The 112,500-nt window shown below is 40.9% G+C and overlaps 2 protein-coding genes across 2 annotated transcripts; both read right to left on the reverse strand.

The window, feature by feature from the left end:
* Nucleotides 1-2,799: 2,799 nt before the first annotated feature.
* On the reverse strand, nt 2,800-12,204 carry LOC145402683 (glutamate receptor 3-like). Its single transcript, XM_080274657.1, has 8 exons — nt 12,097-12,204; nt 11,041-11,205; nt 10,141-10,273; nt 9,123-9,340; nt 7,850-8,027; nt 6,795-6,894; nt 4,926-5,055; nt 2,800-3,052 (listed from the first exon to the last, which is right to left on the reverse strand). The coding sequence occupies exons 1-8, from the start codon at nt 12,202-12,204 to the stop codon at nt 2,933-2,935; spliced, it is 1,152 nt and encodes a 383-aa protein (XP_080130783.1). The 3' UTR covers nt 2,800-2,932.
* A 489-nt stretch (nt 12,205-12,693) lies between these two features.
* Nucleotides 12,694-77,380, reverse strand: LOC145402684 (uncharacterized). The gene is made up of 6 exons (XM_080274658.1): nt 77,333-77,380; nt 75,840-75,962; nt 75,303-75,523; nt 32,677-32,805; nt 13,549-13,707; nt 12,694-12,808 (listed from the first exon to the last, which is right to left on the reverse strand). Exons 1-6 carry the CDS (start codon nt 77,378-77,380, stop codon nt 12,694-12,696), a joined length of 795 nt encoding a protein of 264 aa, XP_080130784.1.
* Nucleotides 77,381-112,500: the final 35,120 nt, after the last annotated feature.

The raw sequence follows: 112,500 nt of genomic DNA on the forward strand, positions 1-112,500 counted from the left end.
CACACACACACACACACACACACACAAACTGCTCAAAGCATTACACTGTTTTTGCGCCACAAACGTAGGTTTAAAAATAAAAACTAGCTAGAAAACGCTCAGAGACAGCATACCTCCTTCAATGCCATTGCCTCCGGATCCGTGGATATAGTCTCCGAATCTGGATCTGTTCCAAAATTTAATCAATTCTTTCTTGGTCCATGGCTCACCTTCCATAAAATTTCATACAAATTCACGGATAATTTTTGGAGATATTGTGCGGGATATTACGGGTCCGGATCTGGATCCGTCCCAAAATATAAGTATTTTATTCCTTGGCCCATGGCCCACTCTTCCACAAAATTTCATCAAAAATAGTTCGTTAAGTTTTTGGTAAAGTTGCTAACAGACAAACAAACAAACAAACAAACGCCGGCAAAACCATAACCTCCTTGTCGGAGGTGATAAAGCTCAACAATGGGAAGCGTACTTTCAGTCAGTATAATTTTCATACTGTTTGTAAACATCTTCAAACGAGGCCATGTTTCTTTAGAATATACGTACAGTATTAGCATCATCTCAGAAAATCAGACACACATGCTAACACTTATCTGTTCAGTACTCCCATCTGGCTTTGAAATGTCTCTACAATATTGTTAGTTATTATCATATTGTACTGCGGAACACATTTATTCCTCAAGACCCAAACCTAAAAGCTTCTCAGCAGAAACAACCTTATCACGTTCAGCCATGTCTGTACACTTATCATAATCGATATCTAAATGACACAATACTAACACCGTCAGCCACACCAGCACCACACTAACGCCTTCAACAACACCAACACCACACTAACACCGTCAGCCACACCAGCACCACACTAACGCCTTCAACAACACCAACACCACACTAACACTGTCAGCCACACCAGCACCACACTAACGCCTTCAACAACACCAACACCACACTAACACCGTCAGCCACACCAACACCACACTAACGCCTTCAACAATACCATCACGCTAATACCGTCAACCACACCAGCACCACACTAACACCTTCAGCCACACCAGTACCACACTAACATCGTCGCCAAACCAGCACCACACTACTAACACCGTCAACCACACCAGCACGTCGCCACAATGTCAAAACTTAAGTAGCAGAGAAAGGATGACCAGGCAGTGGAGACTGAGGTAGTCAGCTGCGCAAGGTCAGGCGGCAAGTGAGTCATTCAGCACAGGGACTCAGTATTTATTGTATACCAACATATCCACACTCCCATACAGGGTTCCTTTCATTCTACGATCAATTATCTATGACCTACCTTAATGTTCTGCTTGTAACTTTATCTAGCTTAATCCATGCCAAGAAACTGAATACTTTGTAGTATGGAAGCTGTTAGTGTGTGAAGGAAACTTTCGAGATTGTGTTGAATCTACTGATACACTGTGGAAATAATGACGCAAAGAAAATATTCGAGGGTATTTTTAGTATTAGTTTTGCTAAGGCCAACTGGCATTGTCAGACTGAGGCGGTGGCTGAATTGGTAGAGAGGTGGCCTGCAGTCCTAACTGACTCAGGTTCGTATCCCTGCTGGGGCAGGGAGAAGGATTTAAATTTCATTAAAGCAGACTCTACTGATCTGCGAGAAGGCCCACCAACATGTCATAAATATACCCCTGCTAATACCTGTATTATATGAGACAGCCCTAGCATGTATTCAATATAAACGGTGGGTGTTAGCGCCGAAGTGGTAACATGTGGAGGTTTATGGAATATAGGAGGACTACTGGGTCTTGAGAACGGGCTGTGGAGCCTATGCCCAGAGCCGGACACATTAAAAAAAAAAAAAAAACATTAACTCAGTATGCTTCTTAATGGATAGTTAAGTAATGTAAATAATTGGTAACCTTTCGTCCAAAAAAAAAAAAATGTTAATTCAAGCCCTAAACACTACCTTCACACACACACACACACACACACACACACACACACAGAATGTGATTGTGAATGTATGAGTAATTCTGCACCACATATGTTTAAGCACTTTTATGATGTACATATCTCTGTCTAGGGATAATAATAGCCACTTGTTATTAATAATATACATTGTCTTAGTCGCACAGACAGTATGGAATATAATAACAGATAAGTATACTGAGTCATCAAAATGAAATTGCTTGGACACTTTTCTTTTTACATAATAGCGCCACATGATCTACATGTTTTCATCACAAATAGTGTGAGTCTGCCCTTTGGTTTTGTAAAACCATTCCTAATTATCATTTACTTTTTGATTTGGTAGAGTTACTTTTGATTGTCTTGTTTTGTATTAATTAAATTTTTTATCTGATTGTAAAAGTACTCACTGTTTCTTTTGTATTAGTCATGATATGATGTTTGGATTATTAAAGCTGTCATTGCAGGACACCTATGGCCGCTTTCCATTGTAAACAGCATACATTATAAATCTCATTCCATTACAGTCAAACATACCGTTATAATTCCATTCCCAGATGCCAAATTCTGCAGTTCATCTAAACTGACACTGTGTGCTTATTACAGGTTTTGGTAACGTCAGCCTATTGATTTCAATATCCTCAGTTCATATATGTATTTCAAGTATTTAAAGTACAGTTTATCAGTTTGTTTCAGTGTGCGGTGTTGGCTTCCTTGAAACACCTTGGATCAATGTCACATTCTCTCATCAGTGGCATAAGGACATTTGCGTAACGATCAGGTGCAGTTGACTAAATTCACGATTAATGCGGGTACAGGGTTATACCTTTGTAAACAAAAATCTTTGTTCCAAACACATAGCCTGGCTGCATTTGCCAACAGATACCAAAATGTGTTGCCGGATTCATTGTCCTGACCAATTTATGCCATTAACTGAGGCAGCTGCATAGGTATGTGTTGTTCGTTCATTAATGGATTGAGTAGCATTAAATTAGAATGAGATACGGTCTTGGTTTAGACTACAGCCTTGGAGAGGTATTAGATAGCATATCTCGACGAAAAGCACGAGAAAGCTGGCAATCCATCCTCCCGCCAGCAACAAAAACATTCCCTGCAAGAATAACATTAAGAAAGAATTAGTGATTTATTGACTATACATATATTCTAACTCTCTCAGTACGATAATTTGTGTTTAAGCTGCTTTTTTCAACATCTTGAAGACTGTAATCAGCTTTCAGTAGATTCGTCAGTCTAGAAAAGATATGTTTTTCAGCTAATTACGATCTGGTGGTAGCAAGACGTTCTCGTACTGAGAAGGCTAAATACCGTAAATGCTAGATCATAAGAATTATCGATACTAGATAGTCACCTGCCCTGAAGGTCGGAATGATGGATTCGGCGATGCTCACAAAGTACAGTCAAAGAAACAAATATATTCCCAGGTCCGTCTGAAGAAAATTGACAACTGGCGAAATACAATAAACACCCAGTCTCTACCAGTGCGTTTTTCAGATGGTTCGACTTTTCCGCTATGTATTCGTCAAACTTTGGGAAGATTCTTGTCTCGGACTGTACAACACTTGAAGAAAATGATGGAATTGGGTGTTGTAGACTTACACCGGCTAGACCGGAGTCATCTCCAGTATTTATCATTAGGTTCCATTAACCTTGCACGAATTCACTCAACTGCCTAAATCCGAATCGTCTTGGTATTTAACATTATTTTTAAGTCAATATGAATTTTTTTTTACGTGTTTAATATGGCCCGAGCCTCTCCGACCTGCATGCAGTGTTACAGAATGAGAGGTCATCTCCAATTCTGTGCTTTATAAAGTGCTAAAATATTTAGCTTACCCCCTATTTAACTGACACTGAAACTTGGATATGTTATGGTGGGGTGCGAGGCGCCGAGTCCCAGTAAAATGTAAGGCATACAGTAACATCTATTGTCTGATTAAAATCTTGCTTAATATATGGTCATGCATTACAAGTGATTTTTCCCTGCACCAATATACTACATACCTCAGATTTTTGTTAGCTGTACAAACATTATTTGAATTTATAATCGAAAGACTGATAATTCCTAAATACACACACACACACACACACACACACACACACACACACACACACACACACACACACACACACACATCACTATTACAAATATTTGGTCGAAATTCATTATTTGCTGATTCTTTTGCACAGTATGTTTAACATTGTCCTAGAAACTGAGGATCTCTCTCTCTCTCTCTCTCTCTCTCTCTCTCTCTCTCTCTCTCTCATACACACACACACACACACACACACATCCATCATTCAATCCTACGTTGCTCCATGTGGAGCGTAGGAGCACACACACACACACACACACACACACACACACATCCGCCAATCCATCTATCATGCAATCATACGTTGATCCATGAAGTGCGTAGGAGCCCGAGGCTAGGCAAGTTGGTCCTGACATTTAAGATGAGAGTGACCAGCCTCACTCATCCCTGACTGGCATTATGTGAGCAACAGACCCCAACCATCCCTTGGATATAAACCTTCACAGGCTCAATCCGATTGGAGCTCCGCAAGTACCCACTAAACCACCAGACGCCGTAATTTGGTTATATCGTTACCACCCATCGTAATAAATGTTTTTCAGGTGTACAGGAAACCATTTGGTTTATCACTCAGCGTAGAGTCATCCATAGGCAGCAGGAACAGGAAAGAATGTGGGAAAGTAAGACGGAAGAGGGAGTGCAAAGTCAACCGTAGACAGAAGGACGAAGAAAGAATGAAATAAAGAAAGACAGAAGAGGAAGAAAGGAAAGGAGGGAGGAGAGGAAAGGGCAGACACCCGAGAGCAGCACTACATTGAGTGGGCGGACGGTGAGTGCCCGACCACACACACACACACACACACACACACACACACACACACACACACACACACACACTAATTTCATGTTCGATGTCACACTGTAACTCACCCAGATGTTCCTAATGGCCAGAGGAGTGGTAATGGCTAACTTGGTGGGTGAGTTGAGACAGCTGGTTAGATTAGGGAAGAATTTTTTCTGCCAGTAGTCGTACAAACCGGATTGTGTCATCTGTACGATCCTGAGACAAAAACAGGTAAGAACGTGTGTACAGCCGGAGTTCAAGTACTGTAGTCTAATAATAATAATAATAATAATAATAATAATATAGTAGTAGTAGTAGTAGTAGTAGTAGTAGCAGCAGCAGCAGCAGCAGCAGCAGCAGCAGCAGCAGCAGTAGTAGTAGTAGTAGTTGTTCTTGTTGTTGTTGTTGTTGTAGTACTATTACTAGAAGCAGTAGCTGTCCTATTATTAATTACAGTAGTAGTAGTAGTAGTAGAAGTAGTAGTATTAATAGTTATTTGTCAACAAATATTAAAGTGACGTGGGAAGCCTGTCACACACCTCTTGCACACTCCATTATCCTTGGGGCACTAACTTCATTTCCCTAACACATCAGCGGTTACTACATACCGTATATCACTGACATAATACACCCATTGATCATTAGCATACACACCACCCAACCATACGGTTTGCAGTCGCCATATCAGGCACTAAATATGACAACCACTGCCACTAATTGTACAACTATCATTTACATACGCGTACAAACCAATAGCAAGGCCAGGTGGTATAAAACTGTGGCATACAAAAACATTTAGGTAGAGAATTTTACACACACTCTAGGTGACACTGTAATGTAAACACACACACACACACACACACACACACACACACACACACACACACACACACACACACACACACACACACACACACACCACTCTCACCCCTACACCGTAATCCTGAAGACCAAGTATCTTTAAACAAGGCTCTACAGTATTGCACCACACCCGTTGGCCACCTACATATCTTTTAAATAAAGAAGCATTGTTTTACTTCAATTCGGACTTTAAATAAGTAGCAGCATCAGTTCAATTCATTATAGTAAATGACAGACTAATTATATATTAAATAATATGCAAAAATATAAAAAAATACTAGTAGCAGTAGTAGTAGTAGTGGTAGTAGCAATAGCAGTAGTTGCAGAAGTAGTAGTAGTAGTAGCAGTAGCAATAATAATAATAATAATAAGAAGAAGAAGAAGAAGAAGAAGAAGAAATGATCAAGCTGAATCTGTACAATTTTAGATCAACAGCTAAAGAGTAGGTTGTAATGAAGTTAAGTGTTACAGAGCATAAGACTACACGGTGAAGAAGTATTTAAAGATGGTAGTAAATGACTTGTATAATCTAATTCATATACTATCGACGAGTAGCCTAACATGAAATCTATCACTCCTTACGCTCTAATGATCCAATGTTTCGATTTTTGTTTTAAACTGTACACCAGTTTATCATTATCCCATCCCTGTAAATAAGTAAGAAACACGATCATCATCTTCACATCATCATAAGCATTATCATGATGAACGACATTTCCATCTAACAATAAGGTAAGGCAGGGTATTTTAGAATGGCTATATGGGAGAACTATCAGCAGCATATCCACTTAGTTAACACACTCATCCACCTCTACGAAAATTTATCATCGTATTCCGACTGGCTTTGGAGGTTTCGTATCACTCATAGCGATTTTTATTCTGCATATGCTATCCCTTGTACGTTGATGATGCAAATGGTGTAGGTATTACAACGAAATGACATGACTAAGAGAGATGACATATGCAAAATAAATCGCTAAGGAGGAGGTGTTATGAGGCCTCATATAACACCTAGAATTCGGCCCTCAGTGCAATGAGTCATACGTCCGTTCGCTCGGCCTTTAAGCATTATGGTAAAAATATAAGGTGCGTACTTGCGTCCGAGGGCAGGAACGAGGGGACTGTCCTTACGACCCGCCATGGCCTCCACGGCGGGTATGTACCGCATATTGCCCAGGCTATACACACACTTGCCTGTGAGATGCCAGAGGTAATAAATATTATTGGATTGTAAATATTATACACCAATCTCACACACACAACACGCTATCGTTGTAGGTTAGAATCTTAATCCTTCATGAAACGAACAAACCAAGGTTTTAACAAGAAGCGATGCCATAGCACAAAATACCCATCCCCAGCTGACGTGTAAACACAATAAGATATCTAGTCAAAGATATCACATATCATATTTGGAGTTATCAGGTGAAAATTGACGATTTTATGCCCGACCCACCAAACACTGACCCCCTTACCACCAACTAGGGGTGATCCCCCTGATGTAATGGGGCATGTTATAGGATGCAGATTTGAAAGATGCATCTTTAGGTTTTGGTTTCATGCCGATTTGACGAATTTGAAAGGAGTTATGACGAAAGAAAAAAAAGATTTTTACCTGTCCCCCATCCCCATATTGATTACATTCTTGGAGTCTACAGCCTGGGCCTTGGCCCTCTTTGGCCCAAAATATAAGTGGGTGATCAGAACGTCATTGACCATCATCCCTCTAATTTTAGTCAAAATCGCATCCGTAGTTTTCGTGCAACGTTAACAGACAGACAGCTAGACAGAGAAAAACAAACAAACAAACCGAGTGAAAACAATACCCGTCCTCGAGCCTTTCCTGGGCGGGGACAGGTAAAACGTTTTCGTCGAAGGACCTAAGGAAACCTTTAAAGTGCAGCAGTTTTCACTGATCTCAAAAAAAAAAAAAAAAAAAAAAAACGAAACCATATAGTATCCTTAACTTAGGTAACTAAGTGAGAACCTGCCAATTTAAGTGGGTTAAAAGTGGAGGAGGCGAGTTTTTACTTTCGTGATTTATACTATCAGTTTTCCGTAATGAAGTTACTAAGATTCATATTCCAAGAGATTTAGAGGCACTGATCAGAGAGAGAGAGAGAGAGAGAGAGAGAGAGATCCACAATACCTGTCTTACTATACTGCGATGCCATTCTCTTCTTATGGTAGACATCCAGAGAGATCATGGCAGACTTCCCCTCCAAAAGAATGGCCTGCACACCGCCCAGCTGAGCGGCACCAAAACTCATGATACGATTCTCCTTCCTCAGATTCCAGATCTTTTGTTTGATGCCACTTGTAGCTATCTGGGGAGTATTACCGATATGCCCTTTGTAAATACGTGGTACCATACAGTATGTCATTTACTTTAACCTGAAGGAAATATTGGTCTTTTTCCTGCATATGACGCGTATCTCGGTGGCAGCGAAGATAACACTACGGCCTTGCATCGTTTCCACAGCACTTTCGTGAGCAGCACCTTACTTTACTATTACTCTTTATAGCTCAGCGGTCAAGATGGGGAGATGCCAATACGCCTAGTTAAGGCGAAGAAAGTATAGTAAATGAACAGATAATTATCACTATATTCTTCACTTTAAACAATGATTAAAATTCCCATTCTTCCATCTTCAACGCAGAACTATAATAAGGGAGAAACACTAGACCACGTTGCAAGTCTCGAAGAATCGTATTAGGCTTCCTTCAGTGTGTCTTATATTTGCAAACTCTCCGTCATTAATGCAGACTTGTAATAAAAGATATACATTAATGTATTATGCACCCGATATTTAATGCTATGGATTGGAGGCAGAATCTTAATATTGTCTTTTTCTGCCACTGAACTGAGATAAATAAGCTACAAAATGACTAAAATTTCCATTTAGTTAATTCTGACGAACTAAAGAATGTTTGTATTCCTAAGATTATTGCTTTATATGCAGCTCGCTAAAATTTCCATCCATCTTCTTCACATTACCTTCCCCAAACATCATGTTTAAATAATTCGATTTCTTCTCAAAATTAAAACGGAAAGCCTTTTGAAAATTTAACTCGACTTATCTGAATATGTTAAATTTAATACGTTATCTTGTCTTCTACATACACACACACAAAAAAAAACGATAATAACAATACAAACAGAGAGAGAGAGAGAGAGAGAGAGAGAGAGAGACAGACAGACAGAGACAGAGAGACGGAGGGAGAGAGAGAGAGAGAGAGAGAGAGAGAGAGAGAGAGAGAGAGAGAGAGAGAGAGAGAGAGAGAGAGAGACAGACAGACAGACAGACAGAGACAGAGACAGAGAGAGAAAGAGAGAGAGAGAGAGAGAGAGAGAGAGAGAGAGAGAGAGAGAGAGAGAGTGTGTGTGTGTGTGTCATGAACACAAAACACCAGAAAGTCACTTTAAAAGCATGTTCTTCGGCGGTTCCCTTGACCATAATGATCTGAACCGGGTGTTCGAGCAGGTCTTCAAGCGCCTGGAAGGGTTCAGGAATCAACCTGACCGAAAGTAGAGCCATGAGGTTGCCGGAGTAGCTCCGCGTCAGCACCAGCGTCATCAGCATCCACACCCCCAGCACCACACGCTCCCACCACCACCAGCTCGAACCTTCATCCACATCTAAAGCAGAGAGATGATGCAAAATTGATCCAAGGCTGGGGCAGGAAATAATTATAGTGCATAGTTTCAAAGATATATCTCTATGGTACACTGAATGAGTAACCCACAGTTACCTCTAGTTGTTAAATTTTTTGGCACACAGAAGGGCTGTTCCCCTGATTATCGTCCTGTAAGCACTTGACTACCAAAAATTAAGAATAGCTTATTCTGCTTACTTATAAATAGTGGTAGGTTGTGGAGACCATCATAGTCTCACTTGATGTAGTGCTACCTAGTTCTTTCTTCACTGTTATTCTTTCTCTGTGTCTACCCTCCTCTCTTCCTACTTCTTCCATCCTTCCTGTCTTTTTTCATTAGTATTCTTTCTACTTCAGGTGGCTCTACACTGACTAAAAAGCCTAGTAATTTCCTGTAAGTCAGGAAGACATTTTCGACAGTGGGTGGTAGCCATACAGCCCAACAATAGGGTGATGTGGAAGCTTTAATTATGTCATTGTTAACTGGGTAGAGATAAGCAAATGTGTCACCCATCCGGGAATCAAACCTTTACATTCTTCCCCATGACTTGCTGTGGCAAGGCGTTGCCTACCACTTGGAAACATCGGTTTACCGCACAGGGTGGGCCTGAAAGGGCAGTTGCTTGCCTGCTGTCAATGGGTCTGCTTGACCATCAGACCTGGATTGTACTCGAAAACAAGAGCAACTTACTCACGATTGATAAGAATTCGTTAGAGTGTGTTGAAAGACTGTGCCTTATGAATCAGTCATATCTGAGGTATGCTGAGTGTGTTTTACTCTACCTTGCTGCAGCAATACACGAACACAGTGGAAAGAGCTCCTCATCAACCTGGAGCGAGTAAGAGTCTTATCGGGGATACAAAAGGGCATCACCATCACCAACATGTATACAACCAGCGCAGCCAGGATGCCAATCTGTATTGAATTTATGATATAATTTGTTTTTTGAATTTGTATTTGTTCAGGTATTCTCAACAACAAAAGTTCGGTCGCCTCTCAAGCTTTTCTCTCCACGGTCTTTCAAAATTTACCCAGTAAATACAACGCAAAGGAAACTGATGACATTTATCTTTCTCCAGGTGAAATCAGGTGTTGCTTGCAGCTGATTTGTCAAACGAATTGGGAGAGGCAGCAGGAGTTTTGTTGTTGACTACTTAGATTAGGTTGTTTAACTAAGTAACAAGTTTTAAAAGCAAAAACATTAGGTAGTGCAAACCAAGAACATGTTATTTTGTGTTGGCTTTCATATATCCATTGTTTCAATTTTTGTTTCAGAAATCAATTACATTTTATCCCAGAGATAACTCAATTTTTTAACAAACTCTTGGTAAAGCAGAACATTCATATTTTTTGTCGTAATGGTCTTCACTCCTATGCCACCGGTCTACAGCTAAATGTATATTCTCCAGCTGATCCCAGGAATGTCTCTTTTATCTTATTCTTGTCAAACTCTTGAATATATGAATCAGCTTAAAGTATACGAATTTGTACTGGAAAGGACAGGTAAAACGTTAATCAAGTGCTTCAGTATACAACAGACCTTTCCTAAGTTGAATAAAATCGTCTGTTAGCAGTAAAAATACAGTGAAAAGAACGTCACCGGATTCAATGAAATGAGAGAGAGAGAGAGAGAGAGAGAGAGAGAGAGAGAGAGAGAGAAAGAGAGAGAGAGAAATCCTTACCCACACATTCGTCGTCAGGGGCTGCAGGAACCCCCACAGTGTGACCTCGGGACTTCCTCGGGCTGCTAAGATTCTGGCGTAGTTGATGGACACGTGGTCTGTGAAGTCGACTGCTGTTGCTCGCTCGGGTGTCATTGTAAACAGTCCTAGGGCAATGTCTGCTTCCTATTGAGGTGGGCAATATACTAAAAGTTATGATCCTTGAACTGTGTGGAGCCTCCTATTTATTTTAGTCAGTATTTACCATATCTACATGGTTGTATTCAACTTAGGGTAGACCTAACAGTTCAATTGTAATTTTTGTCTCCTCTTGGGGTGGGGAATATGGTGGCTTGAAGCATTCTATAAAATTTTCACTAACGTATTTACTAGAATACACTTCGAGGTGATGTTAAAGATTGATTTACAAAATGGAGAGGAAACTTTCACAGGTACAAATAATTCCATTGAATGAAATGTAAACTACAATAGCCCTTAAACCCCTGTCACACACAAACGACTCAATGGTCGACCGCGGCATGACTCAAGATCGTAACGCATTTTTTCATCAATTGTCTCTTGATTCGCCGACAAAGCCTCGACTCTTTAGGGTGCTCATGAGCCACTGGGATGACTCGTCGGGCCTCACGATTTTTTAAAGCACACATTAAAACATCGTGGCTGCCTCACGACTTGCCAAAAGTCGTGTCACAGTTGCATTGCAGTCGGGAGTGTTGAACGTCGGTCGTGAAGCAGTCTTAACTCAATTGGATGCGTTGTGATGTGGTCGTTGCTTGTCGTGATGCTGTCGCCGACAAAAAAAAAAACGTTATGATTGTGTGTCCCTCATCAACTGACTAAACACAGGAGAGGTCCATGTCATTGGTGGTCTAGGTGTGATGCCCCGCCCCACACCAGTTGTCATTGGTGGTCTAGGTGTGATGCCCTGCCCCACACTGGGTGTCATTGGTGGTTCAGGTGTGATGCCCCGCCCCATGGGTCGGTCGTGGGGGGGTCGTGAGGGTATCCTGGGGGGGTTGGGGTGCATTCCCCAAACGCATCATGAAGTTGTCTTGCAATCATAGGCGGTCGTGTCACAGTTGTGGCTGAGAAAAATTTGTTAAATGTCAAATCTGAAGACTTGTAGCTCTGTTGCCTCGTAGTCGCCTCATGATCTTGTTGCATTCTTGAGGATGTCACGACCGGTCGTGAGGCAGTCCTGACGCAGTCGTTAGGCAGTCACGAGCAAAGCAGATTTGGGGCCAGTCAGGAGGCGTGGAAGCCAACTAGGACATGACCTTGCGTCGTGCCGCACTCGACCCTTGAGTCGCGCATGTGTGATAGGGGTTTTAGAAGTGCCTAATATACTGCTTGGAGAAATGGTCCATCTTTCTGCCCATGAAGTTCGTGGAGGGATGTGAATGACTACAGAATTAGAGAGTAAGCAAGCCAGTACTTCCTGAATTATCAGTTTCTATTTAAAAATCACTCAGGCTAAGCAGGCAAGTAATTTCCTAAATTTTAAATTTCTATTTTGTAAAATTCATTTTTCCTCACAGATCTGTTTATACATATAGAAATTAATCAGTGCCCTCATATCAAAGTTAATCTAATTTCGAAGTACTACTTACTGTGTGAAATCTCCTTGAATACTCAGTATTGTAAGAGTCAATATTAAACGAGGGAAACCTTGCCCACCTCTCTATACACCATGCCAATCATGCCTGTCCACAGCCCGTCACTGGTTAGGTACCCCCATTCCCCATCTTCTGGCCGGATAAATTTGATCCTGGAGAGAGAGACAGAGAGAGAGAGTAAACTAGGTACTCTACAATACTTCTTATCTTTCCCACAAATCATTGCCTTGTGAAGAGCAATGACACCTACAAGCGATTGTAGTCACCACTGGGAAGCATCTCGTCCTTTTAAAGCTGGTACAACGAGAATGAATAAAACACCTGGCAGTTCAGTGGTGGTGAATGTGGAGAAAACTAGTTAAAATTATAGAGTTAAAAAATCCTATAAATCAATTTATATATTGAGACTTTACATCCACTGATTTGATTATATCGAGATACCACGTCCTTGACTGTGAGCTACACACATGCTGCTGCTGTTGCTGCTGCTGCTTATGATGATGATGACGGCGATGATGATGATGATGATGATGATGATAATGATGATGATTTCAACTGTTTATGATAAAAGTCTGCCACAGATATTAATGAAGCAACATTATGTGGATAGTTTAAGATGTAGGTTTGAAACAAAGTAAATAATAATTGACACTATCCCCCATTTCACTGGACAGTTAGTGGAAAGAAACCGTTCTTTTCTTTCCTGTTTTTATTTCCATCTTTTATTAAATGTATCTAACTCAGTCTACTCTGGAAGGTGAAATATAATGATAACAAAGATTTATAATATTTCCAATTCTTTTGCAACTGTTGTAAACACACACACACACACACACACACACACACACACACACACTACCTCCATCAAAGTAACAAGGCTTACATATCTTACGTGAAGTTCATAGATTTGGCGATGGCCTCGATAAGAGCGTTTTCGGCGTTGTAGGCGATGGTTTTCTTCTCTCCAGGGTGGTCTGGGTCGTCCACGGTCTCAGTTTTCTCAGTGGCAATCACGAGTCTGGACACTATTAGCCTCGGTCGATGGACAAACCTAAGCAAGGGATTAGTTACATATAACTTTGTCAGCATATTCGGCCTTTCACCTGACACTTAACTGCAACCCCTTTCACATTAGTTGATGGTCAAGTGTAGTCAGACTGGAGGATAACTTTGACTATGAACCAAGATGATTCATCCCTTCCACAAAACAAAGTTCGTTGACTTTCTTGCAAACATGTCATAAACAGATTGTGAGAGGCCCATTTCCCTCTGATGAAAACAAACTAGCTAAAGTCTAATACACACCCTGCTGTTTTTACTTTAATATGAACTAATATGCTCTACAAGCATCTTGATTGCTAAGGTGTAACAATTACGCAATATACTAGTCATGAAGAGTTGTGTAATGGATGTATAACCATATCATTGTCTTATTTTTGCTTGACCTATGTGAAATAATCTACATAAGGACTATAATCGAGCTAGGTTGACCAAAAAGATCTACAAAAGCACCAGATGCAGGTACAAATACAAAACACTCAGAGAGCGCACACCTTCACCAATGCCATTGTAACCAAAAACTTTAAAAATCAGACTGCAGTTTTCAGGTTATGCCATGACAAAAAGCATGACAGTATCAGTTTTTCATCAGACAAACATCATCAGTGGTGGTTTTAGAAATACCTACAGTATATTCCAGGAAACAGGAAACCATTTATTTACGTAATGTTAACAGTATTATTGTCCGACACAAAAATAAATGAAGTCCTATGGATTAGTTTTATAGACATTTAATAATATCCGTATAATTGCCCTATCTCGCAATGTTAACCCCTTAACCGTGGGGCATCACTCTTGTGATGCTCGGGCGCAAGGGATCATACCGCGGGGCGTCACTTTTGTGATTCTGTGTTATTTTGAATTCGCCCGGACTTTCAAGTGGTGGCTTGTATCATCTGTCAGTACTGCCAGTGTCCACCTATAGTCAGCGATGCTAATGTCATCTGTACTCCCATCCATTGTTAACAACTTAGCCATTTTTCCCCTGTCCTTGACTGCCGTCCTTATCTCCCCTCCATTACCCTCTCCTCCCACCTGCCAAGCCATGCCGTGCTACTCAAATCCTGCCCGGATTTTTCCAATCATTTCATTCATTGAAAAGTGCCCTATGCCCTATTCTTATACAAAATAATATATAAAAAAAAGAGAAAAGGTAATTGATACTGCCATACACCTGGAATGGGCTAATTATCACCTGGCAACACCCCACATGCACTCGTCCGCTAATTTTCCGTGTTTATTTCCTCTTGAAATATGCCGTATGACTTATTCTCGTAATAAAAATATATATAAGAAAGGAAGCGAGAAGCGTAAGTGATATTTACATTCAATTTATTTTTTTTTTTAATAACAGAATGGAGGAAGGAAAAACAAATGAATAAAAAAAATAATAATCCATATATCAGATTACTGGTGTCCTCTGTTCATAAAATATCTGTAACAGTTAGACTTGAACAGCTGTGGGTTGAAATTTGGAGGGAAACAACTCTGGGGAAGTGGGTTCCAGAGAGATGCAGTTCGGAGAATGAAAGAATGGAGAGGTGGCACCATGGATGCAACTTCATCTGAGCATTTGCCAAAAAAATATCTGTAAAATAATGCAAGGGAGGCAACATTCCTTCTTACTTGCAGGGGAGGTAGTTTATTTGTAATGGCAGGGTTGTTAATAATTCTAACAGCTTTGTTTTGACTTTTCTCTAGTTTTTAACCCTCTCAGGGTCACGCATATGATTTACGTTTCATGTGGATTGTTCTAAAGATGTTCAGTCACTCAAATCGCGTTCCTAAGCACCAAAAAATTTGCCAAAAATTAAGTTTCTGGCAGATTCGCGTCAAATTTTGATGCGTCATAGCGAGTGCAACGCTTTCCAATGATAAGGCATTGGCAACACTGAGCTGCCTCACGGGGCCCAGCACGTAGCGATAAGCCTCAGTCTCTTCCAAGCAGCCAGGCGATGAGATTGCGTCGCGTGTACTGTCCCTTTAAACTCCTACTAATTCTCCCCCTCCTACCCGAGCCAAAGCCCCTATGGACTCAGTGTGATAATCCAGTATTTGTGAGCATATCTGTATGTGATACTATCGTTGGAACATAAATATATGTCACAAAAAGGAATTGTGTCTGTTAGCAATCGTTAGGCTTAGAGACGATATGCATGTTCACTGTTGCAGGGTTTCGCCTCTCGCCCTCCTCAAGGCCCTATGGCATGATTACCAATACGTATATAATGAAGCCAATGCCTAATCTGTTTTTTGTGTGAAACATATTGTGGTTGGCTTGGTGAAATTATGGAACTAGTTAGCATTATGGATGCCATGAACCATAGTGTGGAATGGGGCAGGCATCACTTACAGTTTTTATAGTCAGGAAGGGAGAATTAGAGGTGTTTAGGGATGGAATTATTGTGATTCTGATAGTGAAAATGCGTATGGAATTGTGTGAAATATACGTCAAACATGCTGCGGGTGTTCGTGAAGGAGTGTGGTGTGTGCCAATAAAAAACAGTTGCATCGTACTCTCCTGGTGAAGGATGCTGCATCACAGTCACGTTGAACCATAGTAAGAAAGGGAATAATTGTGGAGGTTAGGGTGGAATCATTGTGGTAGTCATGTATTTGTGTATGATATTGTCAAGTGTAAGTGAAATGTGCCACGTATCCTCATGATGGCATAAATTATGGTGCGTGGCGTAGGTGAGTGATACTTTAGCGGCAGGTGTGCTTTGAAAGGTAATGATGGCAAGGAACGAGGGACGTCATTGAACAGGTACTATACCCTGGTCTGACAGTGATAAATTATACTTTATGTAAAATATATGTGAACAGAGCCGCGAGTCTTAGTTTAGGTGCATGGCGGCAGGTGTGCTATGAAAGGTAACGATGGCAAGGAACAAGGGACGTCATTGAACAGGTACTGTACCTTGGTCTGACATTTAGTGATAAATCATACTTTATGTAATATATACGTGAACTGTGCCACGAGTGTTCGTTTACGTGCGTGGCGTAGGTGAGCGATACTTTAGTTGCAGGTGTGCTGTGAAAGATAACGATGGCAAGGAACGAGGGACGTCATTGAACAGGTACTGTACCTTGGTCTGACAGTGATAAATCATACTTTATGTAATATATACGTGAACTGTGCCACGAGTGTTCGTTTAGGTGCATGGCGTAGGTGAGCAATACTTTAGTTGCAGGTGTGCTTTGAAAGGTAATGATGGCAAGGAACGAGGGACGTCATTGAACAGGTACTGTACCTTGGTCTGACATTTAGTGATAAATTATACTTTATGTAAAATATACATGAACTGTGCCACGAGTGTTACTTTAGGTGCGTGGCGTAGGTGAGCGATACCTTAGTGGCAGGTGTGCTGTGAAAGGTAACGATGGCAAGGAACGAGGAATGTCATTGAACAGGTACTGTACCTTGGTCTGACATTTAGTGATAAATTATATTTTATGTAAAATATACGTGAACTGTGCCACGAGTGTTCGCTTAGATGCGTGGTGTACGTGAGTGATACTTTAGTGGCAGGTGTGCTGTGAAAGGTAACAATGGCAAGGAACGTCGGATGTCACTGAACAGGTCCTGGACCTTATAACGCCGGGCAACCATGGACGTCAGTGGACAGGTAGTGTACCTTTCAAAAACAATTGTTGAAATTTATTATTTTTATATAAAATATTTGTGATATGTGCCACGAGTGTTTGTGGAAAATATTGTACCATGTGTTGGGGGAACGTTTGTGGAAGGAGGGGAAAATATGTCTGTACATATATATATATATATATATATATATATATATATATATATATATATATATATATATATATATATATGTGGCACACACCCACGGACGCCAGTGACCAGTTATGAGACCGTGAAAAGACACTGAAAAGTTATCCTTTATGTGAACTGTTCGTAAAAGGTTCAGCGATTAGCTGTACAGAAAGATATAACATGACGTGTGTAGTGCTACTTTAAATGGAAGGTGTTGTGTGACAGTGAATAATATCTCTTCTTTTTCAGCAGAGAACCTAAAAAGCTCATACTTGACTTTCTGTGTCAGTACTTGCCGAGATGGAGAAAAAAGGTCTGTCTTCTGACCAGTGGCAAAAGGTTCTTTTTGAGGAGGACACCAAAAGCGAAGTAGAGGACGAGCTGAGCGATGTTCTAAGTGAGGAGGAATGGGACGAGGTCCCGGAGGATTCCCCTTGGGCGGCATTGCCCACATATGAAGAACAACGGGAGCAGACACCAGCACCACCAGTGTCAGGACTTTCGGCTCAATCATCGTCTTCACTTGGACAACAGACATCACCTTGGCTTGGACCTCTCGCTCCTACAGCCATCGTAGTCTCTCCATCTCAAGCCTCTAGTTCCCCCTTGGCCAAGCCTATGTCACCGGAAGCAGGGCCTAGTTACACGACACTGGCACCTGCACGGCTCATTGTCTGTGGCGCAAGTGGTGCAGGAGGCAACTGTGTTGTCGTCCCCTGCCCGGTAAACAAGGACTCTGTCTCCAACAGCGATCATCCCCCCTGACGTTTTCCAGCAGCAGGAGACAGTCTCGTCCTCCTCATCATCGGAACCCTCACCACCTCAATGAGGCCGGTCTGGTCCATGGCCCAGGTATGGGGGTGGCCAAGGGGTGTCCGAAGAGGAACAAGGGTGTCGGTTCGCCGACCCACTGCAACCACTGCATGAGGTGTTGCTGCAACAGATCCAGGATGGAGCAGTGGCCCTTTGACACCAGCTAATGGGCCCTTCACAGGATCCCCAGGAATGAAGATGGATCTGCCAAGAACTCCTCTCCAGTTCTTCCAGCTGTTCTTCTCGGGGGAGTTGTTGACGTATTTCACCCACAAGACCAACAGCTACGCGTCATTCCTGGGGACTGCGTTGGATGCATGGTTCATCTGCAATGAAGAGGAGATGGCCAAGTTCCTGAGGCTTTACTTTTTCATGGGGGTGTTTAATCTCCTGAGCATCCGGCACTACTGGATGAGATCCCACCTCCACAACTTCCCCCTCTTTACACAAGTGATGAGTGGAAGGCATTTCAGGGCGATCCTGAAACACTTCCATGCATTTAATTTACTTGCGATACCCCAGGATAATGAAGGCCTGCTCATCAGGGTTTGCATGGTGATGGAGTACCTCCTTCAGCGGTTCCAGAACACCTACTTACCCGAGGAGCATCTCAGCCTGGACGAAGACTCACTGCCATGGAAGGGGCGCCTAAGCTTCCACGTCTACAACCCAATGAAGCCATCAAAGCATTCCATCAAGCTGTATATCCTGGCTAAGGCTTCCTCGGGTTACATCTGGAATTTCGAGGTGTATACAGGGCAGAAGAGGGCACTGGAGACCACCGTGTGGAGCCTCGTAGAACCGCTGAAGGATCAGGGATACAGGGTTTACATGGACAACTATTATAACTCTGTCTCCCTGTGCAAAAGCCTCTTCAGTGCAGGAACCTACGTGTGTGGGACCCTACGCCTGGCAAGAGGAGCACCAAAGCAGCTGCAGGACATCGCCAGGACCACGAACCTGCCAGTGGGGGGCATGACAGCGATGCACAAGGACAACTTGATGGTGTTGCTGTGGAGGGACAAGTGCATTGTCAACATGGACTCCACCTCCCACAGCACAAGCACCATCCAGAAGCAGGTTTGAAGGAAGACCAGGGCTCCTGACGGAAGGACAACCTATGTCCAGAAGACTGTGGACAGGACCGTCGTGATGGATGACTATAATCGACACATGGGTGGGGTGGACCACTTCGACCAGATGGTCCAATACTGCCCCATCCAGCGGTGGACCGTGAAATGGACCAAGAAGATTACCTTCTACTTCATTCCCATGGCCATTTTCAATGCGTTCACCCTGTACAAGAAGTGCTCACGTGGGTCAGTCAGTCTGCTTGAATTCGTGGAGGAGATAGTGGACAAGCTCCTCTACTTTGATGAAGCAGAGTGGCCTGCATCAGGGCACGTCATCCACCATGCCCCTGACCTTCCAACCCGATGGCCAGCAGGACATCTAGTACCTGTGTCACCTGCTGCATTGCCAGCACAGGTGCCATCACCACCAGCTCCTGCACCAACACCACCATCTCCAGAAGGAGGGCCAGGACAGGAGTCAGCACCACCAACACCATTGCCTGCAGGACCAGCACAGGTGCTGAGAGAACCTTCACCGGTTCCTGGTCCATCGGGAGAACCTGCTGCCGCTGCCATGCCAGGGCCTGCAGCTGCACCTCCAGGACGACAGGACCAGGGAATGCCAGGAGGACATCCAGCCAAGCGTCATCGTTTCTTCGATGACAGAATGTGGCTGGATAAGACACCGGGCCACCGACTGGAGAGGATCCCCAACCGGAGGAGGCTGCGATGCACCCAGCGTTCCCTGGCGAAGATGAGGAGGGACACAGATCACATGTATCCTGTTTGTGATGTGGCACTGTGCGTGGGTGATTGCTTCGAACGGTTCCATGCCGAGCGAAATATTCCCTAGTGCAGTGTACACACACGCACACACACACACACACACACACACACACACACACACACACACACACACACATGAGTCAAGCTCAGTACCAGGTTATAATAAATAATTGTTCATTATTAAAAGGAAAAAAAAAAAAGTTTAAACAAGACTTGTTCAAACAGGAAATAGAACCAAGATGAAAGAATACGCTGAGTCATCTCCGAGGTTTGTTTAGACTACAACAACACGGAGATTGTAAGTACATGCTTTGCACTTTAAGTATTGCAAAATGGATACATACTTCAGTAAAACAAATTTGGATAAGAAAAGGGATAAAGGTAAAAAGCAAAATGATGATTTCTACCAAGAACTGGTTGAAGTAGAGACTCACAATAGACTGGTTGAACGTGTAAACAAACTAGAAATGGCTTTCAAAAATGAAATTGATGAAATAAAGAAGCAGATGCACTTGCAAAAGGAAGAAATAGAAAAACTAGGAAGGGAGGCCAATAAGAAAGACACAACCATCAGTGAACTAACAGTGGAATTGAGTACACTTAGGAAGAAAATAAGTGAAATGGCAAGTACAGTAGTCAATCACGAGAGTGTTATGGAAGAGTTCAAAAATGACACAGAGACAATTAGGGAAGTTAGCAGTCTTATTGACCAGAGCAGTGATTTTGAGGAGAAGATAACACAAGTGAATGAAGCTGTGCAAAGCTACAAAAATGATGTAGAAACCACGTATGCTGAAATGGTGAAAGTAAAGAAAGACTTAGAAACAAGGGTGGAGGAAAAAAGCATTAAAAAGGAGGTGAAAAGAATAATCCAAAAAATCCAAAGTTAGTCAGAGATTCAGTAGAGATAAACAAATCAATAGTAATCACTGGTATAGAAGAGGAAGAAGTTAAAAACAAGATCACAAGAGACAAAAAGGAGATGGCAAATGTAATGAGCTTACTGAAAGAAGTATCAGAGGAAATCTGTAGTAAAGACATAGAGGAACACAAAAAGTTAGGGAAATACGAGAAAAGCAAGACAAGACCTCTAAAGGTGACTTTCCAGAGTGTAAACACTGTGGAAGAGATACCAAAAAATGCAAAGAATCTTAAGGAAAAAGAGGAATTCAAAAATGTATGGATAAAACGATGCCTAACACAAGAGGAACTGGAATTACTGAAAGAGAAAAGGGAGGAAGCAAAAACAAAAAATGATGGAAGATCAGAAGAGGAGAAGAAGAAATTTTTTTACAAAGTAATAGGATTGCAGGTACGAAAGTGGTACACAAACAGGATGGAAGAAAAAGGAGGAAGGTAGTAGAAACATGTCATGACAAGTATATAAACAAGATGATAAAGTTGATGTACTCAAATGTGGATGGAATGGTATCTAAATTACTAGAGATGAATGATTATGTCAGAGAAAATAAACCACAAATATTATGCCTAACTGAAACAAAATTAATACCAAGGATATCAAATGACATCCTAAACTTAGAGGAATACAATATATGGAGAAGAGACAGATATTTAAAAAAAAAGGAGGAGGAATTATAATATTAACTAAGAAAAATCTAAAAGTCAAGGAAATAAATCTAGATATACCATCACAAGTTGAACTGATTGCAGTAGAGATCGACACATCTGAAGGTAAAGTAATTGTAGCCAATTTGTACATGCCACCCAGATCAAACACATGGGAAAGAGACGAATATGAGGACCTGGCAGAGAGTACAATTCAGAGTGTAAGATCATTGCTACATAAAATGGAAGAGAAATCGGAAAGAATTATACTAACTGGGGACTTCAATACAAATATAAATTGGAATACTCTAGATATAAATAGCCAAGAAAGCTGTTGGGACCAAAAGCTCCTGGATCTCGTACAAGAGTTTTTCTTAATGCAACATGTGAGGGAAACCACCAGAAAAAGAGGACTTGATGTACCTTCAGTGCTAGATCTAATATTTACAAGGCAAGAAAATGATATTGACAGTTTAATATATCACCCTCCACTCGGCAAAAGCGATCATGCAGTACTAAATTATAACTTCAGGATAGCATATGACATAGTAAACAGCAATGATAGTTACAAAAAGAGCCTAAACTATAAAAAAGGGAAATTATCAAGACCTAAAGAAGTATTTCTTAGAAGTTGATTGGGAAAATGAACTTAGAGGACAAGATTTAAATGCTGTATATAAAAAATTTTGTGAATTTTATGAAATAGGAGTCCAGAAGTACATCCCACAGCACAAAGAAGCAGATAAGAAAATACAGAAATGGTTCCATACAGAATATAGAAAATCAAAAGAAAGAAGAGATTTGTTGTGGAATAGATACAGAAGACACAATAGTGAAAGGGCGTATAATAATTACAAACAGGCAAGAAACGACTATACAAGAATAAACAGGGAAGCCCAGAAACAGTTTGAGGAGGATATAATAAATAAAAGTAGTGATCAACCAAAGCTGTTTTACAGCTATATCAGAAGCAAAACTAAAGTAAAAGATATAATACAATCCATTACGGACGAGGGAATCACTTATACACAAGAGAAAGATATTTGTGAAGCACTAAATAAGAAATTCCAATTAGTTTTTACAGAAGAAAAAAATTTTGAGAGGGACTATGTGGAACACGCATGTCCACACATACTACCAGATATACAAATAGCAGAAAAAGTAATACAGGAAGAGTTAAGTAGATTAGACAGAGGAAAAGCAAGTGGTCCTGATGAAATTTCATGGTGGGTATTACGAGAATGTGCAAAGGAGTTAAGTAAACCATTATTTTTAATTTTCAAGAAATCCTTGAGTCAAGGTAAACTACCTGATATTTGGAAAAAAGCAAATATTGTCCCCTTATTCAAGAAAGGAAATAGACAAAATCCACTCAACTACCGACCAGTATCACTGACCAGTGTTGTAAGCAAGGTATTAGAAAAACTTATAAGAAAAGCTTGGGTAAATCATCTAGAAGAACACAGTATGGTAACAGAAAGACAGTTTGGTTTCAGAAAAGGAAAATCATGTGTTACTAATCTGTTGAGCTACTATGACAGAGTAACAAACACAATACAGGAAAGGGAAGGATGGGTGGACAGTATCTATTTAGATTTCAAAAAAGCTTTTGACACAGTACCACACCAAAGACTTTTATGGAAACTGTACCATCAAGGAGGAATTCGAGGCAAACTGTTTTGTTGGATGGAAGACTTTCTCATAAAAAGAGAAATGAGGACAGTACTAAGAGGAAACTACTCATCATGGAAAGAAGTGACTAGTGGAGTACCACAGGGTTCAGTGCTGGCACCAATCATGTTTTTAGTGTATATAAATGATATAAACAGTAACACTGGAAATGAGAGCTATCTGAATATGTTTGCAGATGATGCAAAAATTCAAAGGAGAATTACTAACACAGACTCTTGTAAAGAGCTACAAGAAGAATTAAATAAACTTCATGAATGGAGTAGTACATGGCAAATGGAATTCAATGTGGACAAGTGTCATGTAATCAAGTTTGGTAAAAGTGGAAAAAGACCTGATTGGGATTATAAGTTAGGAAATAAAACCCTATACACATCAGAAAGAGAGAAAGACCTAGGTGTGATTATCAATAACAGACTATCTCCGGCTGACCACATCAGCAAGAAGGTACGGAACATGTATACACTGCTTGCAAAAATGAGAATAACATTCACATACATAAATGAAGACATGCTAAGAAGGATAATAACATCATTCATTAGACCAACCCTGGAATATGCATCAGTAGTCTGGAGTCCTCATCTCAAAAAGCATATAGACAAGATTGAAAAAGTTCAAAGGGCTGCTACAAGATGGATACCAAGCTTAAGGGACCTAAGCTACGAAGACAGACTAAATAAACTGAATCTACCAACACTACAGGAGAGAAGGAAAAGAGGTGACATGATAATGCTACATAAATGCATATCAGGAAAGGAAAAAATAGACATAAATGATTACTTAACATATGGAGAAGCATCAGCAAGAGGACACTGCAAAAAACTGCATAAGAAGAGAGTTGATAAAGACGTAAGGAAATTCAGTTTCCCAAACAGAGCAATTGATCAATGGAATGCACTACCAAATGAAATAGTGTGTGCCAAAACAATTCACAAATTTAAGGATATGTACGATAAATATGGTTTAAGACACGGGACAGTACGAGCTTGACTCATTCCTGTAAAGATACAATTAGGTAAGAACAATAGGTAAGAACACACACACACACACACACACACACACACACACACACACACACACACACACACACACACACACACACACACACACACACACACACACACACACACACACACACACACACACACACACACACACACACACACACACACACTAACACACTTACACATACACTAACACAGACACTCACACACACACTCACACACACTTCCACACACACTAACACAGACACAGACACACTCTCACACACACACTAACACACTTACACACACACTAACACAGACACTCACACACACACACACACACACACACACACACACACACACACACACACACACACACACACACACACACACACTATCACACACACACACTCACACTCACACACACTACATACCTCCTCATTTTCCAATCCCACAAGGTCCTACAACTCAAGCAACACCCCTGGAGGAAGTGAGTTCTCCAAATTTTGTTGATATGTATAATGACCTATTATCATTACCCCTATAATTTTCAGGCAAATAACTGTCTTCTCCATATTACACATATGACAGAAAGTAAAGCTTCATTAGCAGTAACTTGGAAAAAGTAGTGTTCATGTGTAGTAGGTTACAACCATAAAAAAACAACCTTGGAAGATTTTATAGTCTGTACATAAAAAAAAAAAAAAAAAAAAAAAAAAAAAAACTTTGGGAGCATAGTCTTTAGGCAAAGGGGGAGAAAACTTTTTTTTTTTCGCTTGCGGTAAAAGCAGCTACCGACCGGAAGAGTAATCTACCTTTGTCGTCCTATTACTCGAAAACTATTGGGCGTATTGACTTCCTGTAAGAACCATGATAAAGAACAGTAAATTCTAGATATGTTCATTTGCAGAATATAAGTCTTTGGGAGCATTTTCTGTTGGAAAAGTTGGGAGCACAGACTTGGTTTTTTTCCTCGCTAGCGGTAAACTCGGAAGCACTCGGAGGAGTAATCTCACTTTGTCAGCCAATTACTCGAAAACTATTGGACGTAGCGATCCTGTATGAACCATGATAAAGAGCAGTAAATTGTACGTATGTTCATTTACAGAATATAAGCCTTTGGGAGCATTTTCTGTTGGAAAAGTTGGGGGAACAGACTTGTTTTTTTCCCCGCTAGTGGTACACTCAGAAGCGCTAGGAGGAGTAATCTCACTTTGTCGGCCAATTACTCGAAAACTATTGGACGTATCGATTTCCTGTACAAACCACGATAAAGAGCAGTAAGTTCTACGTACGTACAAGAAATAACAATGTAATATCCATGATAAGAATTCGTTATTACGTAGGCGGGAATATTGCGTATGCAATGCGTACATCACGAAAGTGACGTACGGACGTGAGTTCCTCGTCGTTTTTGGCGATTTACTCGAAAACTATGAGGCTTATCGAAATAATTTTTAGGTCATTAGAAAGCTGATGAAATTCTGCATAATATTATGCAATAAAAACATAACATGTACGAGAAAGTTTCAGTTTGAGGTCCTTGATTTTTTTTCAAAAATGGCTTTCAATTTTTGGCTGTTTTCTCGAAAACTACAAATCGTATCACAACCGGATTTGTCTCTTTAGAAAGCTGATGAAATTCTCTATAAAAACTTCTATAACATTTTCCTGTATGATGGATAACATTCGAATGGTGATGCTGGGAAGTGAACGTGATGTAGGGAAATGGTTATTCACGGCCGCCTAATGTTGTTTTATTCAGGTTTTCCTCTTTTTTTGTGGTGCTTATCATGTAGAACAAACATCGACGAATAAGATGACATAGGTTTCATGGCAGTATATTGATGTTTGGGTGGCGAAAATAAGGAGAGAATACGTGTTATTTGCCACGCCAGGCAGCCGGGCCGGGCGGCTTCGCAGATAAAGTCGTGCGCCGGAAAACTTACTGAAACATACTGTGTGCGAGAGGGTTAATGCAACCTCTCTACATCCATTGCACAAGGGTGAGCAATATTCAAGCTGAGAGTGCACCTGAGTCTTATAAATTATAGCCAACTGTTCATCAGCGAAGAAGTTAAGGACTCTGTGCAATAATCCAAGTTTCTTAGAGGCGGTTTTACCAAGTGATCTAACATGAGAGGTCCAGCTGAGGGCATTGTTAAGTGAAACACCAAGAATTTCAATACTTTTGGAGATGGGAATATTAGTGGCACTGAAGGTAATGTACGAATCTGGCAATATCTGTCTATTAGTAAATTGTATATATTTAGTTTTACTAGCATTAAAAGAGACAAGGTTGTTTTGTCCCTATTCACTGATCGTAGATAGGTCTTGATTTATGGAGATAGCAGTACTGAGTTGAGAGGTAGAGATATTAGACTTTGTAAATGGGTGTCTGAGTGTGAATGAACTATGTAGTGTTGAATCATCTGAGTATGAATGGATGGGATTGTGGGTGACAGATAAGAATATGACCCAGGAATAGGGTTGGCCAGAACTGACCCCTGCGGCATGCCGGTGTTAATTGAGTGGAAATTGAAATATACATCATCTACTTTTACTCTTACTTTCCTCTCACTAAGATATGAAAAAATCAAAGGAACAAAAGACGTTAGTCCACAGCAAGGGAGTTTGGACAGCAGGGAACGGTGCCATTCTCTGTCGCAAGCTTTAGAAATATCAAGAGTTACTGCATGAGTTTCTCCATGTAGATCAATTGATTGATGGATGGTATGAGTTAGGAGATTGCGTATGTCAATGTTGGATCTTTTGTGGCGAAAACAATATTGTCTATCACTAATTAATTTGTAGGATTCAAGATGTTTAACAATGTGCTTATTAATTAAAGTTTCAAATACCTTACCAAGAGAAGATGTGACAAATATTGGTCTGTAATCAGAGGAGTCAGAAGAACTTCCTTTCTTCGGAATTGGGTGGATATTGGTTTCTTTCCAAGAATTTGGGAATAAAGAAGTACGTATGCATAGTCTGAATAATATAGCTAGAACAGAGGCAAGTTCAGGGGAACACTTTTTCAAAACAATTGGCTGGATTCCATCTGGGCCTGGAGCTCTGTTGGTAGGTAAATTGTCTAGGATGGATTTTATGTATACATGGCGAGTGACAAGGCGACGTGGAGGCGATTAGTTTGTGGCCACCCCGAACGGGATTGAGGCGTCTGGCAATAGATAGATAGATAGATAGATGGCGAGTGATGAGAAGGGTGGGTGGTGAAGTGAATGAAAGGAAGGCAATGATTGATTATGTGTGTGTGGATGAAAGGATGCGAAGATGTGTAATGGATGCCAGAGCTTATACAGGTTGGGAGAGTAGACTTTCTGACTACTACTTGGTGGTGGCCAGAATCAAGGCCTAAATAAGATGGAGTAATAGAATAAGGGAAGGACGGGAAGAAGTAGTAGTTGCAAGGAGAGTGGAAAGGTTACAAGAGGATGAGAAAAAGGCAGAATATAAGAGAGAAGTGGAGGAACGATTGGGCAAATATGAATTGGAGCAGATGGGGGACGTGGAAGGTGTGTGCAGGATATTCACAGAAGAAATATGTGCAGCATGTGATGTGGTGCGTGGGATGAAGAGAAGACGGAGGGGGGTGCAAGGAACAGCGTGGTGGAATGAAGAGGTGAGACAGGCTGTGGCACAAAAGAAAGCATACAATGAATGGATCAGAAATAGGGGCATGGAAGAAGTTGAGAGGCGGAAGAGAGACTTATATGTAGAAAGAAAGAGAGAGGTGAAAAGATTAGTAAGAGAGACTAAGACGAGAGTGGATGAGGAATTTGGGAGGAATTTGAGTGTAAAGTGGAGGGACTGCAAGAAAATGTTCTGGAAAGAGGTGAAGAGAGTAAGGCAGGGTGGAAGTGAAGTTAGCAGGGGAGTGAACGATAAAAATGGTAGATTACTAGTGGAAAAGGGAGAAAAAGGGAGCAGATGGAGAGAACACTTTAAGGAATTGTTGAACATAGAGGATGGAAGTGATGCGAGTATAAGTGGCTGAAGAATGGCTGGGAGAAGGAGGGAGGTGAGAAGACAGGAAAAAAATCAGTAGGATAGAAGTTGTGGAAGCAATGAAGAAAGTTAAATTGGGGAAAGCCCCAGGAATTGATGGAGTGTGTGGTGAAATGTTGAAGCATGGGGGAGAGATAGTTGTAGAATGGATGTGGAAAATGTGCAGATTGGTCTGGGAGGAAGGTAGAGTTCCGGAGGATTGGAAGTCAGGTGTAATTATTCCCTTGTACAAAGGAAAAGGGGAAAAAGAAGTGTATGATAATCATAGGGGCATTTGTCTCCTTAATATAATAGGAAAAGTGTATGATAGGATACTTATTGACAGAGTTAGGGAAATAACAGAGGAATTAGTTGGAGAAGAACAGGGAGGCTTTAGGAAGGGAAGAGGTTGTATAGATCAGATATTCATTCTTAGATCTTTAGTGGAAAAGTTTCTATTGAAGGGAAAGAAGTTGTATGTGCCTTTCTTGGATTTAGAGAAAGCATATGACAGGGTGGATAGACAAGGATTGTGGAAAGTATTAAGAATATATGGAGTAGATGGGAAGTTGTTGAATGCTGTGAAGAGTATGTATGATGGTGCTAAGGCTGCAGTGCATGTGGACTGTGAACTGAGTGAATTTTTCTCTTTGAAGGTTGGGTTCAACCAGGGATGTGTCATGTCTCCATGGTTGTTCAATCTGTACATGGATGGGGTAATAAAAGAGGTACAAGGTAGGGTAGTCGATGTTGCAGTGGCCCTGATGAGAGGGGGTAGTGTTTGGAAACTCCATGTACTGTTGTTTGCAGATGATACTGTGTTGTTGAATGAAGACGAAGGGGAGCTGCAAGGCTTGGTGGATGAGTTTGGGAGAGTGTGTAAGAAACGCAATCTAAAGGTGAATGTTGGGAAGAGTAAAGTGATGGTCTTTGAGAGAGGAGAAGTCAGTGAATGTACAGCGAGGTTGGATGGTGAAGAATTGGAAAATGTGAGTAAGTTTAAGTACTTGGGTAGTGTGATGAGTAAGGGTGGAGGTTTGGAGGGTGAAGTGCTTGAAAGGGTACAGCAGGGAAGAAAGGTTGCTGGTTCCTTGAAAGCAGTGAGAGTAAAGTGATGGTCTTTGAGAGAGGTGAAGTCAGTGAATGTACAGCGAGGTTGTATGGTGAAGAATTGGAAAATGTGAGTACGTTTAAGTACTTGGGTAGTGTGATGAGTAAGGGTGGAGGTTTGGAGGGTGAAGTGCTTGAAAGGGTACAGCAGGGAAGAAAGGTTGCTGGTTTCTTGAAAGCAGTGATAAGAAACAGGGAAGTGAGCATGGAAGTGAAAAAGTTACTACATGATACCAACTCTAACGTATGGAAGTGAAGCTAGGACGTTGTTGGAAGGGCATAAGTCAAGAATGAGAGCAGTGGAAATGAGTTATTTAAGAGGAGCTTGTGGAGTCACATGGAGAGATAGGCTGACAAATGAGGATATAAAGGAGCATTGTGGTGTGGATGTGGATGTGATAGGAAGCATTAGGAGGAATACACTGAGGTTGTTTGGCCATGTGGAGAGGATGGAGGGTGAAAGACTGACGAAGACAGTGTATGTGAGTGAGGTGGAGGGGGGAAGAGGGAGGGGAAGGCCGAGGATGAGATGGAGGGATGGGGTGGAGAGGTATATGAGAGAGGGGTGTGTGATTTGGGAGCAGGGAAGTGAAATAGCGGGGGACAGGGCGACGTGAAGGCGATTTGTTTGTGGTCACCCCGAACGGGATTGAGGCGTCTGGCAATAGATAGATAGATAGATAGTCTGTATTTTAAGTTGGGCAATTTCGGGAGAGTCAAGTTCCAGTACCGGGACTTTCTGGTTGGTATCCTCTATGGTAGAGTTATTGGCAAATGTACTGGCAAAAATATCTGCTTTCCCACGCGGGTCATTTGTAATGTTGCCATCTGAAGATTTTAATGGGGGAATGGAAGATGACTTGTTACAGTTATTATTGAAAGAATTAAGTGTTGACCAGAATACTCTATTGTCATTAGGGTTGTTAAGTAGTTTTGATGATTGCTTTTGAAGAAAGTTTGATTTAGCTAGATGTAATACAGCTGTTGCATGATTTCTAGCAATATTAAATTGACAGAGTGATTCAGATGTTTTTTATTTTAAGTAAGAGTTATATGCTAATGAGTTTTGGGCTGTTGCTCTGGCGCAGTTGCCATCAAACCATTTTGGAGAGTTCGATCTTTTAGTGAACTGTTGACCTGGAACTACCTAATTTATTATGTATTGTCTAGATATCCTGACAATTATTTCACAGCATATAAATTAGCAGCTGTCACCACGCTGACATTGTCAACCCTTCCCTGTCCATAATATGCCACATCATTTAGTTTACTGTCGTCTTTCGAGGTGAAACCATGTCGGATTCGCGCCCCTCCATTTACACCGCATCTGAGCCCATTGCAAAGGGCCCTGTGACCTCTACCCCTACTAAACCTCGTGTGGGAAGGGGTAAAGGACTAAGTGACTCTGCTGTGGAATATGAACTGGCTAATATATCCATGATGATGAACAGTGACTACGATCTTTCTGGTGGATCATGTGATGAGCCAGTGGAGGAAATGGTGACAGATACTCCCAGTACGAGTGCTTCAGTGTTCCAAGTTCGTCCTGGTTCCAAGGGAAAGGAGCCCTTAGTTACTGCAAGTGACAGTGCATAACATAGTGTGAATAAACTGAAATGCAAATAATGTAAATAAAATAGAAAATGTAAACAGAAGTGTAAATAATTACTAATATAAGAATTTGAGTATAAATACTTGGAGTAATGACAGTGAAAGTAAAAGCTTTGCTCTCTACGCTAGTTTACTGAACGAGAAAGTGAATGCCTGGATTGAAAATAAGCTACTAGTACTGCATGAAACTTATGGATAAATAATGTGTATATATATATATATATATATATATATATATATATATATATATATATATATATATATATATGAAGTATAATAAAGTACTAGGAGTATAAAATGTGAGTGTGTTTATTATAAATGACAGCTCCGCCTCAGAATACCAGCGGGGAATGAGCGCAGGTGGAAAGCTCGTATGCGCTCGTAATTTACATTGCTTTCACAATTTTTTTTTTTTTTGGAATATGGATTCCAAACTACTTTAAATTAATAGAATAGTGCTTGTAGTGATAATATCAGGCAGTGGTAACCATATTACGGGGTATCGGGAAGTGTAAAGTGGAGACTTTGTTACCCAACTTCAGAAGTATCCACAAGTCCTACAGTAGTCGACGAAGGTTCAACAAACATCACACGAGAAAGTTGAAGGTATGTGCAATAAGCATAATTAATTATAATATTCTAGACCTAATAACTGATTTTTGGCAAATATTTTTAAAAAGTCAGTTGGAGCGTGATTATCCCCGAGTGACAGGCACGGCGCGCTTCCGACATCCCTGTGGTTAAGGGGTTAATAAAAAAATTAAAAAAATCCTGGACCCTCATCTGGATCCGGATCTGCTTCAGAATCTAATAAACTCTCTTTTGCCCAAATGGCTACCCCTCTGGAGAATTTCATCTAAAATTGGTTCTAACTTTTTGAGATATTTTGTCGAAAGACAAACAGACAGACACAAGTGATCACATAAAATGCGGAAAACCTCCTTGGCGGAAATAACAGCACAATTCAGAGTAAACCCCAAACACCTCATTCACAATAGCAAATACACAAAATAAGTATGAGTAGCCTACACAAAACTCTACTACATAGTAGCATACGGACTAAAATTCGTAGTCACCTAAACACAATCTCTCTCTCTCTCTCTCTCTCTCTCTCTACAGTATATATATATATATATATATATATATATATATATGATCATTTGCTTTAGCTTTCATCTTACGTAACAGAAAAACTTCTTGTAGATTTGATAGTATAATTTACTTTAATCTTCATCTTCTGTAACAGGAAATTGCTTGTAGATGCGATCACTGGTACATTTAATTTTCCACGGCTAATAATACTTATCACTTTATTACATGAAAAATTACTAACTCTCCACTTTGATTTCCATGCTATAGCAACAATTAACGCTTGAATTTAATGCTAATCACAAAGAGCCGTCGTTCTTGCCTGATTCTGCCACAGAGTTATGAAAAATAAGATGCCATAGGTCGAAAACCGCCACCCTGTTAAAGTGAACACACTGTACAATAACTTAGAATAACTACGACTTATTAGAAACTACTATTTTACGTGAACCTACTTGTAAAATTTATCTGGATAATATGGAATGCATGTTTTCTTAGATAATCCTTTATTAGACGACCAACTCGCCATAGTCACTGGTGGGGTTCCCGGAGGGAAGTAAGGATGGTCCAGAAAGACATTCATTCTGAAATACATAAAATAATCATAATATCTTTAGACATCTGCATTGGTATGTTGTTTTTCTCTGGCCTAAAACTGCCATCTCTCCAGCTTAAATGCTGAGGCGTAACAGAAGAAAAACACTAGAATACAATACTGATGGCGAAAAAAGTGCTACGGAAATGATCCAGAACCGTAATTATATCTATTTCTACCACAGGGATAGTGAAGTAAGTAGAATGACGACGTAAATCTGGACCAAGTCATGGTAAATCATTTAACCCCTTAACCGCGGGGCGTCACTTTCGTGACGCTTGGGAGCAAGGGATCATACTGCGGGGCGTCGCTTTTGTGATTCTGTGTTATTTTGAATTCACCCGGGCTTCCAAGTGGGGGCTTGTATCATCTATCAGTACTGCCGATGTCCAACACTAGTCAGCACTCCTAATCTCATCTGTACTCCCATCCATTGTTGACAATTTAGCCATTTCTCCCCGTTCTTGACTCCCCTCCCTACCCCCCCTCCATTACCCTATGCTCTCGCCTGCCCGGCCATGCTACGCTAAGTAAATCTTCCCTGGAATTTTTCACTGATTTCATCCATTGAAATAAGCCCTATGTGGTATTCTTATACCAAATAATATATACAAGAAAGAAATCAGGTAAGTGAGAGTGCCATACACCTGGAATTGGCTAATTATCACCTGACAACACCTCACGTGCACTCGTTCGCTAATTTTCGCTGTTTTTTTCCCCTTGAAATATGCCGTATAATCTATTTTCGTAATAAATATACATGTAAGGAGAGAAGGGAGAAGCCTAAGTGATATTTACATTCACCTGGAACTACCTAATTTATAATGTATTGTCTAGATTTCCTGCCAATCATATCAGTGCTACACAAAGCTGTTTCAAGATTTAACATTGGTAGCTCTGATTATATATCTCCTAAGTAGGCCTCTAATCTATTTTCGTAATAAATATACACGTAAGGAGGGAAGGGAGAATATTTACATTCACCTGGAACTACCAAATTTATAATGTATTGTCTAGATTTCCTGCCAATCATATCAGTGCTAGACTTAGCTGTTTCAAGAAGTAATATTGGTAACTCTGAATAACCCCTAAAGCAGGCCTCTAGGCTGCCCCTGCGTTATCAGTGTACTCTCATCTTCCGAAGTGAGAGGACGTATGTTTCAACTTGCTGACTTCAAGGCCTTTTTTCACCCCCATGCAAATGGCTCTGTGACCTTTACCCCCTACTAAACCTCGTGTGGAAAGAGGTAAAGGGCTGACAATTGATAAAAGAGTGACTACGATCTTTCTATTGAGTAAAACAGTGCAAGTGGAATTGTAAATAATGTGTAAATAATGTGTAAACAGCAAGTGAAAGTAATGAATGTAAATATACGTGAACAATGGAAAATAGTTTTATATAATTATTTCAAGTGACAGTGCACAACACAGTGTAAATAAAATAGAAATGTAAATAACGTAAATAAAATAGAGAACGTAAATAGAAATGTAAATGAGTAGTATTATAAGAATACGAGTATATACCCTAGGAGTAATGAAAGTGAAAGTTTCACTCTAGCATGTCTGAATACTATGAGTTATGAGAGTGAAGATGAAAGTGACATTCACTCTCAATGCCAGTATACAGGACGAGAAAGTGAATGCTACATATTTTACTGAAAGAAATTGAATCCCTACAGTGACAATAAACTAATACTACTGAAGGAAACTTATGGATAAAGACTGTAGATATATATAAGTGTTATATAGTAATAGAAATATAAAGTGTGAGGGGTTTTATGAATAATAAATGACAGACTACCATGAGCGAACTAGTGCCAGTGCGACGATCAGACGTGCTCGTAATTTCCATTGCTTTCACAGGGGTTTTTTTTTGAGTATGGATCCCAAACTACTTGAAAATTGTAGAATAGTGTTTATAGTGTTTGTATCTGGCTGTGGTAATCATATTACGGGTTGTCGGGAAGTGTAAAGTGGAGACTTCGTTACCCAACTTCAGAGGTCTCCACAAGTCCTACGGTAACTGACGAAGGCTCAACAATCATTCCAGGAGAAAGCTGAAGGTATGTGCCATAAGCATATTTAATTTTATTATTCTAGGACTAATAACTGATTTTTGGCAAATATTTTTTGAGAGTCTGTCGGAGCCCAAATAACCCCGCGGCACACGCAAGTCATTGGTAAACAAGCCCGCGGTGTAGGGGTTAAATAAATAAAGGGTAACACACAAACCTTATAACCAGCCAACACGTGTTCCCTACGTGACAATAAGTGGGTTGGCAGAGGGTTAGTGCCCCTCCCGAGAAAACAACTAACTAAAAATACGAACAGGAGACCTCGGACCAGGACTGACCAAAAGGTGGCGACTAAGGACCGAACAAAGGACTTGGTACGGATAGCTACATCGAATGTATGGGGTTCAAATGATCAGGGGAAAGAAAGATAGATTGTCCAGGTGCTTGATGGTGGGAAACTGGATGTATGTGGATTAATTGAAACAAAATGGTGGGGTGAGAATGTGAGAGAATGGGAGTATGGACGTGGTCTATGCTCGTGAGTATGAGAATGAGAGGGCAAAAAAAGGAGTGTGCACTGTTGTAACAGATGGAGGAAGAATATAAGAGTATGGATCAGTTGGCTCAAGGATTCTGTGGGTAAGATTGAATGTTGGACTACAAATGTGGGCGATTGTGTGCGTGTATGCACCAACACAAGATTGTGCAAGCAGAATTAGATAAGAGTTGTGGACAAATGTGGAACCTTGCAGGGAAAAGTTTGAAAGGAATGAGAGAGTGTTTTTGATTGGAAATAGAAATGGAAAAGTAGGCAATGTGAAGGTGGATGGAATAGTTGGAGATTGGGGTGTGCCTGCAGAGGTGGATGATAATGACAGTGCTTTATTGGACATTTGTGCCGGAAGGGGCTTGGTGATACCTAATACCCTCTTCAGGCACAAAATGATCATAGGTATACGAGGCGAGTGATGAGAAGGGTGGGTGGTGAACTGAATGAACGGAAGGCAATGCTTGATTATGTGTGTGTGGATGAAATGACGATAATGTGTGTAATGGATGCAAGAGTAAATAGAGGCTTGGAGAGTGAACTTTCGGACCACCACTTGGTGGTGGTCAGGATCAAAGACCAAACGAAATGGAGAAATATAAGGGAAGGACAGGTGGAAGTACTTCTTACAAGGAGGGTGGAAAAGTTACAAGAGGATAGAACAAAGGCAGAATATAAGAGGGAAGTGGAGGAGCGATTGCATAAATATAGATTGGAGCAGATGGGGGACGTGGAAGGTCTATCTATCTATTGCCAGTCTTCTTAATCCCATACAGGGTGGCCACAAATAAATCGCCTCAACGTCGCCCTGTCAACTGCCATTTCACTGCCCTGCTCCCAACTCATCTCATATACCTCCGCACTCCATCTCTCCAGCTCATCCTTAGCCTCTCCCCTCCCTCTTTCCCCCTCCACCTCACTCATGTACACTCTCCTCGTCAGTCTCTCTCTCTCTCCATCCTCTCCACATGGCCAAACCACCTCAGTGTGTTTCTCCTAACGCTTCCTATCACATCCACATCCACACCAAAATATTCCTTTACATCCTCATTTGCCAGTCTGTTTCTCCGTGTGACTCCACATGCTTCTCTCAAATAACTCATTTCCACAGCTCTCACTCTTGACATGTGTCCCTCCAGCAATGTCCAAGCTTCACTTCCAAACGTTAGAGTTGGTATCACAATACTGTTATGTAATAACTTTTTCACTTCCATGCTCTCTTCCATGTTTCTTATCACTGCTTTCAAGGAACCAACAACTTTTCATCATTGGTGTACCCTTTCAAACACTTCACCCTATAAACTTCCATCCTTACTCAGCACACTACCCAAGTACTTAAACGTACTCACATTTTCCATTTCCTATCATACATCCTTACTGTACATTCACTGGCTTCACTTCTTTCGAAGACCATAACTTTACTGTTCCCCACATTCACCTTTAGATTCCGTTACTTACACACTATCCCAAACTCATCCACCAAGCCTTGCAGCTCCCCTTTGTCTTCACTTAGCAAAACACAGTATCATCCGCAAACAACAGTACTGGGAGTTTCCAAACACTGCCCTCTCTCACTAGGGCCACTCCGACATCCACTGCCCTACCTTGTATCTCTTTTATAACCGCATCCATGTAATTCCTGAACAACCATGGAGACATACCACATCCCTGTTTCAACCCAACCTTCAAATAGAAGAACTTACTCAGTTCACTATCCACACACACTGCAGCCTTAGCACCCTCATACATACTTTTCACAGCATTCAACAACTTCCCATCTACTCCATATATTCTTAATACTTTCCACAATCCTTGTCTATCCACCCTGTCATATGCTTTCTCCAAATCCATGAAGGCCGCATGCAACTTCTTTCCCTTATCTAGAAACTTTTCCACTAAAGATCTAAGAATGAATATCTGATCTACACAACCTCTTTCCTTCCAAAAGCCTCCCTGTTGTTCCCCAACTAATTCATCTGTTATTTTTCTTTGTCAATACGTATCCTACCACATACTTTTCCTATTACACTAAGAAGACAAATGGCCCTATGATTACCACACACTTCTTTCTCCCCTTTCCCTTTGAACAAGGGAATAATAATACCTGACTTCCAATCCTCCAGGACTTTACCTTCCTCCCAGGCCAATCTGCACATATTCCACATCCATTCTACTACTATCTCCCATGCTTCAGCATTTCACCTTACACTCCATCATTTCCTGGAGCTTTCCCATTTTGACTTTCTTCATTGCTTCCACAACTTAAATCCTACTGATTTCTTCCTGTCTTCTCATTTCTTTCCTTCTCCCAGCCATTCCCCAGCCACTTATATTCGCATTACTTTCATTCTCTATGTTCAGCAATTCCTCCATCTGCTCACTATTTCTCCCTTCTCCACTAGTAATCTACCATTTTTATCTTTCACTCTCCTACTAACTTCACTGCCACCCTGTCCAGCTCTCTTTACCTCTTTCCAGAACATTTTCTTACACTCAAATTCCTTGCAAATTCCTTGCCCACTCTCTTCTTACTCTCTCTTACTAATCTTTTCACCTCTCTCTTCCTTTCTACATATAACTCTCTATTCCATCTCTCAACTTCTTCCATGTCCCTTTTTCTCATCCATTCATTATATGCTTTCTTCTTTTGTTTCTCAATCTGTCTCACCTCTTCATTCCACCATGCTGTTCCTTGCATCCCTTTTTGTCTTCTCTTCACCCCACACACTACCTCACATGCTGCACATATTTCTCCTGTGAATATCTTGCACACACCTTCAACATCCCCCATCTGCCCCAGTTCATATTTATCAAATCGTTCCTCCAGTTCACTCTTATATTCTGCATTTTTTACATTCTCTTCTAACCTTTCCACTCTCCTTGCATCTACTCCTTCCTCCCGTCCGTCCCTTCTATTTCTCCATTTTACTTGGACCTTGAGTCTGACCACCACCAAGTGGTTGTAAGAAAGTCCATTCCCTCAACCCCTATATGCTCTTGCATCCATTACACATCTTCATATTCTTTCTTCCACACACACATAAGCAATCATTGCCTTCCGTTCATTCAGTTCACCACCCACCCTTCTCATCATTCGCCATGTATACCGATGATCATTTTGTGCTTGAAGAGGGTATTGGCTATCACCAACCCCCTCCCAGCACAAATGTCCACTAAAGCACTGCCATTCTCATCCAGTTCTGCAGGCACACCCCACTCACCAACTTCTCCATCCACCTTCACATTCCCCACTTTACCATTCATATCACCAGTCAAAAACACACTCTCATTTCTTTCAAACTTTTCCATACACAATTCCACATTCGTCCAGATCTCTGCTCTCTCTCTCCTTGCACGATCATGTATTGGTGCATACAAGCACACAATCGCCCACATTTGTAATCCAACTTTCAATCTAACCCACACAATCGTTAAGCCAAGTGATCCATACTTTCTTATATTCTTCTTCCATCTGTTACTCATAACAATACACACTCCTTCTCTTGCCCTCTCATTCTCACTTACTCCTGCACATATACCCATCCATAGTCCCATTCCTTCACACTCTCACCTCTCCAATTAGTTTCAGTTAATCTACATACATCCACTTTTGCACCCTCAAGCACCTGGAGAATCTCTCTCTCTTTCATCTCATTATTTGCACCCCTTACATTCCACGTCGCCATCCGTATCATGTCCTTTGTTCGGTCCTTAGTCGTTATCTTTTGGTCAGTCCTGGTCCGAGGCTTCTTGTTTGTATTATTAGTTAGCTGTTTTCCGGGGAGGGGCACTAACCCTATGCCAACCCACTTGCTGTCACGTAGGGAACACATGTCGGTTGGTTATAAGGTTACCACCCAGCGTGTAAATGCTTTCCTGGTTTACATGAAATCATTTGGCTTGCCACTCAATGTAGAGCTACCTTAAAAACATAGTACCACTACATTAAGTAGATGGATGATGGACACCCCCACCTACCACGTGGAAGGTGTGTGCAGATATTCACAGAAGAAATCTGTGCAGCATGTGAGGTGGTGTGTGGGGTGAAGAGAAGACGAAAGGGGATGCAATGAACAGCATGGTGGACTGAAGAAGTGAGAGAGGCTGTGGCATAAAAGAAGAAAGCATATAGAGAGTGGATGAGAAACAGGGGCGTGGAAGAAGTAGAGAGATGGAAAAATGAGTTATATATAGAGAGGAAGAGAGAGATGAAAAGATTAGTAAGAGAGTAAGAAGAGAGTGCATGAGGAATTTTGAAGGAATTTGAGTATATAGTAGAGGGAGTGTAAGAAAATGTTCTGGAAAGAGGTAAAGAGAGTTAGACAGGGTGCCAAAGAAGTTAGTTGGGGGAGTGAAAGATAAAAATGGTAGATCACAAGTGGAGAAAGGAGAAAAAGTGAGCAGATGGAGGGAACACTTTATGGAATTGATGAACATAGAGAATGAAAGTAATGCAGGTATAAGTGGCTGGGGAATAACTGGGAGAAGGAGGGATGTGAGAAGAGAGGAAGAAATCAATAGGATGGAAATTGTGTAAGCAATGAAGAAAGTCAAAATGGGGAAAGCCCCAGGAATTGATGGAGTGTATGGTGAAATGCTGAAGCATGGATGAGAGATGGTGCTTGAGTGGTTGTGGAAGATGTGCAAATTGGCCTGGGAGGAAGGTAGAGTCCCGGAGGATTGGAAGTCAGGTATAATTATCCCCTTGTACAAAGGAATAGGGGGGAAAAAAAAGTGTGCGGTAATTATATGGGCATTCGCCTTCTTAGTGTAATAGGAAAAATGTATGGTAGGATACTTATTGACAGAGTTAGGGAAATAACAGAGGAATTAGTTGGAGAAGAACAGGAAGGTTTTATGAAGAGAAGAGGTTGTGTAGATCAGATATTCAATCTTAGATCTTTAGTGGAAAAATTTCTAGAGAAAGGAAAGAAGTTGTATGCAGCCTTCATGGATTTGGGGAAAGCATATGACAGGGTGGATAGACAAGGATTGTGGAAAGTATTAAGAATATATGGAGCAGATGGGAAATTACTGAAGGACGTGAAGAGTATGTATGAGGGTGCTAAGGCTGCAGTGCATGTGGATGGTGAAATGAGTGAATTTTACTGTTTGAAGGTTGGATTGAGACAAGGATGTATCATGTCTCCATGGTTGTTCAGTCTGTACTGTATATGGATGGATGTGTCATGTGCCCATGGTTGTTCAATCTGTACATGGATGGGGAAATACAAGAGATACGTGGTAGGGCAGTGGATATTGGAGTGGTCCTAGTGAGAGAGGGCAGTGTTTGGAAACTACTAGTGCTGTTATTTGCAGATGATACTGTGTTGTTAAGTGAAGACGTCAGGGAGCTTCAAGGTTTGGTGGATGAGTTTGGTGTAAGAAACGGAATCTAAAGGTGAATGTAGAGATGTGGAAAGTGATAGTCTTCGAGAGAAGTGAAGTCAGTGAATGTACAGTGAGGTTGGATGAGAATGAAATGGAAAATGTGAGTGCATTTAAGTACTTGGGTAGTGTGATGAGTAAGGATGAATGTTTTGAGGGTGAAGTGCTTGAACGGGTACAGCAGGGAACAAAGGTTCCTGGTCCCCTGAAAGCAGTGATAAGAAACAGGGAAGTGAGCATGGAAGTGAAAACTCTTTTACATGACAGTACTGTGATACAAAGTCTAATGTATGGAAGTGAAGCTTGAACCTTGTTGGAGGGACACAAGTCAGGAGTGAGAGCAGTGGAAATGAGTTATTTGAGAGGAGCATGTGGAGTCACATGGAGAGACAGACTGACAAATGAGGAAGTGAAGGAGCATTGTGGTGTGGATGTGGATGTGATAGGAAGCCTTTTGAGAAACACACTGAGGTGGTTTGGCCATGTGGAGTGAATGGAGAGTGAGAGACTAACGAAGAGAGTGTATATGAGTGATGAGGAGGGGAGGAGAGGGAGGAGGAGGCCAAGGACGAGATGGAGGGATGGAGTGGAGCGGTATATGAGAAAGGGTGGGTGGGTGAGATGAGAGTAGGGCAATAAAATAGCGGGGGAAAGGGTTTCATGGAGGCGATTTGTTTGTGGTCACCCCTTGCGGGATTAAGGCGTCTGGCAATAGACAGAGAGACACGAAAGACTGAGCATTTCAATTTAAGAATTCTTTTAAGCTCTCTTGGAGACATTATACCGAATGGTTGCAAACCTTACATCTCACAGACTCCAAACAAGTACCGAAAGAGAGTGACATAATTGAACAAATTTATTGTTTGTATAATGATAAAACAATAAAGCCAGATGCAGATGCATTATGATGTTAAACAAAAAATTTATATCTATCTCTGCCTATTAAACCGAAGCGTCCCAACGACTTTTGGATATGTTGCCACGTTTTGTCACAGTGGCACCCGACAACGTATCCATGTTTTGCAATTGAAGGTCTGTCATTTGCATATTTTTCAAGTTTCACAGGTGATTTTTGGTAGACACATGTGGGAGACCTTCCTCTACCCACCGTCAGGCAGGGATACTGTATGACCCCACCTGACGCCCCGTCCTCCCCTGCACGCCATTTTCTCGGCAACTCACCTGTTAGCGATGACCTGGCCAGTAAAGACATGTCACACAACAGTCTCTCCAATGACGAAATTCAAGGCGAAAGTGATTCCCGAGGTGGAAGACAAAGTAAGAAACAAGCCAGAGAAAGAAACAAGCAGAAGTGATGAGGGGGTAATGTCATAAAGGAAAGTGCCATGTGTTGATGTGTTCGGTGAGTGAACAAGGCTTATATCGCCTGTATTATTGTGTGAGAAGCAATATACTCTTGTACTACATATAAAATCGTATCAAATAAATAAATATTTACATATAATGAATGGTTTGGAATAGTTATCCCTCCAAAGAAAACGTCTTCTCTGAAGCCTGGCCTGAGAGAACACGGTACCAAGGTGGGGGTACTGTTTCCTGTATTAGTAGTTCTAAATTCAAATGAGCACTTTCTCTCAGAATTTTCGATGTTTCTGATAAAAAGCGGAAGTTTTAGCCCAATTTTTTTTTTTCGAAAATCTGCCGGGATTGGGCGGCCGGGATCAGGCGGGTTAAAAAGACAGAGTATTTGTTTTTAGGTTATCACGGGCTTTGACTACTCACGGAATATTCATTCTATAATGTATGCTTTTGTTGTATTAAAATCATGCTGTAATTAGTCATACTTTCTTCTTCAGCAGTTCTTCTATTTTCAAAAAGGATGAGTAAGGATGGAGGTTTGGAGGGTGAAGTGCTTGAAAGGGTACAGCAGGGAAGAAAGGTTGCTGGTTCTTTGAAAGCAGTGATAAGAAACAGGGAAGTGAGCATGGAAGTGAAAAAGTTACTACATGACAGTATTATGATACCAACTCTAACGTACGGAGGTGAAGCTTGGACATTGCTGGAAGGACACAAGTCAAGAGTGAGAGCAGTGGAAATGAGTTATTTAAGAGGAGCCTGTGGAGTCACACGGAGAGACAGGCTGACGAATGAGGATATAAAGGAGCGTTGTGGTGTGGATGTGGATGTGATAGGAAGCGTTATGAGGAACACACTGAGGTGGTTTGGCCATGTGGAGAGGATGGAGGGTGAAACACTGACGAAGAGAGTGTATGTGAGCGAGGTGGAGGGGGGAAGAGGGAGGGGGAGGCCGAGGATGCGATGGAGGGATGGGGTGGAGAGGTATATGAGAGAGGGGGGTGTGAGTTGGGAGCAGGGCAGTGAAATGGCGGGGGACAGGGCAACTTGGAGGCGATTTGTTTGTGGCCACCCCAAACGGGATTGAGGCGTCTGGCAATAGATAGATAGATAGATAGAAAATTACTGATTCTGTTGTTGTTCAAGAAATTATAAGTAATGAAGGTGGTCACTCATCATGGGGCAAAGAATGTACTTGATCATCTCCTTATGCCATCTAGTACTCACAGACAATAGCTCGTAAGAGTAAATAAAGGTGAATGTAGATGGGAGTCTTGTATTTCTAAATTCAAAAGAAGCTAATGAAGAGGAACCTGTATAAGACGATACTTTAGTAGCTATGGAACCAGTAAGCTAATAACACATGATACAGTAATGCTAATGAAAGGTATTCATTAAGAGAATACAGACAGAGTACTCTTGTGTTTGTGGATAGGATTTGAATAAAATTTGCAATCAATTTGCATTTTGTGCTTCTGAGCTTACTCAAGTTTCATCCTGCTCCACCAGAAACTATCTGTTTTACCTAATTTAACAGTGGTAATAATCTGTATAAATCTTTTTTAGTTGCTATGATTCTGAAATCAGTCATACTGATTTCATTCCCAGCTGTTACACATATTTTTTATTTATCTTGCATAAGGCACCATCTTATGGGTATCGGAGTAGTTAAGGAGAAGGTTGTCAAAAATGTATTCTCTTTCTTTCTCTCTCTCTCTCTCTCTCTCTCTCTCTCTCTCTCTCTCTCTCTCCACACACCCACCCACCCACCCACACCCACCCACACCCACACATACACACACACCGCTCGCTGGTGCAGTGGTAACGTTCCCGCTTGCCAACTGGTGGACAGGAGTTCGCGCCTCGCTCAGGTTGCGAAAAGTTTCACTGACGAAGTGGGCGGTTACTGTCCCCCTTGAGCAAGGGGACGGGTGTGTGCGTGTGTGAAGGTCACAGCCTTGCCCTTAGATCAGACTATATGAGCTCTCAGCTCCCTTCCGGGAGGGTAAAAGCTGACCATCACGACCATCAAGTGATCCTGACCGACCCGGTGAAATATATATATATATATATATATATATATATATATATATATATATATATATATGCTCCCTTCCGGGAGGGTAAAAGCTGACCATCACGACCATCAAGTGATCCTGACCGACCCGGTGAAATACATATATATATATATATATATATATATATATATATATATATATATATATATATGTGTGTGTGTGTGTGTGTGTGTGTACATGAGGTGCTACCCAAAAGTTTCAGTAATTTGAACACAGAGAGCCAACCGTTTGCAGTCTTGCCTTTCACCACTAGGAAAAGTCAGCAATATCCCTTGTGCATCAGTGTGGCCCCAGCCATGTCTGTGAGTGAACGCGTTGTTGAGATTCGCCTACTCTTGTAAGGTCGTGTGTAGGTGGTTTGGTGGTTTTTCAATGGTGGACCTTACAGAACAAAGAACCTGCATCAAATTCTGCTTCAGTATCAACAAGACGGCTGCAGAAACTCACCGGTTGCTTCATCACGCTTTTGGTGACAATGCCATGTCCAGAAGAAGAAAATTTTTCTGGTACAAGCAGCTCAAGGAAGGAGGAAAAAATGCAGCAAGTTCACAGCAATGTCAAGTTGATGTTGACTGTTTAATTCGATATCCAAGGAATTGTTCACAAAGAATTCATCCCACCAGGTCAATGTGTCAGCAGAAAGATATACTGTGAAATTTTGCAGTGTTTGTGGGAGAACATCCGCCACAAACGTTCAGAACAGTGGAAGAACAAGGCTTGGGCTCCAGCTCTAGAAGGTCTATGAGAGGTGAGGGGTGCGGTGGCTTTACCATTCTTCTTTGCGCCCTTTCCGTCCCTCACTCCCGAAGGGGGAATGAGGGGGCAGGGGGAGTGTGTTTAGTCTGACTGCTGCTAGATCTGGCTGCTAGTAGTCTGACCGCTACTAGGTCGAAGGCTCGATGCAGCAGTTAAGCCTGCTCACCGCAGCAGGTTATCATTCAACAAGCTTGGTAGTTGGATAGTAGGGTGGGTCAAAAATTTTAAATTCGACAAAACATGGCTATTTTGATGCCCTATAGTATGTTTTTACATGAACTAACTGTATTTTTAAAATGAGTCAGTGGTACTCCTGCAACTTTTAATTTAATTTTTAGGGCACTGACGCTCCAAGCATTCAGTGATTACCGGTGATTGGCAACTTTATAAATGATAACCCATTGTTTTGCATTTCTGTTACCAACTACACGAACTGGTACTGGCTTACAGTTTTGGATTTTGTATGAGTTTGCGTATTTTACTGGAATCATGGCCAGTTGCAGCACACGAGAAAGCACGAAAGACTCTGTTTTCAGCTCATCACACAGTCTTTTGTTAAATCAGTTGCCTACTAGCTGTGATGTCATAAGGGCATATTTCGAACATAAATCCACAAATCCATCATTGAGCACCCAAGCCTATGTGGAAACTGTTGCCCTTGAAGTAGCAAGAATTTACAAGAAAGCTTCCATCTCAACTTTTGAATACACCAGTGTCATTATCCATGTGAGACTCCTGAAAGCAAAGGCACAGGAGCTTAGGAAATAACCAGCAAGCAAAAGGACTTCCAACACCTACATAGAGAAACTCACCAGCTTTGACACCTTGTGTGACATTAGTCGTTGCAAATGTTTCAAAAACTTCAATGCACGTAAGGGGTCTGAGTGTCAATGCCCTAGAGTAGACAAAATATCGCCTGAGGAGTGGCCTTTCTGGGTTGACCAAAAAACTTGCAGAAAAATGCATATTGGTGGAATAGACCAGAAGAAGACAGCACAAAATAAGTGTGCAGCAAACAGAGTGATGAGAAGGAAGCTCTGTGAAGAGTCCACAAGAGATACAAAGCAAAATAATGAAGATATAATGACATCATGTACTGACGAAAGTGATGCCTGTGATGAACAATATGATCAATATGATGATGATGATACTGCAGAAGTAGATGGAAGCAAACAGTCAGAACAGTGTCAGAACAGAGTAGTCTATCCTGAGCTGAGTCGTGTAGCTGATCGATGTCAAGTAAGCAATAGAGACATCTGCTCCATTGTGAATGATGCACTGAAAGATATGAACACTCTTTGTGAAGAAAGTAAAGTAGATCCCAGTAAACTTAGACGTCAGTGAAAATATTGGAAAGATGTTACATTGCAACAGCATAAAAATGACTTGAAGGAGATCATTTGCATTGATTTCGGTGGAAAAATCGATCAGACGCTCAAGAAAACCCCAGATGGTCAGAGAATCGTGAAGACAGATCACTACTCAGTAACTGCTTTTCCTGACGCCGTTTATATCGACCACGTTTTTCCCGAAAGTGGAAGAGCAGCAGATATTGCCATGGAAGTCATGTCTGTCATTCGAGAAACGGATTTCACAGATTCGTTGGAAGCTATCGTCTGTGATGGGACAAATGTCAATACTGAAAAGAGAAACGGAACGATCCGTGAGCTCGAAACACAGCTTGGCAGACCACTACAGTGGCTTGTTTGTTTGTTGCAGCTTGTTGAAATTATTTTCTGAAAGTATTTCGAGGCAGTTGATGGTTCGACGACAGGTCCATGAGGCTGCAGAAGAGTAGGTCAGTCGCTTGAATTTGACCCAAAAGATCTTCCAGTTGTTGGTTATGAAGTGTCACTGGAAAAACTTGCATTTTACCAGGAGTTGTAAGTGATCTCGGCAAAGATCAGGGCTACCTGTACCGTGGATGTTTAGCAGTGCAATTGCCAAGTGGAGATACTAATGAAGGTGTGGGACCATCTGCACAACCAGGACCGCTAAATCATGTCAGGTGGCTTATGAAAGCTAATTGCGTACTGCAACTTTACATGTCAAAGGAGCAACCATCACCAAGCCTAAAACGTCTCGTTTCATTCATTGTGAGCTACTATGCTCCTGTGTGGTTCAGGGTGACAGCCAACAGCTCGTGTCAGGATGGAGTAAAAAATTTCTCCTTCATGGTGGAGCTCCTTCAAAAGCTGCCGTTGGAGGATCAGATGATCATGCTCCCTGTGCTTGCCATTACAGCTACTTCTGTCACCCAGAGAACATCCAGTTGTCAGCTGTTGCTGATGAAGATATTTGCGTATACTCGATGTCAATCAAGTTGATGAAACAAGCACAGATGAATGAGAATGATGACCAAGCCTCAGTTAAAATATTTGCAAAGTCGGCACTGAAGATAAACTTCATTGCCAAGAAGTACACTGAGCTGGTAAAGCTTTCTTCTGCCACAGTTCCTCCATTGCTGAAGAACAGACTGGACCAAATGGACGAAAGACAACCCATCGTACTGGACGTGTACCGTTGCCATTCCCAAGGAGTGGAAAGCTGCATCAAGGACATCGGTAGAGAGGTGGCCTGCCGTTCTAACGGACCCAGGTTCAAATCCCAGCTGGGGCAGGGAACAGTTAAGGATTTGAATTTCATTAAATCAAGCTTTACTGATCTACCAGAAGACCCGCCGGCATGTCGTAAAATTACTCCCGCTAATACCAGTACACCAGTCCTGTATGAGACAGCCCTAGCATGTATTCAATATGGACGGTGGGTGTTAGCGCCGAAGTGGTGACATGAAGAGGTGTATGGTATGTAGGAGGACTGTTGGACCTTGATAGCAGGCTGTGAAGCCTATGCCCAGAGTCGAAAAAAAAAAGAAAAAAAGTAAAGTATTTGGGCATGAATCACGTCATGGTATGCTGGGCCAATGTAAGCGATCTCACAGCTTGTTCCCGAAGCATGAAGATAAACAAGAATTTTGTTGTGTTCAATTGTTCATGCCATTTATTTTTCATAAATTAATGCCTTTCATATGATCTGAATACTTTTATTTCAACTGTTACTTTTATTTTTAAAATTGAAATTTAACACAAAATGCATTTCAGTTCATCCGAAAAAATTACATTTTTCCAATTTTTTTGAGAAATAACTCTACTTTTAAATCCAAGGTTCTGGAATGGGCACGTGTATATCGAAAAAAAAAATAAATAAATAAATCGTAGTGTTATTCTTACTGGAAAGGAGCACCATTCTGACCATGTTTCAACTTGGCAATCCTAAGTTGGTTCCTTTTCGACCCACCCTATTGGATAGTCTATCTATTGCCAGATGCCTCAATGGACTGGTTGACGGTCGATTTTTTTTTTTTTTTAAGAAAACAATTAATTTGGGTGATAAATGTGCTGAATTATCCTATGATATAGTTAATTTGGCAAACTAAAGTAAACATTTGGAAATACAAGCCTTCAAAGTTGTGCAGAAAGAGGTTGATGGCAGTACCAGCCTCAAATGGCCATGACGTTATATATAGCCAAGCATGGGGACAAAACAAGACTGTAAAATGTGATCCCCAGCTAAGTTGAGTGATTGTGGTTCTGTTGATTAACCAGGCTTTGCTTTGGCGTGTCCAAGTCAGCAAAGAACCAACATTGGTGCTTTATTCCACTGTGCAAGAGCCAAGAACACTGGTAGAGTCACAGCAGAAAAAAGATTCATCACTGTTTCAAGAGACGTGAAAACCAGGAAGACGTGGTGGTGAGCAACAGGTCAGGAGTACCCTATCACATCGGGCAGTTCCTTCTGCTGCAAAACGTGCTAGGAAATACCGAATCGGCGGTCACGTACTGAATCGACATTATATATATATATGGGAATTATTATAATTTTTATCACCATATAGATTCATGTACTGTACACTTAATTATATGAATCTAGTACAAAATTTGTGCTTAACCCTTAGCTGGTGGAGGGAAAATCTACTGTGCAAAATCTACTGAAAAATTGTGGGGAGCCTATATATAGGCACTTCCACCAAAATTATCCCATGTAAATCATAGCAGAGATTATAATTATATAGTCAGCAATGTGTAAGTGCCCTAAAACTTCAAATACCTCTAACTGGCAACATACTTTTTTTTTGGCTTCTTTTTTCTGGCCTATTAACCATTGGGGCCGAAGCCCCTGGTCATTAAGGCCGTATATATATATATATATATATATATATATATATATATATATATATATATATATATATATATATAATAATTTTTATTTTATTTATTTTTTGGAATTTTATTTTTTATATTTTTTTTCTTGGTTTTATATTTTTTATACCTTATATTATAAAGAAAAACTAATCTAAAGACCCTAAAACTAATTACCTAGCAGACAAATCGCTAACCTATACTAAATCCTACAGAGACAAATAGCTAGACCTTGTTACATAGCCTATGATTTCATCATCCTTTGTGTAATTTTAACGCACAGTTGCTGCATGTTTGATCACGAGCGTGTTCTGCCTCAGTCCCCCCCTTCTACCATTATAGTAGAGTAAGTCGTTCTCTCTGTTATACTTTGCGGGATTTTCAGCTCTCTGTCCCCATGGCTTCATTTGCGCGTCCCTCTTACAAGTTGTATCAAGCTCTGCCAGCCCCTATATAATGAGCTCAGTCTCTGCATCATTGCCACTTAGATCTGCTCCTCATTTTGTTCACATCTCTGTCCTCCCCTGTACAGATATTATTATTGTGAGTGCTCAAGAAATCTCCAACCATCTAGCAGCTGTGTGTAATTTGAGTATAACTGTTGTTGCATTTTTTCTTGTACTGTATAGCATAAGTTTAATTTGTAGGCCTAGTGAAGTTTTTGTAACTCGTGTGGGGTTCTTTATGTCAGTCATTTTTGATAATAGTTTGTATCTGTAATTATTTATCAGGCATTCACTGAGTATTATCTGGTATCTCATTTTATCAGGGCTGACTTAGATAAATTTATTCTTGTTAATTTCGTGTTAATAGAGGCTATTGCAGTTAACCATATATTTAACCTGTTTTTGCCATTACATTATCCTTATGAGTCCTGAATGTTTTGTTGTTAGTTTAAGCATTAAACTTTAACTTGTAATTTTACCTAACTCTTTTGTTTTGAACCTGGAACTTTATGGGACAGTAGTGATTTTTAGTATTCTCACTTAAAGTGTACATTATCTTTCTCTGTTCCGTAACATAAATTTGGCGACCTCGCCAGGATATTCAGGATATTATCATAAGGATATTGCTTGATATTTTGTGACTGTTTCTTATTAATTATGTCTACTATTACTACACTTGATGAAGCCAAGGACTTTTTGTCAAATGTGCAAACAGTGTGTGATATAGAAAACAGAACAAAGAATGAACTTAAGCTTGTTGCTCAACAATTGGGAATTGTTGTTCGCTCTCATCATTCTAAAGATCAGATTGTTGACATGATTAATGAAAGCTTGTTTAATGTAACTCCTCCAAATGAGCAAACGCAGATTAAATTAGCTAAGTTACAGCTAGCCCTGCAGGAGGCTCGTGTTAATGAGGCAAATGCTCGTATTCAAGAGGCAGAGGTACGGGCTCAGGCACAAATTGAGCTTGCCAGGATTCAGGCAGACCATGAGTATCGCATGAAACAAGGTGGAACTGGATCATCTTGCTCTGATGATTTTGATGTGGCTAAAAATGTTAAACTTGTCCCTCCTTTTAATGAATCTGATTTAACAAAGTATTTTCAGTTGTTTGAGAGGGTAGCTTCAGGTTTTAATTGGCCTAAGGAGTATTGGCCAGTACTCCTTCAAACTGTTCTCACCGGTAAAGCTCAAGTAACTTATGCATCTTTGCCTCAGGATCAGTCTGATAATTATGATGTAGTTAAGAGCTTGATTCTTAAGGCCTATGAGCTTGTTCCTGAAGCCTATAGAGTAAAATTTAGGATAACTTACAAGCAAGATAAGCAATCCCATGTTGAGTATGCAAAAATCAAAGAAGATCTGTTAGAGCAGTGGTTAAATTCTAAGAATGTGGATTCTGATTTTGGTAAATTTAAGCAGATGATTTTACTGGAGGATTTCAAAAGGTGTATTAGTAAAGATGTAAGCCTATATCTTGATGAGAAAAGAATAGATAATTTGTCTGATGCTGCAGTTTTAGCTGATGAGTATGTTCTCACTCACAAGAGATATTCTAGAGAAAAAGGGAAAGCTGAGAGTAAGTACGTTGCCTCTACTCAGAGTACAGGTAACAGGAAAGAGAATAAAGGAGATGTTTCTCAGGAAGTAAATACCAGCTTCACCTCTAGATTTCAGAAAAGTAAATGTACTTATTGTAGTAAGCTTGGTCATACTACGGAGAGATGTTTCAGGAGACAGCGTGATGTGAACAAAAAGGAGTCTTTAAATATTCAGTCAATTGGTCTAGTGTCCACTCTTGAGAGTTCCCAGAATTCTTTAACTGAGTTAACTGAACCTGCTTTGAGGGGTAACTTAAATTCTCATGATGGAGCTCCTCTTTTGAGCAGTAACGTGGGTGACACTCAAGAGTTCATGTGCTAATTTCCTGTCTCATGGTTTTGTCAGTCCTCTGGACAGTAATGACAGGAAATCAGTTAAAATATATCGTGATACAGGTGCTTGCCAATCCCTTATGCTGACCAGTGTTCTAGGCTCTAATGTTAATTCCTCTGATGAAACTGTAATCTTACAAGGTGTAGGGAATAATTACTTCTCTGTCCCTCTGTGCAGAGTGAATTTAGAGTCTGGTTTTGTTAATGGTTCTGTTATGGTTGGGTTGGTTGAGACACTCCCAATGTCAGGTGTAACTTTCTTACTTGGAAATGATATTGGTGGAAGTCAAGTGTGTCCAGCTCCTCAGTTGTCTGGTGAGCCAGTGGCTGCGTCCCAGGATTGTGATGTCCCTGATGTGTTCCCTGCATGTGCTGTCACTAGGGCTAAGTCTAAAGTTGCTGGTGATTTAGAGGATAATGATGATGATGATGTTATCCTAGCTGACACTTTTCTTGCTAATTTGGACCACTCACCAGATGAGGCAGTACCCCGTAGTGTTGATAATTTGTCTCGTCAAGAGTTGGTTGAGTTGCAGGTTCCTGACCCTGAGTTGAAAGGTCTAGCTATATCTGCTTGCAGTGAGGAAGAGTCAGATGGTGCTTCTACTTGTTATTATGTAAAGTCAGGAGTACTTATGAGGAAGTGGAGACCCCCAACAGCATCAGCCGACTGTGAATGGGAGGTTGTACATCAAGTTGTCATCCCTCGTGTTTGTAGGCAGGATATCATTAGAGTGGCTCATGATTCCAATTTGGCAGGACACCTTGGAGTGAGGAAGACTGTGGCACGCATTTTGAAACACTTCTACTGGCCAGGTATCTTCAGGGATGTTTCCTGGTATTGTAAGTCTTGTCACACCTGTCAAGTTGTGGGGAAGTGTAATCAGACCGAAAAGGTTGCACCTCTAGTTCCCATTCCTCCTTTTGAGGCGCCTTTCACCCGTGTGTTGGTGGATATTGTGGGCCCTCTTCCTAAGACTTCTTCAGGATTTTCTTATGTGTTGACCATGATTGATATGGCTACTCGTTATCCTGAAGCCATTCCACTTAGAAACATCTCAGCAAAGAACGTGGTTAAGGAAATGCTAGGGTTCTTCACAAAGTTTGGTCTGCCCAAGGAGGTACAGTCAGACCGGGGAAGTAATTTCATGTCAAATGTTTTCAAGCAGTCTCTGAAAGAGCTGGGCATCACCCAGATCACGTCTTCAGCTTACCATCCCCAGACCTAAGGAGCGTTGGAGAGATATCATCAAACACTCAAATCGATGCTCAAGAAATACTGTTTGGAACATCAGAAAGACTGGGATAAAGGTCTTCCATTCGTTGTGTTTGCTGCAAGAGAATCTCCAAATGAATCACTGGGCTTCTCACCTTTTGAACTACTGTTTGGCCATGAAGTAAGAGGACCCCTTAAGTTACTCAAGGAATGCTGGCTGTCGGAGGAAGATGACGTCAACCTGCTGGAGTATGTGATGAAGTTCAAAGAACGGCTGTCCACTGCTTTACAGTTGGCGAGAGAGAATTTAGGAGCTGCTCAGGAGAAGATGAAGACTTGGTATGATAAGAAGTCCAGGTTACGCCACTTTCAGCCAGGAAATCAGGTTTTGATTCTGCTACCAGTTCATGGGCAACCTCTTCAAGCCAAGTTTAGTGGTCCTTATTTCGTGGAGAAGAAACTCAGTGATGTCAACTATGTCATCGCCACATCAGATCGTAGAAAGAACAAGCAAATTTGTCACATCAACATGCTAAAGTTATATCACAGGCGGGACGAAAATAATCCAGTCTGCACTGTAGCTGTTCCACCCGAGTCTGCAAGTAAAGCTCTCCCATGCAGTATGAGCCTGAGTGATAGTTTGGGGAAGAATCCTGATATCATGAATGATCTCCAGACTAAGCTTTCTCATCTACCTCCCAAGAAAAGGCAGGAGTTTTCGGCATTACTGCAGGAGTACCCGCAAGTGTTCCGTGCTACTCCAGGAAGAACCACTGTGTTGATGCATGATGTCGATGTTGGAGACGCAAAGCCAATTAAACTGCCTTCTTACCGTGTGAACCCAGTGAAAGTTCCTCTCATCCAGAAGGAGGTTGGCTACCTGTTGGACCACAAGATGATTGAGCCCTGTCAGAGCGAGTGGAGTTCTCCTGTCACTCTAGTCCCTAAGCCAGGTGGGTCACAGCGGCTTTGCATCGACTACAGACGTGTTAATCAGATAACCAAAACAGACACTTACCCTCTCCCTCGTGTGGAAGATTGCATAGACAAGATCGGAAAGGCTAGGTACATAAGTAAGTTTGATTTGTTAAAGGGATACTGGCAAGTACCTATGACTGAACGTGCTAGGGAGATCTCATGTTTTGTAACATTAGGAAAGACCTTTGCATGGTCTGTAATGCCATATACAGATTGTTTTAGAGTAATAAGAAATTTCCTTTGTAAATTTCTTTTTTCTTTGTGGGGAGGTGTTACATAGCCTATGATTTCATCATCCTTTGTGTAATTTTAACGCACAGTTGCTGCATGTTTGATCACGAGCGTGTTCTGCCTCAGTCCCCCCCTTCTACCGTTATAGTAGAGTAAGTCGTTCTCTCTGTTATACTTTGCGGGATTTTCAGCTCTCTGTCCCCATGGTTTCATTTGTGCGTCCCTCTTACAAGTTGTATCAAGCTCTGCCAGCCCCTATATAATGAGCTCAGTCTCTGCATCATTGCCACTTAGATCTGCTCCTCATTTTGTTCACATCTCTGTCCTCCCCTGTACAGATATTATTATTGTGAGTGCTCAAGAAATCTCCAACCATCTAGCAGCTGTGTGTAATTTGAGTATAACTGTTGTTGCATTTTTTCTTGTACTGTATAGCATAAGTTTAATTTGTAGGCCTAGTGAAGTTTTTGTAATTCGTGTGGGGTTCTTTATGTTAGTCATTTTTTATAATAGTTTGTATCTGTAATTATTTATCTGGCATTCACTGGGTATTATCTGGTATCTCATTTTATCAGGGCTGACTTAGATAAATTTATTCTTGCTAATTTCGTGTTAATAGAGGCTATTGCAGTTAACCATATATTTAACCTGTTTTTGCCATTACATTATCCTTATGAGTCCTGAATGTTTTGTTGTTAGTTTAAGCATTAAACTTTAACTTGTAATTTTACCTAACTCTTTTGTTTTGAAACTGGAACTTTACGGGACAGTAGTGATTTTTAGTATTCTCACTTAAAGTGTACATTATCTTTCTCTGTTCCGTAACAACCTACACTAATGGTAAAAATACCTCGACTAACAGAACACTATCGACTGCAGATATGTAATGCCTTTCTACATGACATACCTGAACTCATCGCCTGGTGACTGCCAGTCAAAGCACAACCTAATATAGGGGACATCAATATATGAAAGGGAACCAGACGAGTCAGGAACATTTCCATATATGTCATCTGTCGGCCCTAATTAGAACAGCTTAAACGAGGTGGTATAAGGTATTTACATAACATGTACAAAAAGTGAAGGACCTCGTCCAACAGACCACCATCGACCGCAACTGCCCAATACCTTTCTATACTGCACACTTACACTCATCAGCTGGTGACTGTCAGTCGAGGCAACATACGTTGTTTGTTTGTTTGTTTAAAGATTTCCTGCACATATATGCAGGCCAGGCTATACATTAGCCCGGTCAGTGGGGTATGAGCTGGTTTAGAAATAGTAAGGGGGGAGGACAGGACCTGGGGATTGCCCAGCACACACGTCCTGTCTCCTGGCTGGTTTTGTGGTGTGTGTGCAACATACGGGTGGCAGGTGCCTTGTATACAGTATGGTTACTCACTCAGTGACTCAAACAGTCTGTTCCCAGCTCTTTGAGGGGGGGAAGAACAATCATTTGCTTCTCCAGTAGACCTTAATTTCTACTTTTCTTTTGACATTTGGATAATGAAGACATAATCATGTCCCACACAAGGAGGAACATTAGTGATGACGAGATAAAACTTATTCTAGATCAGGATTTGGATGATGATTACATTGATGATATTACTAATGATTCAACATCGGATAGTGACTGTGATGACACTGATAGTGTCTCAGTGAGATTGCAGAGGAGCCATATGATAATTTGTCAAGTGTAGAAGTTGATGGCAATGATGACAGTGCTCCAGCTGGGTGGTTAAGTCATTCTTCAGTTAGCAGAGAACGTTTGCCATTTACTGGAGACACAGAGGTCAAAGTAGTTTCCCAAAATCCTCAAAACCCACTGGAGATTTTTATGTCTTGTGTAGACAGGGATATAATTGGACATAGAGTGAGAGAAACATAAAAATAAGCTGCCAAAGTCTGTGAAGAAAAGAGGAGGAAAGGGAAAATATAAGAAAGAATAGAGATCTGATGTGAAAGAAAACTAATGTTGGGGAGATGTATACCTATTTAGTTTTGGTAATTTTACAAAGCATAGCAAAGAAGCCTACAGTTTACTCATACCACTCCACCAACCAGATGCTTGCAACACCCTTTTTGATATGTTAATGAAATATAGCAACTGTTCCACATTGTGGTAGGGTCTATATATAGAGTATATTAAAACCTAACATGTGGTAGAGTCTATATATGGATTATGTTGAAACCTTGCATAATGCGCTGTAATTATATATGTGTTTTTCTATCCTGTGGTCGAGGGCGTCTAAACAAAGACTTTTTTTTTTTTTTAGACGCTTCACAGCAACTGCTGCCACTAGCTAAGGGTTAACTGGACTGTTAATAAAAGAATAAGGTTTCAGAACTAAAACTTGGCAAAGTTAGGGGATATTTACCTTTCATATTATCAACACACATTGACAGACTTCCATTTTGCATCAATATTGATTTAAAACACAAATAAATGTTTCTGCATTGTAAATCATTATTTACACAAAACAGAATTCTGTCAAGGGGAGATATCAAACTAGAGGTGAAACACTTTTTTTTTTTTTTTTTAATGTGTCTGACTCTGGGCAAAGGCTTCAGGGCCTATATCTCGGGGACAGTACCCTACCCCAAGGCCCAATAGTCCTCCTACACCTCCACATGTCACCACTTCGGCGCTAACACCCACCGTCCATATTGAATACATGCTAGGGCTGTCTCATACAGGACTGGTGTATTAGTATTAGCGGGGGTACTTTTATGACATGTCTGCGGGTCATCTGGTAGATCAGGAAACTCTGCTTTTATGAAATTTAAATCTTTAAACTGTTCCCTGCCCCAGCTGGGATTCGAACCTGGGTCCATCAGAACAGCAGGCCGCCTCTCTCCCAATTCAGCCATCGCCTTCCCCAACTTTAGCAAAATTTTGCACTGATTCCTTGAATTTTTATTAAGCCAAATTAAACAAAAATTTTTGACCAGATTTCTGTTAATTAGGTATGTATGACCATTAATGGTGATAATAATTTTAACCCCAGCCATGCTCATCGCCTCATGCAAGGCGATATGCAGACCACCCTCGGCTGTGCTGATTGCCTCATATGAGGCGATGGGTCTCCGCACCATAATTTCAAGCACAGGGAACGTCAATGGTTTCCATGGGAATGATGAGTCTCCTTCTACACCATCAGAGCTGTTACCAATCCCTGCCACACCGCAGTTTCCAAATACCGAATACTTAGTAATTCAGATATGCAGGTCACCCCTTGCTACACTGATCTTCCCATAGGAGGGGATTGGTCTCCTCGCCATAATTTCAAGCACAAGTAAGCGTCAGTGGTTTCCATGGGATCTTTGAGTCTCCCTTTTGCACCATCAGAGCTGCTGATAATCCCTGCAACATTGCAGTTGCCAGATACAGCATATTTAGTAATTTAATACTCGTCTGTAGCCCAGGAATGGTGGATTCATGCCTGTTTACCTCCCACGGTGCTGGTGACTCATCGCCACCCTCACACCCACCCAAATGGGATAAATTACAAAAAGACAAGAGTGATGAAGAGTTCGAGCTCAGAAAGACTTGACCTGATGACAAAAATTTAACTTAATATTAAAATGAAAAGTAATAAAAACAATGAATCAAGGAAGATAATCAGGTTGATAAGAATTAGTGCAGCGGGAGTTAATAGCCTAAAATATATAGCTTAACCTAACCTGTCACCTGTTAAGTAAAATTAGCCCTAACTTAGGCTTTAAGTCATTGGTAGGGATGTGAAAATCTTACTCTCCAGATCAGACTGGCTGTTACCACAAAGATGTTCAAACATTACCAGTACATAAAACAAAGAAATCAGATAACCAAATACTCCACAGAGGTCCAGGTGTACACGGGCAGGCCTAAGGAGGAAAAAATGAAATATATTGGTCTTTGGGACATCTTCCATATGTATGACCGCCCAATTTCAGGGTTATACGCCCCTGGAGTCAGAACATAGTAATACTTATACTGATTCAGTTCATAAATCACATCATTACAACTTTATCAACTCCAATCAATGTGCTACCGAGTTGGGCTACATGTACAGACGTCGGAATTAGTTCGTTTCCTTTTCCGTGTTTGTAACGCTGCTCAATGGAGAGCTATCCTCTCCTCCTTCCTTCCTCATAGTCCCACACTCCCGCCCAACCCCCCACTTTTCTCTCCGACCCCATAACCCCACACGGTACCCTCCACACTCTCGCTCACAGCCAGCTTGGGGTTTCTGTACTTCAAGCACCTCTCTAAGTACGTGTAGTCCGAACAACTAATAAAGGAATATTACAGTGTATATCATAAACCAAGTTAGGAGAAGGTTTACTACACTGTATGTGTGTGTGTGTGTGTGTGTGTGTGTGTGTGTGTGTGTGTGTGTGTGTGAGAGAGAGAGAGAGAGAATAAATCAGCTGTGATTAAATGTTGCTGCAGTAGACACCTCTTTTACACACACACACACACACACACACACACACATACAGAGAGAGAGAGAGAGAGAGAGAGAGAGAGAGAGAGAGGAGTTACAAGGAACAGTTAGGATTTTAACGACTATGCAGCCCATACCGTGGAGATACTTCTTGTTTGCCTGGGAATGCATATCCAATTCACATTTATTCTAGTGTAAGATCCTGCCGATGAATCCTTTAAACTTCTCTACTGTAGTGTTAACAACGTCCATGTTGAGTCAGGTCCATGTGGAGCAGATCTTGCACGTGAAAAAGTTTTCACGTAATTCTGCTGGAAAATTTTTTCATATACAGCTTTCAACCATGGTTGTGTGCCGAGTCCGTGTTACGAGTAAGCAACTTTCAGTGTAAAGATTGTGAAACCCATTCAGATTTTAAACACTTTAATGAGTTGATCTCGTAGTCTGCGAGTTTCTACTTAAAAAGTCCCACAGCCCTCAGGCGAACCTGATACCTTGGTCTCCTGAACTTTTTTAAGTCGACGTCTGTCTTTTTCAAGTGACCAAAATTCTACAGCAACTCAGGAAGAGGCCGTATTAAGGAGATATAGACTGTGAGAACAATCTCTTTCTTCCTAGTGAAAGAGAGAGAGAGAGAGAGAGAGAGAGAGAGAGAGAGGGAGAAAGTAAAATGACGCAAGATGGGGAAGAGAAAGAGAGGTGGAAAGATGAGAGAGAAGGAAAGAAGGGGAAGAAGAGAATACTGCGAGAGAGAGAGAGAGAGAGAGAGAGAGAGAGAGAGAGAGAGAGAGAGAGAGAGAGAGAGAGAGAGAGAGAGAGAGAAACTTGGAATGGTAAAAACAATCAGGAGAAATACTGATAAAAAAAAGTGAGTGAGAGAAAAAACTGAAGGAGAGAGGATGAAAACACGCAGGTGAAAAAATGGAAGTGTTATAGGAGTGACGTATGGACGGAAGCACACACACACACACACACACACACACACACACACACACACACACACACACACACGCACACACACACACACACACACACTCACAAATGCACACTTTCTGAATATTTGTCGACCTATCTGTCTGTGCCTGTCTGCGTACTCCCCCCCCCCTCTCTCTCTGGATCCTTTGTCTCATCCCCAGTTTCCTTTCCCCTCCTTCCCCTTTCATTATAGCTATCTGCTCAGTTCCTACCTTCCTCCCTCTCTCTTTCCTTTCCTTCGTCTCTCTCCCCCTCTGTAACTCCCTCCTTACCTCACGCATCTTTTCTTTCTCCCTCCCTGTGTCACAACTTTGTCATACTTTATTCATCTGTCACATGTCTTACCTTTTTTACTCCATTATTCTTTCCCTATTTCTTTACTTGTATTAAATCCATTTCCTTTACTGCTTTCTTCCCCCAGTAATAACTGCATGCTCTTTTTCTCTCCTCTCTCTCCATCTTTCCCTGTCACCAGAAATCTCTCCTTTGATTCCGCTCTTCCCACTGTCTTTCTCTCCCTCCCTCTCTCTTCCTCCCCGTGTCTTCCGTTCTTATCATCCCCCTTCTCTTTCTTGCCCCCCAAATTAACCTGTTTTTTCTTCTCACCCTTAATCTCTACTTTCTCTCCGCAAATTTCTGTTTCTCTCCCTCCCTTTTTACTTGAATGCCTTTCGTTCTACTCAGCCTGAATGCTTTCGTCTTATCTGGCATAGTTCTTTCCCTGCGTCCTTGCCAGAATAACACACTTTCTTCCTCCTCCCTGTTACCTTGCCTCCTTTTCTAATTTCTCTCATAATCCTTTTCAGTATTCCGTTCCGTAGCTCTCTTTCCCACTTTCTCCTTTTGATATCCCTATTTCTATGTTTGCTCCATTCCCATTTTCTCTCGGCTGTCTCCCCTTTTCTCTCTACTTCCCTGACTCCTGGTCTTTCTATTCACATCGCCCTTTTCTCTTTCCCTTTCACACTGCTTGTATCTCATTTTACCTCTCACTGTCTCTTCTCCTTACTCTCTGTCTCTTTTCTTAGCTCCCGTTGTTCTCTCCTGGCCTCTCCCCCCTTTTTTTTTCTCCCTAACTGTCCTCTCATTTCTCATTTTTCCACTTGCTCTCCCTCTCCACAAGTCACTCCCAGTCTTTTAACTCTCTCTCTCTCTCTCCCACACACAGTGTAGTAAACCTTTTCCTAACTTGGTTTATGATATATACTGTACTATTCCTTTATTACTTGTTCGGACTACACGTACTTAGAGAGGTGCTTGAAGTACAGAAACCCCAAGCTGGCTGTGAGCGAGAGTATGGAGGGTATCAGGTGGGGTTATGGGGTTGGAAAGAAAAGTTGGGGGGTTGGGCGGGAGTGTGGGACTATGAGGAAGGAAGGAGGAGGGGATAGCTCTCCATCGAGCAATGTTACAAACACCTTAGTCCACGGAAAAGGAAACGAACTTATTCCGCCGTCTGTACCTGGTTGTTACGAGGTTCGTTGTCATTACTAGTCTCTCTAAAAACAACAAAACTCTTCTCTTAAGCACAAACATAGCATACTTCATCTTTAAGAGAGCGATCGCACTAAGTCTTACAAAGCTGGCATGCTAATAACAGCTGAAAATCACACAAAACTTACTTGTACTGAAATATGATTCCCAAGCATTGTTGTGAGTGGCGGTCAGCTGTGGCCTTGGTATGGTTCGTGGCGTCACACCGAGGGTGAATGTTTCTCATGAAGAACGAATATCTTCAACTTTGACTATTATTATTGCATACATCGGAGAGAAAAAAATTATGATATTCCGATGATTATGAGTGACCAATTCATTACTTTATAGACCTTGTACACGACCGTCAACCAGTCCATCCCGTAAGGGTTAGCCACATACAGATAGCCTCCACGTCATTGTGTTCGCTGCCAAATAATTGCCCACGTCCTAGCTCATATCCTCCTCTCTCATATACCTCTCTACTCCATCCCGCCATCTCATCCTTGGCCTCCCCCTCCCTCTCTCCCGTCCACCTCATTCACATACACTCTCCTCGTTAGTCTCTCACTTTCCATCCTCTCCACATGGCCAAACCACATCAATGTATTTCTCATAACCCTTTCTATCACATCCACATCCACACCGCAAAGCTCATTCACTTTCATTTGTCATTCTCTCTCTCCATGTAACTCCACATGCGTCTCAAATAACTCATATCCGTTCCTCTCACTCTTGACCTGTCCCATTCCAACGAGGTCCAAGCTTCACTTCCATAAATTAGAGATGGTATCACAATATTGTCATGCAGTAACATTTTTACTTCCATGTTCACTTCCCTATTTCTTATCACTCCTTTCAAAGAGCGAGCAACCTTTATTTCCTGTTGTGCCCTTTCAAGCACTTCATCCTTCAAACGTCCATCCTTACTCATCACACTACCAAAGTACTTAAATGCACTCACATTTTCCATTTCCTCATCATTCAGTCTCACTGGACATTCACTGACTTCACTTCTCTCGAAGACTATGTCTTTACTCTTCCCTACATTCACCTTTAGATTCCGTTTCTTACTCACTCTCCCAAACTTATTCACTAAGCCTTGCATTCCCCTTCGTCTTCACTTAATAGTATAATATCATCTGTAAACAACAGTACAGGAAGTTTCCAAACGCTGCACTCTCTCATTTGGGCTGCTCCAACATCCAGTGCGTTACTTTGTACCTGTTTCATAACCCCATCCACATACAGAATAAACAACAGTGGAGACATTGCATCCCTATTTCAATCCAACATTCATATAAAAAAATTCACTCACTTCACTATCCACACGCACTGCAGCCTTAGCATCCTCACACATACTTTTCACGGCAATCAACAACTTCTCATTCATTCCATATATTCTGAAAATTTTCCACATTCCTTGTCTATGAACTCTGTCATGTGCTTTCTCCAAATCCATGAAGCCCTCATACTACTTCTTTCCCCTCTCTAGAAACTTTTCCACTAAGGACCTTAGGATGAAAATCCGATCTACACAACCCCTTCCTTTCGTAAAACTCCTCTTCTTCTTCAAGTAATTCCTCTAGTATTTACCTAACTCTGTCAATAACTATCTTACCATATACTCTTCCTATTACACTACGAACACAAAAGCCCCAGTGATTACCACACACTTCTTTTTCCCCTTTTCCCATGTACAGAGGAGTAATTATACCTGACATCGAATCTTCCGGACTCCATCTTCCTCCAAGGCCAATCCGCACGTCTTCCATATCCATTCTACTACTATCTCTCCCTCAGGTTCAGCGTTTCACTGCACACTCCATCACATCCTGGGGCTTTCCCCATTTTGACTTTCTTCATTGCTTCCACTACATCCATCCTACTGATTACTTCCACTCTTCTCACCTCCCTCCATCTCCTAGCCATTCCCCAGTCACTTGCTTTCATTCATTATGTTTACAATGCCTTAAAATGTTCTCTTCATCTCCTCGCCTTTTATCCCTTCTCCAATGTCAATCTACCACTTCTATCTTTCAATCCCCTAGTAACTTGTTTATCATCCTAACTCTCTTCACCTCCTTCCTGGACGTTTTCATACATTCCTTCCAATTTACAGTCAAGTTCCTTCCACATTCCTTATCCACTCTCTTCTTACCCTCTCTTACTAGTCTTTTCACCTCTTTCTTCCTCTTTACATATAACACTCTCTTCCGTCTCTCAACTCCATCCATGCCTCTGCTTCCCATCCAGGCACAATATGCTTTCCTATTTTGTACCACACCTTGTCTCATCTCCTCATTCAGCCATGCTGTTCATTGCACCCCCTTTCGTCATCTCTTGACCTCATATACCACCTCACATCTTGCACAGATTTCTTCTGTGAATATCTTTCACACATCTTCCACCTCCCCTATCTGGTCAGAATCATATTTACCCAATCGCTCCTCCACTTCTGTAATATACTCTGCCTTTTTTTTTTTTTTTTTTCGTCCTCTTGCAACTTTTTACCCTCCATGTTTGGACTACTTCCTTCTGTCCTTCTCTCCTATTCATCCAATGCACTTGAACCTTGGCTTTCACCACTATAATGGAGTGGTCAGGATGTCCACTCCCCCAACCTCTGTATGCTCTTGCATTCATTACATACCTTCTCATTCTGTCATCCACAAACTTATAATCAATCAATGCCTTCCATTCATTGAGCTCACCACCCACCATTCTCATCACTCGCCATGTACACCTGTGGATCATTTTGTGTCTAAAGAGGGTATTGGCTATCACTGATCCCCTTCCTGAACAAATGTCCCTTAGGACACTGCCATTCTCATCCACTTCTGCAGGTACACCCCACACACCAACTATCGGTATTCCATTCACCCTCACATTCCCTTCTTTTCCATTCATGTCTCCACTCAAAAACACTCTCTCATTTCGCTGGAACTTTTCCTTGCATGCTTCCACATTTGCCCAGAACTCTTCTTTCACTCTGCTTGACCGAGCTTGCGTTGGCGGATGCACACACATAATCACCCACTTTTGTAATCCTACTTTCAATCTTACCCACACAATCCTTGAACCAGATGATCCATACTCTTTTATATTTTCCTTCCATCTCTTGCACACAACATTACATACATCCTCTTTTGCCCCCTCATTCCCAACTACTTACTCGCATATACCCTATACATACTCCCACTCTCTCTCACCTTAGCTGGATAGACAGACAATTGTAAGATGGACATAGATTGGCAAAAGATACATTCAGCAAAAGGCACTGCTTAATTTAGGCCTAATTATTCTCATAGAGGTGATCACAATGAACAATGTCTTCAAAAGAATCGCTTGTTAAATAATAAAAGTTAATGCAAAAAAAAAAAATAAAGGAATCAGCACTGCTTAGTGTAGAAAATAGCACACGACAGAAACGAAGCTTGCCTAAAGGATGACAGTTGACATTTGTTTGTTTGTTTTTTTTGACATGAAGGAAACCTATCGTCGCAAATACTGGAAATGCGTCGTCTAGCCTTAGGCCTCTGTGCTCATGACTGAACAAAAAAGGACTGGAAGATTGCTATGAAATTGTACCCCGCCTTAATCATTTCACTGGTATAAGTGCAATGTTTTTCTATAGGTGATGTTGGCTAACTCTGTTCAGTTGATAAAAATCATAGGAACTAGCGAATTAAAAAACCTAGATTAACCGGTTTGTATGTTTTACTCAGAGTAAGCGCAGGCAGCTTTATCTACTTGATGAAAGTTCCTACCTTAAATCCAATAACAGATTTTTTACTTCATTCTTGTCTCTGAGGGACGTTTTCATCCAGCTTAGGAGACTTTTCAAACAAGAGGATCTTCCTTGTAAGTTTCATAAAATCGTGTAAAACTTGGTATCTTAAATACGAAATTTCTGTTATCGGACTGAAGAAAAAAAATAAATACAGCACCTTTTTTCGCTCATCAGTGACTGAGATCTCGTGTCAGTGAGTGTGAAGTGAGTGAATGGGAAAGGATGTCAGTGTGTGCTTCCCGCCAGAGTTGCAAAAACTTTGGGAAGAGTTCACCAAACCACTGACTGCTTTGGTGGACATAAAGGGTGCTGTGGTTGAACCAGTGTTGCATACTAATATGCTTGCACCCAGTTGGCTTAAGGCGGGCCAATTACACTTGGTTCACACACTACACACACTCATCAAAAGCCACTACAGTAACATTCACAAGCACTTCTCACCCTACATACAGTCTCTACCAAACAGCCTAAGCCACTGGGTAGAGATACATTGGCAGTATCATCCCCGCTTCGGTAGGATAGGCTGGTCCTGCAGTGGACCTCGACGGCTGATTATATATATATATATACAGTATATATAATGGAAATTGAAACGTTCTATAGAACATCCAAAAACATGCACACATAAAAAGGAGTCCTGTACTAAATTTGTGTATAGTATTTAAAAACCATTTGTCGAATAAAGGTCATCGTTAAAAATAGTCATTAATCATTAAAAAAGTCATTAAAATAGTTATTATGAAAGTTGCTAAAAATGTCGCTAAAACAACTGTTGAAAATAGTCACTAAAATAGTCAATAAAATTTTCATTAAAATAGCCAGAAAAAAATAGCCAGTTAAAACTGTCTACAAAAATAACGACTAAAAGAACCATTAAAATCAGCCATGAAAGTCTGTTACTAAAAATAGTTATTAAAAAGTATGTTAATGTATAAATTTCGATTTTATTGATATATTTGCACTTTATTAACTATTTTTAGTAGCTTCTTTAGTGGGTATTTTTATGGCTATTTTAACGGACTATTTTTAATGGCTATTAGTGCATGTGTGAATATATATATATATATATATATATATATATATATATATATATATATATATATATTTTATATATATATATATATATATATATATATATATATATATATATATATATATATATGTATATACTGGGTGTTTCAAAAGCCCCTCACTAATTTGATTTTCAATTTTCTTTGCAGGTAATATACCAATGACGTTCATCTTGCAATGAACTCTTACTCTGTAGCTGAGAAATTTTGTGTACATTTGAAGTTTTGCACCGTTTTCTTCTTCTACCATGCTGACTCTAGAGCAAATGCGTAAAATCACTGCATGGCGGGAGGTTTTTCAGTCTGTGGTTGAAGTGTAGCGACAATTCCGGGCAGTCTACAGACAGTATTATGCACTGGAAAGGAACATCATCATCGCCACCCACCAGAAGTTTATGGAGACCCGATCCGTTAAGGACAAACCTTGATGAGGAAGGCCTGAAAGTAGGCGGAGTGAGGAGAATGTCAAAACTGTCCGTGAGGCTTTTGCTAAAAGTCAAGGAAAGTCCATTCAGTGAGCAACTGTGGAACTGAACATCGGCGTGACATCTATCCGACAGATTTTGCGGCGTGCTTTCAATCTGTATCCTTTCAAGATCCAGGTAGTTCAGAAGCTGGAACCTCAAGAGTACGATTGCCAGATGGAGATGTGTGAGACACTGCTGCATCACTACAAAAGAGACCCATCGATCCTGGAGCACATGTGGTTCAGTGTCGAAGCTCTCTTCCACCTTTCCGGTTGCATCAATCGGCACAACACCCTCATCTGGGGAACTCACTACCCTGTGGAAATCCGTGAACATGAAAGGGACACGCCAAAATTGGTCATCTGGTGTTCCATCTCATCTGATTGGCTGATTGGTCTGTTCTTCTCTGGGGATGAAGATGGATATTCCGTGAACATCAGTGGAGACAATTACCTCCCTATGCTACAAGTGTTCTGCATCCCCCAACCGTCAGTTGTAGCTGACATGCAAGAAGTCATTTTCCAGAAAGATGGTGTCCCTGCTCATTACTTGCATGAGGTTCACTCATTTCTAAATGAGCAGTACACAGATCGGTGGATTGGTCTCCATGGTCTCATCAAATGGGCTGCTCACTTACCGGATCTTACACCATGCAACTTCATTTTGTGGGGCTACATTAAAAGCAAAAGTGTACGCCACCAAGCCGTGAGAACGCTCCATAGTAGAAGAACGAATCAGGAGTGCATGTGCTTCTGTTTCTCCTGAAATGTTGTCCAATTCGGCTAAGAATGCGTAAAATGGTGGCTCGCTTGTTTTGAAAAAGGAGGCGCCCATGTTGAGGTATACCAGTGACTTTCCAGTAGACTTATGAAGCCAAGTTTGATGTCACAAAAATTCTCACGGATCCAAGACTCAGCAACCAAACTGTCATTTGGTTCCTCATGTAATTGCAATTTGAATAAATTTTAAAAAATAATGAGCAACTTTTGAAAAACCCTGTATATATATATATATATATATATATATATATATATATATATATATATATATATGTATATATATATATATATATATATATATATATATATATATATATATATCCCATTGGCTTCCAGAGTCCCTGGGCGAGGGATTGTACTGGAAGGGTACGAAGCATACCACCCTCGCCTATCGGCTCATAGTCGCAAAGCTCACAGGTCCCTACTTGGGGGTTCCCTACTTTATTAACTTTTGAAAATTTCTGGTTCTGTCTTACACTGAGGACACTGGGCTCAAAAGGGAGACAGATCTCCATCTCTCTCTCTCTCTCTCTCTCTCTCTCTCTCTCTATATATATATATATATATATATATATATATATACTATATATATATCCTGAGATGTCCCATCGATGTATGACTAAGTTGCAACATTTTGTAATTGCCAGTTCCGTCGACGTACTGGTACGTCGCGCAATTGCAAGGTGCATAATTTGCACAATTTTCAAAATTTGCGCTTAATTTTTGGTACGTAGGGTCGCTCAACCTTCCCCTACCTGCCACCAGGTGGGGACACTCAGCGACCCTGCGCAACCCACGCTCACCCTTGGCTCGGTCACTCACCTGTTAGCAGTGGCCCTGGTCAGACATGGCGCATAGAGGTCTCTTGGAGGAGGAAATCCAAGCCACCCTGGATGCCTTCACAGGCAACAGTGATTCCCCACTGGACGATGAGGTTGTGGACAAAGATTATGTCCAACCAAAGGAGGTTGAAAGCAGCAGCAGTGATGAGGAGGTCCCGTCCCCCAGGAAGCGGCGCTACGTGACTTATCGTGCTGCTAGAGAGGGCCAGCCTGCACAAAAACAACGTGCAACATCCTCTCGGCAGCCCCCACGTGATGTGGAGCCCGATTTCGAGGACGAGGACGAGGACGAGGACAAAGCCATGGGACGTGCTACCATGTGGTATGGCCAAGAGATTATCACACATCGCGGCCCTGAGTGCACACCACGTCGTACAAGCAGGTATGGGCCTAGTCTTTTGTTTGGGGAGGGTGGAAGTGGCATGGAGGGAGTGGGGAGTGAAAGGGAAAGCGCAGGGGCGAGTATGGAAAGTGAGATTGGCAGGAGTGAGTCATCGCTCTCCCGTGGTGGTGTGAGGCGGCAGGGAGTATCATGTGGGCGAGTGAGGGTGCGTGATGAATCACGTTGGGTTGTGATGGAGGGGGAAAGTGGGGAGGAACCACTCCCCAGCACGTCTTATGCTCCCCAATATTCCTAGACTTCATCCCCACAGCCCCCTAATGTTCCACAAGGCTGTAAGGGTAAGGGAAAGGGAAAGGGTAAAGGCCAAGGGAAAAGGAGTCCGAGTAGGGAAGCCCTCCACACTCCTCCCCAACCTCCCCCACCAGCATCTCCTCCCCACCCAGACGAAGGCGACGATGGGGACGATGGGGATAAGGGATTTGTGTCTTGGAATTGGAAGGATGGGAGTGATTTTTTTCCCATCATTCACCCCTTCACTGAGCAGGGGCATGCTGGCTGCACTGCTCCCGGAATTCACCCTAATTCCACTAGGCTGGATTTTTTCCACCTTTTTTTCAGTGAGGGTTTTGTGGAGGAAATAGTGGACCAGACAAACCGTTTCGCTAGTAGCCAGCGATGTGAGAGTGAAAGATTGGGCACAAGGAGCAGGCATTCTATCAAATATGATTACCCAGTCTCCCTTGCAGAAATCTTTTTATTTTTTGCCCTGGTACTTGTGATGAGTATTGTACGAAAGAACAGAATTCAGGCATACTGGTCAAGGGACCCAATTATGCTGACACCAATATTTGGCAAAGTCATGAGCCATAATTGCTTTCAGCAAATTCTAAGTCGCTTCCACTTTTACAATGCTGATGATCCTGCAAATGCAAATGACACAGATAAGATGAGGCGAATTAGGTTGGTCTTTGATCACTTGAGGCAAACATTTTGTTCCACATTTTATCCCTATAGAGACCTCGTCATAGACGAGAGTCTCGTGTTGTGGAGAGGCAATATTTCATTTTGGCAGTACATACCCAGCAAAAGGCACCGTTATGGGTTCAAGATCTTTGTTATGTGTGACTGTAGGACTGGTTATGTGCAAGACATAGTCTTGTACACCGGTGCACAGACAGAAATAATAGAAGATCGGGGTAGTGGACTGTCTGGAGCAGTGGTAAAGACAATGATAGAAGACTACCTTCATCGTGGTCACGTCCTTTACCTGGACAACTGGTACACTAGCCTTCTTCTCGCTCGTTATCTACACAGGCATGACACGGGAATCTGTGGTACTGTCAAGGTGAACCGGCATCGCATGGTCAAGGTGGGGCGGAAACTTGACAGAAATGAGGTTGTCTTCTTCCAGGCAAACAATATACTAGCAACAGTGTGGAACCACAATAGAGAAGTCAGCATCTTGTCCACGGTTCACCGTCCCTTGATACACCATACAGAGTCCGTGGATTACCAGAGCGAGAACAGGCACCACATATGGAAACCTGAGTGCGTCCTCGATTACAACATCAACATGAGCCTGATGGACCAGTCAGACTCCATGATATCCACTGTCGAGTGTGCCAGGACCACGATGAAGTTGTGCAAGAAGCTCTTCTTTCCCTTGCTAGATATAACTGCCCTGAATTGCCACCACCTGCATGCCATGACAACAGGAGTTCAGGAAACCTTTGAAGGGTTTGTGAGGGAGCTCACACGTGAGATTTTTGGCCGGTATGCGGTTGAAAGGCCCCAACACCGCACACACACTGCCCCTACCGCCCAAACTCCTCTAAGAATATCTGCCTGCCATTTCCCCACTCCTATACCTCCCCAGCCAAATAGATCTAGGCCCCAACGCAGGTGTTATGTGTGTAGCAATTCCCGGGTGAGACCCACCACTCAGAGAAAAGACACCCGCTACCATCGCATTGAGTGTGACGTGGGTCTCTGCATTCACCCTTGTTTCAGTGAGTATCACATCTTGATGCACTTCTGATATGGTGTGAATGCGATATGACCCTGATACTTAGAAATAAATGCGACAAACAGACGCTCAGTGTAATTATAAGGCCCACAGATCTGTAAATAGTAGTATGAAAATGGAAACGGATGTATAATAAATGGAAAAATCTGTAAGGGCATAAATATTTTCTAAGTGGAAACCTTCCCAGCAAGTGTATGTAGATGCGCTTTTCTGACGCTCAGTGGAATAAATGAGGCCCGTAAATATGTAAATATTTGTATGAAAAATGCAAACGGGTGTAATATAAATTGAAAGTTTTGTAAGTGCTGAAATTATTTTCTAAGTCAAAATATTCCTCGCAAGTGTATATAGATGCGATTTCCTGATGCTCAGTGGAATAAATAAGGCCCGTAAATATGTAAATAGGAATATACAAGTGGAAATGGGCGTAATATAAGTGGAAAATTAGCATGTGAGCGTACGAGTATTATCTTAGTCGAAACATTCATTGCGAGGGTATTTTGGCGCGATATTCTGATGCTCAATTTAATAAATAAGGCCCGTAAATATGTATAGTGCAATATAGGGTGTAAACGGGTGTAATGTAAATGGGGAAGTATATTGGGAGTGAAGAAATAAAGTAGAAGTTGAAACACGAGTTTTAGAGATTGTGCTTGCTACTAGAATATGTGCTAGCATTTCAATAAATGCCCTCTTAATAAATGTAAATAATTGAAAACATTTACAGTGGTGGAGGAAAGGTTCAATATAAAGAAAACATTACTATGAAAGTGATAAAACAATATGGTATGTTGAGATACAAGTCGTAGTGAGTGCGCTGAGTAAGCAGAAGTGCGCTGTAGTTATGCTACATGTCATTGTAATGAACGAAAACAGCTGAAAACATTTACATACAGTACAAAATGGTAAAATGGCATTGAAACAGTAGTATACAAGTAGAAAAAATGATATGTTGACTGAAACAAGAAACTTAGCACATAGCGTGTTACCACTCTGACCAAATTCGCTATGCTCGTGCTAAGGTACAATGCTTATTTTTCATATATATGTCATTATATTGTTATTCTTATTGTTTATTAGTTCAAATTCAATAAATCTAGAGGTGTTCTTTGTGGTTTCTCCCAAAATTACCTACCATAGAAAACGTGAGCACCTCACATGTCAGCGACAGAATACGATACCTGGCGCGGGGGACCTAACCTGTTCCGACCACTTATGGACCACGGTATGCCCTTTCTTAGTGATTTTTCTTTGTTTCTCAACAAAAGCAGAAGTTTTAGCCAAAAATTTTTTTTTCAAAGATACCTCGGGTTTGGGGGATGTCGGAGGTGTGAAATAGCTCGGGACGTGATAGTATATATATATATATATATATATATATATATATATATATATATATATGTATATTGTATATATGTATATCTATATATCTATCTATACAGTATATATATATATATATATATATATATATATATATATATATATATATATATATATATATATCATCATCATCAGCCGTTTGAGAATCCACTGCAGGACTGGCCTATCCCGACCGAAGTCAGGACGATACAGCCAATTTATCTCTACAAAGTGGCTTAGGCTGTCTGATAGAGATTGTATGTAGGGTGAGAAGTGCTTGTAAATGAAATTAATGTTTGAGTGGCTTTGGATGTGTGTGTAGTCTGTGAACCTAGTGTACTCGGCCACGCAAGCTGATTGGGTGCAAGCATATGTTATAGTAAGCGACACTGGTTCAACTACAGCACCCCTTGTGTCCGCCAATGCAGTACGTGGCCGAGTGAAGACTCCCAAAGTTTATTACCCTGGTGGGGCGTGAACCCTGGTTCACCCGTGTATGAAATACACACTCTACCACTGTACCACAGAGGCTATATATATATATATATATATATATATATATATATATATATATATATATATATATATATATATATATATATTTATTTATATACAGTAAAATCTCAAATTTCGATGGATATATATATACCAAAAAACCGCATCTAAATTCAAAACATCGAAATTTGAACTGAACTTCTTATGCAAAAAATCAATTTGGGTCCAGGGCCTCCCAACTTCACTATGTAAAATCATGATTTTTTGCCCACACTCCCTGTAAACTTTATGAATTTTAAATGTGGTTAAGTAACTGTAGTTCTGCACTGTATTACCATACTCTACTGTAGTGTCGAATACAGTTTTTATTACAGTAGTTACAGCACACTGTACAGTACAGTACTAACCTTAGGTTATGGAATACGTATTATCACTTGGGTGGCTGGTGTTGGTGCTGTGTGGCAGGGGTGGACCACTTAGTTAAAGTGGCCTCCTCTGTGGAGGTATCCAACCCAAATTCCTCAAAATGAAAATCATCCTTGAGTATCTGGACATCTGCAGTGTCAACATCTTCCTCCTCACCCTCTTGGATGGTTATATCTTGCAACACCCTAGTAATTGGCCTGAAGAAGGTGATGATCTTTGACTGTTTCTGCTTATGAAGCCCGTGGCAGCATTGAAATTAGCGATTTTGCATCGAAAAGTGAGGTAGGCAGACCACTTCAAAATGCATCTAAAGTCGAATCATCAAATTCTAATCCGTCAAAATTTGAGATTTTGCTGTATATATATATATATATATATATATATATATATATATATATATATATATATATATATATATATATATATATATATATATATATTGTTAGGGCTCCATCCCACACTGCCACAGGCTCCAACAGGAGTAGTACAGTATAGTAAGGATATTTCCAAGTGAGTTGTTCTTCCCAGAGGCAGCCTTTCTGTGTGCAACAAGACCAGCTGAGGCGTTGTGAATAAACACTGCCTAAGTTCATTGTGTTTATTTTCATAACACACTTAATGCTTGCCAACCTTACTTCACTGTTTTTACGAATACCGAAGATATACAGACTTTACTCACTACAATTACACTTAATGCTTCACAACAACACTTCACTATTATCATAAGTACCGATGATATACAAAGTTCACTCACACTACACCGACACTGCACTACACTCAAATTGAACCAAAAACCGACTGAAACTGCTCTAGTCTCTTCCCTATCCTTACATAGCTTGCATTACTCTCAAAACGTCAAGTACACTCTCGACCGGCAACAGTTACCAACTCGGAGACGTCCAAAACATGCCAAAGTTTTCTTACACTACTTAACACTCTAAATAACTGAGATGAAAGTACATAATTTAATAATCAAATAAATAAAACATTATAGAAAAACAGAGCACAAAAATTAATGTACAATTTACAAAATATCTACGCTTACAACAGCAGGCTAACTGGCAACTCTGACTTATAATGGAACTACGGTCTGAGAAACATCCGGAATTCTCCAGCATAATCTATCTGGCAAATCCCGCTGCTCAACGATATATAGATAGATAGATAGACTGACAGACAGTTATATGGTTGCAGGTGGGGGCACTCACCATCCACTCACTCAATGTAGTGCTGCTCTTGGGTGGTTGCCCTTTCCTCTCTTCCTTCCTTCTTTCTTCTTATGTCTTTCTTTCTTTCATGCTTTCCTCTTCCTTCTTTCTGAGGGTGACTCTACACTAATTGACAAGCCAAATAGTTTCCTGTATGTCAGGAAACCATTTCCTATGCTGGGTGGTATCCATATAACCAACTTATGGCATCTAGTGGTTTAATAGGTAAACCCGCTCGTCCCGGAGACGTGAATTCACGTCCTCACATGATGTGCACTCATATCCTGGAGACGTAGATTAACGCGGCAACATTGCAAAGGACATTGCAAGGTCCCTAATTTGCACAATTTTCAATTTTCGCGGGTAATTTTTGGCAAGTATACACGGGACACCTTCCTCTACAAGATGCCAGGCAGGGACAATGCCTTACCCAGCATGACCTCCTCCCTCCCCCTGCATGACCTTTTCTCAGCAATTCACCTGTTATCAGTGACCTGGCCAGTAAAGCCATGTCATGCCACGGTACGAAATTCAGGGCCAGAGTGATTCCCCAATCGATGACAATGTGGAGGACAAACATTACAGTCAGAAATGATAATCAGGTAATGTGGCAAAAAAAGGTCAGGAATGGTAATGATTTAGTGAATGAAACAATGCTTATAATGCCTATATTACCGTTTGAAAACCAATATACTCTCGTACTACATATAAATTCGTACCAAATAAATAAATAAATACCGTTTATGAGTGGTGTAGAATAGTTATCCTCCCATTGAACTCGTTTTCTTTGTAGCCAGCCTGATAGAAAACCCTGTAAGGTAAGGACGTACTCCTACCTGGATCGAGTATTTTAAACCTCAGGTGAGCGATTTCTCTATGAATTTTCGATGTTTCTCACCAAAAGCGGATGCTTGAGCCAAAAAAAAAAAAAGGTCCAAAAAAGTCGGGACTGGGGTGTACCACTGCCCAGAAAACATCGGGATGGGCCCAACAGGATTCAGCCTGTTTCCATTCATATCCAAGGGTTGGTTGAGGTTTTATTGCTCATGTAATGCCACTCATGGATGAGTGAGGCTGGCCATTCTCATCTTAAATGTCAGGACGAACTTGCCTAGCCCTGGGCTTCTATGCTCCTCATGGGGCAACATAGGTTTAGATGATGGCTGGATTGCTCTCTCTCTCTCTCTCTCTCTCTCTCTCTCTCTAACATTCATGGGTTATCTATCTTTAACACCTATTGTGATAATAACCAGTGTTACCTCTAGGGATATCCGCAATATGTAAATGAACAAAAAAATATGTATGTTGAAATATATGGGCAAAATAAGTGTACTGCAGTCCTAATGGACATAGGTTCGAGTCACAGGAAGGGCAGGGAACAGTTTAAGGGTTTGAATTTCATAAAATGCGGATTTAAATGATCAAACATATTACCGGACAACATGGTGTAAAACCACCCCTGTTAGTTCCAATACACCAGACCTGTATGTAATTGCCCTAGCATGTACTCAACATGAACGGTAGGTGTTATTGCCAAGTGGTGACATGTGGAGGTGTATTTTATGTTGGTGGACTAGTTGGCCTTGGGATCAGGATGTGAAGCCTATGCCCAGAGTCGGACACATTATATATATATATATATATATATATATATATATATATGGTATATTTTTATATAAAAGTAGATCTCACTTGATCGTTGGAGTGTTAGACAGCTGAAGCAGCAGTGAGTTGGTCATGGACAGTGTGTGGCGGATGTCATCGAGACGGTGGAGAGGAAGGCGGGTGAGGACGAGGAGCTTTGTTGTCCACACCAGGAGGCGTCCTTTGAGGGACCACTTGGCAAAGGTGTCAAGGAACACTGGGTCATCACTCACCACAACTACCGTCACGGACCAGGACTTCAGTCGCAACTGGTGGTATCTTTATATTATTATTTTTTCTTACAATACTACGGGAACTTTCTTAAAGATTAAGCAGCCAAAACTTTAAGTTCTTAGCGACTTTAGTCATTCAAGACGCCATGTGGCGTTAAAAACATGCATCACAATTGTTCCTTTTTGGTCTTTAATGATGCTATTGTAGACTAAAGTCTTAGAATTTCATAATTCTGTATATGACTTCTCCAGTTACCCACCTCAGTGGTAGCTGGAGAGTGACCTGTCCAGTTACTCACTTCAGTAGTAACCTAATTGGCCTTCCCACCTCAGCAGTAACAAATTGGCCTACCTGGCGGGCTTGGGTGATCACCTGGGAAAGCCGGAACTGTGTTACATTAATGTTCTGGTTGTCTGCTACCACTTCAAATACCCCAACACCCCATGGCGCTCGAAGGTTTGTCACGTTACCAAACTGTGTAAATGGATGAACGGGGATTATTTAACATATGTAACAGGACTTGAGTCCATGAAAGTGCTGCAGCTGAACAATACTTTTAAATTCCAGATATGACTAACTAAAATGTCAGTTAATGTTTCATACATTTTCATATATACATAAATATAATGCTGGAACAATTAAAGTTCAAGTCTGCTCAAAAATAATATCAAACATATCATATTACGAATATCTTATCAGAGTACTTGTAAATTGTAATAGACAACCATATGGCCCATTGACTGACATTATGCTAGCTTCCGCGTTTTTGTTCTCACCTGTAGAAGATCCGATACCCATTTTCAATAGTTGATGGTCAAGTCTACGAGTAGTCAGGCTTGAGTGTAAATTTACGTAGGAACCAAGGAGACGCATTCCTATAGCATAGGTAAGGCTCATCGAATTCCATGCAACCGCGACTTATTTGAACTGTGAGATGAAACTGACTATTAAGTTCTGATGAATGTAATTTTTTAGTGTCATTGATAGAGAAGTTTCCATTATATTACTGAACATTATGAGTAACATGTGACAATTTTTCGACAGTCTTTGACAATAACACAATAATTTATGATATGGCGTGTCCACAACTTTAAAGTAAAACAGTACCTCCTGAAAAGGTATGAGGTAATACGGTTCAATATTAGGACTGCCCTTACTATGACCAGATAATGAGTCTGAACAGTGGAATAAAACATATGCGTAACAATATGACTTGATGGAAGAATGGCTGGCTTGGAATCATGTATATTACTACCTGCATCAACATTATTTTCTAGAATAACTGAAAGATGTAAAGCACAATAATAAAAAGTAGTGTGGTTATATGCTCGTATGCTGTAGTATGTAGTAAAACTGCTGATTTCATGATTAACTGGACACTGGGGCGGATTTACTTGGAGACCAGGGGTGTCATTTGGGGGGGGGGGCAGCGGGGGACCCTCGTCCCCCTAAACTTTCTGAGGGGGCCTCCAAATCAACTACAATTAATGAAAAAAAATTATAAGGTTAATATCGTAAAATCAAAAATAATTTGTATTTAGCCTCAATACGTTTGAGTGAAATATATATATATATATATATATATATATATATATATATATATATATATATATATATATATATATATATATATATATATATATATATATGTGTGTGTGTGTGTGTGTGTGTGTGTGTGTGTGTGTGTGTGTGTAAAATAATCACAGTAATTTACTAGGTATCTTAAAGGGTGTAAATGTAAATATGTTCCCAGCCCACTGTTCACTTAACTTGAGTATCGAGCTGCCTTTTTATTGCGTGCTGGCTAGCATTAAAAGCTTTTGTTTATCTTAGGAAGTACGTACATGTAGGTAGGAGAGTCTTAAGAGTTCATTTACATCAGTGGTTTCCATAGTGGGCGTTGCTTTACAGGTTGAACTTGACACTTTACAGGCATCATTCTAGAAAGTGGAAACATATAGTGTGTATATATATATATATATATATATATATATATATATATATATATATATATATATATATATATATATATATATATATATATATATATATATATATATTGTTACGGAACAGAGAAAGATAATGTACACTTTAAGTGAGAATACGAAGAGTCACTACTGTCCCGTAAAGTTCCAGGTTCAAAACAAAAGAGTTAGGTAAAATTACAAGTTAAAGTTTAATGCACAAACTAACAACAAAACATTCAGAACTCATAAGGATAATGTAATGGCAAATAAACAGGTTAAATATATGGTTAACTGCAATAGCCTCTATTAACACAAAATTAGCAAGAGTAAATTTATCTAAGTCAGCCCTGATAAAATGAGATACCAGATAATACTCAGTGAATGCCAGATAAATAATTACAGATACAAACTATTATCAAAAATGACTGACATAAAGAACCCTACATGAATTACAAAAACTTCACTAGGCCTACAAATTAAACTTATGCTATACAGTACAAGAAAAATGCATTAACAGTTATACTCAAATTACACACAGCTGCTAGATGGTTGGAGACTTCTTGAGCACTCACAATAATAATATCTGTACAGGGGAGGACAGAGATGTGAACAAAATGAGGAGCAGATCTAAGTGGCAATGATGCAGAGACTGAGCTCATTATATAGGGGCCAGCAGAGCCCGACACAACTTGTAATAAGGACGCGCAAATGAAGCGATGGGGACAAACGGTCGACAATCCCGCACTGAATAACAGAAAGGACGACTTACTCTACTATAACGGTAGAAGGGGGGACTGAGGCAGAACACGCTCGTGATCAAACATGCAGCATACTGTGCGTTAAAATTACACAAAGGATGATGAAATCATAGGCTATGTAACACCTCCCCACAAAGAAAAAAAGAAATTTACAAAGGAAATTTCTTATTACTCTAAAACAATCTGTCTAAAGTCTGGATAAGCAATCTGCAATAACATTTTCTTTCCCCTTGACATGTTGTATGTCTAATGAATACTCCTGAAGAAGTAGACTCCATCTTGTCAATCTCTGATTTTTATCTTTAAACTTACTAAGGAATTTCAGTGGGTTATGATCGGTATAAATGACTATGGGGTCAAAACCAGAACACAAATAAAATGAAAAATGCTGTAAAACCAAAATCAAGGCCAAAAGCTCTTTCTCAATAGTTGAGTAGTTCTTTTGAGGTGGAGTGAACTTCTTACTGTAATAAGATACAGGATGTTCAATACCCTGATCATCCTCTTGCAGCAAAACAGCCCCAGCTCCTGTATCACTTGCATCAACAGCCATCTTAAAAGGCTTAGCAAAATTTGGAGTAGCGAGCACTGGCTGACTTAATAGAATAGCTTTAAGTTTGTTGAAAGAGGATTCACAGTTATCGGTCCAGACAATTTCAACTCCCTTTTTCAGTAGGTCTGTAAGTGGTGATACAAGAATAGAAAAGTTAAGAACAAATCTCCTGTAATAACCTACCATTCCCAAAATCTTTGTAGCTCTTTCCTACTTTTAGGTCTGGGAAGATCACTTATAACCTGAACCTTAGCTCCTGGTGGTGCAACATGTCCATCACCAATTACATACCCAAGGTACTGAACTTTAGCTTGACCAAACTCACACTTTGATAAATTAGCTACAAGATTAGCCTGAACTAAACGGTCAAGAAATTTACTGACATGGCATAGATGATCTTTCCAGTTGTCACTGAAGATTAATACATCATCAATATAAACAACACACCCTGCCAAACCCTCTGTTACAACATTCATGAGCTTCTGAAATGTGGCTGGTGCATTCTTCATACCATACGGCATTACAGAACATGCAAAAGCCTTTCTTAGTGTTACAAAACATGAGATCTCCCTAGCACGTTCAGTCATAGGTACTTGCCAGTATCCCTTTAACAAATCAAACTTACATATGTACCTAGCCTTTCCGATCTTGTCTATGCAATCTTCTACACGAGGGAGAGAGTAAGTGTCTGTTTTAGTTATCTGATTAACACGTCTGTAGTCGATGCAAAGCCTATGTGACCCACCTGGCTTAGGGACTAGAGAGACAGGAGAACTCCACTCGCTCTGACAGGGCTCAATCATCTTGTGGTCCAACAGGTAGCCAAGCTCCTTCTGGATGAGAGGAACTTTCACTGGGTTCACACGGTAAGGAGGCAATTTAATTGGCTTTGCGTCTCCAACATCGACATCATGCATCAACACAGTAGTTCTTCCTGGAGTGGCACGGAACACTTGCGGGTACTCCTGCAGTAATGCCGAAAACTCCTGCCTTTCCTTGGGAGGTAGATGAGAAAGCTTAGTCTGGAGATCATTCATGATATCAGGATTCTTCCCCAAACTATCACTCAGGCTCATGCTGCATGGGAGAACTTCACTTGTAGACTCGGGTGGAACAGCTACAGTGCAGACTGGATTATTTTCGTCCCGCCTGTGATATAACTTTAGCATGTTGATGTGACATAGTTGCTTGCTCTTTCTACGATCTGGTGTGGCGATGACATAGTTGACATCACTGAGTTTCTTCTCCACGAAATAAGGGCCACTAAACTTGGCTTGAAGAGGTTGCCCATGAACTGGTAGCAGAATCAAAACCTGATCTCCTGGCTGAAAGTGGCGTAACCTGGACTTCTTGTCATACCAAGTCTTCATCTTCTCCTGAGCAGCTCCTAAATTCTCTCTCGCCAGCTGTAAAGCAGTGGACAGCCGTTCTTTGAACTTCATCACATACTCCAGCAGGTTGACGTCATCTTCCTCCGACAGCCAGCATTCCTTGAGTAACTTAAGGGGTCCTCTTACTTCATGGCCAAACAGTAGTTCAAAAGGTGAGAAGCCCAGTGATTCATTTGGAGATTCTCTTGCGGCAAACACAACGAATGGGAGACCTTTATCCCAGTCTTTCTGATGTTCCAAACAGTATTTCTTGAGCATCGATTTGAGTGTTTGATGATATCTCTCCAACGCTCCTTGGGTCTGGGGATGGTAAGCTGAAGACGTGATCTGGGTGATGCCCAACTCTTTCAGAGACTGCTTGAAAACGTTTGACATGAAATTACTTCCCGGTCCGACTGCACCTCCCTGGGCAGACCAAACTTTGTGAAGAACCCCAGCATTTCCTTAACCACGTTCTTTGCTGAGATGTTTCTATGGGAATGGCTTCAGGATAACGAGTAGCCATATCAATCATGGTCAACACATAAGAAAATCCTGAAGAAGTCTTAGGAAGAGGGCCCACAATATCCACCAACACACGGGTGAAAGGCGCCTCAAAAGGAGGAATGGGAACTAGAGGTGCAACCTTTTCGGTCTGATTACACTTCCCCACAACTTGACAAGTGTGACAAGACTTACAATACCAGGAAACATCCCTGAAGATACCTGGCCAGTAGAAGTGTTTCAAAATGCGTGCCACAGTCTTCCTCACTCCAAGGTGTCCTGCCAAACTGGAATCATGAGCCACTCTAATGATATCCTGCCTACAAACACGAGGGATGACAACTTGATGTACAACCTCCCATTCACAGTCGGCTGTTGCTGTTGGGGGTCTCCACTTCCTCATAAGTACCCCTGACTTTACATAATAACATGTAGAAGCACCGGCTGACTCTTCTTCACTGTAAGCAGAGTTAGCTAGACCTTTCAACTCAGGGTCAGCAACCTGCAACTCAACCAACTCTTGACGAGACAAATTATCAACACTACGGGGTACTGCCTCATCTGGTGAGTGGTCCAAATTAGCAAGAAAAGTGTCAGCTAGGATAACATCATCATCATCATTATCCTCTAAATCACCAGTAACTTTAGACTTAGCCCTAGTGACAGCACATGCAGGGAAAAACATCAGGGACATCACAATCCTGGGCCGCAGCCACTGGCTCACTAGACAACTGAGGAGCTGGACACACTTGGCTTCCACCAATATCATTTCCAAGTAAGAAAGTTACACCTGACATTGGGAGTGTCTCAACCAACCCAACCATAACAGAACCATTAACAAAACCAGACTCTAAATTCACTCTGCACAGAGGGACGGAGAAGTAATTATTCCCTACACCTTGTAAGATTACAGTTTCATCAGAGGAATTAACATTAGAGCCTAGAACACTGGTCAGCATAAGGGATTGGCAAGCACCTGTATCACGATATATTTGAACTGATTTCCTGTCATTACTGTCCAGAGGACTGACAAAACCATCAGACAGGAAATTAGCACATGAACTCTTGAGAGTGTCACCCACGTTACTGCTCAAAAGAGGAGCTCCATCATGAGAATTTAAGTTACCCCTCAAAGCAGGTTCAGTTAACTCAATTAAAGAATTCTGGGAACTCTCAAGAGTGGACACTAGACCAATTGACTGAATATTTAAAGACTCCTTTTTGTTCACATCACGCTGTCTCCTGAAACATCTCTCCGTAGTATGACCCAAGCTTACTACAATAAGTACATTTACTTTTCTGAAATCTAGAGGTGAAGCTGGTATTTACTTCCTGAGAAACATCATCTTTATTCTCTTTCCTGTTACCTGTACTCTGAGTAGAGGCAACGTACTTACTCTCAGCTTTCCCTTTTTCTCTAGAATATCTCTTGTGAGTGAGAACATACTCATCAGCTAAAACTGCAGCATCAGACAAATTATCTATTCTTTTCTCATCAAGATATAGGCTTACATCTTTATAAATACACCTTTTGAAGTCCTCCAGCAAAATCATCTGCTTAAATTTGTCAAAATCAGAATCCACATTCTTAGAATTTAACCACTGCTCTAACAAATCTTCTTTGATTCTTGCATACTCAACATGGGATTGCTTATCTTGCTTGTAAGTTGTCCTAAATTTTACTCTATAAGCTTCAGGAACAAGCTCATAGGCCTTAAGAATCAAGCTCTTAACTACATCATAATTATCAGATTGATCCTGAGGCAAAGATGCATAAGTTACTTGAGCTTTACCGGTGAGAACAGTTTGAAGGAGTACTGGCCAATACTCCTTAGGCCAATTAAAACCTGTAGCTACCCTCTCAAACAACTGAAAATACTTTGTTAAATCAGATTCATTAAAAGGAGGGACAAGTTTAACATTTTTAGCCACATCAAAATCATCAGAGCAAGATGATCCAGTTCCACCTTGTTTCATGCGATACTCATGGTCTGCCTGAATCCTGGCAAGCTCAATTTGTGCCTGAGCCCGTACCTCTGCCTCTTGAATACGAGCATTTGCCTCCTTAACATCAGCCTCCTTAGCACGTGCTTGAAATTCAGCTTCCTTCACACGAGCCTCCTGCAGGGCTAGCTGTAACTTAGCTAATTCAATCTGCGTTTGCTCATTTGGAGGAGTTACATTAAACAAGCTTTTATTAATCATGCCAACAATTTGATCTTTAGAATGATGAGAGTGAACTGCAATTCCCAATTGTTGAGCAACAAGCTTAAGTTCATTCTTTGTTCTGTTTTCTATATCACACACTGTTTGCACATTTGACAAAAAATCTTTGGCTTCATCAAGTGTAGAAATAGTAGCCATCATGAATATATCACAGTCACAAAATATCAAGCAATATCCTTATGATAATATCCTGAATATCCTGATATGAGGTCGCCAAATTTATGTTACGGAACAGAGAAAGATAATGTACACTTTAAGTGAGAATACGAAGAGTCACTACTGTCCCGTAAAGTTCCAGGTTCAAAACAAAAGAGTTAGGTAAAATTACAAGTTAAAGTTTAATGCACAAACTAACAACAAAACATTCAGAACTCATAAGGATAATGTAATGGCAAATAAACAGGTTAAATATATGGTTAACTGCAATAGCCTCTATTAACACAAAATTAGCAAGAGTAAATTTATCTAAGTCAGCCCTGATAAAATGAGATACCAGATAATACTCAGTGAATGCCAGATAAATAATTACAGATACAAACTATTATCAAAAATGACTGACATAAAGAACCCTACATGAATTACAAAAACTTCACTAGGCCTACAAATTAAACTTATGCTATACAGTACAAGAAAAATGCATTAACAGTTATACTCAAATTACACACAGCTGCTAGATGGTTGGAGACTTCTTGAGCACTCACAATAATAATATCTGTACAGGGGAGGACAGAGATGTGAACAAAATGAGGAGCAGATCTAAGTGGCAATGATGCAGAGACTGAGCTCATTATATAGGGGCCAGCAGAGCCCGACACAACTTGTAATAAGGACGCGCAAATGAAGCGATGGGGACAAACGGTCGACAATCCCGCACTGAATAACAGAAAGGACGACTTACTCTACTATAACGGTAGAAGGGGGGGACTGAGGCAGAACACGCTCGTGATCAAACATGCAGCATACTGTGCGTTAAAATTACACAAAGGATGATGAAATCATAGGCTATGTAACAATATATATATATATATATATATATATATATATATATATATATATATATATATATATATATATATATATATATATGTGTGTGTGTGTGTGTGTGTGTGTGTGTGTGTGTGTGTTCCACTTTATAGGATGATGATGCTTGTAGAGCTTCAAGTTCTTCAACCTGTAAAGTAACCGACAATACTGACTTAGCCACTACATCATCCCCTAGTCAAGACTCAGATTTGTTTCCTGTTGAACCAGAAGTCACATTAGCATATACTGTTGCACTGAACCAAGATCAAAAAGATACAAAAGACAGTCCGTCCACATCACAAACTCAAGCGGCTCGAGTAGTTGATATATCTAAGTCCCCCTGTGATACACCCAATCAACCAAAATTGCCACGCTACTCAAGCAATCAGAATACCGGGACATTTAGGAGTCCCTATTTTGATATCTTTTCTTAGTTAGAATACTCGGTCTCGCAAGATGCGTGTTACTGCTCTCCATTTAGGCACTATGCTGGAGCATTTGTTCGTAAGGGAGAGGGACTAGGTAGGAGACCTTTTATTGATGCTGGAACAAGGAAATGGAAGGATATCAGTACCCATCTCAAACAACATCAGGCATTAATAGTATTATAGCTTGATCTGATTTCAAGGATATTCAGTCAAGGTGCACTCAGTCTGTAGCATCTTCTCTATCTTCAGCTAGGCTACAAGAAATTGAGGACAACAGGGAACATGTAGCTAAAGTTAATTTTAAAAGTCATTATATTACTGGGAAGGCAAGGCCTGTCTTTTCGTTAACATAATGAGGGTGGTGATACATTAAATTCAGGATATTTTGTTGAAATTCTTCACCTAATTGCTGAAACAAATCGCTCTCTAAAACAAACGTTAGAATGTCGATATGGTCATTACACAAGTCCTCAATACCAGAGTGAGTTGATATCAGTTGTTGGAAGACACATCAAGGACACAATTTGTGCTGAAGCACAAGAAACTACGTACTTTTCAGTTATGGTTGATGAAAGGAAATACTTGTCAAAAAAAGGAACAGATGCCTATTCTTCTGCGGTACTTTAGTAAGAGTATTGTGAAGGAACGTGTCATTGGAACCTATCACATGGAAAAAGTTGGTACTGCAAGTTTAGCTTTCATATATAAGGAGATAGAATAACCTGGTTTAATTTGGTCTGTGTGACTCAGTGTTATGATGGTGCTAGTGTAATGAGTAAACACTCAAGCGGGGTTCAAGCAAGACTACGGGATAAAATTTCCCAAGCAGTATACATGCACTGCCATGCACACGGGCTGAATTTAGCACTGGGCGACTGCATAAAGAACACCAGTGGCATCTCTTCATTTTTTTCGGTTATTAACACACTTTACACATTTATTACTAACACTAACACAGGGAATCAACTTTTCGTAGACACAGAAAGCAGAAGATATTCAGGTTTTGACACTAGAAAGACCTACTGTAACTACAGTAGATGATCTTACTATTATAGGTCAGTATGAAAGGTTAAGCATCGCTATAGAAGTTTGCTATCAGTGCTTCATACAGCTCCAGAGGGTTCTGATTCAGATGCTTCAGCAGAAGCAAATGGACTGTACAAAAATTTAGAGTCTTTCAGATTCGTAATGGATCTACTTATTATTGAACAAGTCCTTAGAGTTACCAGTAATTTGTCGGATCAGATGCAAGCAAAGGAAGCCTTACTATCTGAAGCTTGCTCTCTCACACAGTCAAAAATTAAGGAAATGCGGGTCTTGAGAACGGACGTGGCTTTCTCTGATATTTTTGACAAAACTAAAGATTTTGCTTCAACATATGAGGCAGATACCAACTTGGAAAATTCAAATCAGTTGAGCAGACCTAAGAGAATTGAGAAGGTATCATCAGGACTAAAGAGCTTCTTAACTGATTCAGCTTTAGGGAGAAATGAGGCGAATGCTTGTATTGCTCCGAAGACTGAAACCAAAAGAACCTATTTTGATAGATTGATTTCTCTCAGAGCTTGATATTCGCTTCACACAAAACATGCCCCTAATAGAAGCAATGAATTCATTTCATTGCAGTTCCAGAGACTTTCTAGAATATGAAAAGTTTTTATTATAGTACAGTCTTACAAAGATATACACATAGATGAAATTCTTCTAGTTTCCCAAATATCTGTCGCAGAAGACATTTTATAAGTAAGATTGACAAGCCAAAGAATCTGTTTGAATTATACGAAGTCAAACCATTAGATTATGCGTATTCAGAAATAGTGAAAGTTGTCAAAATTATTGTCACCCTTCCAGTAACTGCAAGCAATGAACGACTTTTTTCAGTACTTAGCATAGTCAAGACACATCTAAGATCCTCAATGAGAAATGATCGCTTAAGTGACTTGCTACGTATGGCCTCAGAAAAGGAACTTGTTAAAAATCTTAACTTTAACACCCTGGTTGATAACTTTGCAAGCAGAGATCACGGAGATATCCACTGTTGCAGTAGTTTATTCATTTTTCAATTCAATAAATATATGTAGTTTAGTTTTCAATTTCCTCCAATGAATTCTGAGATTAATATACTCTTCTTACGTGAGCGTCTTCCAAATTTAAAAACCATCATTTTATTTCTCCCACCTCTAAGTGTAGAGCTTACTTTTTCACATTACTTTCTATGGTTCATGGTATATTGGGGGCTAGTAAGCTAAAAGCTTTCCATTTTTAATTCAGTTACAAGCTGACATCTTTTCATTCACAATTTTACAGTCATTATCTTAATTCATTAGGCTATAAGAATGAAGTCAGTTTAAGCTTTCACCAATACAAATATTTTAATTGCTGTTTCGTCTATTATCCAAGTTCATTAGCATATAATGCAATGATATGTACTTTACCATGCACTTTATATTACATATTCATCTTCATACAAACATACTGCCAGTGCTTCAATATGCATTAGTGTGTGTATCAGGAAGTAATTGGTTTAACAAATAATTATATACAGTATATACATTTGTTTACTGCTCGCTCGCCACGCCACCCATGTGGGAAGGTGGGAGTAGAGGGGCCTTCTAAATAGCCTATGGCCCCCCCCCCCCCAAGGAAAATTGAAATGGCGCCCCTGTTGGAGACTGATGAGGCAGAAGCCTCAGGCCCAAAGCTGGTAGGAGCCCACACACACAAAAATAGAATGAATTTACACACACACACACACACACACACACACACACACACACACATTGATGAGGCAGAAGCCTCAGGCCCAAAGCTGGTGTAGACACTTTGCATATATTGTACTAGTGGACGAGCCGTAGTTATACGTGAGTAGATATGTAAGTAGATAATCTTAGTTCCCTCTGTCATGCAATGACAGGAGAGGTAAAGATGAGTATGGGACAATTTACAGTTTTATTCCATTGAAAAGATTAACTAAAGTCTATCACACACGAGTGAAGTATGTGAGTAGCGTCCTGCTTGCTACCTCTCAGCCTGCCTCTTTTCTCCTCCTCGCTCTCTTTCTCGACAACCTCTTGTCCCTGTCTCTCTCTCTCTTCTCCTCTCTGTTTCCTCCTTTCTTGTATAGGAGAGCTTGTATCACGTGTACTGGACGTTCATTAGAATCTTCTAGAAGCCTGTGTGTCTGTGTGTATATAGTGTTTCCGGTAACACATTGCAGTCTTGCATTCCTCAGAGAAAACTGCATTTATGTTCCTCTCTATTATGCATTGTATTATGATAATTTAGAGTCCTGACACTGGTAGGGGCCCACAAAAAAACAAATGAATGAATGAATTCACACACACACACACACACACACACACACACACACACACACACACACACACACACACACACACACACACACACACATACAGACACACACACACACACACACACACACACACACACACACACACACACACACACACACACACACACACACACACACACACACCTCGGAGGGCCCAATACCTGCTCAGGGCCTCAACAAGATGGGCAGATTCGCATGGCCATGTGGAATGTGAGAGGTGTGAATGAGGACAACAAGAGGGTGGAAGTGGTGAATGTGTTCAACAGTGTGAGATACGCCGTGATGGCATTGTGTGAAACAGAGAAAAGAGGGTGTGAATTGGAGGAGTGGGAGGGTTTGAAATGTATAAGATTGAACATTAAAGGATGAGAAAGATGCAAGGAATGAGTTGCTTTGTTGAAAAAAAAAAAGAGGTGTGGCAGAGTGGAATAAGAGATTACAAACATGTCAGCTCGAGATGTATGTATCTCAAGTTCAAGTTTGATCGTAGCGTATGCATCGAGTGATGACAGGAGTGAGAGAGAGAAAGACAGGTTTTGGGATGAGCTGGATGAAGCAGTGGGAGAAATGCCCAGGAGCTATAAAGTAATCGTAATGGGCGATAGGAATGGATGAGGAGGCACTGGTTCTGAGGATAACATAATGGGCTGTAATGGAGTACCAAGAGAAAATGAAACTGGTAAGCGACTGAAGGATATGTGTCAGGAAAGAAGGTTGTGCATTTGTAACTCGTATTTCAATCACAGAGATCCACATAAATATACATGGATATGGAGGGGCCGGGGATCGTGTTGAAAGGAGCCTGTTTGATTACATACCCGTAGAGAGGTCGATGCTGGGAATAGTTGCTGGCCGTGAGAGGACGATGTGACGATGTAGAGGTCTGTCAGATCATATGATTGTGATATGCAAGAACAAGCTGAGAGGAGTGAGGTGGACCAAGAGAGAGAGGAGCAGTCAGGCAGAAAGACTGAAAGTCGAGATGCTGAGGATAAAAGAAATGGCAGATGAATGTGACCAAAGTACGGAAGGAGTTAGAATCAGTGAATTGAAATTAAATGGGTCTGGACAGCCTGTGGCATGCATATAGGAATTGCTTGGTTAGGAATGTTAAAGCAGTGCGTGGTGTGGCAAGAGTAACAACAAAAAAGAATGGTACGGCATGGTGGGATGAAGATTTTAACGGAGCAGTGGAGGAAAAGACGAAGAAGTGGCTAGAGTGGTTACAGGACAAGGGGTTAGCTGAAATAAGAACTGAATATATTGAGAGAAAGAAGCACGTAATGAGACTAATGAAAAGGAAAAGGAATGAGGTAAATGATGATTTAGGAAGAAAAATGACTGCAAACTACTTTGAAAATAGGACGTTATTTCGGAAACAGGTGCAGAAATGTACAAGTGACTTTGGAAAGGAATGTGTATGTGTGAAGGATGTCGGTGGTAGATTATTAAATCATGGGGATGAAGGACCAGATGGAAAGAATATTTTGAAAGCCTGATGAATGGAAATAGAAAGAGCAGAGCCACTGTAAATATGATTCGTTGGGTGAGGGTGCAGAGAAGGAATGCAGTGCCAGGAAACGTGACACACGCACAGGTGAACAGCTATGTGAAGTGGCTGAAAAATAGGAAAGCAGCTGGGGTTGATGAGGTGTCCGCAGAGATGATTAAGTGTAGTGAAGAGTGTGGAATGAAGTGCTTGTTGGAGATATGTAAGATGGCATGGGTGAGTGAATCTGTGCCAGCAGAGAGGAAAAAGTCTGTGATTGTACCCTTGCACAAGAATAAAGGTGAGCGAAGTGAGTACAAGAATGATCGTGGCATAAGTTTATTGAGTGATGTAGAGCAGGGATATGGAAGTATTATTACAGAGGAAGTTAGATATCAGTAGTCCCAGTGAGTGATGAAAAGGGTGGCGTTACGAATGGTAGAAGATGTGTGGATTAAATAAAATTTTGCAGTAAGACAGATAGTGGAAAAGGCTTGTGAGATGGACTATTAGGTGTTTTTGGCACTCAGAGATGTGGAAAATACATACGACAAAGTAGACAGAGAAGGACTGTGGAAGGTTCTGCACATGTATGGTGTAAATGGTAGGCTGCAAGTTCCCGTCAAGAGTTTTTATGAAGGTGATGAAGCATGTTTAAGGGAAATTGGCATCTAAGTGAATGGTTCACCATCAGAGTCGGCGTGCGACGAGATTGTATAATGTCCTCATGGCTGTTCAATATATATATATATATATATATATATATATATATATATATATATATATATATATATATATATATATATATACATTTATGTGTCCGACTCTGGGCAAAGGCCCAGGGCCTATTTCTTGGGGGTAGTGGCCTATCCCAAGGCCCAGTAGTCCTCCTACACCTCCACATGTCACCATTTCGGCGCTAACACCCACCGTTCATATTGAATAGATGCTAGGGCTGTCTCATACAGGACTGTGTACTGGTATTAGCGGGGGTACTTTTACGACATGTCGGCGGGTTATCTGGTAGATCAGGAAAGTCTGTTTTTTGGGAAATTCAAATCCTTAAACTGTTCCCTGCCCCAGCCGGGATTCGATCCTGAGTCCAGTAGGACTGCAAGCCGCCTCTTTACCGATTCAGCCACCGCCTATATATATATATATATATATATATATATATATATATATATATATATATATATATATATATATATATATATATATATATATAAATCTAATGTACAGTACGCTGCATGTTTGATCACGATTCGCCTCGTGGCTTCCATAGTGACCAGGCATGCGTGTTCTACCTCACTCCCTACTTCTCCCACTTATAGTAGAGTGAGTCGTTCTTTCTGTTGTTCAGAGCGGGGTTGTTGGCTCTTTGCCCTCTGTGCCTTCATTTGCGCGTCCGTCTTGCAAGTTGAATCAAGCTCTGCTGGCCCTTATATAATGAGCCCAGTCTCTGCATTAGTTGCCACTTAGATCTACTCCTCATTTTGTTCACATCTCTGTCCTCCCCTGTATAGTGTATTATTATTTTTATGAGTGCTCAGGAAGTCTCCAGCCATCTAGCTGATGTATAATTTGAGTATAAGTGTTATTACCATTTTTCTTGTACTATATAGCCTGGGGCGTTGATTCGCGGGCCTGGTAAGGTTTTTGTGATTCATGTAAACTTTTTAATGTCAGCCAGTGTGAGTAGTATTTTGTATCTGTGATAAAATTATATCTTACTTTAACTGAGCATTATCCGGTTTTCTCATTTTATCAGGGCTGACTTAGATAAATTTGTTCTTGCTAAATTCGTGTTAATAGAGGCTATTGCAGTTAACCATATATGTAACCTGTTTTGCCATTACATTATCCTTATGAGTCCTGAATGTTTAGTTGTTAGTTTGAGCATTAAACTTTAACTTGTAATTTTACCTAACTCTTTTGTTTTGAACCTGGAACTTTGCGGGACAGTAGTGATTTTAGTATTCTCACTTGAAGTGTTCATTATCTCTCTCTTTTCCGTAACATAAATTTGGCGACCTCTTATAATTAATAAGGATATTGCTTGATATTTTGTGACTGTGATTTATTCATGATGTCTACTATTACTACTCTTGATGTAGCCAAGGATTTTTTGTCAAATGTGCAAACAGTGTGTGATGTAGAAAACAGAACAAAGAATGAACTTAAGCTTGTTGCTCAACAATTGGGAATTGCTGTTCGCTCTCATCATTCTAAAGATCAAATTGTTGACATGATTAATAAAAGCTTGTTTAATGTAACTCCTCCAGATGAGCACACGCAGATTGAAATAGCTAAGTTACAGCTAGCCCTGCAGGAGGCTCGTGTTAAGGAGGCTGAGTTACAGGCACGTGCTAAGGAGGCTGAGTCTGAGGCTAAGGAGGCTGAGTCTCAGGTTCGTATTCAGGAGGCACAGGCACAGGCTCAGGCACAAATTGAACTTACTAGGATTCAGGCAGACCATGAGTATCGCATGAAACAAGGTGGAACTGGATCATCTAGCTCTGATGATTTTGATGTGGCTAAAAATGTTAAACTTGTCCCTCCTTCTAATGAATCTGATTTAACAAAGTATTTTCAGTTGTTTGGGAGGGTAGCTACAGGTTTTAATTGGCCCAAAATGTATTGGCCAGTACTCCTACAGAGTGTTCTCACCGGTAAAGCTCAAGTAACTTATGCATCTTTGCCTCAGGATCAATCTGATAATTATGATGTAGTTAAGAGCTTGATTCTTAAGGCCAATGAGCTTGTTCCTGAAGCCTATAGAGTAAAATTTAGGACAACTTATAAGCAAGATAAGCAATCCCATGTTGAGTATGCAAAAATCAAAGAAGATCTGTTAGAGCAGTGGTTAAATTTTAAGAATGTAAATTCTGATTTTGATAAATTTAAGCAGATGATTTTGCTGGAAGACTTCAAAAGGTGTATTAATAAAGATGTAAGCCTATATCTTGATGAGAAAAGAATAGATAATTTGTCTGATTCTGCAGTTTTAGCTGATGAATATGTTCCCACTCACAAAAGATATTCGAAAGAAAAAAGGAAAGCTGAGAGTAAGTACGTTGCCTCTACTCAGAGTACAGGTAACAGGAAAGAGAATAAAGATGATGTTTCTCAGGAAGGAAATACCAGCTCCACCTCTAGATTTCAGAAAAGTAAATGTACTCATTGTAGTAAGCTTGGTCATACTACGGAGAAATGTTTCAGGAGACAGCGTGATGTGAACAAAAAGGAGTGTTTAAATATTCAGTCAATTGGTCTAGTGTCCCCTCTTGAGAGTTCCCAGAATTCTTTAACCGAGTTAACTAACCCTGCTTTGAGGGGTAAATTAAATTCTCATGATGAAGCTCCTCTTTTGAGCAGTAACGTGGGTGACACTCTCAAAAGTTCATGTGCTAATTTCCTGTCTGATGGTTTTGTCAGTCCTCTGGACAATAATGACAGGAAATCAGTTAAAATATATCGTGATACAGGTGCTTGCCAATCCCTTATGCTGACCATTGTTCTAGGCTCTAATGTTAATTCCTCTGATGAAACTGTAATCTTACAAGGTGTAGGGAATAATTACTTACCTGTCCCTCTGTGCAGAGTGAATTTAGAGTCTGGTTTTGTTAATGGTTCCGTTATGGTTGGGTTGGTTGAGACACTCCCAATGTCAGGTGTAACTTTCTTACTTGGAAATGATATTGGTGGAAGTCAAGTGTGTCCAGCTCCTCAGTTGTCTAGTGAGCCAGTGGCTGTGTCCCAGGATTGTGATGTCCCTGATGTGTTCCCTGCATGTGCTGTCACTAGGGCTAAGTCTAAAGTTACTGGTGATTTAGAGGATAATGATGATGATGATGTTATCGTAGCTGACACTTTTCTTGCTAATTTGGACCACTCACCAGATGAGGCAGTACCCCGTAGTGTTGATAATTTGTCTCGTCAAGAGTTGGTTGAGTTGCAGGTTGCTGACCCTGAGTTGAAAGGTCTAGCTAACTCTGCTTACAGTGAAGAAGAGTCAGCCGGTGCTTCTACTTGTTATTATATAAAGTCAGGAGTACTTATGAGAAAGTGGAGACCCCCAACAGCATCAGCCGACTGTGAATGGGAGGTTGTACATCAAGTTGTCATCCCTCGTGTTTGTAGGCAGGATATCATTAGAGTGGCTCATGATTCCAGTTTGGCAGGACACCTTGGAGTGAGGAAGACTGTGGCACGCATTTTGAAACACTTCTACTGGCCAGGTATCTTCAGAGATGTTTCCTGGTATTTTAAGTCTTGTCACATCTGTCAAGTTGTGGGGAAGTGTAATCAGACCGAAAAGGTTGCACCTCTAGTTCCCATTCCTCCTTTTGAGGTGCCATTCACCCGTGTGTTGGTGGATATTGTGGGCCCTCTTCCTAAGTTAGGAAGAGGGCCCACTCTGCACAGAGGGACAGACAAGTAATTATTCCATACACCTTGTAAGATTACAGTTTCATCAGATGAATTAACATTAGAGCCTAGAACACTGGTCAGCATAAGGGATTGGCAAGCACCTGTATCACGATATATTTTAACTGATTTCCTGTCATTATTGTCCAGAGGACTGACAAAACCATCAGACAGGAAATTAGCACATGAACTCTTGAGAGTGTCACCCACGTTACTGCTCAAAAGAGGATTTTCTTATGTGTTGACCGTGATTGATATGGCTACTCGTTATCCTGAAGCCATTCCACTTAGAAATATCTCAGCAAAGAACGTGGTTAAGGAAATGCTAGGGTTCTTCACCAAGTTTGGTCTGCCCAAGTAGGTACAGTCAGACTGGGGAAGTAATTTCATGTCAAATGTTTTCAAGCAGTCTTTGAAAGAGTTGGGCATCACCCAGATCACGTCTTCAGCTTACCATCCCCAGACCCAAGGAGCGTTGGAGAGATATCATCAAACACTCAAATCGATGCTCAGGAAAAATACTGTTTGGAACATCAGAAAGACTGGGATAAAGGTCTTCCATTCGTTGTATTTGCCGCAAGAGAATCTCCAAATGAATCACTGGGCTTCTCACCCTTTGAACTACTGTTTGGCCATGAAGTAAGAGGACCCCTTAAGCTACTCAAGGAATGCTGGCTGTCGGAGGAAGATGATGTCAACCTGCTGGAGTATGTGATGAAGTTCAAAGAATGGCTGTCCACTGCTTTACAGCTGGCGAAAGAGAATTTAGGAGCTGCTCAGGAGAAGATGAAGACTTGGTATGATAAGAAGTCCAGGTTATGCCACTTTCAGCCAGGAGATCAGGTTTTGATTCTGCTACCGGTGCATGGGCAACCTCTTCAAGCAAAGTTTAGTGGTCCTTATTGCGTGGAGAAGAAACTCAGTGATGTCAACTATGTCATCGCCACACCAGATCGTAGAAAGAACAAACAACTTTGTCACATCAACATGCTAAAGTTATATCACAGGCAGGACGAAAATAACCCAGTCTGCACTGTAGCTGTTCCACCCGAGTCTGCAAGTGAAGTTCTCTCATGCAGTATGAGCCTGAGTGATAGTTTGGGGAAGAATCCTGATATCATGAATGATCTCCAGACAGCTTTCTCATCTAGCTCCCTAGGAAAGGCAGGAGTTTTCGGCATTACTGCAGGAGTACCCGCAAGTGTTCCGTGCCACTCCAGGAAGAACCACTGTGTTGATGCATGATGTCGATGTTGGAGACGCAAAGCCAATTAAACTGCCTCCATACCGTGTGAACCCGGTGAAAGTTCCTCTCATCCAGAAGGAGGTTGGCTACCTGTTGGACCACAAGATGATTGAGCCCTGTCAGAGCGAGTGGAGTTCTCCTGTCACGCTCGTACCTAAGCCAGGTGGGTCACAGCGGCTTTGCATCGACTACAGACGTGTTAATCAGATAACCAAAACAGACACTTACCCTCTCCCTCGCTTGGAAGATTGCATAGACAAGATCGGAAAGGCTAGGTACATAGGTAAGTTTGATTTGTTAAAGGGATACTGGCAAGTACCTATGACTGAACGTGCTAGGGAGATCTCATGTTTTGTAACACTAGGAAAGACTTTTGCATGTTCTGTAATGCCATATGGTATGAAGAATGCACCAGCCACTTTTCAGAAGCTCATGAATGTTGTAACAGAGGGTTTGGCAGGGTGTGTTGTTTATATTGATGATGTATTAATCTTCAGTGACAACTGGAAAGATCACCTATGCCATGTCAGTAAATTTCTTGAGCGTTTGGTTCAGGCTAATCTTGTAGCTAATTTATCAAAGTGAGTTTGGTCAAGCTAAAGTTCAGTACCTTGGGTACATAATTGGTGATGGACACGTTGCACCACCATGAGCTTTGGTTCAGGTTATAAGTGATCTTCCCAGACCTAAAAGTAGGAAAGAGCTACAAAGATTTTTGGGAATGGTAGGTTATTACAGGAGATTTGTTCTTAACTTTTCAATTCTTGTATCACCACTTACAGACCTACTGAAAAAGGGAGTTAAATTTGTCTGGACCGATAACTGTGAATCCTCTTTCAGTAAACTTAAAGCTATCCTATTAAGTCAACCAGTGCTCGCTACTCCAAATTTTGCTAAGCCTTTTAAGATGGCTGTTGACGCAAGTGATACAGGAGCTGGGGCTGTTTTGCTGCAAGAGGATGATCAGGGTGTTGAACACCCTTTATCTTATTACAGTAAGAAGTTCACTCCACCTCAAAAGAACTACTCAACTATTGAGAAAGAGCTTTTGGCCTTGATTTTGGGTTTACAGCATTTTTCATTTTATTTGTGTTCTGGTTTTGACCCCATAGTCATTTATACCGATCATAACCCACTGAAATTCCTTAGTAAGTTTAAAGATAAAAAACAGAGATTGACAAGATGGAGTCTACTTCTTCAGGAGTATTCATTAGACATACATGTCAAGGGGAAAGAAAATGTTATTGCAGATTGCTTATCTAGACTTTAGACAGATTGTTTTAGAGTAATAAGAAATTTCCTTTGTAAATTTCTTTTTCTTTGTGGGGAGGTGTTACATAGCCTATGATATCATCATCCTTTGTATAATTGTAACGTACAGTATGCTGCTTGTTTGATCACAATTCGCCTCGTGGCTTCCATACTGACCAGGCTTGCGTGTTCTACCTCATTCCCCCCTTCTCCCCCTTATAGTAGAGTGAGTCCTTCTTTCTGTCGTTCAGAGCGGGGTTGTCAGCTCTTTGTCCTCTGTGCCTTCATTTCTGCGTCCTTCTTGCAAGTTGAATCAAGCTCTGCTGGCCCTTATATAATGAGCCCAGTCTCTGCATTAGTTGCCACTTAGATCTATTCCTCATTTTGTTCACATCTCTGTCCTCCCCTGTATAGTGTATTATTATTTTTGTGAGTGCTCAGGAAGTCTCCAGCCATCTAGCTGCTGTATAATTTGAGTATAAGTGTTATTACCATTTTTCTTGTACTGTATAGCCTGGGGCGTTGATTTGCGGGCCTGGTAAGGTTTTTGTGATTCATGTAAAGTTTTTAATGTCAGCCAGATAGAGTAGTGTTTTGTATCATTGATAATATTATATCTTACTTTAACTGAGCATTATCCGGTTTTCTCATTTTATCAGGGCTGACTTAGATAAATTTGTTCTTGCTAAATTCGTGTTAATAGAGGCTATTGCAATTAACCATATATGTAACCTGTTTTGCCATTACATTATCCTTATGAGTCCTGAATGTTTAGTTGTTAGTTTGAGCATTAAACTTTAACTTGTAATTTTACCTAACTCTTTTGTTTTGAACCTGGAACTTTGCGGGACAGTAGTGATTTTAGTATTCTCACTTGAAGTGTTCATTATCTCTCTCTGTTCCGTAACAATATATATATATATATATATATATATATATATATATATATATATATATATATATATATATATATATATATATATATATATATATCCCATTGGATCCCAGGGGTGCTGGGCGAGGCATGGCGGTGGGTGGTTACTAAGCGAACCGCCCTCCGCCTATTGGCTCATAGTCGCGAAGCTCATAGGTCACTACCCGGAGGTTCCCAACTTTATAAAGACTTGAAAAATCTCAGTTCTGTCCAATATTCCTGACACAAGGCTCCAGTGGGTTAAATATATATATATATATATATATATATATATATATATATATATATATATATATATATATATATATATATATATATATATATATATATATATATATCCATCATCCAATCCTACATTGCCCCATGAGGAGCGTAGGAGGCCGGGGTTAGGCAGTTGGTCCCGACATTTGAGATTAGAGTGACCAGCCTCACTCATCCCTGAGTGGCATTACATGAGCAATCAACCCCAACCATCCCTTGGATATAAACCTTCACCGGCTCAATCCCATTGGAGCGCAATAATTATCCACTAAAACACCAAGCGTCAAAATTTGGTTATATGTTTACCACCCAGCATAGTAAATGGTTTCTTGGTGCACAGGAAACCATCTGGCTTGTCACTCAGTGTAAAGTCACCTACAGGCAGAAGGAAGAGGAAAGAATGAAGGAAAGAAAGACAGAAGAGGATGGAAGGAAAGAAGGATGGAGAGGAAAGGGCAGACACCTGACAGCAGCACTACATCGAGTGAGTGGATGGTGAGCGCCCCCTCCTACCACCATATAGATGGGGAGATGACAAGAAAAAACACGAGTAATGGGGAGGGGTATTTCGTTGGTAGTGAATCGTAATGGATGGGATATTTCAAATTTTGTTGTCTGCTGATGATGCAGTACTACTTGCAAATACCGGACAAGAACTTGGTAGACTAGTGCAGAGTTTTGCTAATGCCTGTGAGCGTCGTGCGTTGAGAGTGAATGTAGAAAAGAGTAAATTGATGGTTACTGATAGAGAAAGTGACTCCCAGTGTGATGTTACAGTGAATGGAGAGAGATTGGAACTGGTGTAAAGTGACAGACAAGAGAGGAAAATGGGGAAAATCAGTGGAAAGTAGAGTGACACAAGAAAGGAAAGCTAGTGGAATGAAGGCCTTGATAAGAAACAGAAGCTTAAGTGTTGCAGCTGCTCGAGGCTTACATGAATTAGTGTTAGTGTTAACTTTAACATATGAATCGGAGACAATGATGTGGCATGAAAATGAAGTGTGATGAGTGAGAACAGTGGAGATGGGACAGCTGAAGAATGTATGTGGAGCACAGAGTGTGGATAGGACACAAAATAATGTGATTGTTGAAATATGTGGAGTGGGGAAGTCTGTGACCGCCAGAAACAGAGTGTACTGAGATGGTATGGTCATGTGGAGAGAATGGATAACAACAGAGTGATGAAAAAGGTATATCTGAGCGAATTTGAAAGAGGCAGGAGTCGTGGTAGGCCATGGAGAAGGTAGAAGGATATGGTGGATAAGGGTGCGATGAAGAGAGGTCTGGAAGTCGCTGAGGCTAGGGGACTGACAAGAGATCAAGGTGGCTGGATGAACATTGTGAGGAGAAAAGCATGATCAGGGATTTGGCACCTCTTTTTAACATGACAGCGCCCGGATCGACAATATCGGATATATTTATGTGAAGCTACAGAACTTGGTGAATATTTTTCGCGTATCAGATAGAGCCAGGATCCCGGGGGCTTGAATGGTGAGTAAATGGAATCGTGGCCCAGTGGATTGGGCAAATTTGGGCTGTCTGGACGTTGCTTCTCCTCACCCTGCCCTAGGGTGGGAAAGGAGGTAATATATATATATATATTGTTACATAGCCTATGATTTCATCATCCTTTGTGTAATTTTAATGCACAGTTGCTGCATGTTTGATCACGAGCGTGTTCTGCCTCAGTCCCCCAATTCTACCGTTATAGTAGAGTAAGTCGTCCTTTCTGTTGTTCAGAGCAGGATTTTCAGCTCTTTGTCCCCATGGCTTCATTTGCGCGTCCTTCTTACAAGTTGTATCAAGCTCTGCTGGCCCCTATATAATGAGCTCAGTCTCTGCATCATTGCCACTTAGATCTGCTCCTCATTTTGTTCACATCTCTGTCCTCCCCTGTACAGTTATTGTTGTGAGTGCTCCGGAAGTCTCCAACCATCTAGCAGCTGTGTAATTTGAGTATAAGTGTTATTGCATTTTTCCTTGTACTGTATAGCATAAGGTGTTGATTTGTAGGCCTCGTGAGTTTTTTTTGTAATTTGTGTAGGATTCATTTTGTCAGCCAGTTTTAATATTATTTTGTATCTGTAATAATTTATCTTGCATTAACTGAGCATTTCCCAGTGTATTTTCATTTTATCAGGGCTGACTTAGGTAAATTTACTCTTGCTAATTTCATGTTAATAGAGGCTATTGCAGTTAACCATATATTTAACCTGTTTTTTGCCATTACATTATCCTTATGAGTCCTGAATGTTTTGTTGTTAGTTTGTGCATTAAACTTTAACTTGTAATTTTACCTAACTCTTTTGTTTTGAACCTGGAACTTTACGGGACAGTAGTGACTCTTAGTATTCTCACTTAAAGTGTACATTATCTTTCTCTGTTCCGTAACATAAATTTGGCGACCTCATATCAGGATATTCAGGATATTATCATAAGGATATTGCTTGATATTTTGTGACTGTGATTTATTCATGATGTCTACTATTACTACACTTGATGAAGCCAAAGATTTTTTGTCAAATGTGCAAACAGTGTGTGATGTAGAAAACAGAACAAAGAATGAACTTAAGCTTGTTGCTCAACAATTGGGAATTGCTGTTCGCTCTCATCATTCTAAAGATCAAATTGTTGCCATGATTAATGAAAGCTTGTTTAATGTAACTCCTCCAAATGAGCAAACGCAGATTGAATTAGCTAAGTTACAGCTAGCCCTGCAGGAGGCTCGCGTTAAGGAGGCACAGATACAGGCTCAGGCACAAGTTGAACTTGCTAGGATTCAGGCAGACCATGAGTATCGCATGAAACATGGTGGAACTGGATCATCTAGCTCTGATGATTTTGATGTGGCTAAAAATGTTAAACTTGTCCCTCCTTTTAATGAATCTGATTTAACAAAGTATTTTCAGTTGTTTGAGAGGGTAGATACAGGTTTTAATTGGCCAAAAAAGTATTGGCCAGTACTCCTTCAAACTGTTCTCACCGGTAAAGCTCAAGTAACTTATGCATCTTTGCCTCAGGATCAATCTGATAATTATGATGTAGTTAAGAGCTTGATTCTTAAGGCCTATGAGCTTGTTCCTGAAGCTTATAGAGTAAAATTTAGGACAACTTACAAGCAAGATAAGCAATCCCATGTTGAGTATGCAAAAATCAAAGAAGATCTGTTAGAGCAGTGGTTAAATTCTAAGAATGTGGATTCTGAGTTTGGTAAATTTAAGCAGATGACTTTGCTGGAGGATTTCAAGAGGTGTATTAATAAAGATGTAAGCCTATATCTTGATGAGAAAAGAATAGATAATTTGTCTGATACTGCAGTTTTAGCTGATGAATATGTTCTCACTCACAAAAGATATTCTAAAGAAAAAGGGAAAGCTGAGAGTAAGTACGTTGCCTCTACTCAGAGTACAGGTAACAGGAAAGAGAATAAGGAAGATGTTTCTCAGGAAGTAAATACCAGCTTCACCTCTAGATTTCAGAAAAGTAAATGCACTTATTGTAGTAAGCTTGGTCATACTACGGAGAAATGTTTCAGGAGACAGCGTGATGTGAACAAAAAGGAGTCTTTAAATATTCAGTCACTTGGTCTAGTGTCCCCTCTTGAGAGTTCCCAGAATTCTTTAACTGAGTTAACTGAACCTGCTTTGAGGGGTAACTTAAATTCTCATGATGGAGCTCCTCTTTTGAGCAGTAACGTGGGTGACACTCTCAAGAGTTCATGTGCCAATTTCCTGTCTGATGGTTTTGTCAGTCCTCTGGACAGTAATGACAGGAAATCAGTTAAAATATATCGTGATACAGGTGCTTGCCAATCCCTTATGCTGACCAGTGTTCTAGGCTCTAATGTTAATTCTTCTGATGAAACTGTAATCTTACAAGGTGTAGGGAATAATTACTTCTCTGTCCCTCTGTGCAGAGTGAATTTAGAGTCTGGTTTTGTTAATGGTTCCGTTATGGTTGGGTTGGTTGAGACACTCCCAATGTCAGGTGTAACTTTCTTACTTGGAAATGATATTGGTGGAAGTCAAGTGTGTCCAGCTCCTCAGTTGTCTAGTGAGCCAGTGGCTGTGTCCCAGGATTGTGATGTCCCTGATGTGTTCCCTGCATGTGCTGTCACTAGGGCTAAGTCTAAAGTTACTGGTGATTTAGAGGATAATGATGATGATGATGTTATCGTAGCTGACACTTTTCTTGCTAATTTGGACCACTCACCAGATGAGGCAGTACCCCGTAGTGTTGATAATTTGTCTCGTCAAGAGTTGGTTGAGTTGCAGGTTGCTGACCCTGAGTTGAAAGGTCTAGCTAACTCTGCTTACAGTGAAGAAGAGTCAGCCGGTGCTTCTACTTGTTATTATATAAAGTCAGGAGTACTTATGAGAAAGTGGAGACCCCCAACAGCATCAGCCGACTGTGAATGGGAGGTTGTACATCAAGTTGTCATCCCTCGTGTTTGTAGGCAGGATATCATTAGAGTGGCTCATGATTCCAGTTTGGCAGGACACCTTGGAGTGAGGAAGACTGTGGCACGCATTTTGAAACACTTCTACTGGCCAGGTATCTTCAGAGATGTTTCCTGGTATTTTAAGTCTTGTCACATCTGTCAAGTTGTGGGGAAGTGTAATCAGACCGAAAAGGTTGCACCTCTAGTTCCCATTCCTCCTTTTGAGGTGCCATTCACCCGTGTGTTGGTGGATATTGTGGGCCCTCTTCCTAAGTTAGGAAGAGGGCCCACTCTGCACAGAGGGACAGACAAGTAATTATTCCATACACCTTGTAAGATTACAGTTTCATCAGATGAATTAACATTAGAGCCTAGAACACTGGTCAGCATAAGGGATTGGCAAGCACCTGTATCACGATATATTTTAACTGATTTCCTGTCATTATTGTCCAGAGGACTGACAAAACCATCAGACAGGAAATTAGCACATGAACTCTTGAGAGTGTCACCCACGTTACTGCTCAAAAGAGGATTTTCTTATGTGTTGACCCTGATTGAAATGGCTACTCGTTATCCTGAAGCCATTCCACTTAGAAATATCTCAGCAAAGAACGTGGTTAAGGAAATGCTAGGGTTCTTCACTAAGTTTGGTCTGCCCAAGTAGGTACAGTCAGACTGGGGAAGTAATTTCATGTCAAATGTTTTCAAGCAGTCTTTGAAAGAGTTGGGCATCACCCAGATCACGTCTTCAGCTTACCATCCCCAGACCCAAGGAGCGTTGGAGAGATATCAAACATTCAAATCGATGCTCAGGAAAAATACTGTTTGGAACATCAGAAAGACTGGGATAAAGGTCTTCCATTCGTTGTATTTGCCGCAAGAGAATCTCCAAATGAATCACTGGGCTTCTCACCCTTTGAACTACTGTTTGGCCATGAAGTAAGAGGACCCCTTAAGCTACTCAAGGAATGCTGGCTGTCGGAGGAAGATGATGTCAACCTGCTGGAGTATGTGATGAAGTTCAAAGAATGGCTGTCCACTGCTTTACAGCTAGCGAAAGAGAATTTAGGAGCTGCTCAGGAGAAGATAAAGACTTGGTATGATAAGAAGTCCAGGTTACGCCACTTTCAGCCAGGAGATCAGGTTTTGATTCTCCTATCGGTGCATGGGCAACCTCTTCAAGCAAAGTTTAGTGGTCCTTATTGCGTGGAGAAGAAACTCAGTGATGTCAACTATGTCATCGCCACACCAGATCGTAGAAAGAACAAACAACTTTGTCACATCAACATGCTAAAGTTATATCACAGGCGGGACGAAAATAACCCAGTCTGCACTGTAGCTGTTCCACCCGAGTCTGCAAGTGAAGTTCTCTCATGCAGTATGAGCCTGAGTGATAGTTTGGGGAAGAATCCTGATATCATGAATGATCTCCAGACAGCTTTCTCATCTAGCTCCCGAGGAAAGGCAGGAGTTTTCGGCATTACTGCAGGAGTACCCGCAAGTGTTCCGTGCCACTCCAGGAAGAACCACTGTGTTGATGCATGATGTCGATGTTGGAGACGCAAAGCCAATTAAACTGCCTCCTTACCGTGTGAACCCAGTAAAAGTTCCTCTCATCCAGAAGGAGGTTGGCTACCTGTTGGACCACAAGATGATTGAGCCCTGTCAGAGCGAGTGGAGTTCTCCTGTCACGCTCGTACCTAAGCCAGGTGGGTCACAGCGGCTTTGCATCGACTACAGACGTGTTAATCAGATAACCAAAACAGACACTTACCCTCTCCCTCGCTTGGAAGATTGCATAGACAAGATCGGAAAGGCTAGGTACATAGGTAAGTTTGATTTGTTAAAGGGATACTGGCAAGTACCTATGACTGAACGTGCTAGGGAGATCTCATGTTTTGTAACACTAGGAAAGACTTTTGCATGTTCTGTAATGCCATATGGTATGAAGAATGCTCCAGCCACTTTTCAGAAGCTCATGAATGTTGTAACAGAGGGTTTGGCAGGGTGTGTTGTTTATATTGATGATGTATTAATCTTCAGTGACAACTGGAAAGATCACCTATGCCATGTCAGTAAATTTCTTGAGCGTTTGGTTCAGGCTAATCTTGTAGCTAATTTATCAAAGTGAGTTTGGTCAAGCTAAAGTTCAGTACCTTGGGTACATAATTGGTGATGGACACGTTGCACCACCATGAGCTTTGGTTCAGGTTATAAGTGATCTTCCCAGACCTAAAAGTAGGAAAGAGCTACAAAGATTTTTGGGAATGGTAGGTTATTACAGGAGATTTGTTCTTAACTTTTCAATTCTTGTATCACCACTTACAGACCTACTGAAAAAGGGAGTTAAATTTGTCTGGACCGATAACTGTGAATCCTCTTTCAGTAAACTTAAAGCTATCCTATTAAGTCAACCAGTGCTCGCTACTCCAAATTTTGCTAAGCCTTTTAAGATGGCTGTTGACGCAAGTGATACAGGAGCTGGGGCTGTTTTGCTGCAAGAGGATGATCAGGGTGTTGAACACCCTTTATCTTATTACAGTAAGAAGTTCACTCCACCTCAAAAGAACTACTCAACTATTGAGAAAGAGCTTTTGGCCTTGATTTTGGGTTTACAGCATTTTTCATTTTATTTGTGTTCTGGTTTTGACCCCATAGTCATTTATACCGATCATAACCCACTGAAATTCCTTAGTAAGTTTAAAGATAAAAAACAGAGATTGACAAGATGGAGTCTACTTCTTCAGGAGTATTCATTAGACATACATGTCAAGGGGAAAGAAAATGTTATTGCAGATTGCTTATCTAGACTTTAGACAGATTGTTTTAGAGTAATAAGAAATTTCCTTTGTAAATTTCTTTTTCTTTGTGGGGAGGTGTTACATAGCCTATGATATCATCATCCTTTGTATAATTGTAACGTATGCTGCTTGTTTGATCACAATTCGCCTCGTGGCTTCCATAGTGACCAGGCTTGCGTGTTCTACCTCATTCCCCCCTTCTCCCCCTTATAGTAGAGTGAGTCCTTCTTTCTGTCGTTCAGAGCGGGGTTGTCAGCTCTTTGTCCTCTGTGCCTTCATTTCTGCGTCCTTCTTGCAAGTTGAATCAAGCTCTGCTGGCCCCTATATAATGAGCCCAGTCTCTGCATTAGTTGCCACTTAGATCTATTCCTCATTTTGTTCACATCTCTGTCCTCCCCTGTATAGTGTATTATTATTTTTGTGAGTGCTCAGGAAGTCTCCAGCCATCTAGCTGCTCTATAATTTGAGTATAACTGTTATTACCATTTTTCCTGTACTGTATAGCCTGGGGCGTTGATTCGCGGGCCTAGTAAGTTTTTTGTGATTCATGTAGAGTTTTTAATGTCAGCCAGTTAGAGTAGTGTTTTGTATCATTGATAATATTATATCTTACTTTAACTGAGCATTATCCGGTTTTCTCATTTTATAAGGGCTGACTTAGATAAATTTGTTCTTGCTAAATTCGTGTTAATAGAGGTTATTGCAGTTAACCATATATGTAACCTGTTTTGCCATTACATTATCCTTATGAGTCCTGAATGTTTAGATGTTAATTTGAGCATTAAACTTTAACTTGTAATTTTACCTAACTCTTTTGTTTTGAACCTGGAACTTTGCGGGACAGTAGTGATTTTAGTATTCTCACTTGAAGTGTTCATTATCTCTCTCTCTGTTCCGTAACAATATATATATTGGTATATATATGTATATATGTGTCAATATATATACATATATATATATATATATATATATATATATATATATATATATCCCATTGGATCCCAGGGGTGCTGGGCGAGGCATGGCGCTGGGTGGTTACTAAGCGAACCGCCCTCCGCCTATTGGCTCATAGTCGTGAAAGCTCATAGGTCACTACCCGGAGATTCCCAACTTTATAAAGACTTGAAAAATCTCAGTTCTGTCCAATATTCCTGACACAAGGCTCCAGTGGGTTAAATATATATATATATATATATATATATATATATATATATATATATATATATATATATATATATATATATATATATATATATACTATATATATATCTATATCTATATATATAGATATATATATATATAGATATATTATATATATATAGATATAATATATATATATATATATATATATATATATATATATATATATATATCCATCATCCAATCCTACATTGCCCCATGAGGAGCGTAGGAGGCCGGGGTTAGGCAGTTGGTCCCGACCTTTGAGATTACAGCGACCAGCCTCACTCATCCCTGAGTGGCATTACATGAGCAATCAACCCCAACCATCCCTTGGATATAAACCTTCACCGGCTCAATCCGATTGGAGCGCAATAATTACCCACTAAAACACCAAGCGTCAAAATTTGGTTATATGGTTACCACCCAGCATAGTAAATGGTTTCTTGGTGCACAGGAAACCATCTGGCTTGTCACTCAGTGTAAAGTCACCTACAGGCAGAAGGAAGAGGAAAGAATGAAGGAAAGAAAGACAGAAGAGGATGGAAGGAAAGAAGGATGGAGAGGAATGGGCAGACACCTGACAGCAGCACTACATCGAGTGAGTGGATGGTGAGCGCCCCCTCCTACCACCATATAGATGGGGAGATGACAAGAAAAAACACGAGTAATGGGGAGGGGGATTTCGTTGGTAGTGAATCGTAATGGATGGGATATTTCAAATTTTGTTGTCTGCTGATGATGCAGTACTACTTGCAAATACCGGACAAGAACTTGGTAGACTAGTGCAGAGTTTTGCTAATGCCTGTGAGCGTCGTGCGTTGAGAGTGAATGTAGAAAAGAGTAAATTGATGGTTACTGATAGAGAAAGTGACTCCCAGTGTGATGTTACAGTGAATGGAGAGAGATTGGAACTGGTGTAAAGTGACAGACAAGAGAGGAAAATGGGGAAAATAAGTGGAAAGTAGAGTGACACAAGAAAGGAAAGCTAGTGGAATGAAGGCCTTGATAAGAAACAGAAGCTTAAGTGTTGCAGCTGCTCGAGGCTTACATGAATTAGTGTTAGTGTTAACTTTAACATATGAATCGGAGACAATGATGTGGCATGAAAATGAAATGTGATGAGTGAGAACAGTGGAGATGGGACAGCTGAAGAATGTATGTGGAGCACAGAGTGTGGATAGGACACAAAATAATGTGATTGGTGAAATATGTGGAGTGGGGAAGTCTGTGACCGCCAGAAACAGAGTGTACTGAGATGGTATGGTCATGTGGAGAGAATGGATAACAACAGAGTGATGAAAAAGGTATATCTGAGCGAATTTGAAAGAGGCAGGAGTCGTGGTAGGCCATGGAGAAGGTGGAAGGATATGGTGGATAAGGGTGCGATGAAGAGAGGTCTGGAAGTCGCTGAGGCTAGGGGACTGACAAGAGATCAAGGTGGCTGGATGAACATTGTGAGGAGAAAAGCATGATCAGGGATTTGGCACCTCTTTTTAACGTGACAGCGCCCGGATCGACAATATCGGATATATTTATGTGAAGCTACAGAACTTGGTGAATATTTTTCGCGTATCAGATAGAGCCAGGATCCCGGGGGCTTGAATGGTGAGTAAATGGAATCGTGGCCCAGTAGATTGGGCAAATTTGGGCTGTCTGGATGTTGCTTCTCCTCACCCTGCCCTAGGGTGGGAAAGGAGGTAATATATATATATATATTGTTACATAGCCTATGATTTCATCATCCTTTGTGTAATTTTAATGCACAGTTGCTGCATGTTTGATCACGAGCGTGTTCTGCCTCAGTCCCCCCCTTCTACCGTTATAGTAGAGTAAGTCGTCCTTTCTGTTGTTCAGAGCAGGATTTTCAGCTCTTTGTCCCCATGGCTTCATTTGCGCGTCCTTCTTACAAGTTGTATCAAGCTCTGCTGGCCCCTATATAATGAGCTCAGTCTCTGCATCATTGCCACTTAGATCTGCTCCTCATTTTGTTCACAACTCGGTCCTCCTCTGTACAGTTATTGTTGTGAGTGCTCCGGAAGTCTCCAACCATCTAGCAGCTGTGTAATTTGAGTATAAGTGTTATTGCATTTTTCCTTGTACTGTATAGCATAAGGTGTTGATTTGTAGGCCTCGTGAGTTTTTTTTGTAATTTGTGTAGGATCCATTTTGTCAGCCAGTTTTAATATTATTTTGTATCTGTAATAATTTATCTTGCATTAACTGAGCAATTCCCAGTGTATTTTCATTTTATCAGGGCTGACTTAGATAAATTTACTCTTGCTAATTTCATGTTAATAGAGGCTATTGCAGTTAACCATATATTTAACCTGTTTTTTGCCATTACATTATCCTTATGAGTCCTGAATGTTTTGTTGTTAGTTTGTGCATTAAACTTTAACTTGTAATTTTACCTAACTCTTTTGTTTTGAACCTGGAACTTTACGGGACAGTAGTGACTCTTAGTATTCTCACTTAAAGTGTACATTATCTTTCTCTGTTCCGTAACATAAATTTGGCGACCTCATATCAGGATATTCAGGATATTATCATAAGGATATTGCTTGATATTTTGTAACTGTGATTTATTCATGATGTCTACTATTGCTACACTTGATGAAGCCAAAGATTTTTTGTCAAATGTGCAAACAGTGTGTGATGTAGAAAACAGAACAAAGAATGAACTTAAGCTTGTTGCTCAACAATTGGGAATTGCTGTTCGCTCTCATCATTCTAAAGATCAAATTGTTGCCATGATTAATGAAAGCTTGTTTAATGTAACTCCTCCAAATGAGCAAACGCAGATTGAATTAGCTAAGTTACAGCTAGCCCTGCAGGAGGCTCGCGTTAAGGAGGCACAGATACAGGCTCAGGCACAAGTTGAACTTGCTAGGATTCAGGCAGACCATGAGTATCGCATGAAACAAGGTGGAACTGGATCATCTAGCTCTGATGATTTTGATGTGGCTAAAAATGTTAAACTTGTCCCTCCTTTTAATGAATCTGATTTAACAAAGTATTTTCAGTTGTTTGAGAGGGTAGATACAGGTTTTAATTGGCCAAAAAAGCATTGGCCAGTACTCCTTCAAACTGTTCTCACCGGTAAAGCTCAAGTAACTTATGCATCTTTGCCTCAGGATCAATCTGATAATTATGATGTAGTTAAGAGCTTGATTCTTAAGGCCTATGAGCTTGTTCCTGAAGCTTATAGAGTAAAATTTAGGACAACTTACAAGCAAGATAAGCAATCCCATGTTGAGTATGCAAAAATCAAAGAAGATCTGTTAGAGCAGTGGTTAAATTCTAAGAATGTGGATTCTGATTTTGGTTAATTTAAGCAGATGACTTTGCTGGAGGATTTCAAGAGGTGTATTAATAAAGATGTAAGCCTATATCTTGATGAGAAAAGAATAGATAATTTGTCTGATACTGCAGTTTTAGCTGATGAATATGTTCTCACTCACAAAAGATATTCTAAAGAAAAAGGGAAAGCTGAGAGTAAGGACGTTGCCTCTACTCAGAGTACAGGTAACAGGAAAGAGAATAAGGATGATGTTTCTCAGGAAGTAAATACCAGCTTCACCTCTAGATTTCAGAAAAGTAAATGCACTTATTGTAGTAAGCTTGGTCATACAACGGAGAAATGTTTCAGGAGACAGCGTGATGTGAACAAAAAGGAGTCTTTAAATATTCAGTCAATTGGTCTAGTGTCCCCTCTTGAGAGTTCCCAGAATTCTTTAACTGAGTTAACTGAACCTGCTTTGAGGGGTAACTTAAATTCTCATGATGGAGCTCCTCTTTTGAGCAGTAACGTGGGTGACACTCTCAAGAGTTCATGTGCCAATTTCCTGTCTGATGGTTTTGTCAGTCCTCTGGACAGTAATGACAGGAAATCAGTTCAAATATATCGTGATACAGGTGCTTGCCAATCCCTTATGCTGACCAGTGTTCTAGGCTCTAATGTTAATTCTTCTGATGAAACTGTAATCTTACAAGGTGTAGGGAATAATTACTTCTCTGTCCCTCTGTGCAGAGTGAATTTAGAGTCTGGTTTTGTTAATGGTTCCGTTATGGTTGGGTTGGTTGAGACACTCCCAATGTCAGGTGTAACTTTCTTACTTGGAAATGATATTGGTGGAAGTCAAGTGTGTCCAGCTCCTCAGTTGTCTAGTGAGCCAGTGGCTGTGTCCCAGGATTGTGATGTCTCTGATGTGTTCCCTGCATGTGCTGTCACTAGGGCTAAGTCTAAAGTTACTGGTGATTTAGAGGATAATGATGATGATGTTATCGTAGCTGACACTTTTCTTGCTAATTTGGACCACTCACCAGATGAGGCAGTACCCCGTAGTGTTGATAATTTGTCTCGTCAAGAGTTGGTTGAGTTGCAGGTTGCTGACCCTGAGTTGACAGGTCTAGCTAACTCTGCTTACAGTGAAGAAGAGTCAGCCGGTGCTTCTACTTGTTATTATATAAAGTCAGTAGTACTTATGAGGAAGTGGAGACCCCCAACAGCATCAGCCGACTGTGAATGGGAGGTTGTACATCAAGTTGTCATCCCTCGTGTTTGTAGGCAGGATATCATTAGAGTGGCTCATGATTCCAGTTTGGCAGGACACCTTGGAGTGAGGAAGACTGTGGCACGCATTTTGAAACACTTCTACTGGCCAGGTATCTTCAGGGATGTTTCCTGGTATTGTAAGTCTTGTCACACCTGTCAAGTTGTGGGGAAGTGTAATCAGACCGAAAAGGTTGCACCTCTAGTTCCCATTCCTCCTTTTGAGGCGCCTTTCACCCGTGTGTAGGTGGATATTGTGGGCCCTCTTCCCAAGACTTCTTCAGGATTTTCTTATGTGTTGACCCTGATTGATATGGCTACTCGTTATCCTGAAGCCATTCCACTTAGAAATATCTCAGCAAAGAAAGTGGTTAAGGAAATGCTGGGGTTCTTCACAAAGTTTGGTCTGCCCAAGGAGGTACAGTCAGACCGGGGGAGGAATTTCATATCGAATGTTTTCAAGCAGTCTCTGAAAGAGTTGGGCATCACCCAGATCACGTCTTCAGCTTACCATCTGCAGACTCAAGGAGCGTTGGAGAGATATCATCAAACACTCAAATCGATGCTCAAGAAATACTGTTTGGAACATCAGAAAGACTGGGATAAAGGTTTTCCATTCGTTGTGTTTGCTGCAAGAGAATCTCCAAATGAATCACTGGGCTTCTCACCTTTTGAACTACTGTTTGGCCATGAAGTAAGAGGACCCCTTAAGCTACTCAAGGAATGCTGGCTGTCGGAGGAAGATGACGTCAACCTGCTGGAGTATGTGATGAAGTTCAAAGAACGGCTGTCCACTGCTTTACAGCTGGCGAGAGAGAATTTAGGAGCTGCTCAGGAGAAGATGAAGACTTGGTATGATAACAAGTCCAGGTTATGCCACTTTCAGCCAGGAGATCAGGTTTTAATTCTGCTACCAGTTCATGGGCAACCTCTTCAAGCCAAGTTTAGTGGTCGTTATTTCGTGGAGAAGAAACTCAGTGATGTCAACTATGTCATCGCCACAACAGATCGTAGAAAGAAGAAGCAACTATGTCACATCAACATGCTGAAGGTATATCACAGGCGGGATGAAAATAATCCAGTCTGCACTGTAGCTGTTCCACCCGAGTCTGCAAGTGAAGCTTTCCCATGCAGTATGAGCCTGAGTGATAGTTTGGGGAAGAATCCTGATATCATGAATGATCTCCAGACTAACCTTTCTCATCTACCTATCGAGGAAAGGCAGGAGTTTTCGGCATTACTGCAGGAGTACCCGCAAGTGTTCCGTGCCACTCCAGGAAGAACTACTGTGTTGATGCATGATGTCGATGTTGGAGACGCAAAGCCAATTAAACTGCCTCCTTACCGTGTGAACCCAGTGAAAGTTCCTCTCATCGAGAAGGAGCTTGGCTACCTGTTGGACCACAAGATGATTGAGCCCTGTCAGAGCGAGTGGAGTTCTCCTGTCACTCTAGTCCCTAAGCCAGGTGGGTCACAGCGGCTTTGCATCGACTACAGACGTGTTAATCAGATAACCAAAACAGACACTTACCCTCTCCCTCGCGTGGAAGATTGCATAGACAAGATCGGAAAGGCTAGGTACATAAGTAAGTTTGATTTGTTAAAGGGATACTGGCAAGTACCTATGACTGAACGTGCTAGGGAGATCTCATGTTTTGTAACACTAGGAAAGACTTTTGCATGTTCGGTAATGCCATATGGTATGAAGAATGCACCAGCCACATTTCAGAAGCTCATGAATGTTGTAACAGAGGGTTTGGCAGGGTGTGTTGTTTATATTGATGACGTATTAATCTTCAGTGACAACTGGAAAGATCACCTATGCCATGTCAGTAAATTTCTTGAGCGTTTAGTTCAGGCTAATCTTGTGTCTAATTTATCAAAGTGTGAGTTTGGTCAAGCTAAAGTTCAGTACCTTGGGTACGTAATTGGTGATGGACATGTTGCACCACCAGGAGCTAAGGTTCAGGTTATAAGTGATCTTCCCAGACCTAAAATTAGGAAAGAGGTACAAAGATTTTTGGGAATGGTAGGTTATTACAGGAGATTTGTTCTTAACTTTTCTATTCTTGTATCACCACTTACAGACCTACTGAAAAAGGGAGTTAAATTTGTCTGGACCGATAACTGTGAATCCTCTTTCAGCAAACTTAAAGCTATCCTATTAAGTCAGCCAGTGCTCGCTACTCCAAATTTTGCTAAGCCTTTTAAGATGTCTGTTGATGCAAGTGATACAGGAGCTG

This window comes from Coenobita brevimanus, chromosome 58 (assembly GCF_032717465.1).
Source record: "Coenobita brevimanus isolate Jiangsu-jjx chromosome 58, ASM3271746v2, whole genome shotgun sequence".
Lineage (NCBI taxonomy): Eukaryota > Metazoa > Arthropoda > Malacostraca > Decapoda > Coenobitidae > Coenobita > Coenobita brevimanus.

Excerpts from the sequence above, each read along its gene's own strand:
- LOC145402683 (XM_080274657.1), bottom strand. The coding sequence starts at position 12,204 with ATGCAACAAGATCATGAGGCGACTACGAGGCAACAGAGCTACAAGTCT. Across the intron at positions 10,274-11,040 it reads CCCTGACGACGAATGTGTGG|ATTGGCATCCTGGCTGCGCT; the intron begins GTAAGGATTTCT and ends AATTCAATACAG. Across the intron at positions 6,895-7,849 it reads ATCGCAGTATAGTAAGACAG|GCAAGTGTGTGTATAGCCTG; the intron begins GTATTGTGGATC and ends GGCATCTCACAG.
- LOC145402684 (XM_080274658.1), bottom strand. The coding sequence starts at position 77,380 with ATGGAAACCACTGATGTAAATGAACTCTTAAGACTCTCCTACCTACAT. Across the intron at positions 75,963-77,332 it reads TAAGACTCTCCTACCTACAT|TTTGGTAACGTGACAAACCT; the intron begins GTACGTACTTCC and ends CCATTTACACAG. Across the intron at positions 13,708-32,676 it reads TATCCAGATAAATTTTACAA|GTTTGTCCATCGACCGAGGC; the intron begins GTAGGTTCACGT and ends TCCCTTGCTTAG.